Source organism: Medicago truncatula, chromosome 2, assembly GCF_003473485.1.
Source record: "Medicago truncatula cultivar Jemalong A17 chromosome 2, MtrunA17r5.0-ANR, whole genome shotgun sequence".
Classification (NCBI taxonomy): Eukaryota; Viridiplantae; Streptophyta; class Magnoliopsida; order Fabales; family Fabaceae; genus Medicago; species Medicago truncatula.
This window is the reverse complement of record NC_053043.1, coordinates 687,693-817,984: the sequence shown is the minus strand read 5'-3', so window position 1 is coordinate 817,984 and position 130,292 is coordinate 687,693. Positions and strand designations below refer to the sequence as shown.

Here is a 130,292-nt window from a genome sequence, read left to right as displayed (position 1 = left end):
GACGACCTAGGTGCACCTAGTATGTGATTTCAATTAGGTAGAGTTACCCCATTAGATGGAGCCGCCCCTATGGAAAGGCTGCCATTAGGAGGAGAGGGCTATCAATGAGAGGTAAACTCTCTAATTGAAATTGTTTTACACCTTGTTTTGAGTCGAGAGAAAAGAGCTATCCGTTAGATGGAGCCGCCCCATGGAAAGGCCACCATTAGGAGGAGAGGGCTATCAACGAGATGGAGCTAGTTCTCGATTCACCCATTTGATTATTTTCACTAAAGTTGGATTTCTATACTTTATTTAAAGTTGATTAATTTGGTATTATGAAATTGAATATGGTTTTATATTTTCTTTGAAGTGATTATTTTGATTCCATTTCATTAAGTCCGACTTTTATATTCTATTTGGATTTGATTATCTCGATTCTTTTTCATTATACGCGGTTTCTATATTTTCTTTAAAATTGTGGATTTGGGTTCATTTTTTTCGACATTGGAATTGTGGTATGGCCTTATTTATTTGATAAAGATTTCTGAATTTTCACGGTACACTTGTTTGGGAGTTTATTATATTTTTATACGGTTAATAATTTTGTAAATTAAAATTAGATTTGAGAAAAGTAACTAATCGTGCTCTTGTGGGTTTCCCCTCTAGTTGGTGGTGATTGTTGTCTCTCACTAAGTCCCTGTGACTTACTCTTTTATTTTCTATTTTTTTTTCCAGATTCAAAGTCAATTGTGTAGAAAGCTTCTAGCAGGGTTAAGGATCTATCAATGTCACTCTTTTGGTAGGTTTCCTATGTATATAAACTGAATGGTCGATGTATCTGCAGCTATTGGTAGTCTAGAATTGTTCTGTTGAGTTGTACAAACATCTAGTTATGTTACTTTGAGATTCTGGTTGATAATACAAGTTTATAGACAGGATTCATATCTTGGAAAATATTCAAAGTACAGAGGATACTCTGTTGAAATTTCAGTGGATATCATTTTAAATGAATTTCGATTTAAAAATTGTTTAAATTATAGTTTGTTAAGTGTCGTCAATAGGCTTGCCGGACTAGGATGTTCTAGTTCGTGCGCCGGTCACGATTGTGAATTTTGGGTCGTGACAACACATCCCTAAATTTTTGTTATTAATATGTTAGAGATAATAGGTCTAGTTAGATAAAAAGAGAAAATCAAATGAAAATTAACTTAATTGATAAAGAGTTGATTAATCGTAAGGTCGTAGATTCAACTCCCGTCAACTTGAAGATCTATTTAGTAGATGATATATGTAAGTGTTCTTTGAAATTTAGAGTCGGATCTACTATTAAAAAATAGAGAAAAATAAATTTATGCTATTATTAAAATAAAAGAGCATAGAAAACATTCTTTCATAAAAAAAAATATAGAGAAAATATAGTGTTATTGATTTTCAGTCAAAAATAAAATAAAATAATTGATTTAGCTCACGAGATTAACAAATAACTTTCCGATGTGAAGAACACAAGGGAGGGAAGCTCACACCAACAAGAGGCACTACCGTTACTCCGCCGGAATTCATGTCTCCGTGGCCGTCAATTGTAGCAGCCTCATATCGTAGGTGAGTCCCTACTCAATCGTATCCACAAACAAATACCATTTCAGAAAAAAAAAATTCATTGTGTTCCATTTTCACTAACACGCTTCCATTTTTGTTTTTCTATACAGTTTCACTAACTAATTCACAACAGGAGAAATGATATGTGATTGATTCATGATGATGTTTGGTGCTCTCTCCCGTTACTCTCCTCGTCATGTAACAACCATATGGTATCATTCTCACCATTCCTAAATTCAATTTTTTAATCCATTTTTTTTTTATAATTCTTTTCATAACTAGCTTTAATCAAATAGCTTACTGTTTTAATGAATATTGAAAACCGTGGTTACCAGTATCCAACGATACATGCTAAACGTAACTCATTCGATACTAAACTAAACTCAATCAATACGATTCTCTACTGGATATCTATGTAGATATGAACCTCGTCTTCAATCCCAATATTAGTATAATGAGTCACTCCCTAAACTTAGTGCAGCTTATCACACTCTTTTTATCGTTGGCTATTTAAGTAGAAAAGTAGCGAGTGTGTGATTGTTAGCTATAAGCTCTAGGTCTGGTAGAAAATGATTATCCTATAAGGTTAATGTAACTTCAAAATGAGATTTTGCTAGAGTTTTGGAAAGTTTTGTATAGTTCTACCGGTGTTTACCAAGAGAGTAATAATCTGTTTGGCTAAATTTTAAGATTTTGCATGCACGCACACACAGGTATGGAGAGGATGGTTGTCTAGATTGACTTAAAGAGCTGAGATTTGGGGACGTCATGTAGATGCCTCTTGTTTCTGATAATCATGTTGTGTTGCCTGTTGTCTCAAATCCGGTGTTTCATGAGAGAAAGTTAGGGATTAGGTGGTTATGGAAATGGAGGAAATTCCAATGGATAAAGTGCAACATGAAGCCTCATGTTTGTGCAATATGAAGTTGGGATATGAGTATCAACCTAAACCTGTGAAGCTGAAAGAAAAAACGAGTGAATCCCAATAGTAATTGAAGTGGACAGCTGTACCACCCATAATTTCATTTCGAAGAGGTTGATACAGACATTGAATTTGGAATGCTGAGACACAAGAGCTGTTAGTATCGGATCTGGTGATGGAAATTGGAAATAGGCATACAGAAGGGGTGAATATTTGTTGATAGAGCCGGTAGGACTTCATATAACTAAGTATTTATCCATACCCACTTTATTTGTGACCTTGTTCCAGTTTTTGATTGTATGCATTTCGCACGAAAGCCAGAGGTTCCCAAATATAAACGGACAGTACAAGTTAGTCGAGTAGAAAATCAATAGTTAGAGTGGTAGGATGGACAGGGGTGTTTCAGCTTAAATAAGAGTTAGGGTAGAAGGGAGAGGGCATTCTGTGAATTTGATAGCTTTTGTGTGAAAAGAGAAACTCTTTGCGGAGGTGAAACCCTTATAGGAGTGGACTTTCTTACTTTCTATAATTCGTCCAATAAAACTGTGCTTTTCTTTAGATTTTTTTATGAATTTTCCATTTTTTTTCCAGAGTTCCTATCTAAAATCATCAATTGACGACTTTTGGATATTTGTTTTCACTTGTAGCCGGTTAGATTATCACTAACTTAAACTTCTTAATGAAGAATGTACAATAAATTAACTGAAAATTGTTTTTGGGTCTAAATATTGATGACCCTGACTGCAATATTGACTTTATCATTCCTATCTCAACCAATCTCTTTCAAATTGGGCAATTTTTAACCAATTAATCCATTGGCAGTTTACGGGCTTTTTCAACGGATACATCTCTTGACAAAGAGGGAGTGACAAGCGAAGTCTTGAAGGAATTTTGTGCCACCATTGAAAATGCTTCAACAACCAGTGCTAGAGTCTATTCTGCATATATTGATAAGATGTGCAAGGCGGGAAACCTTTCAGCCTTAAGTCAAATGCTACAAATTTTAAATGATAAGAACATTGTTGTTTCACCCAATATGTATAATCTCATATTAGTGGAAGCAAGTCAAAAGAATGACATTGTCCTTTCATGTCAAATGCTCAAGAAATTATTATTGTCAGGTGAATCCCCAAGTGCAACCTCATGCGTTAAATTTGCCCAGGCTTTCAGAGAAGTAAATCAATTTACGGAGCTTATTATATTTCTTAAAGAAATAGTATCAGAAACAAGTTGTTCAAGTATATCATCATTCATAAACAAGATCATTTTTGCTTTTGCCAAAAGTGGACAGAAGGATAGTGCCTTGGCGATATTTGAGCATCTTAGAGAACAGAACAATAGTTGTCTCGACTTGATCACATATAATATTGTTCTCGATATCTTGGGTCGTAAGGGTCGTGTGGATGAAATGCTTGACATGTTTGCGTCCTTGAAAGAAACAGGTTTTGTTCCGGATACTATTTCATACAATACTCTAATAAATGGATTGCGAAAGGTGGGAAGATCAGATATGTGCTTTGAATATTTTAAGGAAATGAAAGAGAATGGAAATGAACCGGATTTGCTTACATACACTGCTTTAATTGATATTTCTGGCCGAGCAGGAAATATCGAAGAATCATTGAAATTCTTCATGGAGATGAAACTGAAGGGGATTCTTCCTTCCATTCAAATCTACAGATCACTAATCCATAATTTAAATAAAACAGAGAACATTGAGTTAGCAACAGAACTTTTAGAAGAGATGAATTCATCATCAACTTGTCTAGCTGTTCCAGGAGATTTCAAGACAAAAAGAAGGCAAAGAAAGACTTAAAGGTCTGTGTATTTAATTTCAGCTGATTGGGTTCTTAAGGTATGGAAGTTTACATTGCCATGCACTATCCTCATGAGTGACTGCCATGGTCATGTTTGAACATTGCATCTGGAGAGCATAACATCGATAATGACGATAAGTTCAATTTCGTCATTACTTACTGTGGGTTATGAGAATGATCCACTAATTTGTTAAGGCATGACTTGAATTTTGTCATCAAATAGAGACTGTATAGTTTGTCTAATTTTTTTCAATGCAGAATTTATTGTGTTGAAAGGGCACATAATTGTAATCTTGTTTTAATTGGCTCATTCTACGTCGGAACTACCTGATTTTCAAATTTGCATTGTCAGGGTTTTCTGAAAGAGAATATGTTTTTTCTTTTTGCTCTTAGGTGTCATTATTGATTTTCTGAAAGAGAATATGCAACCATGTTCGATTAATGTCATTTTTGAATTTGATTGCATAGGTGTTGTAATACGAGTGCCACCATTGAATTTGATTGCATATGATGCACTTTATTTCCAACTGTAGGAACCTCCTCTAGTCTTCTCCAAAGTTTCAAGCAAAGTTTGTCTAGAGGTTCACACATGTAGTTGATTGCAATTGCAATCTTGCTAGAGCGGCTACATATTTCCTTTGTTAAGAGTCCTACATACATGAAGAAATGTGGAAATGATCTTCACCTCACAAACTAATCTTGTGAGGACGTCGACTTGAGATTTAACCACAAATCATCTCAGGTTTTTTTTTTTTTTAATATTTTTTATGGTGAAATAGCGCAGTGGTTACAAATTTACCTTTTAAGATGAACAAGTGTGGTGTTTGAGATTTGAGCTCCGGTTCCGACATATATTATGCAATGTATCTATCAATTTAGTGAAGCTCAAAGCGACAATATTTATTTTAAGGTTTTGTTAACAAGTACCCTTATGACATTTGTTAAGGAAACTAAAAGTAGTAATTTTGCATTGGAAATTACAACTTTTTTAGAAATTTGAATTCAATACTTTTCACCACTTTTCAACAAATTATTTTTATTTATGTTCTCTTAACCAATGCTCCAATGGCACTCTTTAACATTTTCCTTTATTTTATCATGAAACAAATATGTTTATTTTGATAGAAAAAAAACGAACAAGTATGAATATCTAATTTGATTCTTAAAATTATAATATGAATTTAGTCCCCCATCATCAACATTTCAAAATGATCTCTATATTTGTAAAGGTTTTAATTGAATTTGTCCATTATTGATTGGACATATACATAAAAGAAAATCCCATTGTCATGCAAATAAATTAATCTCATTAGATAAATTAAAATTATTGATGAGCCGTCATTTAAAATTGTAGTTTCTTCTCCTTTATTCACCAAACATTACAAGAAATATGCATGTTTGCCTAGAATCTTTGACAGGGCCTTGAACCCCTGACAAATTTCCGAGGGGCAAAGCCAGGGAAACCCATCGAAAATCGAGTTTGGGAATCGCGGGAAACGCCTTGGGGAAAACAGGGGTTTGCCCCTCGCAAATCACACAAGCCCTGCAAACAGCAAGCGGGAAAATCAAATTCAAATGTTGAGACACCAACACGTGGGATGATAGGTCGTTGGCGCTATTTTCCAGGGACTTTCTGTGGGGTTGCCTCACGCTTCTATGAATGTTAGTGCTTTTATCATATAATTATAGAAGCGTGGGGTTACCAAAGATTCTGCCCCAATATCACACGATTTTTAGCATTTTTGTTAGGGATTTGGCAAATTGTCATATTCCTTATAGTGAAAGAGTGGTGGTTTATGATCAGTTTTTGACCCCAAATCATACTTTTGAATCGTTTTCCTTCTTCCATTTTATTTAACCAAGTGATTTCACATCTATTTAGTTTTTGTTGTTGATTTCGTCGTCTTAGTGTGATATTGCTTGTCTTTACTGTCTTGTTTAGGCGTTTGTTCGGTTCAGATTGTTAGACCATCTTCGATCAAGTGCAGATCTAATCAATGACTTTGGTGTCGTCAAAGTTGTAGATCCAGATACATGACTGTTCCAGAGATTTGAATATGGTCATATATGGGTTTGTGTACTTTGCAGTTTTATGCTCTTAAAATGAATGTTTGTTATTTTGTATTGTATCGACGAAATCTATCAATTTGAGTGAAAGAATGTCATTTAATTTTACTAAAGAAAAATTACAATTATTGCTTTTGTAAAAAAAATATATAATTATTGCTTACTTGTAATAAAATTAAAATTTATATAAATAAATTAATTAATTAAAGGCTAAAGTGTACTTTTCCCCCCTAAGTTTCAAAAACTTGCAATTTTGGCCCCCTGTGTACAAAAACTACAATTTTGACCCTCTAAGATTTTACCCCTTTGCATATTTGGTCCTTTAGGTCAATTTTGAGCAGTCAATACCTAGGTGGCATGTCATGTGTGTAATTATTAAATTAAAAAATATTAAAAAAGCATATGACCATTTTTTAAATTAAATAAATGAAAAATGAAATAAAAAAAATAAAAAATCAGAAGAAAAAAAAAACCAAGAAAAGAATTTTTTTTCCTTCCTCATCATCTTCTTCCTTCATTTCTCACGCTGCCACTCAAGAAAAAAAAGACACGAAACGCCGTCGTATGTAACACAACATTGTATTTCTGATTTCACCAGCATCGTCGGCATCTGTTCTAGAAATTTCGAAACAACCAATCATCTTCCACCATCGTTGATATTTCTGCTCTCCATTTCACCTTACGTCTCTCGCCACAAATCTGATTACGCCGCCGTCGGAGACCGTCGTGAAAGATTTGTAACCTGAATTCTAACTCCAGGTCGTCGAAGAAGCGTTTGAGCAAGTTTTGAAAATTCTCAAATCTGTATAGGACTAGATCGGAGAAATTGGAATTGTGAAATACTAGTCTGTACCCGTGCGCATACGCACGGGTGGATATCGTTGATGATTTACAACTCAATACATCAACACCCAGCGCAAAAACAGATGGGAGAGTAGTAATTCTGAAAGAATAATGTTAATTGGGCCCAACCCAAACTTAAAACCCTAAAACTAAATTCAGTTCCTCTAACCTAGCTAGCTGTCGTTCGATTTTTCTGTCTCTCCCACATGCATCTCACCCAGCCAACACTTTCCAGGCCGCCATCTACTCCACCCAGCCTCCTAATCCCAATTTTTTTTTTTGCATATTCTTCATCCTCTCGTTCTCTTCTATCTTTCTTTCTATCTTTTTTTTTTTTTTTTTTTTGCTAGATCTTGACCACCTTAAGCCACCCTAACAATCTCCACAAATCACACCGATTGGAATATTGTTTTTGGAAACTCTTCAGCCACTGTGACTGCTACCTTCATGTCTTCAACCTTTGGTTTGCTTCTTTTACTTCAAGATTATATTTCTTCACATAATGTATTCAAAATATTAGAAGCCAGTAGTATAATAGATCATAAATACTTTTTATTTAACATTCTATATCTTCTGATTTTTTTATTCAGGATTAGTTGGTAAATAAAAAGTTTAAAATTACTCATCTTTTTTGTATATTTTGTGTGGAAAAATCATTTATTATAATCTTTCAGTTTTGATCTCAAAATTTGTTACCCATTTAAAACATATATTTTTTGAAGATTTTTTTATGTTTACTAAAATTAAGCTAGAATAAAGATTAAAGAGGATAATAAATTTATTTTTTTTCCCGAAAGAAAAAACTTAATTTTTCTATTCCAACTATTTATTAAGACGATTAATAATTGGATAATGGTACACAAGAAAAAGTATCATTAATATTTCATTGTTATTTTAAAGCGACTTATAACATAAGATAAAAAATTTCAAAACAACCAATAATTTAGGATATATAGAATATTATATTTTTGTAAAGAATAAAAACTTCAACTTACTTCAAAGTAATAGACTTTACGGTCCTTGTAACATTTTCCTTCAACATTTTCCAAGACTAAAGATGCTAAGAAAATTCTATTAACATTTTCCAAGACTAAATATGCTAAAGAAATTTTTTACAAGGACTAAAAAGACCGAAGGAAGATTTACAAAAGACTAAAATACTAATAATTTTTTTTACAAAACTAAAAAGTTATGTTATCCGACGGGGGTCTAATTGCATACACCCTCTAGTTACTATTATAAATAAAATTTAACATTTTAAATTCATTCATTAAATGATGTATATGGTTTATAATAAAAATCATATACATCGTTAATTGAATAAACTTAAAATGTAGATATTTACTTATAATATTGACCGGTGTATATTTAAAAAAAAGTTTAATAGCGATGGATTGACAGTTCAAATCAATTTTACACACGTTTAGAATTGCCGATGTTTTTAATTGATGTGATAATTTTTTACATTTTAATTAGTGTTTTTTAAGAAGCTAAATTAATTTGTCCAAATTAACATCGGAGATAATCAAATCTGAAACATCGGAGATATCATATTGTCAGGTCGCAAGCAACCCAAGTGGGTTTAGGCTTACAAAATTAATATCGAGAAGGTACTAAACAGATATATGCTTAATGCGAGTAATGTATTATCTTAGCACTGTGAACGAAGGAAGCGCTTGAATGGAGATATCATCATTATCAGCAGTTAGTTTTGGTATGCCTTTTCGGCATTCATCATCATCATCATCATCATCATCATCATCAATTTCTGCTTCTTCTTCAACAACTCATTTTCCATCAAGAACAAGAAAATCACCAAAACTCCAACTTCAACACGCTTCTGATTTGACTTCTACTCTTACAAGCGTGGGACAGTTGTTAACAATGAAAGACCTCAATGCTACTTTACACCACTTTGCTAATTCAAACAAATTTAACCATGTTTCTCAGGTATTTTTCTTCACTCCCTTGTTTTCTTCTTAAAACTTCTATGAGCTTATTGATATGTCATAACTTGTTTTTCACTTGATTAAAAAATATATTTTTACTTAATATTTAATTTTTTTTTTTTAATTAAGATTACTGGAGGTAAAAAATGAGAAGCTATAGACTTTAAGTTATATCATATATGCTAATTGAATTAGCTTATAAAAAAATGTTATAAGCTTATACGACATAAGTTATAAGCTCAAAAATGCTTCTTGCCAAACAGACCCTAACAAGTGCTTATGTCAGTAGGCAATAGAGAAAGTTCAAATAAGCTAATTCAATTACTTAGAGATTTTTTAAAAAAGCAGAAGCTATTTTGTATTTGTGTACTGCAATGACAATCACTTTTCATAAAGTCAGTTATCAAAAATGATTTTCTGGAAACTTTTAAAAGTGATTATTTTGTTTTAAAAAGGTGATTTTTCACAACAAAAGTTGTAACAAAGGCGCCTTAAATCAATCATACCAAACTCATTTATCATGACTATTGCATTTTATGCAGCTTTTTTTATGGATGCAAGAGAACAAGAAGCTTGATGTATATTCTTATTCCCATTATATAAAGTTCATGGCCAATAAACTTGATGCTTCCACGATGCTAAAGCTGTACAACGACATTCAAGTTGAATCGGCCAAGGACAATGTCTATGTATGTAATTCTGTTCTCAGTTGTCTTATCAAGAAAGGCAAGTTTGATACCACCATGAAACTCTTTCGGCAGATGAAACATGATGGTCTAGTTCCGGATCTTGTTACCTATAGCACCGTATGTAATTCTTTCCTCCATTGTTTTTGTTCTCTGGTCACTTATACCAATTGAATTTCGGCATGTTTGAAACAAAAACTTAATAGTTTCTGTCTGATTTTGTTTTCTTCTTACATAACATGCACTTTTTATTTTATTTTTGTATGTACAACTAAATATATGACTTTAGGGTTCAATTATTTATTGCAGTCTAATTTTTTGTTTTCATCACCAGCTTATTGCAGGTTGCGTTAAAGTAAAAGATGGATATCCTAAGGCACTGGAGCTAATTCAGGAACTGCAAGACAATAAACTGCGAATGGACGATGTAATTTATGGAGCAATTCTGGCAGTGTGTGCTTCTAATGGTAAATGGGAAGAAGCAGAATACTATTTTAACCAGATGAAGAGTGAAGGTCGTTCACCAAATGTTTACCACTATAGCTCTTTGCTCAATGCTTACTCAGCATGTGGAGACTTCACAAAAGCTGATGCGCTGATTCAAGATATGGAATCCGAAGGTTTAGCACCAAACAAGGTTTGTTTTACTTGACTTTCTACAAAATTTAAGACAATTTGTGACAAGTAGTATATCATTCACGTGGCTCAGCAGCTTTATGTATATAATTGCAGGTCATTTTGACAACCTTGCTGAAGGTATATGTCAGAGGAGGTTTGTTTGAGAAGTCAAGAGAATTACTAGCCAAACTCGAATCCTTGGGCTATGCTGAAGATGAGGTAATTGGTAACCTTTAAATTGAACAAGGGTTGTTTGGTTTTTCTGTATCTGAAACATTATTAAATCATTTCATAGCATTATTCATTCTATGTTGATGCCTAAAGTTTACATCAATTATAAGTTATACGTCTTTCTTTTAACCTTCTCTGTCTTCTCTTTTTAACTGTCTTATTTGAGTAATTTGGATCTTTATACAGATGCCATACTGTGTATTGATGGATGGCCTAGCTAAGGCAAGACAAACGCATGAAGCCAAAATAATTTTTGATGAAATGATGAAAAAACATGTCATGTCTGGTAAGTTGTCATTTGTAGTTTCCTTCAATGAAATAGAGCATTGTACATGTACAAATCTATTCATATTTTCGCTAAGGTGCAATGAACATGAAAAATAAAATAAAAATTGCTTTAGCATTTATTGGCCGTCTAGTATTATTTTATGAAAACTACTTTGTCCATTAGGTATATAATACCTCCGCAAAAATCTTTATGCAGCACCTAAAGTTTTATGTAAATTTGATCCTCTTGGCATGATTTCAGAGCTTTAATGAGTCATGACTAATTGGTTTGAAGTTGAATTCTTCGCTCCTATATTCTTCATAGTTAAGTTGAATTTTTGCAAACCGTAAATGAGCATGTGCATTGTCTATACTTGGAGGCCGGAGCCAAAGACTCTTGTGTGCAAGAGGAAGGCCAGCCTATGGTTTCAATAGCGCACTATAGTGGAATAGCGTAGCGGTGGTAGGGTTTGGCGTGACACCATCTCCCCACAACCCTCCTTCAGCAGTGGCGGTCGCAAATTGCGGCAATCCCACCATCCACTATAGCAATCTAGACTCACTACAGTTATGACTAAAGGAGATGAGGAGTTGGAGGTGGAAGAACAATAGTTTGAATCAAGTGATGAACAAGATGATATTGATGTGGTGGAGAACTTAGAAGTGAAGATGAGGAAGACGCAGATGTCATTTTAAATACAATGTCAGTTTGATTACATTTAGAACTTATTTTGATGGGAAATGACAAAGTTAATTATAACTATTAAGTATGATTGCCACATTTTGAGTATTTTTGTATGTTATTGGAATTTATGTTCACTTTATACATTGTTTTTTAGTCTTCACAATATCGGTCATCCCTCTATCCTCTAGCTGTTAGAGACATATAGCCATTATTGGCCCTCCACTCCACTTATCAGCTTAAGCTTTTAGAAAGTTGTCTCGAATAGCTTATGTAATGGAGGGGAATAAGAGTTCTGCAAACATGGTCACATGTTATCCTCATGTTCCTATATTTGTTCCATTGTTTGAATTTCTGCAAGAATCTGTATTATTGGAGCTGATAACAGATATGTCATATGATAATAACTTTTAACTGAGCTTTTTGTTTGTTTTTATTATACGAAGCTTTAGTTCTAGTAACTCTCCAAGATTGGGATATTTAACACGGTAGTAATTTACAAATTTAATTCACACATGCAGATGGCTATGCACACAGTATTATAATATCAGCATTTTGCCGAGCCAAGCTTTTTCAGGAGGCAAAGCAGTTGGCCAAGGATTTTCAAACTACCTTTGACAAATATGACGTAGTTATAATGAATTCAATGCTCTGTGCTTTTTGCAGAGCAGGTGAAATGGAAAGTGTGATGGAAACTCTAAGAAAGATGGATGAATTGGCAATCAGTCCTGATTACAATACCTTCAATATTCTAATCAAATACTTCTGTAGGAAAAACATGTATCTATTAGCTTATCGAACCACGATGGACATGCATAGTAAAGGCTATCAACCAGCGGAGGTACACTGTTTTATTGTCTTACTGATATTGAACTTGTTTTCTGCAGTATGTAACTGTAATACGTCCTTTTAGTTTTATTATGATTTGTAATATATGGCAACATTTTTTTGCATCCTTGTCCAAGATTTGAACATTTTCATAATATAGATCCTTGTGAATGTCTTGTAATTTCTACATTTATATACCCTTCTGCATATTATTTGATTCATTGTTTTATTATCCTTTCCTCAGAGAAGATATTATTGGTTTTCTTTTACTTGAGTTAAAAGGTTACATTCCTGAAGAAACACCATTAAAAGAGTGATTTAGTGTAAAAGAAGATTATAAATGTGAAGTTTCACTTGATTATAAGAAACCGGGATTGCTTCATTTGATAAAGTTTACGGTGATTGTTTTCTATCTATGATTATCAGTTTATTGACCACGTAAAAGTTCTAACATGTTCCTCTCTTTTTGTAGGAGCTCTGTTCTTCTTTAATATACCATCTTGGTCAGGAAAATGCTTCTTCAGAGGCATTTTCTCTTTACAATATGCTGAGATATAGCAAGAGAACAATAGGCAAAGCACTTCATGAGAAGATTCTGCATATTCTCCTAGCAGGAAAGCTTTTGAAAGATGCGTATGTAGTATTCAAGGTATTATTCTCCTAGCAGTAGTTTTTATTTTTATTTAGAAATATATAAATCTTATTTTCTTCTCGTAGCGTTGTGGTTCATCTGATGAATCTGGCCGTATTCAGGATAATGCTACATCTATATCTGGCCCCACTACCAAAAAATTTGCAAGTGCATTTATGAAGTCAGGTAACATCAACTTGATCAATGATGTTATGAAGACACTCCATAATTGTGGCTACAAGATTGATCAGGTAATAATAATTTTGACAGTATTTCATTTTGAACACTGTTATTAGAATGACAATCAGTTCATATTTTCTTTATATTTCATTCAAAATCGCCACATCTACAAGAAATGTTTATTAGTTTGAAATTCCTTTTGTTAATCTTTATTAAATGGATTCAATCTGATTAAAAATATTTTCACATTAGAACAACTGGTTTGTGAAGTGGCTAACTGTGTCCAAATTGAAATATTTTCTGAAGATTGGAGCTAGGTATCGGGTATTATTTAAACTGTTCACTCAAAAATTATTTATATTCCACCTTGTTGCAGGGTTTATTTGAGATGGCTGTATCACGCTATTTAGGTCAGCCTGAAAAGAAAGACTTGCTTCTACACTTACTACAATGGATGCCAGGTCAAGGTTACGTGATTAATCCATCAACAAGAAACCTAATCCTCAAGAATTCACACTTATTTGGTCGTCAGCTCATTGCTGAAGTTTTGTCCAAGCAACGAGTTAAGTTAAACGCCCAAAAATCTAACTAGATAAAGCATGCAAAATTTTGTATTAGATTACATAATGCTAGCCTTCGTTTGTACTGATAATTTGATCCTCTTTGGTTCACAAGATCTCTAGTACCATGCACCAAACATTGCTTCACTCATTTTTTCCCTTAGCATTTTTAAGTTGTGGTAGATAACCCTTGTAGGCCTAAATTCTCATGGTAGGGATTCTCTAGTGTATATAGAACAGATGTAAATGTATCATCTCAAATAAATCATTACTTTTTTGTGTAGTCGTCAATAACCTCTCCTGGTTTGCAAAGTGAAACTTACTTCAAATACTTATGTTGAAATTCAGTTGTACGTGGTTATTGGTTAGTTCTACAATGACAAGAAATTGATTGAATGAAGGATATAAGGGATGGATGATCAACATATACCTTAAGGTTTATAGTGGAAATTTGATGTCTTAATCTTGAGTGGTTGTGGTCATTCTCCCTATAACACAACTTATTACTTGTAATTGTCTTCTTGTCTTAATTTTTTTTTTTTTTTTTTACATTAACAAGTGTATGGTTCTATTTAGTATTTACCACAATGCTCCTGTTTCCCTCCAAATACGTTCTAAAAAAAAGATATTGGTTTAATACTTGTTTTTCATTCTCCAACAACTTAATTTTGTCTATCATATTGTATTAATCTTTATGTTTACAAATATAGAACTATTTATCTCCCCAACAAAATAACAAAAAGATGGCTTGTGGTATTTAGTATAACAGACATAAATGCATAATTTTTTTTTTGCAATGCCTGCTGTTTATTATTGTAGACAGAAAAAGTAACTTATAGCAAATGCTGATTGTGTTGGTAAGACAAGAATGTATGAATAAGAAAAGTAATAAATCATAAAGGACCTAATTATCATCTTTGTTGGACCCCTGCTAATACTTCTTGAATCTACAATAACTTCAACAATCAAACACAGGTATCTCAACTGGATACAAATGGATTCTATCTGACCATGCACTCCTTACATTTGGATCAATATCAGAAAGGCACTTCCAGACAGCACTGTTACACTTGAAACCACTTCCAAAGCCAATTTGCCAAACCTTATGTCCTTTCTTTACTCTCCCTTTTGCCTCCAAATAGCTTAGTTCATACCACAGAGAAGAAGATGAGGTATTGCCAAATCTATATAATGTCATCCTTGAAGCCTCCCCATCTTCCCTATGCAGCTTCAGATTTTCCACTATGCCATCTATTACTGCCTTACCACCTGCATGTATACAGAAATGCTCAAAAGCCTTCTTGAAATTTGGCACATACATTTCCTTATTCTCCACTGCCCAAATTTTCCTGTGAATCATCGACCACACATATTGCAGTTGCTCGGAATATGGCAAGACAAGAGGGCCTAAGGTTATTATATTGATCCTCAAAGCTGAAGCAGCTACACTTAATAGTGATCGTGAAAGCGAAACGCCTACAATACCATTTTCATCGGGTTCCTGATACACAGACTGATATGCTTTGTCATTTGATCCCAAGTGTGTTCTCACAAGATGTTGAAGCTTGTACTTGGCGATTCCCTTGTCCTGATTTTTGTTGGATAGTAAAATGGCCGCTCCTCCCATTCGAAACAACACATTCGCGATAATCATGGATTTTTTATTTCCAACATAGCCATTGGGAGCTACAGCCTCCATGCTTAGAACTAAAGCCAAGGAATTTTTGTGAACTCTTAGAAGATCTTTGGCCAAGCTTACTGATAACAACCCAGCACTGCAACCCATTCCACTTAGGCTGAAACTCTTTACGTTACTTCGAAATCCAAACTTGTTAATGATGGTTGAGGTAATGCATGGTGTGGGAGAGAAAATACTACAATTTGACACAAGGATGTCAATGCTCTTGGGATGTATATTGTGTTTGGAAAGAAGATCATCGACAATTGTGAAAAGGACCATTTCAGTTTCTGCTTGTGTGTTCTTTAAAGAAGTATAGGGAGGGAGCTGATGAACGGATTCTGGCATGCAAGCCTCATCTCCAATACCAGATTTCTCCAATACTTTGATATGAAAGTCTATGATTTCTTTGTCAAAGTTGTACAAATCTAAGTGTTCTATGAAATGGGAGTGAGGGAGTCTCAAATTGTCAGGAGGTAAATAACAAACATAGTCAATAAGGTAGACACTAGTGGATCTGAAACAAATGTAAAGTAATATGAGAATCAATGATATCACTGCAATTGATTGTGTCACAGAGATGGAACATTTGGATATGGAAGAGAGGTTTAAGAATGAAAAGTAATTTGGTAGAAAACTTTTCATGATCATAAGCTTGAACTTAACCAATTGAAGTTTAGATTTGGTATATTAGTTCAAATATGAAGAATTAGCTTATTGTAGTATATAAGTAGAAGGAAGTTTTAAAATGCAACTGTTTTATCCTTTTCTCATGCCGTGTGTCATTCCCTTTATGTAACAGAGATTTCGCAAAACAAAAAATTAAAATTGCTTTTACAATCAAAACACTTGACTTTTGATTTTCCCTTTTCTTCCCCCTAAATAAATGCATTATTTTGGGAAATGCAACTAATCACGAAGTTTGTGTGTTTTTAATAAGCATCATCATAAAGTTTGTGTGAAATAACCGTATGAACAACTTCGGTTTTATGAAGAGCAATTTCAACTAGTATACTCCTCTAAAGTAACTGCAATTTCATAGAAAGAAGTCATCTAATGTAGTAATTACAGAAGTGACCAAGGTAAGAAGTAAACGTAAGTAAGATAAAACATACTCCCTCCGTCCTAAAATATAAGCAAAAAAATCTCATATTCTTTGTCTCAAAATATAAGCAAAAAAGACCAACTTTTATGTTATTATTATGTTTTTTCAAAGAAATCATCTTTTCCAATGTAAAATTAAATGCAAATTGCATTCAATTTGTTCTCCTTTTTATTTTCTCCATAATTTTTAACCAATGAGAATTATTTTTACATCTTTCCATGAAACTTATTCCAAGGAGAACACAAAAAATTATACCTCAAATCACTAAGTGTTAGTTTTCTTAATAAGTGTGAATTAGTGTTTTTTGCTTATAAATTAGGACGGAGGGAGTACTATTTATACAGGCTCTTCCAAGTTTATTTTTTTTATTTTTTATTTTCTTTTGCACCGGTTTCCGACCCACCAAAGATGGGCGACTAATCCGGCTCATGCGCACTGGCCAAGCGTTGTTCTCCCAAATACGTCCTTGAAAGAAGCTTCTTGCCACTAAAGCCCAAACAACTTGGTTGGCTCTTCCAAGTTTATCCTATGCATAAAATGAAGCAAAAATTATGCATTTTTTACCCAATTAAATAAGCAAGAATTCATCCAATGTTTTTCTGTTTGTTACTTTTATCTTCTTTATTCCAATGTTTTATCATGGTCTTTTAGACGCCGTCTGGGTCGGTCGTTCATTATGGTCTAAAGACTGATGGTTTCCTAGTCGACGTGAGTTGCAGTCACCTTGAATTTTCATACACACACACCCTCATTGTATAATAGATTTTGATCTTCCTGGCCTCGAGCCACCTCTGATATGTAACAGTCGTCACTATATGTAACAAGTCAATTATAAACAAACATTACGTCTTCAAAGGGTATTTGAACCGGAAAGAGCTATAAAACTTACTATCAGCAACATGGTTTAAAAACTGGAAAGTAAAGCACCATAACATACCACTTTGTTTTATGCAATTTCTGAATGGTAAAAGTACACAGGAACATGATGCAATTTCAAACACAAGGCAATTTATGTCATTTCTATAATTGATACTGTTATTTGCAACAGATTCCATACAACATGAAAGGAATAATAAGTGAACCATAAATTACAACCATTTGGCAATAATTAAATTATGATTAACGTACTTATCATAAATATGCAAATACAGACCTAACTTCACTACACTCGAACAAAAATGGTTTCCTTCACCTTTTCCTCAGGATAATAACCTAATGTAGAGAAACAAAAGAAGTCATAGTTGTGCCGCTCATGCCGCTTTAAGGCTCCTTGCCAAACGCTCATAGTATTCCCTTTGCTGCTCCCAAAAAAAATATATATATATAAATTTCTAAAATTTATTTATCCAACATAAGATATCAGATTTTATGTGGAAAATAAATTTCACAGAATGAACCATACCGTGGCTGACACAGATGGAGAAGCTTTAGTTAGTGCTACTTCAAAATGACTCGTCCTAATGGTCAACGTATCGGTCAATGTATCACAGGTTGTCTCAATTGAGGCCAACTTCTCATCAAGAGCAGCCATTACTGCTTCGTTCATCTGAATACACAAGAAAATCGGCAAATCCTAAAATTTACTCCCCATTCTTCTTATAGAGCAAAGACAACACCAAAAATACAAAGAAAAATGGTAGAAACATACCAATTCAGCAAGATCAGCACCGCTAAGGTTTTCACATGCATCCATTCTTCCAATGGCGCTCAAATCTACACTAGAATCAATATGTTTATTCCTTGCAAGAGCTTTCAATATCAAAACACGGTCATCTGGGCTCGGGAGAGGAACATAGAGCAGTTTACCAAACCTCCCAGGCCGTAAGAGAGCGGGGTCCATCACATCAGGCCTGTAAAATGAGACTAGGTGAATACAGCATATGATGTGGAAGCCAAGATTAGAGATGATAAACCAAAGGTACCTATTTGTTGCACCAATCACAAAAACACCCCTCCGTTGCTCAGCACCATCTAACTCAATAAGCAACTGCAATTTCATATAATTGTCATGTTACTCATTTTTTTATACGGAGTAAGAGTTCAGTATGACAATGTTTCTTTCGTTCAAAAAATAGAGATTGTTTGACCTGGTTCAATAGTCTTTCAATAACCCATCCACCTTCTTTACCACGTTTAGTAGTCAGAGCATCAACCTAAAAATGGCAAAAGTTAAGCTTCACACGCATTGAAATTTACGTTTACGTTGCAAACAATTCTACAACCAATTAAATTTGATAATAAAAGCCCTTCATAGACAAAGGAAATAATAACGGATAACCACACAGGCCGTTAGCAGGCTTATTGAGTAAGAAAATAATTTTTCCAACACACAACTGTTGCAGCATATGCAGGAGAGAATGACGGAGAAATGCACAACGGTGAATAAAGGAACACAAAAAAAAAACAATTGCAATGGTAGTATGGAATATGGATAGTTCCTTCGAATATTCAACATTCTAGACAACAATTTTAAGTTATAGTTCGCAAGTTTGAAATAAAATGATTGTGTCTTGATATAATATTCAGAGTTAACGAACATTCTTAGGAAAAGAGAACTACAAACCTCATCAAAAAACAGTACACATGGTGCACAAGTCCTTGCCCGATTAAACAATGTCCGCACTGCAAGCTCGCTTTCCCCAACATATTTATTTAGAAGCTCGGGTCCCTAAGAATTCGATAAAAACAATTCAAATATCCACAAAAAAATGCTTTATTCAAAACAGAGGAACATTTTCCGTAAACCAAAATTGATGATAAAAGGATGGAATATTTAGACAGACCTTAATATGAATGAAATTAGCTCCTGCCTCATTGGCAACAGCCTTGGCAATCAATGTTTTACCACAACCTGGAGGTCCGAAAAGCAAAAATCCCGACTCAAGATTCATCCCAATTCCCTGAGATGGTTAAATCCAATAACACTGATCAGGACCGTCTTGAGAAGTTGTGATGTAGAACTAACCGTAATATTTCATAAAATCGTTACGAGACAATCAATGGTGCAATTTGTGATCTTCTTGGCTGTACATTGGCACAACAGCAAAATAGATAAAATATACTGGATCCTCCGTCCATCAATTCCTTCCCCAAATCACTTGAGAACAATTACATCTAAAAATTAATGAAATTACTAAATAGTCTCACATCGGATAAGAAATGGCCTGACAATGTGTTTATATAAGTGGGAGCAATCCATGCCACAGGCGTTTTTGTGGGGTTGTGTAAGACCCAACCACGATTTCTAACAGCAATAATGATATAAAACAAACCAAAATCACAACTCAGTCAAGAATTATTACTGCTGAAATAGGGTGATTGCAATTTTCATCAAGACAGAGATGACCGGAAGATCTGGCATCCGAAGGACTACTACCCCTAGATGAAAGGAAAACTTATTTCCAGTCCCAAGTCTCAGCTATAATCCTCAACAGCGCAATGGATTCCTACTTCGGCTCACTCATCTCCTCAAAAACCTACGTGCACTGCTGCTACCTCAGCATAACAAATTGTCTCTCTTCTAACAGTCTTGGGTCCAACAGAATTTCTCACATTTAACTTTGACCAGCTGGTCTAGGATCATTCCTATGATTTGGAATTACATAAATCCGAAACATGCAATGCATACCACTTAATTCATTCAACACCTATTTATTTACAGCTACATCTTTCTACTTAAATAACAAAGAGAAAACTCAACTGAATGATTTAGCTTATACAATGGAGACAATCACAAAGATATAAAAGTCAGTTTGAGTTGATGATATTTTATTTTTCCTAGACTGCTTGATCCACATATTGACTCTAAATATTAGAAATTGCATTAAAAAGTGTAGTAGTAAAAATTACCTCATAATACTGGGGTTTTTTAACACGCATTACAATGTAGCGATTAAAATCATGCCTTAAACTATCAAGCCCACCAACATCTTCCCATTTAACATTAGGAATGGAAGAGAACCCTTCTCTTCTTGCTGAAGGTTGCACCATTATGACTGCTTCCTGCATAAATTCCCAGATAAATATGATTACGTCATTTATGTATATATAAATGTTTGAGGAAAATCAAAGACTAATATAGTAATATTACAATACTAATAACAGCACTTTTATCCTTGTATAGAGAGAAAAAAAATTATTGCAGAGAATAAAAAGCAGAGTCTACTGAATTGGAAATCTACGTAATATAATAATAATAATAATAATAATAATAACAACAACAACAACAACAACAACAACAATAATAATAAAATAATAAATCTAAAGCACCTCGAAATCGGACATTTTGATAGCAAGCTTAGTTATTTCTTCAGGCAACCAAGGTTCTCTCCACCAGCCTTTTGTATTCTCACTCATGAGATCTTGAGATAACTCGTGTTTCCTTTCATCAATTATCCTCTTCATTGCCAAATTACCAGCTTTGTTGGCCAGAGCTGCCAAATCAGCACCAACAAATCCTGGAGTAGACCTGGCTATTTTGCGCAGATCAAACGAACCATCAAGTTTAATATTGCGAGTAAGCACAGAAAGGATCTCCTCCCTGGCAGATTCATCAGGAACGCCAACAAAAAACTCACGATCAAAACGACCAGGCCGTCTAAGAGCAGGGTCAAGAGAATCAGGCCTGTTTGTGGCTCCAATTACAAGAACATAGCCACGAGATTCATCAGAAGTCTCTGGTTCATCCATGGAAGTCATTAACTGGGTCACAATTCGTTTCTCCATCTCACGCTGTAAATCCTCTCTTTTCGAAGCAATTGCGTCTATCTCATCAATAAAAACAATTGATGGAGCAGTCCTTTTTGCTTTATCGAAAAGCTCTCTAATATATTCTTCGGATGCACCTAATTAAGAAAGACACAACTATTCAATAAAACAGTTCTGAATCGTCTAATAGTACTAGTGGATACAATGACAGTCACTAGCTTGCAATAAAAATTGAAGAAGCATTCTGCAGTTGCCAGCTAAATAATTTGAAACTTTATTCTCAAACAAATGTGCTAAACGCACTTTAGTTTACTTTAGGTTAAGAGTGATCTAAGACCATTAAGCACCAGTTTGGATAAATTCGTTCACAATTACTCATGGAAAAAGAAATGGTAAAAAAATCTCACATTAACTATGAGTTTCTTAAGCAATAACTTCAAATACATTGCTTGTTTGGATTGGATTATTCGAGCATATCTACTGGCATAAGCACTTGTGACACTGTTTGTGAGAACTTATGAAAACAGCTTATGACATGTCCATAAGCTGTTTTCAGCTTATCTCCATAAACCATCTAAGATAGTTTATGAAAAACAGATTATAGATTTTACAAAAACAAGTTGACTTTATTTTATCTTGTGTTATAGAAATAGCTTATTATGCTATAAGCTTCAAAATAAGTTGCTTATTCAAACAGGGACATAATATAACTCAATTGATCAGAAAGTCTCATTTAACTTATCTATAAACACTGATATATAGTATAACTCAATTGAGTCAGAAACTCTATCTAACTTATCTACAAACACTGACTTATAAGGACTTTCATAAATGATTGATCATAAATTTCTTTAAATTGGAAACTCTCACAAACTAAGAGCTAACCCAAACTAAGCCTAACCAACAACAAAAATCAAGCTTTATCCCGCTAATCTCAAGATCCTTCTTGATAGTTTCTCTTATGGTTTTTTTATATCTTCCCCTACATCTATTGATTTAACTCCCCTCTATCTGATTTACTCTCTTCATTATAGAATTCACATGTCATATGCTCAAACCACTAAGTCTAGTTTCTGCCATCTTTTCTACTATAGGTGCTACTTCAACTCTCATTGTAATGTTGCCATTTCTAATCCTATCCCGTCTGGTCTAAGCCTAAGAGTAATAAAAATAGCATAATCTAAAAGGTGATCCCTACAAAGCACGAACACTGACACAAACACTAGTACATTAACATATCCCAAGAGTAACAAAAATGGAAGATTTCAGCAATACCTGAGACACCAGAAACCACCTCGGTAGCCGAAATACGATGAAAAGGAAGACCGGTCTCGTTAGCAATAGCATGAGCAAGTCTAGTCTTTCCACAACCAGGTGGTCCATGCAGCAAAATCCCAGTCACCGGTTTCACTCCTAAATGCTTAGGCAACTCGGGATTAATCAATGACACAATATCCATCATCAATTCCTCCAATATACCATTCATTCCACCCAAATCCTTAAACATCGGCCCTCCATTCCCTTTCACCTCAACACAACCACCGCCTACATTAGAACCCAAACCCGATCCCTTTGATAGTTGCTTCCCTTTCCCTTTCCCCACCGACTTCGATTCACGGCCATCTGCATTAACAGTAATAGTAGCTTTACTTGAATTCCCTATATCCAATTCAACATTCTTTTCCTTAATTCCTTCTTTGTTTCCGGTGTAAGAACTTCTAAGCATATCTTTCATCAAATCAAAAGCAGGTTCAACTTTCTCACTATAAATTGCATCCTCTGAAGTCGAAACTGCACCTTCATCATCATCAGAAGAATCTTCTTCAGAGGATGATGAAACCTGCGTGTTCATCCTCTTTTCAATGTGACGAGCTTCCAATCTTTGCAATTTTTCTTCAGATTCATCGATCATGGCATCCTTACGTCTCTTTCGAGAAGAATTTCGAACCTCATCGTCGGAGTCGGAGTCGCCGTCATCCACGGCGGCATTTTTAGGGTTGGGTTTCCGTGAGGAAGATTGAAGAGCGTCATTAACGAATCGAATGAGTTGTTTGTGTTGGGTTCGTTGATAATCAGGGTAATTTGAACGAAGATGTTCGACGATTTCTTCGGCGGTAGTGTACTTTGATTTGCAGGTTTCAACTCGCCGGCGAAGTGCAAATTGCAGAGATCTTCCTCCGCCGCAACCACCACCACCGCCGCCACCGTTTCTTCTTCCCATCTTGTTCAATCTCATAAACACAAACACTTTAGAGGAGAACTATTAAAATTATGTCACGTTTTTATATTACTAGGGTTTATATTTATAACACTTCGTATGAGTTAGTGTATTCTTTTTTCAAAAACAAATCATTCTCTATGTATGTCACTAGTTGCATTTTTTACATTTTTTAACAAAGGCTGATAGTGCAATTAATATTACCAAATTGATTTGTTTCTACGATATTAAATTTAACTTTTCATATTTCAAAGATGAATTAGTAGTATTAATTAGATGTATGTTTTAAAAATATATATATTTAGTAATTTGAACAGAGATTTATATTTGAAGACAAATTTTTAGTCAAAAGGATACTTAGATATAGAGACTGAGTGAGTATGTTTCAAATATATTAGTGATCATTGTTAGTATTTCATAACGTTTATTTGTTGACAAAATCGTTGTTATTATTTTACTATCATTTCGTAAGAGATTATCTCGGCATTTGCAACAGAGTTAGAATCAATTCACTATAATTTGGTTTATACCTCTTCTTTGATCTTCGAAATGCAATGTTGATTGTCATACAAGTGTCTAACAATTTATGACTCCAAATATACAAAATATCAAATTCCTCATTCAATTTGTTTAATGCTTACTACGTAAAATATTTATGATAGAATTATGTTGTGTCATGTTAAGTGACATCTTTGTTTGTCCACGTTGATGATATTTCACAATTACAACCCTAAACGCAAGTTACATGCTCGTTAAAACCTTTAGAGTGTGTTTGGATGGGGGAATATTTTGATGGAATGTAATGTTTTGAGGGAATTCAACTACTTTAAGGTGAATTCTATTGTTTGAATTCAACTCAAAGTAGTTAAATTCCTTCAAAACATTACATTCCCTCAAAACATTTTTCCATCCAAACACACTCTTAGTTTTTAAGGGTATTGAATTTTCGTCATCGAAACCCTAAAACCAATTACCAGTGATGATGAATCTATGGATAAAAAATGAAGTTTTAACCATAAAACTTAAACTTGGAATTGAGTGTAATGAGTCATCAACTTAAAAAAGTCATGGTGTCCTTTAATGTGACACACATCAACTAGAGTTACTTTGCAGAAAGTGTATTTTGACCTTCGTTAAACAATTTGACAGAACAATCAAATATTTTGTAAATTTGAGATCCAAAATTTCAAATCAATTACATTTCATGATTTGAATGAAACATGTTACTTTACGATGACTATACAAATATCAGTAACAATTGTATTTTTATATAATTGTAAATTGGACCAACCAAAAAATTAAATCAATCTAAACCGCATTTAATTAAACCTAATCACGGTTTTTCAAATGAGTCATTCAAATATCCTCTTCAAATCGAGTGATTAGATGAGCTCATAGGTTTCAATTTTTATTATGCATCCACATCATAAAATCCTGTCTCTTTTTAGTCTTCGATCCTCTCTCTCGACACTAGTAACTCCTATGGCTACAGTGGAACAAATTTGGGGAACGGAAAACTATTGGAACGCATAAGAAACCGGAAATTCATTTTGTTTTAGAAATGTACAAGATAACTTATGTTTATGATGCTCATAGATAAAATTGAGAAAAGAAAAAGAAAAACTCTTTAATAACCATAAACTTATGAGCAATGAACATAAACTCGACAGTAATTAAAAGCGCATTTTGTATGCTACGTGTGCTAATTAATTAACAGATCATAGATTCACTTCACAACTGAGTTTAATTTGAAGCTCTTCGCATCTACAACTTTCATAGAGTTTGGAGAGTTTTGAAGTAAAGAACATGGGTGTTGCTGCAAGCTACTGAACAAGGATAGTTTGCATTTCACTGTTAGTGTTTTGTGGCAAGCCAGCCAGGCACTACTTTGGTAATAAATTAAGATGACATGATATACCAACTGTATCAAGGATTGCATAAATTTTAAGAACCTTGATTTACAAGTTTCGTTTAAACAGTTAAACAAACTCTTAGCATGGACATGATTTAACTTCCGATGTTGGGAAAAACACAAGCTGACAACAAAAAAACCGCCAATATGTTGCAAACTTCCACTCATTCTAAGCTATCATCATTTTTCTCCTAAAGTTGAGTAGCATTATTTTAACGTATAACTCATTGTGTGGTAGTATATCCAGCAAAAGACAACATAACTAGTGATCCCCAGAATGCTGGTCTTGGTAACCTTCCCGTGGTTCAAGCTGATCATCTAATGAGATTTTGCATTGCAAAAATAACTGGTAAAATCACATATACCAAGCGACGTAAAATGTGACAGGAAGATGATATAGCAAGACATCAAGCAATAACCACTGGACAAAACAGAAAGAGCAAAGATTAAGAATTAAAACCTTGTCAGAAGTGAAACCTTGCCATTTCACCTCTTTAAGCTATAATCAATAAATGCTTGGGTGCCATCAACTTCCACAGATGATGTCAGGATGTATTTCTGCTGTTAGAGTGAGCACAGCTGATCCAATAAGTTTAACAAAGAATGAGCAACTGTGTTACTTCTGATCCAGCATAAAGTTACTAAACCCACGAAAAGAGACCGGTAAGCATACACAGTGTAGACTTTCCAATAATAAATGTGATAATTTTTCATCAATAATTCATGAACATACTTTCAGCAAACCAAATAAAATGTTACAGCATCCTTTGGAATTGGAATTACAGCACAAAATAGAATTGTGAGTTCAAAAAAAAACAAGGGAAAGTGCAAAGCCAGTGATCTTACAAGTGCCATGACTTATGAGTCTAAACTGATGATTTGCCATGATAAACATATCCATTAAGTGGTAAAATTAATATGAAGATATGTTTTACGTTACACGTGCTGAAATCCAAATCATGGCAGTTAGGAAAATACATAAATAACTGAATCGAGTGATCTCCCCAATCACAGCTTGCATCCCTTTTCAAGACAAATGATCATCGAACCAAAACCTGAAAAATACACACAAAATCAGTTAAAGAAACAAATAATAGCATAAAATATCTCACAACCCGAGTACAAGGAATAACACATGGAAAAAAAAATCAGTGTTTCAAGGATGTTAGCTTGAAATCAAGGAGGACCTAGATGAAAAAGTTGCATCATGATTAACACCTTAGACATCCACGAAGCAAGTGCAAGGATGGAACAATATTTGAATATACGAGATTAAGCTTGAAAGACCACCTAGCTGCACCACAGCAGAAGATGAACAAGGAAGAAACCATGAAGAGGGTAGAAAATTTGTGCAGTTATAAATTTAATTTAATAAAAAGAAAACAGCATCAGATGGTATGCATACTAATATTAGAATTTAGAAGATTTACAATTCTAGCAAACACATACCAAAATAAGAAGGAAAAAAGTCGGTGGACTTTCCATGATAATAATACTCATACCTGTATGAGAATGATCGGGCAAGAAAGGCAGTCATATGAGCAACTTGTCCCGGATGGGGGTGCGAGACAAGAGTGTTTAACAGTGTCTCATTTTGCCTTCAGGTTGACAACCAAAAGTAAATTTACTCTTAGGTTGCAGAACTTAATTAAAAAAAAAAAAGACTAAACAAGAACAATGCTATATTATTCCCAACTTAAACCCATAAAATATTATTTATGCTAGTTCTGAAAGCCAAGGATAATAGCGCATTTATATGGTTTCGATGAACAGAAAAGATTACAAAAATCAATAAATAATAAGCAATACAGCAAGCTATCCCCTTCAAAAGTGTTAACATAAAGCTCAGAACAGCAACTAGAATAAAATAAGCATTACTAAACTCAATTATAACAGATCTTACCCTTTTATACAACAGAGTATTTGCCAGGTTGAGTTCCACCAGGTAGTTGCAAAGCCTGATGAGTGATATCTTCCAAAACTCGTTTCAATTCTGCTTTGGCTCTCTTAACAGACTGTTCACTAGGACCCTCAATGAACAAGTAGAGTTTGCGATCCCCAGGCCCTGCGACTTTGCCAGGTGGGAAAAACTGCCCCCTTGTAGTAATAGCAGCTCCAGTCCACTCAGAAATGGGGCCCAAAGTTTCCTTGTGTGTGACTTTCCAACGAGCATTCTGAGGGAAATCATTTATTTCCAACTCAGCCTCATAATGCTCTGGCAATGCTTCAGATTGTATTTTTGCTATGTTTTGCTGCAGGTTCATAGCAGCTAATGCTGCTCGAGTAGCCCCATCGTTTGTAGCAATAGATCCTATCACAGGCAAGACTGTTGAAACAGATGGTATCCCACCAATTGGAATCAGTTGGGCTGCAGAGATCGGAGTATGGTGCTGTGAGATATCACCTCCTGCCTTCCTAATACCTTCATCTTCATCTTCTGAATCTGACTTGTCTTCTTCAAATCCATATTCTTTGGCTTGGGCTTTCTTCGCTGCTCTCCTCACCTCATCTTCCTCTTCATTAAATTTAAACCCAGTGCCTCCATAACCAGTCCCATGGGCTTGCTCCAGTCCTTGAGTCACTTTCGCCATAAAGCCCTCGGCAAGGGATTTCAGATCATCAGGAACAATCTGCTCAGATAGCTCCAAAGCTTTCACCAGATCTGGTGCATATCTTGCATCTTCCTCAGAAATAAATGTGATAGCGCAACCCTTTCGGCCAGCACGGCCAGTACGCCCAACACGATGTACATAATCTTCATAGTGGTTTGGAACATCAAAATTGATCACCAATTCGAGCTCCTTAACGTCCAATCCCCTGGCAGCAATACTTGTCGCAACCAGCAAATTGCAGACATTGCTTTTAAAATCAGATATTGTGGATTCACGGTCTGTCTGATCCTTAGCCCCATGAAGAGAAAGACATGGATAACCATGTTTCATTAGATCCTTGAACAGTGCATCACATTTATCTTGTGAGTGGACAAATACCAAAATCTTTCCTTTCTCATACCATTCTCCAAGTAGTTCCAAGAGTCTAAGGAACCTCTCATTTTCTGGCCTCACCTCAACTAACTGTGCTATATCTTTGTTCACAACACTCCTCCCACCAACTTGTATTTCAACAGGTTTATTCAAAACCTTGCGAGCCAAAATTTCAACTTGGCGGGGGAAAGTGGCAGAGAAGAGAACTGTTTGACGATCTGGCCGAATATTCTGAACAATTCTTGTGATTTGAGGTTCAAAGCCCATATCAAACATCCGATCTGCCTCATCCATGACCAGATAAGTTACTCTACGCAGGTTAGTAATTTTTCCACTACTAGTGCACAATATGTCAATCATCCTACCAGGAGTACAAACTACTATCTCAGTACCACGTTTCAATTCACTGATTTGTTGAGCAACACCAGAACCTCCATAGACAGGCACACACCTGATACCCATTACCTTTGTGAACTTCCTTATATCACTGTGAATCTGTTGAACAAGTTCTCTTGTAGGGGCCATAATAAGCCCAATAGGTCCATCTCCTACAACAACTGGTGGCTGATCCTTGATATGCCTCAACATTGGCAGAACAAAAGCAAGGGTTTTACCTGACCCGGTTTTGGCAACGCCTATGCAATCTCGACCACTCATAATTACAGGCAACGCCTGAGCTTGAATAGGCATTGGCTTTTCAAAGTTCGCCTTCTTTATTGTGTCTAAAATTTTGCTGGTGAGTCCAGTTTGATTCCATGACTTTACAGGCTTGGGCACATCCTTTCCATGTATCTTCAACTCTAACTGCTTCCTGTAAAATGCAACTTCTTCAACAGTCATCTTTGAAACCTCCTTCACTTCAATATAGAAATTCTTCCTGAATGGTATATAGTCAATCTTTGAGTGGTCAACAATAGAAAGCTTTTCAGCTTTTGTTTTCTTCACTCTTTTCATGAACTCATCGTCATCTTCATCTAATGGATCGCCTTCAACTTCAGGATCTGCATAATCTGAATCAGACTCTTCACCAGGAATTATCCTGCCAATAGATTTATTTGAACCTTTCCTTGATTGTCCACCATTTCTACTCTCAGCCCCTTTATCTTTGGGATTCAAGTCAGAAGCTTTATCAGGAGGTGCTGAGTTAACAGCATTATTAAGCTTTTCAACCTCGGGAAGAACCATAGAATTCATGAAAGCATCCAACGGGTCTATTTCATCTTCTGCAGGAGCACCAGCGTCTCCATTCTGTAAATCAGACGCAACAGTTCCCTTGTCAACATCTACCGCCATTGAATCAGTAGGTTCATTATCAGCAGGTTTGTCGTCTTCGTCTATATCCATACTCGTATGTTTACCAGTTCCATCTTCATCATCAGATTCCTCCCCATCAAGTGTCCATTTCTTTCCAGACTCGGCTTCAACAACACTTGCTTCACCTTGCTTTTTTCTTTGTGCCTCTTCCTCCAACCTCCTTAGCTCTTGCCAGGCTTGAACTTTCCTCCTCCGCTTTTCCATTTCATCATCCAACCTCTTTTGTTCCTCTTCCATCTCCTCCTCACGGGTCTGTTTCTTAGCTTTCTCTTTAGAATCCGAGTCATCTCCGTCACTCTTTCTCCTAGGACTCCCATCAACCACCTCAATTTTCCTACTTGACTTTCCCGAACTCTTTTCCTTCTCCCGCCTCTTGTAATCGTCATCATCTTTCTTATGCCGCTTACGATTTCTCTCCCTCAATTCCCCATCACTGTTTTCACTATCAACATCCCGATGCTTCTCCCTCTCACGTACTCTCCGACCTCTATCTCTCTCCTTTTCCTTTTCCTTTTCCTTTTCCTTCTCTCTATCATAATCCCTCCTTTCCCTCTCCCTTCTTTCTTTCTCTCTAATCCTCTCTTTCTCCTCTTTTCTCTCCCTAACTCTCTCCCTTTCTTTCTCTTCCCTCTCTCTTTCCTTCTCCCTCACTCTCTCCTTTTCCTTCTCATCCCTCTCTCTTTCCCTCTTCCTCTCCCTCTGTTTTTCTCGTTCGACATCATGAAAACGTGCCTTCTCCTTCTCTTTAATTTCTCTCCTCTTCTCCCTATCTCTATCATGTTTCTCATCAGAATCAGTACTTTTATCTCTATCGTGCCTTCGAGATTCACTACGATCCCTCTTATCCTTGTGCCTACTAACATCGCTGCTTCGATCCTTACGATCTCGATCACTACGATGACTCCTCTTAGAATCAGTATCTTCTTTCCTAGATTTATGTTTAACCTCTTCCATCACTATAACCTACAAAATAAAAAATAAAAAATATGCATCAGCAACGTTATAACAAATTCATAATAAGAATACATACAAATTCATTAATGAATGAATTGAATTGAAGATATTGATAAAAATTCGATAAATATATAGATAGAATTATTGAGTGAAGAAAATGAATGTGCGTTACGGAGCGTAAATATATAATATAACATACCTTAAGTTTTGAAAATTGAAGTACGACGGAAGTGTTTAGAATTGAGATTGAGATGGTGGGGAATCGCACGCAGGTGTTAGGGTTTTCGGATTGGTGAAAATCACTGATAACAAATTTACAACCTTTTTGGTGGAGACAGCTTTTTTATTCATTTTTTTGTTAATTAACGTAAAAAAAATTTGAGAGATTTTTGGTCCTATAATGTTTTAAACAAACATGTTAAAAATCATTAAAAAATTATTTTAAGTATAATTAAATAAATTTTAATTTAACACGGACTAAAACTACGTGCTAAAATTTTTTATAAAGACAAAAAACTGTCAAATTTTTTTATGAGGACTAAAAACGAAATTCGCTATATTTATAAGGACTAAACACTTAATTAACCTTTTTTTTTAGTTATACTTCTTCTGTTTCTAAATGAACGCCGTTTAAAGTTTTTACGCACATATTAAGAAATGCATTAATTAGATAAATAATATTTTGGAAGTAGTGTATATAATAGTATTGATTGAAGGGTACATTTGAACAGAAAAAAGGTTATTATTGCATTAGAAATTGAAAATGACATTCATTTTAAAACAATTTGTTTTGGCTAAAATGACACTCACTTTAAAACGAAGAGAGTATTTTATAGATATTTAATTCATATATATACCATCTTCCTTACCCTCGACCTCCTATCATCCTCTCATTCTAAATTTTTTTATGAAAATATTATATCGACATGTAAAGTAAAGAATTTTTATAGGTTTCGATCTATCTTAATATTTTTTTTTTTCCTGAATTGTTGTACAATCTATCATAATTATTACTATATTGCTGGGAAAGATTAACACTTATATAGTAAATATAGATTTTTCCTTTATTCTTCTATTTCGAAGTAAAATAGTTAGAGTTCATGATGATCGTCGAAAATTGGTTACATTTACTTTAAAATTAGTTTTCTTTTTTTGTCAATTGTATAGGTGCTAGAGAAATTCACTTTAAAAATAAATAAGGTGTCTGGGGTTCGAATCATAGCCCCTACATAAACATGCATTATCCCTTATCAAATGAACTTATACTTTAAAATTAATTCTACTAATGCTCTTATTACGAAACTTATTGCTTTATGTTTTCGCATTAATCATGCTCATAACATTTCCCTTAATCATGTGGCAGGAATTATTCCTTACCCTTCGTGCAAAGTATTCTTGATAAAGCTTTGCACTTCTCCTTACTCTATTTTTCTTAGATTGTAACTAAAATATTAGAACTCTTATGGTTATGTATAATTATCATTTAATTTATATATAACAATTTACTTTTTATTTTTTTATAGATTCTAAATATGTAAAGAATATTAATTACAAAATAAAGATTCAATGTATTAGAAAGTGTGGCACTATTTTTCTTAAAAGTACGCCGAAATAGTTATTGCACACCTTCGTTTGATTTTGAAGCTAGAATCACAAAGTTGTGTTTTTGAGTTTCAATGTTTACAAATTTGTCTTTTGAAAACATAAAAAAAAAAACAAAAAAAAAAAAAAGGTAAAAGCTCTAGGTATTGATTCAAACAAAAAATATATATATATATATATATATATATATATATATATATATATATATATATATATATATTATTTTCTACAACTTTGAGGTCATAGGTTTCAAAATTAAGTGAAGGTGTGTGCAATCTAACAATTTTGCCTTACTTTTCAGGGTTAATAGAGTTTTACCCCCTGTAATATAAGTCATTTTCGATTTTACCTGTTGTAAAATATTTTTTTTGGATCTCGTCCTTGTAATTTGAAGATTGTTGATTTTGGACCTTCATGAATTTTGACAGTACAAAATCGAAGATATGGTAAGAGGTAAACCAAAATTTGCTCAAATTAACAAGGGGGTAAACTAAAAAATTTTCAAATTACAAGGGGGTAAACCTAAATTTGCTCAAATTACAGGGGGTGAAAATTTCCATGAAGGTCCAAAACCAAAAAATCTTCAAATTTCAAGGATAAGATTCAAAAAAAAAATTTTACAGGGGGAAAACTGGAAATGACCTATATTACAAGAGGGTAAAACACTATTAACCTTACTTTTCATTAAAATGATGTCACACACTTTCTAATACATTTAATCTTAATTTTGTAATTTAGATTCTTTACATATTTAGAATATATTAAAAAAGAAATAAAATAAAAATATTTATTATATATAAATGAAATGATACTTATTGACCGTGACTCCAATAAATGTGTTGATTTTATTGCTTCATTGGGACATAAAACTCCATCCGTTTCAAAATGAGTGTCGCTTTAGCAAAAAAAATTGTTTCAAAATGAATGTCGCTTTACATTTTCAATGCAACTTTAATTTTTTCTTCTAACTTTACCCTCAATAAATACTCTAACTTTTCCCTCCCACACAATTTTCAATGCAACTTTAAGTTTGTCTTTTTCTTATAAATTAAGGTTATTTTAGTAAAATTGTTATGACATTTGACTACTTTATTCTATTCCTTAATCTGTATGCAATTGGCTAAAGCGACATTCATTTTAAAAGGGAGAGAATATTTTATTTATCCAAATCAGAGAACTATTGTCCTCTTCTAGATTCTTCGATGTATGTTGATCGTACAACTTCTTACTCTGGAGTTATTGGTTAATTCATTTCCATTTAACCAACAAAAAAAATTGTCACCTAGTGCTTATCACTATAAATAAAAGTTTCTCACACACAGTTTTAGTCTTGCTAATTCAAATTTGTTAACTTTTTCTCAAACTTTAAATTTTTCAAAGTTTGTTTAGCACATTATAAAAATTTCTTTTACAAAAAATTGGACTTTTTATAAAGTTGAATGAATCAAATCAAATATGAATATTTTAAAACGTCAGAAGATCAAAATAATGAATATCTAGATCTAAAATTCAACATTTAAGTTTTTTTATTGCGGATAATTTTTTTATAATGTTTTAAACATGGCTTCGAGAAAAAATTCAAAAATTTAAAATTTAAGAATGATTAAACAAATTTAAATTTAACAGGAACTAAAATTGTATGTTGGAAAAATTTAAAGGTATGCAAACATGCAACTTTTTTATTAAGAACTGAAGATAAAATTTGATAATTTTGTAGGGGATGACAAACTTATTTAACTTTTCTTTTATGAACTAAAAGAGGGTAACATCAAGATAAAACAAAAGAACAGGAACCTCATGAGTTTCTCACTTTATGAGTTTCTCACGCGTCCTATAAAGTTTAGATTATAGAATCCGAATGGAATAAATACCCCATAAAAACCTCCAAAACGTGTTGAAACATTTTGGAATTTAAAATATGAATAGAGCGCACGAGAAACTCCATAGAGTGGAATCACTAATGACCTTAAACAAAAGACATCAATCAACATGGCAAATGAGGCAAAAATTAAGAACAAAATCAATGAACTTAAAACCAACGAGCATATTTAACCCATACTTGACTAAACCACCATCCACAACTTGATAAGTTTCACGAAAAATATGCTTCAACTAATAGTTGTACATCTAAGCAAGCATCTCAAAGATTTAGAAGACCATTTAGTAGTAGGGGTGTTTTGTGTCGCACCCATCTAAGATCAACAAAATCACAACTTTTGAGTCATAACCTATAACAATGAAAACCATGATCAATTGTCGATTTTAAACCATGAATGATCTTTAAGTTCTGAAAACTAAGCATGATGGAGCTTACTTGACTTATAAATGCATTAACCACATTGTGATCATGCAAAATAACATTCTAAAATTACATTTATGAGTGATTGTGATTCGCTGATAGTGTAAAATACTTGAGATTAATAGTGTATGAATATTAATATCATAATATAACATTCCTTGCTCAAAAAATAAACACCAAATTCTATGCAACCTATGAATTTTTTTCTGATTGTAATTGTGAAATTTCAGAAGTGAGAGGTGGAAACTATAATGCGAGGAAGAAGAGAGTTCTTCGTTTAGGGTTGATGAATATTAATGATGCTATTTGAAAAGATGGGCCATTAATGAAACTGGTCTTTCAGACGATGTTGACCGTTATCAAATATGTGAACGATCTAATCGTCTCAGTGTGATGTTCATAAAGACCAACATTCCAACTAATATTCATGGTTATTTCAATCAACATAATAATTCCGAGCATTATTGAAGGTCGTTGATGAACAATTTGAAACATCTGATAAGACACTTGCTAGCACCTTAATTATGAAGTTTTCAACCACTAAGCTTGTCCATTTGAAACTGTGTGTAGGCACATTATGCGGTTGAGGGGCATAGCAGCACAACTAAAGACACTTGAGGTTGGCATGTCTGATGCTTTACCTTGTGCATTATATTTTGAACACTATTCCACCTCCATATTAACCATTCATTTCTTACAACACACATAAAGAAAAATGTCAGTTAATGAACTCAAGAATAAGAAAGGTTGGTGATGGAAATGAATGGGTATACTCTAATGACATGAATTCGAACCAAGTCAAGAAAAGGTTAATGGTAAAATACCTCCCCAATATGAAATTAAGAAAAAGTCGGTGTTAATTTTGTAAGGGTAAAGGTAAAATACCTCTCCAATATGAAATTAAGAAAAAGTTAGTGTTAATTTCATAATAGGAAGGGACACACGAAGAAAGAAGGTATTAAATTCTAGAAATGACTTGAAAATAAAGGTAAATCAATCTCATTTGTCTAATATGATTGATGTTATTTATAACACATGGTGAATTGATTCTAGTTATATAATCCATGTTTCGAATACCTTGTAGGGTATGACAAGCATGGTAAACTACTTTCAAGTGATACAACCATAAGAAGTAAGATGCGCTCATATGTGGATGTTGTTGGAACATGCAGTTTAGTTTTAAATAATGCTTTTGTTTTAAATTTCTAAAAAGCATTTATGTTCCATGCTTTTTTAGAAATTTAATTTACATTTCAAAACTTATACCTCTGTAATACTCCTTTAATTTTTACGAAATATCTTTCAATTTATTTTATAAATCTAAATTTGATGAAAATGGTGTATCAGATGGTCCTTTCTAAATTAATTTGGAAAATGATATCACCAATAATGTTATGCATGTTCATGCTAAAACAAAACATTGTGTTATAAATGAGGAATCCCACAAATCATTTTGCAAATATACAGAACATTTTATTTTTTTACTGACATCATTTTCTAAATTAATTAAGAAAAGATCATGATAATATACCATTTCACATTTAGATTTATAAAACAAAATAAAAGATGTTTCATAAAAATTAAAGAAGTATACCAAAGGTACATGTCTTGAAATAGAAATTAAATTTCTAGAATAACTTGAAACATAAAATGCCTCTTCTAAATTTAAAACAAAACCACTACATAAAAGTAGTTTGTATGTTCCAACGGCCTCATCATGCAAACCCATCTTGCTTCCTAAATAGATGTATTGCTCACTTGGAAGTGGTTTTCTTTAAACTTGTCATACACTGTAATCAAAACATGGATTGTAGAACTATAATCAATCCATTACGTGTTATAAACGACCTCAACCATATAAGACTTATAACAAAGATGGTTATGCTTTTATTTTCAAGCCATTTATGAAATTAGAGCAATGAGTATTCATGTGTCACTTTTTATTACGAAAAGAACACTTGAACTTTTCTTAATTCCACATTTGGGAGGTATTTTAGGTTTTCCCTTTTTCTTGACTTGGTTCAAATTGATGTCTTTTCCCACAATTGTCTTAATTAGAGTATACCAATTCATTTTCATCTTCAACCTTTCTTCTTCTTGAACACACATGGTCAAGAGTTCATTAATTGATAATTTTTTAAGTGCGTTGTAAGAAATTTTGAATGGTTCATACAAAGGTGGAAGAGTGTTCAGAGTATAATGTACAAGGAAAGGATCAGACATTTCAACTTTAAGCGTCTTTAGTTGCGTTGCTGTCCCTCATCCACATAATATGCTCACATACATCTTTCATATGGATGAGCTTAATGACAGCGGCGGAGCCAGGAAATTTATGGAGCCCGGGCAAAAAAATTATCGCAAATTCACATATGAAATAATATAGGTCAAATGCATCTAAATGTCTTTAAGTTTTTCGTTTTTCCCAAAGTGGTCCTTTAAGTTTCAAAAGTCTCAAACAAGTCCTTTTAGTTTTTGAATCGTTTCAAACAAGTCCTTTTAAAGGATGATGGTGATGATTCAGATGATAGCAACAAAGAGCATTATCCACCATTTGCCATGCCTAAAAAGATGACTAATTTTAAGTGGGTGTTAGGAGCCAGATTTGGTACCAAAGATGAGTTCAAGGAAGCAATTACCAACTATGCTATCTACAATAGGACTTGTTTGAAAGATTCAAAAACTAAAAGGACTTGTTTGGGACTTTTGAAACTTAAAGGACCACTTTGGGAAAAATGAAAAACTTAAAGGACCTTTAGATGCATTTGACCAATAATATATAAACAATCATAAATCAATTTTTTTTTAATTTTTAATTTTTTTAAAAAAAATCGAAATAAAAGAGGTTTATCATTTTGTCAACAAAAATACAATTTAAAATAGGGTTATTAATTGAAATTGACCATGTAATATAAGTGAAGTCGGAAAATTGACCATGTAATTAAATAACATGTATTCTGACCATATAATTCGAGATTTTTATTATTCATAACCCTGTAATATACGCGAAGTCCAAAAAAGCTACCGAGAGATTGAATTTTTCATGATTTCTTACAGGCGAGTTAAGAACGTTAAAATATGGCTTTACACAAAAAAAATTATAAATTTTCGACAAACAACAAATTAATTATGAATTTTTAAGTGTCAAAAGCTCAAAAAACAAAATAACGGAAATCTCGACCTATAAATCGAATTTTGAGCTCATTATTTGCAGAGACATCTATAAAAATACATAAAAAGGATTTGTAGAGTTTCATAGCATGTATAAAGCTATATTTTAACGTGCTAAACATGTATGAAAATAATAGTGAAAAAATTCAACCTGTAAGACACATTTTTAGACTACACGTATATTATAAGGTGGTCAAAAATAAGAAGAAATTCAAGTTACAATGCTAGAATATATGTTTTGTATTTTACAGGGTCATTTTTCAGACATAATGTATATTACAGGGTCAATTTGAACAATTAACCTGTTAAGATAAGATAGATGAACCCGTCAATAATGTGCTAAATAAAGTTCCGAGACCTATTTGCGTGTGAGAATTTTCAGATTGCCCAAATTTTTCTTTTTGTAAGTGTGTTAATGGGCTTTTTGGTTGGGTCTAATGTGCAAAAGTTATCGATCGAGCCCGGGCGACCGCCCGGGATCCGGTCGCCGGGCGGTGAAACCGCCCCTACTTAATGGTTAAAAAATTCACAATTAGGGTGCTAGCAAGTGTCTTATCAGATGTTTCAAAAATATTCATGAATGGCCTTAAATAATGCTTGCCGATTATCATGTTGATCAAAACAACTAGAAATACTAGCTACGATGTTCATATTTATGAACATCACACTAAGATGATTAGATCATTTCCACATTTCATGACGATCATAGTCATTTGGTAGGCTAGTTTCAGTAATAGAATGTGGTTCATCTTTCTGAATAGCATAATTAATATTCATTAACCCTAAGTGAACAAGAATTATCTCCTTCTACAACTTATAGTTTTCAACTCTCAGTACGAAAATTTCACACTTAAAATTAGAAAAGTTCATATGTTGGATAATTGCAAAAATTAAATACATATGCTTATAATCAAATTGAAACTACTACATAAATATCATGTTTAACCAACGCAAATCATATTTCAAATTACAAACCTAGTGACATAAGACTTACTTGCATGTAACTGAATGAAAAAAAAAACTATCAAATTATGCATTTTCCTAATTCATGTGGGTAAATTAGAAAATATAAATTGATATTTCCTCCTAATTAATTAAACTTAAACATTATAATTAAACATAATAAAAATTCATGTAGGATAATATTTAATATGTTAAATATAATCAATTACATCAATGTCAACATAATCTTAAATAGATAATATCTAATTTTGTATAGTTAAGGATGTTGTGGCGACTTCATAATTAATTAAAACTATACAAATCATGTTTACATTTAATCAAGAATAATTAATTGCTTAAAATAGTAGGTAATTAATTTTAATTTACAAAAAAATTGCATGATTAAAACTAGAGTCTTATTGACTTGTGCCATAAGATATGAGTTAAGGAACTCCAAAGAAGAAATTTTGCATTGAAAAGAGTATTTTTTATTTTTTATACTTATAGGAATTTGAATATGAATACACAACTTTTAGAAATATTATGGAAAGTTATTCTTAAAAATAAAACCATTTTAACACCGAAAACTCAATTTGAACACAAAATCTTGACCCAAATAACATTCCCTTATGATTGAAAACACTTTATGCATGCATTTAAATTGCTCAATAAATGGTGAATCAAATTTTCAAGTTCATGCAAAAATTTCCGAATGCAGAAAACAAAAAATCGCAAAGTTGAGGTTCAAATTGGCTCTGATACCAAAACACGAAGACTTAACTTCCTTTTTTATAACTTCTGTCCTTCACAAATTTTTTGAATGCGAAGATAATTAAGTATATGCAGGAACAAGTGGTTAGCACCTATATATCTTAATCACAGGGTCAAAAAGCAAAAAAAAAAAAAAAAAAATCATTCACAAAAAGACCATTTTATGAAACCCTTTCTATTATACATTTAGAGTGTGTTTGGATGAGGTAATTGAGAAATTTTAAAGAATTTAGAATTCTAGGCAATTTAAATGATTCAATTAAATTACTTTCATTTTTCAATTCTTTTGTTTGGATGAAGTAATAAAAAAAATTCATTGTCATCATTTTTGGGCAACTTTTATAAATTTTAATTTTTTTGGGCCAAATTTGAAAATTGAAATTAGGGTCAAAATGTAAATTTCAAAAAATTGAGGGGTCAAATTATAATATTCGAAAAATTTGAGGGACCAATTTGCAATTTTTTGGAAATTAATTTATTGGGGTCAATTTGAAATTTTTGGAAAATTTGAGGACCAAAATGAAAAATAACAACAATGAAGAAATTTGAAATTCTTAGCTTTTAGGTGTTATTTGAAATTCTCTAAATTTAACTTGAACAAAATACTTCATAAATTTCCATCATTTTGAAAATGCTTCAAATTATTATCCAAACAATGGAATTCACCCCAAAGTATTTGAATTCCCTTAAAACAATACATTCCCTCAAAACATTCCCCCATCCAAACACACTCTTAAGTAATAAGCCTTCCAATGTGATTTATGAAACAATACTTCAAAGTTTATGAAGCAAATTGCAAAGGCCTGGTTCCAAAATCCAAATTAATTTAAAACAAATGATAATTCCAATAGATTAATTTCTTCAACTGTAAAATTTGCTGACCAGTACATGCAGTACCTTCAGTAATATATATATATATATATATATATATATATATATATATATATATATATATATATATATATATAAATAGGGTTTGTTAGGATACACCCACTAGTTTTTATTAAGGTGTGTTTTAGCAAAAATATAACTAAAAAGTTGTTAAATATACCTTAAGGTGAATGTTGCTAAAAATACACATTCTAAAAAATAAGTGGGTGTATGTTAGCAACTCCTATAGGCATTTGCTACGATACACCAACTTATTTTTTAGAAGGTGCGTTTTAACAAGTTATAACTAAAAAGTAGTTAAATACACTGTAGCTTGCTAAAACACTCTCAGATAACATTGCATATCTCCATTCAAAAACTAAAATTATAGGTATCTCAATTCTCAAGCAAAACATTACATAATTCAAAGTATTGAAACATGAGTCAAATCAAAGCAAAAACTAATATACCAAGTTTGATGATGTGTTACTTAAAGGTCAAGACTCAAGAGTCCATGCATTTCTAGACTTGGATTCAGCAACACCTACTTCACCTTGCTTTTTTCTGTCTTTAGAATCTGAGTCATTTCTCCTAGGGCTTGCATCCGTATAGAACTCTTTGTATGTTTTCCCTCGTCCATTATTACTTTCTCCTAAAAAAAAATCACATATATATGCGTTAGAACCGTTATACTTGTACACCATAGAATACTGAAACCCTAGAAGACAAATTAAATGCATTCATTCAAGATGAAAACTGATACAAATCTGATAAATATAGAGATAAATTAAATAGGCAATAGAGTTCTTCGATGAAGAAAATTACCGTGCAGTTTATAGCGTATATGTACCTTAGGTTTTGAGGTTGAGACGGTGGAATCAAAGGTGCTAGGGTTTTCGGGTGCTGAGCAAATTGATGAATTGATTGATACGTAAACCGTTAGTTTTTTAAGGAAAAATATATTAGAAACTTTTTCGTTTGACTCGATATATATAAAAAACCTCGGGACCCACATTCTTGTGATTTTTTGTTGGAATTTTTTCTTAAAATAATACATAATTAAGAGTGTGTTTGGATGGGGAAGAGATCCGAATTTGTTGTGCAGTGAAATATGAGCTCTATGTTTTACTTTTTATGAGTTCAATTATTAAAAAGAAATAAATGATGTAGATGTGCACTGAACCTCTTCGAGTGAAAACTTCACATGAGAGAATCCACACCTATTTGGATGAAGTAATTGAATTTGTTTTAAGAATTTATAATTTTAGGTAATTCAAAAGATTTAAGACTCTTCATTTCTAAATATTTTTATTTGTAGAGTAATAAAATTTTTTCATTGTTATCACTTTTAGACTACTTTTATAAATTTTAATTTTTTTTATCAAATTTAAAAATAAATAAATAGAGGCCAATTTGCAAATTTTGAGGGGGTAAAATTTGCAATTTTAAAAATTTACAATTGTCATTTTGAAAATTTTCAAAAATATGGAGACCAACTTGCAAAATTTCAAAAAATTATAAGATTTTTTTTTTTTTGAAATTTCTAGTTGTTAGGTGTCATTTGAAATTCTCAAAATTGAACTTGGACAAAAAACTTCATAAATTTCCATCATTTTAAAATTTTTCCAAATTAATCATACAAACCATGGAATTTACCTTGAAGGATTTGAATTCTCTCAAAAAATTACATTATCGCATTCAAACACACTCTAAGGACGTGATTTATAGGTTTAAGTTATATACATTGTAAACATAACAATCCCTTTGTCATTGTCATTTATTATAAGACCCTCCAACCAAATTTACAGGTATTAGGCGTCACTTTTACATATAGTTACTCCTACAATTAGTGTATAGTTATGCTGTGACAAATTGATTTTGAGTGAATCGATATTATAGCATTGATTCCGACTAAAAATGAGTTGAAAGTAAAATAACTTATTTTTGTATACTTTCATGTAAAAATGAGTTAAATTATAGATTTTTGAGTAAATCTATTCTAGAATCAAAAGTCATAAATTTCTACGTATAAGCAAAAGTGGTTGTAAAAAAAAAGTGTATTCAAAAGTGACATATTTTCATGATTAATTGGAGAGGGTTATATTAGAACATTTACAAGAAATTCCATAAGCTAGTTTCAATTATTCTTTTTAAATCAGTCATTTCCTTTCCAAAATCAAAAATAAAGTTCCTCAATTTTAATGTTAGTTTTTTTTTTTCTTCCACTCTACTGAATTTAGGACTTATATTTGTTAGAATATATTTGGTGAATTAAATGTAACTATTTTGTTTTTACATGTCATTTAAAAGTTATAACTTGGTCCAATCATATTGCCTTAATCTCAATGAATATAGTATGATGTAACAATTAAAAGAGAGAACTGATGTAGAATAAAGTTACATCATCACTTTGGAGACGTGTAGGATTGTTCATGAGATTATGGCACAGACACTCTGTCTACAATAATTATATTTAAATAGTAACACTCTTTCTAACAAAAATTCTTAACAGAGAAGGCAAATCTTCATTGCATTCACTGTTGTTAGTGTTTGGAGGCATGCTAATATATCAGCCAACCACTCCTTCGTAAGAAGTTAAGATACCGTGATGCTATACGGTGGCAACTGCATCGAATATCGGATTTTTTTCAAGAACTTTGACTTGAACAGAACCCTTGTCTCAATTGTGTCCACGAATCACAACTCTGCCTTGGATTCCAAGTCTTCTTTCAATGAATCTTCATTAGTTGAATCCTTTGATTGGTCAGGGGATTGAATCGGTTCTAGATCATCACCTAATATTCGTGCAGTAAATTTTCTCGCCTCCAAATCAAGGTCTGGCCACTCGGCTACAATTCGTCTAGCACCCTGTAGACCAAAGAGGAGATAAGTTAATCAACGCAGAAAATAAGTCGGGCTACAAAAACATCAGCATTTATATGATGCAAGTTTCCAAGAACATGAGAAATTTCAAACAGAAAATATTCACCTGAAGTTTGGGCTCTTTTGTCATCGGATTGTTGCACAGATCAATTGTTTTTGCCTTGGATTTTGTAGCATTACCACACCATGATTCACACCATAGCCATTCTTGTGGTAAAGAAAAAATGGGCACAGTATGCTGAGCATAATTAGGAAGATCCTGAAAAATTTGAGTGCAAATTTTAGCTAAGGTCCCTCAAAAAGAGAATGCAGCAACGATAATGGGTGCCAGAAAGGAAGTAAATGAAAAGGATCCATCATACTAAAATAATGGGTATCCAAAACCTATATCTTAATCATATGGTCCGAAAAAACCTAAAGTCTATCCACCAAATACCATTTTATGAAACTCTCAACTGCACGCATGTGTAAAATTAAACTCTTTCTATTAAAAATTTTAAGTAATAAGCCTTCTAAAGTGATTTTTTGAGACAATAATTCATGTTTTTTTGCAAGTTTTATGAAACAAATAGAGAAGGCCTGGCACCAACCTAACAAAAAGTGATGAATCAAACAAATCAATTTCTTCAACTGTAAAATTTGCCGACCAGGACATGCTGTACCTTCAGTAATCTTATCCTTTTTTTAATAAGGGTCTCCGAGTTCCGAGAGACTGCTGCTGGAGATAATCTCCGAGTTTTCTTATCCTTCAGTGATGTTTGCATTGGTTTCAACAACATTTTGACTTTTAAAAAGTTAAATTTATCACTTTTCACAATTTTCCAATGTTATATTTCTATTTTTATCCCCTTATCCAATGCCCCAAGGGCAATGGTTAGCATTCTCCTTTTAATAATTATGACACAACATTGCATATGGAGGAATATATAACATAATCATGCCCTAGTTTGATTGGTCATGGAAAAGACCAATGGCGGCCACAATGAAGAGTTGATCATATGGAAGATACACCAAAAAAGGAAACCATTCGAACATGTTCAACAACTTAGTCTTTTGAGCGATTCTTAAAGCAAAATAAATAAACAAAATAACTATTTCTCACCTGATCCAAGTTGGCTAGACTATTTGGATCCTTGCTAAGGGTTTCATAGAAAACTCGGAGATTATCTCCAGCAGCAGTCTCTCGGAACTTCTTCAAATCAACAACATACAAAGCACTGCAAGTAAATGGAAATGGGAAACAACTATCAGAGAGATGGCATTTATATACTCCAACTCTTTTGGCAAAGAGTTTCAAGAAAGTAGTTACTAACCTAATATGGTACGGTCTCCCTCGCAGATGATCCTTCCAAAAACCCTAACCAAAATAACAAGGCAAAGAAAAATTAGCATTCAATGCTGCACCTACATTCAAGGCATAGAAAAATTGTATGGGTGTGATGACAACCAAGAGTTCATTTACAATAACATATATAATAAATTATATTCAACAGTGGTACTTACTTGTCTCCAAAACCGATATCCATCCATCTCCCTATTATTATCACAAAATGGAGTGTATGCCAGAGGTCTTCCTTTTAAATCCATGTCATAGAGTTCTCCCATGTCGGTCCTGACAATCTGATCTGCATCTACAAAAATGACCTGCAAATATGAAGACTTTTTAAACACAATTTTACATAGGAATTTCTTTTTCATTTCTTGTCAATGTCACACATGAAATTGAGAGTGGAGAAGACAACATAAAAGTATTAAGTTTGATGCATAAAGAAAACCATGATACCTTCTCTAAGGAGAGGGGAAAGATGACATCCAGGAATAAAATTTTATATGCCCAAATTATTCGCTGCTTTTCTTTCTGCTTGTGCAACCAAGTAGGCCATTTGTATGTGATTAGTTCATATTCAAAACCATATTCTTGGGACATGTGGGGAATAAGATCCTGTGTGTACAGATGACGACCAAAGTAGTTCAATTATGTCAAGCAACCTCGTCAAATTCTGCTTTGAATTTCCAATATAAAAAAGAAGAAATGCTTAACCTTAAAAGGAGGAGAGAGATAGTTCTTAATGAACCAGAATTTAACTGGACGATGAGTATTCTTTAGAACACTTAGAATCATAATCTTCAAAAATCGCTCGTATCTGGCAAAAATACATCAAACAAAACAAGTGAAGAATGGATTTGTAATGCTAGAAATTAAATACCGAACAATTAACAAAACACACACGTGACAGTTCTATCAATATCTCAAAAAGATTCTGGATTAAGAAAAACATTTCTCAACTTTTGAGATTCAAAAAACTGAAAAGGGATGAAATTTTTTAAAAAGTTGAAACTGAAAGCAAATATAGAAGACAAACAAGTGCCATCTAGCCATAATTTCCAGCAAAATACAATACCATGTCAAAACAAGAGAACAACTTACAGGTGTCCAGAAGCAATTGAAAAGATATTAATTGTTTTTCCATGTCGTCCCCCTCTTGCATTCTCCTATTGTGAAAAACAGGTTCACTCGGTTACAACTCTAGGAAATTATGGAGTAGGCTGATATGATGGAAGAGAAAAAGGGAGAAGACAATAAAAATATTTCAAAATTCATCATGTATTTTGATAATACATGATTGGTTGGACACAAAACGAAGGCCATATAAAAATGGTTTTTCATTCCATAACTAAAATTATAACTATCTAAATTCTCAAGAAAAACATTACATAATTCAAAGTATTTAAGCATCAATCGGATCAAAATATTTTTTTTTACGCCAGGTTTGATAATTTGTTACTTAAAAGTCCATAAATAAGGTCTTCAATGAAATCTAGTAAGAGAAGATGAATATATGCAAAAGAGACAGAATGAAGAAACTTAAAAAAGTTAAATGAAAAACTCACGGGTGAATTGCTTTCAGCATTTTTAGATTGTTCATTGCTACCAATGAAACCAGATGCCCATTTTAGTAAGTTGGAATTCCAGCCACTTCCCTGCAATTTTTTTTTTCAGGATTTGCATTTGAATAGTAATAATGTGTTGCAGATCACATTTTAAAAACAAATACTCACTTTCTTCTTGTGTTGCAGATCATCATCATCATCAGGAATCAGCAGTTTCTCGTGCTCCTTGCCCTTTCTTTTCACTACTTCCATATGAACTACTTTACCCCGTAAACTATTAATAGTGATAAGTTTTGATGATTGTTTATTCTTACTTCCGTCATCATCTTCCTTAAAAATGTAGAGCTCAGAACTTCTACCAGGAGCAAGCTGCAAGAACCAAACACCAGGAGCAACTTTCATTTGCCAATAACCAAGATTGGCCATCACAAGGGTATCAACTAAATGGGGTGAAGTTTTGGTTCCAAGAATCAGCTGAAGACCTCGTGGAGGATCGTGATCCTTCTCAGAGCAATGACCTGATTAGATGAACAGTTGATAAAAATGCCAACAGATTCATAGGAAGCATTAATTAATGCTATTTAACTGCAAATGACTACATCAGTAAGAATTACCAGCCTATATCTTTAATTTTAAATAAACACAATGTAATTTTACCTGTGAGGACAAGAGCTTCAAGTTCGAAAACTGCTTGAAGTGTTCTTGTGTCACCAAGGTTCTCAAGCAGAATGTTATCCAGGTCATGACTGCAGAATGAGAAGTCACATTAAAGACTAAGATTTCAGAGCTAGCCATTATTATATATATAAACAGAGAAGTAAAGCTAACTACACAGACCTCCCTCATGAAAAGGAAAAATTGTATCTACTCTAATTTTAGAAATAACAACGGAATTGTTTCTATTAATAGAAGTTATGCAACATTCTGATAGACTAGTTCAGAAAGAGAAGGAAGAACTGTTACAGGAAAGTGATCCAGTTTCCAATAATATGGCAAGAACCGATCATTGATCAGTAATCTTTGGACTTCTGGCCTAAGGAGATGCATAATACTTTCTGTTGCTACTCTTTGGCTCTTCACTCTTTTTCATGGTTCACGTCATCTTAAGTAAAGTGTAGTCATATCTATCAAATACCTCTGTATTGTCAAATAGAGGGGGTACTTTTGAACAAAATATAAGAACATCAAATGTGTCTTAGTATGGTTGACGTTAACAACTGAGGCTATAGTTATGCCAAAATTTAAAAACAAGGGAGGTCAGTGTGATTTACTCTAATAAACTTTCTCCACCTTCACATGAGTAGACAGAAAATAAAGGTGAAATGTTGAATCAATATTCATGGAAAATCTTGTTAGATATGCGACTATTCATGAGCCCCACCACCAACAGCTTGATCTTTAAGGATATCATGCCAAGAACAATCTCTGCTAAAAGCTAAGGCTGATAATGTGGAGGCTCATAAACGGCTTCATATCCAACAAATGTTAAGGATATAATACATATACATAATACATACACAGTGAGAATGGGCTCAACAAGCCAGGGTTCTGGAACATCAAGATTCATGGTGAGAGTCTTAGATAATGGCATGTTGGCAAAAAATGCTTTTGGGCCATTTATTGAAGAATCAATGTTGCTAAAATCATCCTGCAAAAGCAATAAAAATGTAAGAACCCAAAGATTAAATACCATCCAGAACTATCAACAAATAGAAAGTGTATATACCATTGACGGTACTACATATCTGTAATAGTTCTTCAGAGGAAGATCAGCAAGGGAACTCTGTCATAAAATGAAAAATATCATTAATATTAGTGTATTTAATTGGAGGTAAATTAAAAGAAAATATAGTTTGGTTGTAGAAAATTCCATATTAGGGTGAAAAAGTATTACAGCCAAAGGCTCTACAAAAGCTCAATGTAGAACCGTGACAAGATGCTTTTGTTATAATTCTTTTAAAATTGAAATACAGTTGATTGTATATTTATAGCAAGATGTATAGATAAGAGAAATAAGATTTCCACTACTACTTTGGGGTCTTCAGAGGGTAAGATATAAACAGCTTCAACCCCACAATTGCGGTCAAGCCAAAATATAATACTCAAATTATATTTTCCAATTTTCATGTAATAGATTAGGGAGTCAAAGCGACAAACTGAGCTAGTTCTACAAACTTATTGGACAGAATACAAACAGATTAAGTAATATGACAGCACCAATTCAAATACTAGTTTCAATGCAAAGAGCAACTCAAACACGCCTAAACATACAGTATCATAATAGCTGGCCTCTAGCCTAATTAAAATGCCAAACTAGAGTGGAGTTCATAGTTAAGCCACAAGGACAGCACATTATCTTTTCAAATTACAGGTACAATAAACAATAGAATACAATTTTTTTTTCCTATTTACTATTTTGATCCCAAAGGTTTCTGAAGACTATTAAAGACAAGTTACGTACTGAGAAACCAAAATATTTAATAATTATAGTACAGAGAACTAGAGATATCAACCAACCAATGGATTCAGAACAATTCTCATGCTGGGCTGAATGTATTTCCACAAAACTCGAAGAATACCAGACAACTTCTGGCTGGTTGGACTTAAAGGATCCAGAACCGCATCAATATGAATGCTAGAATTTTCATTGTTTAGAATAATGGCACTGCATAGAACAAACAAAGCATAACACTTACTTTCATATTTCATATGTATATACAGGTCACTCTTCAGTCAGCAACCAAAAAATGAATAAACCTTTAAAAAAGAAGATAAAATCAACTATAATTTGTGCCTTTGCATTTCTACTTTCAATTATTTCTATCTGAAGAGTTCACAATATTACCTGTGTTCATCACTCAAAACCTCAAAACGAGCACTTTCAGAACTCCGCTCTCTCATAGACATTGCAGATGATACAGACATGACAATATCACTAATGAATTTGCTGCAAAAGAAATTGAGGAAAATTTGAATACATCGCATAAAAAGATAAAAAAAATAAACAAAAGGACAGCCTGGTGCACCAAAGCTCCCACATACGCAGGGTTCGGGACTATAAAAAAAATTAAGAAATTGTCTGTCATTGCCTGAAAAATAAAATGTTGGCTTTTTTTTAGAAGGGTTTATTAAAAAATTTAAACAAACTCTTCGCATGGACAAGCTTTAACTTCAAGAATAACACCTAACTAGGGATTTTGCAAAGAACACAAACTGACTACACAAAGCCAATCAAAGTGTTGTCATACTTCCAGTCCTCCTAAGCTATCATTTCCATCTAAACGCTACATGTTTGCGTCTAATTGTGTGGTATATTGAGCAAAAGACAAAACAACCTGTGGTCCCCAGAATGCTGATTTTGATAACCTTCATGCAATTCAAGCTAGTCATATGATAATTTGCACTGAGATAATAATTGATCAACTCACATGCTTAGAAATCTTCACCTTCTTTCATACCAAGGAAAAGTAAAACCAATGTTTATGAAAGGAAGGCGATAGATGTACGAAGAGACCAAGTAGTAGCCACAGGACAAAACAGAAAGAGCAAAGATGAAGTGAAACCTTGTCAGCATGTCAGGGTCAACATCGTCCCAAGTCATCTCTTCAATGATTTCCACAATATGTTTTGTCCTTTTCTTAAGCTCTATTGATTCAAGAAGATGCAGATCAGCACTCAAAAACGTGCTCTCGTCAATAGGACTAGTTACCTGTAAAACATAAATGCTAACTAAGGTTAACACAGGGAGGATTTCAAGAGATTCTATGAAAAACTATACAAACATGAATACAGAAAAAAAACTGAGACATGAAATAACCAGGAGATAAAGACAGTCTTACCCTTCCATTAGTCAAGACAGCATTAACACCAGATTCAGACCCAAGTGCTGTAAACAAAAATTTCTCCACCTGATATCAATAAGTTTTATTAGTGTAAACTTTGTGAGTTACTGAACAAAGAAGAATGTCACTGAAAGGCTGATGCTGAGTTCAGAAAGGGCAAAACAACCAGAAGCACCTCACTCAAATGCCTTCTCGCTTCATCAGCAGAAAATTCTGAGAGGGAAGATCTATAGCCCTCAGATGGTAACCCATTAGACTCAGCAAGCTTGCAAACCTCGTCAATAAATGCTTGGGTCCCATCAACTTCCAAAGCAGGTGTACGGATGTATTTCTGCAGATAGACTGAGGACAGCTGATCCAAGAAGTCTAATGCATTCTTCTTATGGCTGCATAAAACCATGCATTCATACAATAGACATTAAACTGTGCATAAACTTAGAAAAGAAATGCATAAAACTGCAGAATCAAATAGACAAGGGTTAATAGTGCTTTACCCCCTGTAATATAGGTCATTTCCGGTTTTCCCCCCTGTAATTTTTTTTTTTTTATTTACCCCCTGTAAAAAAAATTGTTTTGGAATACCCCCCTAATAGGTCATTCAAAAACGAAAATTTCTGCAAAAATAAAAAGTTGGTTTTTGAATGACCTATTAGGGGGGTATTCCAAAACAATTTTTTTTTATAGGGGGGTAAATAAAAAAAAAATTACAGGGGGGAAAACCGGAAATGACCTATATTACATGGGGGGTAAAGCACCATTAACCCAATAGACAAATACCAATCAATCTATTATTAAAAGTCAACTTCAGCAATTATAAAACAAACCTATATGAGGATGTAGTGATTTCAAAAACCTTCACAAAAAGGAGGCTAAACAAATTTGTAGTTTGATTGCCACTAAACAGAAGACCTACACGAGCATCTTTGGATCCTTCTATCTGTAGCATAATGTACAAATAAAAGAAAAAATAGCAGTACTGAATAAGTAGGTCCAACACTCCAAATCATGACAGGCATCAGGCTAAAAGGAAGAATAATGTTCAATAGAAATGCAAATTAGTATATAACCAGATAATTTAAGCCTTGGCGGAGTAACTTAATCCCACTTCCTGAAGTGATGTCAACGGCAAGAAGATGTGTCACAGGCTTCAAATCGTCCATGGCTGTGTTGGATAAAAACAGTTCAAATGATAAGACAAAAGACCAGTGTGTAGGAAGGAACCTATTTATTCTGACATATCAACAACTTACTTCCAGACGAGTGTAAGTAGTTAATGCGTTTTAGTATAGATGCCTCTCCAAATGTAAACATCGAAAGAGATATGAACTTTGGTTTGTTATCAGCTATAATCTATATCAAACAGAAAGCAGTTAGCCACACAGCATATTATACAAGTTCCCCAGAAAATATAAATTTTTAAAATATCATACCCGAGGATTATAGCGTTGAATACCAGCTTCTGATAGGAATTTGTCCAATACATCAGTGTGAGATTTTATTTGTCCAAAATACACTTGTTCCTGTATTCTCTGAGTCTCATCATTCAAGGCATTCATTAGAGCCTCCTGGTAAAATCAATTGATTAAAGTCAGAACAGAAGTTTAGTACTTGAGAAACAAGTTGAGCGCATAAAGCAGATTAATAGTTAAACAGGACATCAAGCACAGTAATAAGGGCTTGTTTGGGTTGGCATATTTGAGCTTATTTACTAGCATAAATACTTATGAGACTGTTTGGGAGGGCTTATAAAAACAGATTTTGACATGTCCATAAGTTGTTTTATTTCCATAAGCTCTCCAGGATAATTTTTGAAAACATCTTATAGCTTATATAAACACAGTGCACCTTTATTTTACCTCTTGTTATTGAAATAGCTTATACAAAATCACTTATATGAAATGCTTAATTAAGTTTCTTATCCAAACAGGACATAAAATGAATTCTGATCCTCCAAAGTTTAGTGTGTAGTGTACATTATAGAGTAATGTGAAAGTCGTTAACCATTGGCGAGTAAACAGAGATCATATTTAGGATAAACACGTTCGTTAAGAGAGAAGGCAATTCTTAGGCCAGCTATCTAGGAAAGTATAAATATTGCAAACTTAGGTACAACTCCCAATACCAACCGAAATAAAAAAGAGAAGAGCTGCAAAAAGGTTTTAAAACTAAATGTTTGGAAATAAGATAATGTATAGGAAAACATTCAAAATGTCATTACTCATTACCTCATTGGGATCAATAACAAGCCCATTCATCAAGAGAGAGCATTGAATCTTAGACAAACCAAGCTTAAATACAAGCTTGGAGCTTTCTTGAGACAATTCCTTCAACTCTGGCTCCTTCTCCAGCTTTAGTAATATCTCTTGAGGAGGAGATTTTACCTTTGGTCTACAGAAAATAGCGAGAACATTTAATCCAATGATAGGAATGGATCAGAACAGTAAGAAGAAGAAACTGTATTGAATAACTGTAAAAATGAATTTCTGGTGTTCGAGAATCCTGCACTCGCCACAACAATAATCTAATTCGATGCCCAATACTATCTCCTTGCCCCCTTCTATACTTCTCACCCTACACTTAACTAACTAACTGCAGTTAGTAAATAGTTACATCTGTTACAATTATACAGAAGTCTCATCTGCTGTTTCCCTCCTATTTCTTCTACTGTACACCCTCCTACTAGGAGGTCTCAGCCCCATAGCATCATGTCTTTAATAATTGATAAATAAAAATACATAATGCTACTGAAAAATAAGAGAAGTGTCAGACTAATGGCCACAAAGAGTCCAAAACACTCACAATACTGTTTCCACAAATGCTGATTCAACATGGTGCTGTTCAAGGTGAGCATCTTCTACATTATCATCTGATTCAATGCGTAATTTGTTAACCTACAATAATTTACATAGTTTTAGATGACTCGGAACATCGTCAACTATATTCACAAACAGTTTATCCTTGGTACAGTTATCATTTTTATCCCAAAAACAAAAGAGTGTGTGTGTGTGTGTGTGTTAAAAAAGAAAGAAAAAAAAAGAAAAGAGGACAAACTGAAACCTTACGAGCTGAAATTGGGAGGTGTATATGATAAAATTAAATTAGGTTTTTTCATGTTAACAGGGTAGGGATGAAATACATAGGAGTCTGTCAATTTTCTTGCAAACTAGGTTCATGGCTTCATTTGTAATAAACCCCTGAATTCTTAAGTTAGTGATTATCTAGAAAAGTATTGCAGTTATAGGCAAGGAAAAGAAAAAAGTGTGAATCATAAATGAGACAAAATACAACACTTGACAGATTCAGGAGTTGATCTTGGACGGTTGCTTTCAAGATAGCCGGAGGAGGAATATGCAAATGAAATATACAAGTGGATCTGTTGGATTTCTCCCGATATGTATTCTTCTGGATTTAAGGGCCCGTTTGGATTGGATTTTTTTGAGCTTATGCAAAACAACTTACGCAAATAATTAAGCTTTTATGTATTATTCAGAAGCTTGTTACGGTAGTTTATGAAAAAAACAGCTTATGAAGATACAATTTTTGTTAGTGAGAACTAATGAATTAATATATAAGTTAGAGAGAACTAATGAATTAACATAAAAGCTTCTTTATTTGCATAAGCTATTTTTCATAAGCTCAAAGATAAGTCGATCCAAACAGGCCCTAAGTCATATTGATCTTGTGTATAATTTGTTGGTTTTTTAATCTAAATACAAGCAGCAAAACAAGGTTGTAGAAACACCGTCAACAGAAGATAGCTTATACTGAAAAAGATTCCATACATTGCTCAAAAACTTGAAAGCCATTTCAATACCATAGTTCCCCTTGATATAGCTGAAGAGACGTATAATCTGAAAAGTGAAATGACAAAAACAGTGTATCACAATATTGCCAGAAAACTCCCCTAAAAGTTGTTCGCGTATTCTTAAACTGTTAAGGTGAAGATTACCATATCAGATATGTCGCCTGCAAATTTATCTCCATCCTCTTTGGTAGAATGATCCTCTAACTGCGTGATGTACTTTGAAGAATACAGTACAACTCCAAATCTCACAGGAAAACTATTCTCGTGCAATGACATGATCATATCAATGGACTGCAAGGTTTTCAAACAATAAGCTACGCCATGAGAGATTTCAGTAAGAAATAATTACAAAGTATTAGCATGAAAATGTTAATCTTGGGGAAATAAACTTGCCTCAAGACCATAAGTGGTTGCTGGATCAAGAACAAAAACAGCATGGAAAAGATTTTTACGAATTTGACGTAGCTGCCCAGGGAAGACTGGCATCAAGATCTAAACAAAATAAATTACGTTCAGATGAAAAATTACAGATAGATACTTTGAAAATAATATTGTCTAGTTTGAGAATCAAGTAGTTGTTGCCTCATTTAGATTGCTCCTCCACCATTTGTACTTGCCATCTTCTTCCAAGTTGTTCAGATAATGAACATGAGTAGAACGAAAATCAAGACGAAACATATCCGACTCCGGTGGAGGTAAAGTTGACAGCAGTTTTTGCACAATGCTAGGAGGAATCTGTAATTACTGGGAACATCAATATTACAGTCTATAAATATATATACCAAGGAATCAATCAAATGCAAAATATCAGTGTTTCTCACAGCACATATGCAAAAGCAATTTTCATAGAGAAGTGGGAAGATATCAATACGCGACACTGTTACAGTTTAACAGTGCCATAACTACACCAAAGCAATACCGTTTATCTTCCATTTTATTCCCAACTTTTCTTAGGAAATTATCATTGATTGATACGCGACATCTTATACTTCCAATTTTTGTAGCATATAGGGGTTCCAACACATTTGAATGCATCGAATGATATTTTCATTTTTCCACTAATAGTTGCAAACATGAACAAGTTAACTAGAAAATTGTCGGTACTACTGTACTAAAACGCCAAATGAAGATTAGATGACATTCACCTTCAGTTTTGAGAACTGATCAGCCAACAGTAGATCCTGATGAACCAAGTCAATCAACCTAACAAAAGAAGAAAAAAAATGTTTGTTAAAAAAAGAAGATAAAAATGATACAATATACTTTGAAACTGTTCATTTAACTTGCGACATGCACCTATTACACCATAATCGTAATTTTACTTAAAGTATCATAGATCATCTTCTAAGATTTCCCTATTTATTTAGCATTAGGAGTCTTGTGTCCCTATAAATAGAAGTTAATGTTTAGTTTTTTGTATCAAGCTACTATCAGGTTTATTATACCATATTACACCGTAATCATAATTTTTTTTTCTTCTTACTTTATCTAAAACCTAGAACTTCAAAACGGCCTATGGCTGCTGGCACAAAATCCACCATGCCATAATGCCATGTAGGAATTATGACAACACTTCCATGATCTAAATCCTCCAACATTTTTTATCATATCAAAGAATCATCAAGATGCAATAGCAATTGTTTCATGTAGAGATGACAGTGCAACAGTAACCTCGAGCCACATTACACGTGCAAACACAATATATAAAAAACAGAATATTTTATCATCATAATTTAAACAGTATCAGCAGGAGGGAAAAGGTATTACATATAAAGGTATCAAGATGCAATAGCAATTGTTTCATATGGTAGAGATGACAGTGCAACATTAACCTCGAGCCACATTACACGCGCAAACACAATATATAAAGAACAGAATATTTCATCATCATAATTTAAACAGTATCAGCAGGAGGGAAAAGGTATTACATATAGTGCAACAGTAACCTCGAGCCACATTACACGTGCAAACACAATATATAAAGAGCAGAATATTTCATCATCATAATTTAAACAGTATCAGCAGGAGGGAAAAGGTATTACATATAAAGGTCAATATCTTCGACATTGACTAAAGCACCGTTGATTGCCATTAAAGACTTGCCAGGTGGGATCATCCGCTGGTTTGCAGTAATTTCATCTCGAACAGAATCATCAAGCTATCGTGCATCATAGTTCCATAAGAATATTAGTTAATAATTTTGGAGAAAGATGCCATATATCTGAGAATCAAACAAAATTTACCTTCATGCGAGATAAATAAGAAACTATGCTAGGGAAATTTTGATTAATATCCTGCATTGACTGCAGAGGATCAGAAGCACGGACTATTCTCTGTACAGTTTGATGTCCTAGATCTGTTGCAATTAAAAAATATATATTACAGCACAGTATTTAAATCGAACTAAAACGGAAATAAAGAAATAAATAATCAATCCGTATAATCAGGAAAAAAAGAGGTTCCAGTACCCTTCAGTTCCCAGACATCAAGTGTATCTGATACTGTTGATGACAGTAGATAATCCCGGAAGGCCATGATCTCAGATGCTAACTCAGGTTTACGATCCTGCAAGTAAAAACAGACAGGTAAACTTATGCCTTTGTTGATTTCCTAGGCATAAACCTAGTTAATGCAAACAAAATTATAGAATTGAGTGCCTATCATTGATATCAAACAGACAGATTTAAAACTATTACGACTCATCAAATATATAGAGCCAAACTAACATTATAGAGTATAGACACATAATAAGAAGCATATACAAAAATATAAATATAATAACTGAGAGGAGTCCGGAACTGTATATCTTGAGTGTAAAGCTGTATTGAGGAAAATGAACGGCAAGAGCCCATTAGCGTGTATGTGTACAATCTCAAGTCTCAACTTCCAACTGAATAATTGACATCATAATTTACAAGTAAAAAAATAAAATAATGCTGCATGGACCTTTACCAATTAATTCTCCAACCTCTAGTGTTGTGCAGTTGTCATGTTTTTCTATAATTTCTGGTTCTGTTTTTATTTTATCTTTTTTCGTTTCTTTCTTAGTTTGGCTCTTCAAAGGGTACAAAATAAACATCTAATGTACTAGGGCTTTTCCTCTGATATTTTTAACCAAAAATTGCCATTTATTCCTAAAAGATAAAAGCATAAAAAAGTTAAGGGACATGCTAACAAATTGCCATCTAATGTACTAGGACTTCTTGTTAAGAAGTCTAAAGAAGAAATTTTGTCTTGGGATTGATGCATTCAACACATTGAAACTTGAAAAAGTAATTTTTTCTACATAAAACTAACCAATTATTTCTATTTTAGAATTCTTAACAAGTGCCCTAAGGGTACTTGTTAGCAAGACCCTAAAGTTAAAAGTCCCTTTCCCTGGTTGCCAAACTAAAGCATATATTACATAATTTCAGTACCTTCAAACACTCCATTCTAATTTAATTTGACACAAATAACATAAACAAATTAAAAATGGCTACAAAGATCAATTTTCTTTTTCATGTGTATGATGAAAAACAAATATAGGTGAGATTGAACAAACCAGAATTTTAGAGAATATGAATCCTCTAACTTCTTGACTAAGATCTTCGATGCGAGGATCCTCCAAAGTCACACCTGTAACCCAAAACCGTATTAATAAGGGAGTTATTCAAAACTACAAGTAACCTATACCTGTTTATTAAAAAAATTCTTCACCGCTTTATTTGAATAAACTGTGTAATAAAAAATACAAAATTTAAGCAAAAATTCATTAAAATCGGGAAACATTTCTTTTCAACTATCTGTTTCCAAAATCAATAGCTTCATGAAAGGGGATTAAGTAACTAAATAATCAAACTCCAAAAGTAACAACAACACAAACGTTGAGATTTTAAACAAAAACTTATAAAAAGAAAAACTACTGCAAAGTTTCTCTAAGAGTGACACTTCAAGATTGTTGACCAAAGTTAAAAAATGAAAAGAATAAAGTAATTATCATCAATTATTTGCCGACCTAAAACAAAATTGCATCTACATTCAAAATATAAAATATTATGTAGTAGTCTACATTTCAGAAAGCATGATATTCATTCCAACCTTTCTTAACTGCGCTATCATCCATCGCCTTATATTCCATATTCTTTAAAGCAAGTTCCACACCATAACCACCCAAGTTTACTGACTCGCTCACACCAACAGAACCACATGGTCCAATTTGTGCATCGCATCCAGCTGGCAAGACTGGTCTCAATACATACTTAACTTTTCTCTAAAACAATCAACATTAAAGGAATCATAAGCACTTAAGAGTTGCTAAAGATCCCAATTTAAGATAAATTGTAATTATAATTAACCTGTTTAGCAGCTTCAAGAAGAGCAACATGAAACTCTTTAAAGCAATTGGTCCCGAGAGCACCATAAAGGATAGCAACTGGACTCCCAGTAGCTGAATCAAAATGAATATGATCAAATTCAAACACCGGAGGACTCTGAAACGAATTGCCAACCCTGATGACAAGAAAGAAAGAAAAAAAATCAAACCTTCGTTGGAACATTTGCAGCTCGCTCACAAACATTAATCAACAACAATCTTGAAATAAGGCTCTGTTTGGATTGACTTATTTGAGCTTATCTATTGGTATAAGCACTTTTGAGAATGTTTTGGGGCCTAGTTGTATCGGCTTATTTGAGTTTATCTCCTGGCATATGTTTTGTGAGAGTGTTTGCAAGAACTTATGAAAAGAGCTAATGACATTGTTCATAAGCTGTTTTGAGCTTATTTGCATAAGTTCTCCAAGATAGCTTATGAAACAGCTCATAGCTTATACGTAAACAGTTTAACTCTCATTTACCCTTTGCTATAGAAACAGTTTATACATAAACGCTTATGATGATAATTGCTTGTGCTATACGCTAAAAATAAGTTGTTTCCCCAAACAAGGCCTAGAAGAGCTTATGAAAACAGCTTATAACATATCCATAAGCTCTCCAATGATAGCTTATGAAGACAATTTAACATTATTTTATCTTTAATTGTAGAAATAGATAAGAGCTTAAGAAAAAAGCCTATGACATGTCCATAAACTGTTTGCAACTTGTCTCCATAAGCTCTCTATGATAGCTTATGAAAACACCATAACTTTACATTATCTTTTATTGTAGAAATAGCTTATACAACAAGCATTCAATTAAGGGCCTATTTGGATTGTCTTATTTGAGTATATCTACTGGCATAAGCACCTATGGCATTGTACGTGAGAACTTATGAAAACAGCTTACCGCATATACATAAGTTGCTTTCAGCTTATTTCCATAAGTACTCCAAGATAGGTTACTATAACAACTTATGCGAGAACAACTTGACTTTATTTTATCTTGTATTATAGAAATAACTTATTATGCTATTTCTTGTGGTATATACTTCATCTGATCTATAATACAAACTAGATACATCAGTTATTCTTATAATAGTGACCAGAGGGAGTAAGCTCTAAAATAAGTTGTTTATCCAAACCCAACTAAAACAAAAAGCATAACCAAATAAAGTATATAGCAGTTAAGTACTTACTTTTGATGATCATGATTATTTTGAAGCCACGAGCGCAATTCATCGACATCAAAGAACAAATGCTCACCAGTATCAACCCAGCAACACTTCCCACCAGGACTTTCAACGCTTACACCGACACGCAACGGATCTAATTGCGTCTCATTCTTTTTAATCTCAGCAATTTCGTTATCATTATGGAACAGTGGAAACGATGATAGTGAATCACGCGCTAATTGACGGTAAAGTACAAGCGTAGGTGAAGCTGATCTCAAAATTAAAGAGAATTCAAAAATGGATGCTAATGGTTCCGTTAATAGTGAACGACCGTGTTCTAGAATCTTCTTAACACAATATTTAGCATTCGCATTAGCATCAGGATTAGCATCATCATTAGCGTTAATCCAAATGTCAATGAAGTTCCAGAAATAATGCTGTTGCTGTTTAGATAATAATTCGCTGAAAAGAAAATGAAATCGGATTAGTGATAATAGTAATTAAGAAAGGAGATTAAGGAAAACGAGGACGTATGAAGGTACCTGGCTTCTAAGAGAAGAGGAGTACCGGACCATTTAGCGCGAAGGGCAGTTTGGACATTTTTGGGGCTACGAGTATCCGCGGTGACAAGAAGAAGAAGAAGAAGAAGAGAGAAAGAGGTTATAGATATAAACAGAAGAGAAAAATGAATAGATCTAAACCTCATTTTGTGGGAATTAGCATAAGATTAACATGAGATTTGTTTGTTTAATTAAGCTTGTGTTTCTGGTCTTGGTCGTCACTGACTCAGTGATTCATTCAGGTCTTGTTGTTGTTGTGGGAGAAGAAGAAGGAAAAAAATAAATGAAAATTGAGAAATTGGAATTTGATTGTGATTTGCCACGTCATTAAATATTGTGACATGCTGCTATGTGCTTATTGGTTTGTGTATGAGTAAGTGGGACACACACCTTAGCTGACTGTATGCTAGTTTTTCGTTCAACCATATTTTACTAATTTAGGGTTTAGAAAGTTTGTTGTAACATGAAAAAAAAATGCTATAAATATAGATTATAAGGATGTGTTGGGATGCTCCTCTAATATATATATTTTGATCGATTACCATACTCTTTCAATTATATCTTCACACGTTCATCATATGTCTCACAAACAACGGAAGATTTATTGTATCAATTAACTTTTAACGTCTTGTTCGATTGATGCAATAACATTAAGTTTCAATAGTAGTTTGTGAAAGTAAATATATCCACATGTCTAGCAACTAACATATGAAATTATTTTGGATCCTTTAAATAAAAAAAGTCTTTGATAAGCACGTTCTAAATCAAATACTTTGGAGTTTAATGTCAGGAAAGCATAAAGTTTAAAAATAACTTATGAGTATAATGAAACAAATATTATATATGATCAAATCAAGAGTTTGCATCAAAATCATAGTTAGTTACTGTTAATCCCAATCGAAAAATAAACATACTCATGGTAGCTTTACAAAGAATTAATGAAAAATTGCATCAAAAACTTGATAATCCAAGTCTTCAATGCTTCCACCTTGTATGTTTTAATTCCCAAAATTTGATATGAGTTGTTTTATATAATTGGTATTTTAAAGGTGTGTATTGATAAGTGCAGGAAGTAGTTATTTAGTTAGTGTATTTTAGGCACTTTTGTTACTTGTTTTGTAAGTTATCTAAGGAAAAGCTGAGAAAATATGAGCAAATGTCCTACGATGCCTTTTGTACCTTACTCTACAAATTTGTGCAGGAATTGGATGCCAAAACCTTGAGCAAGGAGGAAAAATTCAAAGGTTTGCAAAAAGTTAACTCGTCACTGCGAGAAAGTTTAAGAGAGTCACCTTTCCACACGATTTGAAGCTCGCCACATGGCGAGCTAACTCGCCATGGTGAAGGGAAGGCGATCACAAGGCGAGAAAGTGCCAAAAACTTAGGATTTTCAGAAATTCAGAGCTCGCCATGACAAGTAATATCTCGCATGGTGAATTAAGGTGGTTTTGACGAATTTTTTTAATTTCTACCCTTAAAATAATTGAAAATTAATTTTCTACCCTACTTATTAAAAAATTTCCAAATATACCCTACTTTTTCAGATTCTCTACCATCCCACAACCTCCCCTTTTGGAATACCCTTTTTTTTGGACTTATTATATATATATATATATATATATCCCATAACCTCCCCTTGTGGGATGTCTTTTTTTTTTTTTTTTTTTCCTTTTCCGGACTTATTATATCCCACAACCCCCTTTGTGGTATACTTTTTATGTTAGTTTTTTGGGTTATTCTAACTGGTGTTAAGGACAAAGGACACCAGTTAAGGAAACTAAAAAAGTAAGTTGGCATTGAATTCAACAATTTTTTAACTTTTAAAAAGTTAAATCTATCACTTTTCACTATTTTCCAATACAACATTTCTAAGTTTGTCCTCTTAACCATGCCCTAAGTCATATTAAGCTGTTTTGTATAAATAAGTTGTTTTGAATAAGTGATTTTTGAAAATGAGGTCGTAATAAGCTGTTTTGTATAAATAAGTTGTTTTGAATAAGCGGTTTTTGAAAATGAGGTCGTAATAAGTTGTTTTGTAAAAATAAGTTGTTTTGAATAAGCGGTTTTTGAAAATGAGGTCGTAATATGTTGTTTTGTATAAATAAGTTGTTTTTAAAAAAGATTGTAATAATTTTAGTAATGTCAATAAAATTGGAATTTTGAATCATTAAGAGGGCAAAATTGTCAATTTGTATGTTTAACGCCCCAAACCCCCCAATTTAGGGAAACTTTAAAATTGGACAAATGAAACCCTTCAAAACCCCCAAAACATTTTCCTTGTTTTTTTAAAACCCGCAAACAAAGGTTTACCACTCCATAAGCCTTTCCTTCCCTTCCCCTCCCCTCCAAAACAACTCGCAAACAAAGCTTTAGCAAATTATTTGATTCTCACATTTCTTGTTTTTTCATTATCTAAACATAATCACAAAACATGTAATCAATCATTTGACCTTAAACAAAGCATCATTTGAAAAAATTACCTTGATCATGTAATTGATGTTGATTAATCACAAACCAATACTATTTAATTCACGTGCACATAAAAATCCAGTCAATATTTTCATTATATAAACACAATAAATAATGACCGAAACAAATAAAGATTACTGATTTATAGTGTGCTTCTTGAATCTTTAGCAATCTGCCTCTCCCTTCCCCTCAAAGAAATGTGAACTGTCTACAATCCAAGAACATCAATAATGTGGAATTGCGATAGCTAAATTAAGAATAAATAAATTTGGTGACAACTAGGGTACCCATGGAAGAATGGTGGGTAATTTACCCCAACCAATACACATTAGCCACATAAGCACATTTTTAAGTGGTATCTATGAACTATCTTGACCCCACCAACAAATTGCTCATTTTCATTGGTTGGTGGGTAAATTACCCACCATTCTTCAAAGGTAATCTAGAAAAAACCATGTAAAGGTGACAACTAGGGTACCCATGGACTCTGGCAAAATGAGTAACATGGACTCTGCCAAATTCACTAAGAAAGTATGGTCTTCGCTTAGAGATTCAAGTTAGTGAGTGCGTTGATAATGCATAAGCAGTTTGTCAATTTAACTTTGAGGAGAAGTTTTTAATTTGATCGGTTTAAGAAATACAAGAGCAAAAGTAAACTAGTTTTTATGGAGAAAAGAATTTTGAGCACTTAAGAGTATATATTGTTTGTAGGGTGTTAGATTGGTGAGTGACTCAAATTTGAAAGGATTGTTTTATATCAGAAACAACGAGGTAGAAAATATTATTGTATAATTGAGGTAGAGCCGCAAAACGTTTTGAAATAGTGATTTAGTTCGCAACTCGGCCTAATATTTTGTTTGATAAATTACCATTTTTTTGCCTGTGTCCGACATATAGGGATGACAATATTATGTTGGTCGATCTGTCCCGTTTAAACCGAACCTGCTATTACCTTGCAAATAATGGGGCGGGCCAACCTGAGAGGGTGAGTTCAAACATACACCACACCCCCTCAATCAGCCCGTTTAACAAAATCATTTGAATCCTGCTCTTCACCCTGCACTTTTCACTTGCGCTCTGCAGCCATGCCGAAAATGCACCTGCGCTAGTTAACTAGCACAAATATAAATCAAACATGTCTTTAATTTACACATGCGTAACTTAAATCACGTTGTATGAGTTAACTCACGCAGGTTATAAACCCAGCGCGAGTTAACTCCTCTCGCTGGTATTGTTTTTCATATTCACAATATTTTTACATATTCACGTGCAAATATACCAGGCGCCGGTGATGAATGAATCCTAGCTCTACTTCTAATTGAATATACCAAACACAATAAATTCCTTTGAACCATCATATGTAAGCCACGTGGATCTTCTTAATTTCATATCTTGAATTGAAAAAAAGGAATAGTAACTGCATCTATTTCTTTCAGCTATAAAGCAGAACAGTGACTTTGTAAGTACAATAAGCAATAAGCATTAAAAGTAGCATAACCATTGAAGCACCGTCAAACTCTAGATACCACAAAAGATAAAGACAGAGTAGCATGAGTTAACTCATGCAACGTGTGACTTAAGTTACGCATGTGTAAATTTAAGATATATTTGATTTACACTTACGCTAGTTAAGGATATTTTCGACATGACTGTAGGACGCGAGTGAAAAGTGTAAGGTGAAGAGCAGAATTCAAATCATTTTTCAATTTTATTTTGTGATAAGTCTTATTAAAAAATTTAGGCTACAATTATAAAAAAAAATTACATCACCATCACCAACTACATAATTAATAAACCTAACCTCATCAAATATCAAAAACTAAATCAAACAACATACAACAAATTCACCATCATAATCTAAGAAAAAGCAATTGTTATATAACAAGCAAGCAATGCCACCGTCATAATCCAGTACTTTTATATTCAATTATACTCTTAAATAAATTTGTCTATAAGAATGTTATATTGTTGGTGTTATTTAAAAAGATAAAAATTTATATTATATTTGCTATATTGTTGATCTTATTGAGAAAATCAAAATATAAGTATTGTTTGTTACAATATAAAGTTGCAAAATATTTATGTCTATAATTTTAATCAAAATTTTATAATTTTTTTTTATAAAACATATTGTTTGTGATTTATATGTATTAACGCAGTAAAAAGATCAAAAATACAGATACAAAGTGCCTATTTAAATGCTAATATATATAATCAGATTAGTATCTAATACATACTAGCTACATTTTATCAAAAAAATCTAATGCATACTACATAGAAAATATTAGAATAAATCCTATAAAATATTAGTATTTTTTGTTTGGTAGTGTCCGAGGTTTGAACCTCATACCTTGCATATTTTATGCATTGTCCTAACTAACTGAACTAAATTCATCATGACCGATAAAATATTAGTATAAAATTAAAAGAAAAATTGTGAAACTAAAAGTATTATTGTCTTTATGCATCGCTACGCATAAAAAATATATAATATACTATACTTAATTTTTTTGGGGTAAACCTATATAGTAATTATTTTTTTTGGCAAAATACATCTTTTGATCTTTTAATTTTGACAAAAATACCAGATTAGTCTTATTTTAAAAATAAAAAAAATACTGGATTAGTCTTTTAAGTTTTGTAAGTTTCAAATAGGTTTTTTAAGTTTTTTTAAGTTTCAAATAAGTCCTTTATGTTTTTTTAGATTTTAAATAGGTCATTTAAGTTGTTGATTTAATGAATCTATTTAAGTTTTTGTGTTTCAAGCATGCCCTTAAAAGGGTAATAAAATTTGACTTTTTTTTTTTGAAAGAATTAAATTTGACTTTTTTTTTTAAAGAATTAAATTTGACTTCTATGACTTGAAAGAAAAAAAGAGAAAAGGTTTTTATTTCTTTTTGGTTCTTAGGATTTAAATATATATATTTTTTGAGGAGGAGTTAAAAGATTTGATGTGAGTAAATATAGCAAAAACTGTTTTGAGATATCTTTTAAAAGATTTAAACGAAAAATATAATATAATAAAAAAAAATATTTAAACAAGAACTTTCCTGCTTCGGTTCTATATAAATAGAGGTTCACTTGCTTTCAAAGTTGTCACAGAAAAAGAAGAGCAAAACTTTAGTTTTCTGAAATCAAAGGTACGTAACACTCTTGTTATGCTTGTTTTTCTTCAAATTGTATTACCGCTTATTATGTAATTATCACCATCACATAAAACTGAGTATTGACACATGCTATTAGTTAAGTAGGGTTTCCTTAAAAAAATATAGTTAAGTAGGGTTTCCTTAAAACAAATTAAAGATAGTTAAGTAGGGTTTTCACCGGATTAATATTTAGGCATATTTAGTTTGTGTTTTTAAGTTCACAAATATTATATATATGATTATCTCGTCATGTTGATATTTTTATTGTAATATAATGTTGGAGCTAAAAGATGAATCCTACTGTTGTTAGAGTTCAATTTGATAGTCACAAAGGATATTGAATTTATTTTAAGGAAGAGAGTGAAACTGGAAGTTGAACTTCTTTCTTTGGGCCGGGAAAAAAGACGACAACGCTAGCAAAGTTCGTCTTGCAGATGTAAGTATGGATTTTGAGTTTTTGTATTTTTTTCATCATATTATAGATTAGTTTTAATTTTATTTTGTGTATTTATATTATTTCGATTGCTCTAATTGTTGATATTATTTGTAGGGGCGGAAAGAACTTGACGACTTAAAAGAGAAGCTTCTAACTCTGGTCAATGAAGTATAGAAAAGAGAAAGCAAGGATTGATGAGATTCAAAGGCTGAAGCTGAAAAGCGAAGAGCTTATCTTGTCTCTACAGGAGGCTGAGAGGCGGCATGATATAGAAAGAGCTGCAAGTCTACGATATGGTGCGATTGATGACGTGGAAGATGCAATTCAGCTGCTTGGAGATAGCACTGATGAGAGCTTAATGTTGACAGAAACTGCTGTGCTGGAGTACAAAACCTAATTGCTATGGTTGTTAGCCTATTGACCGGCATACCAGTGACCCAAATTGGCGAAAATGAGAAAGAAAGGTTTCTTGGAATTGGTGACAGGTTGCATAATAGAGTTGTGGGACAAGATCAAGCAGTAAATGACGTTGCTAACGCTGTATTAAGGTGGAGAGCTGGTTCAGGAAGACCTCAACATCCAATTGGTTCCTTCCTATTCCTTGGTCCAACTGGTGTTGGTAAAACAGAACTTGCTAAAGCTCTTGCTGAACAACTCTTTGATGATGAAAACCAGTTGGTGAGAATGAACATGTCGGAGTACATGGAACAACACTATGTGTCCAGATTGATTGATGCAGCACCAGGGTAAGTGTTTTGTCCATGTGAAATAATTAAGAGCTACAAATGTCGGTCAATTCAACCTAAGATTGAAGACATCATTGTTTAGACTTATAGTCTTTAACGTTCAAAATATGCATCTCATGTCTCATTCACTTATTCTGAATTAAATTTTCAGGTTTGTTGCACAATTAACAGAAGTTGTGAGAAGAAGGCCAAACATTGTGCTACTTTTCGAAGAAGTGGAGAAAGCACATATTTCTGTAATCAACAAACTACTTTATATCTTAGAGGATGGGAGTTTAACTGATGGACAAGGCAGAACTGTGGATTTTACGAACACGGTCGTTATCATGACCTCGAACCTTGGCGCTGATCATCTCCAAAGTGGACTTTCAGGAAAATGTACCATGCAAGTTGCTCACGATCGAGTAATGCAGGAAGTAACTGATCATTTCTGGTTAGAATTGTTGGGCCAGCTAACCAAAGTTGTAGTATTCAATCCTCTTTCTCACCAGCAATTGAGGAAGGTTGCAAGGTTGCAAATCAAGGATGTAGCTAATCGTTTTTGTAGGAAAGGAACTACATTGGTGGAAGTTACAGATGGAGCAGTGGATTATATACTTGCTGAGAGCTATGATCCTGTAAGTGTTATTATTATAGCATCATCATCATTATTTTAATCTTTTTCTTATAGAAAAAAATGTAACTTATAACTAATTTTTTTATTGTTGTTGTGTAGGTGTATGGTGCTAGACCAATTAGAAGGTGGCTTGAGAAAAAGGTGGTGACAGTGCTGTCTATGCTTATACAAGGAAAGTAATTGATGAGAATACAACGGTTTACATTGATGTTGGTCCAAATGACAGTTATTTGGTATACCGTGTAGAAAATAATGGAGGGCATGTTATTAATGCTGAAACTTGCAAAGTCGCGAGGCTGCAAGTAATTATCTAATGATTCATCCTTCTTTTCTTTGAATTTTGGCTAAATCCTTCCAATATGATCTACTCGAATCCCTACATCTATCGCATTTCTTTTTTAGGAAGGAGCTATGCTACGTGTATATTTTTGAGTATACATTTCTGATAGCTAGATATCTCGAAGAGCAATCTAGGACTCGACTCAGGTCCTTAAAATTTAAACTAATTTCATATATACCGTATATAAAGAAAATAAGCTGCTTTGAGCCTATTTTTTTTCTCCTTCCAATTATACTCTAAAGTAAATTTGACTTCAAGAATGCTATTTTGTTGGTGTCATTTAAAAAAAATAAGAATTTATATTATGTGATATAGTTTTTTTTTAAAGATATTATATTTGTTATATTGTTTTTTGAGAAATATTTCTTATATTGTTGGTATCATTGAAAAAAATAAGTATAGTTTGTTACAATATGAAAGTAAAAAATATCTATCATCTATACCTATAATTTTAATCAAAATCAAAATAAATTTAATTGAAATTTCATAAAAACTAATGTTCGTAATTTATACACATTAGCTCAATAAGAAGACGGGACAGACGAACATAGAGTGTCTGTCTAAAGCTAATTTATAACCTATACTATATATAAAGAAAATAATCTCTTTCAGCCATTTTGGGTTGACCTTTTCTCTTTTCCAAATTACCCTCAACTTTAAATACAAATAACACACATAACACATAACACATAGATAAGAGTAAATTCAAATATTTAAAAAAATTGTAACAAAGAAGAAATTTGAAATTATTAGCTTTTAGGTCTCATTTGAAATTCTCTAAATTTAACTTGAACAAAATACTTCATAAATTTCCATTATTTTGAAAATTCTTCAAATTATCATTCAAACAATAAAATTCACCTCAAATGATATGAATTCTCACAAAACATTACATTATCTCAAAACATTTATCCATCCAAACACGCTCAACAAATTTGACTATAAGAATGCAATTTTGTTGGTGTCATTTAAAAGAAATAAGAATTTATATTATATGTGTTATAGTTTTTATTTTATTTTAAATATATTATATTTGTTTTATGAAATATTTGTTATATTGTTGGTATCATTGAAAAAGATAAGTATAGTTTGTTACAATATAAAAGTGAAAAATATCTATCATCTATACCTATAATTTTAATCAAAATCAAAATAAATTTAATCGAAATTTCATAAAAACTAATGTTGGTGATTTTTTTTTCCAATTCTAGTGTAGACTATAGTCTTTCACTTATCTTGAGTTTAAAATATGCATAATTGTGAATTGAATTGTTGGACATTTGAATGGTGGACTATTAACTGAAGCTGTAAGGAGAAGGCCACACAGTGTGATACTTTTAGAGCAAGTGGAGAAAGCACATATATCTGTATTAAACACTCTGCTTGAAGTCTTAAATTATGGGAGGCTAACTGATGGACAAGGCAGAACTGTGGATTTTAGGATAGGAACACAGTCATTATCATGACCTCAAACCTTGGTTCCGAGCATCTCCTAAGTGGACTTTCAGGAAAATGTACCATGGAAGTTGCTCGCGATAAAGTAATGCAGGAAGTGAGAAATCATTTCAGGCCAGAATTGTTGAATCGGCTGGACGAAGTTGTTGTATTCGACCCTCTTTCTCACAAGCAATTGAGGAAGGTTGCAAGGATGCAAATGAAGGATGTAGCTAATCGTCTTGCTGAGAAAGGCATCGCTTTGGCCGTAACAGATGCAACACTAGATTTTATACTTGATGTGAGCTATGACCCTAAGTGTATCTTATATATCATCTTAATCATTTTCTTATAGAATAATGCTCCATAAAAAATGTTATCATATTATCATTTTATTAACTTTCTTATAGAAAAAAGTGTTACTTACAACCAGTTTATATTTTTGTTGTATTGTAGGTGTATGGTGCTAGATCAATTAGAAGGTGGCTTGAGAAGAAGGTAGTGACAGAGCTGTCTAGGATGCTTATAAGGGAAGAAATTGATGAAAATACAACAGTTTACATCGATGCTGATCCTAATGGAAGTGGTTTGGTACACCGTGCAGAAAATAGTGAAGAGATTGTTAATGCTGAAATCGGGGTGAAGTCGGATATTTTGATTCAGATAACAAATGGACCAAAAAGTGATGATACTAGGCCTGCGAAGAAAATGAAATGAAAACTGACGATGTTTTAATATTAGAGTACCCGGAAAAGAAAAAGAACATGTTTGAGTAAATTTTAGTAGTTTATGTTCTACGTGAACTTTAGGTTTGTTAAATTTGTCAATTTGAATGGGTCTGTGTGACTGGTGGATGAAAGTTTCTCACTTTTTTCTCATCAGTAAATTTAGTTTTTGTTATTTAATTTGTAGTTTCTCTCTTAAGTTAGATTATAGCCTGTGTTTATATGTTTTAAATAAGCAAGCATATTAGCTAATACATATGTAAACTATAATATTGCATCTCAGGCTGCATAATTCGTCACATGCATGCAACAATAATACTGCATATAAAATGACAAAATTACGGTCTATCTTTTCCACATCAATGGTAACATATACATCAATGTCTTGCATTTACATTGGATTGGAAGAAGAAAAATGTCCTAACTTATTAACCATGCCAATTCTAACAATATCATCAGCACATAATCAATTCAATTAATTCCTCATGTAGAGTTTTTGTGTAGAGAAACATAACCATTTGTGGTCTAAGAAAAATGATACTACAAAGAATCCTTCATCCCTCAACATTATTATATTTAATTTTGATGGGTCGGTCATACAATGTTTCACAACATTTAATTTTACAACTATTGTCTTGTTGTTCCTACTTAAACCATAAGACAACGGATATATTACAATGAATTTACTTAAAAAGACTACAATCTTTAAAGTTGATGTAATCCCTTAAACATTGAACTTCCTTCCTTCAATATATGACGACATGGCCTTTGTCAACACGTTTTTCCCGTAGATGTGACTTTAAAGCGCTAGGCGATGGAATTTAATGAGATTAGAAAGCTTTCGACGCATATGGCCCTGCAATAAATAGAACAAGAAAAAAAAAAGGATTAATCAAAAAATTTGATAACAAATTTAAACAAAAACAATATCTGAACCAAAACATCAATAGTTGTTATGATTGTTAAACCTGAGTGCATTTGAGTGCTCTCTAAGCAACATAATTTCCAAAGGGATCCTGAAGAACTTTCAAGAAATTACGGCTTCTCATTATCTCTTCAACAATAACTTTAACTGCACTCTTGTTAGAAAACCTCAGAAGATATTCCATTACATTGCTGGCATACTTGTTCATAGATAATCTATCAAATTTGTTCTGAAACTCTTCTATCATCCATTCCTTTGCTAATGGAAACTTCATTTTAATCACATACTGCAACAAATAGTTTCTGCAAACATAGAAAAAATATATAAATTAACAAATAGTTTAAGGTAATGAATGCACTTGCTTAATCTATATGCAAATGATCAACAAAAAATAGTTACTATGAAGTTTAAGGAAGTGTAAAATATGCACCATACAATGCACTTTCAAATATGGGATGCAATAAATTGCAGACTAACAACCAAATATAACAATCAATTCAATTTAAAAAATAAATAAATAAATAAATAAATAAAATAGTTGAAGAGTGTGGAATCAAATCCGAATGGATCTTCTGCTAGGACCATAGCATTTGAGATGATTTGTGTAACCAATAAGTCTATGGCTGTTCCCTCGCCATGTTTAAGGCATCTTTTAACAGCCAAACATCCAATTTTGTCGGTTGCGATATTACAACAATTTCTTGCAACTTCATCTAAGATCATCTGAAAGAAAGTTCTCAATTATTTGATGTAGGAAAACACGAAACACAAAAATTTCATAATATCCGGTAAAGGCAGCCAAAAATAACGAAAGAGAGCATAACATCTTGTTAAATCTAAGAATTTCAAAACAAGACAAATTGGCCAAGATATATAATTAGAAAGACATTAATAGATGATAATAAAAAATAATGACAAATATTTAGAGCATAACATCTGATTTGAATTTAGAATCTCTCTTTGCAGAAAAACATTAACATATGATAAAAGATAAAAAATAAAGAGAGTCTCACAATAGACTGTGATATGAATTGAACAATAGTTACTAGGACAATAAAAAAAAACAATCATATACATAGTAAACATTAAGCAATAAAGTCAAAAAGTGAACAACACAGGACTAGGATGCGCCATTAATTACCTTTTTGAGTATGGATGGGAAAAGCTTCACACATTGCACAATTACATGACTTCCATTAGTATTTTTCATTAATGCAGTAGTGTTACGCTTGACGGCATACGCAACCACGAATTTCATGAATGGATGCCTAGTATTATGCAGAATCGTCTGCATAACCCGAGTTCTGTAACAAAAAGATTAGAATTAGATTAATTACCTATATATAAGAAATTTGAATCCAATGGTTTGTAGGACTTTGTTAAAATAACATGATCATAGTTTAATTCAAACCTTATAAGATTTACATACCCATAATAATTGATGCACACGTCCCACATCTTTCGATCATTCGCGAGGATCAAGTAAACGATAGAATCCATCTGCTCCATGGCCATTCCCTTCTTTGCTTCAAAAATCTTTTTAATCAAAGTGCTTCCAAAACGATGCATCATGAGGTCATGTAAATAATCCTTCACTTTGGAGAGTATCATCGCAGCATTTGTAGGGTTACCCTCATCGATAATCGCGTGTAGATATTGACAATCACGCTCAGTAATAGCCATGGAAACAACGGACCCTCTCCACAGCGGTGAAGGGATGTTGTTACTATAATGACAACCACAAGTATGAAAACGAACAATGCTTGTTAAGGTGGCCTCAAGGGAAGCCCTATGAGAAGCCCTATGCCTCATCAAGTCAGGCATATAGTGAGCTAACACATAAACATCACCAGTACAAAGCCCTCCCATAGCATAGTTGATTTCTTGAATCTTATTAAGAGAGTTATTTATAAAACCATATTGAAAGGGTTCAAGTTGTTGAAGAGTACGAAGTCGTTCCTTCGTACTTAGAAAGGTGTCGATGTTGAAATCAGCGATAGCAGAACATGAAGAAACGATGTTCTTGTCGTACCCCATACGTAAACTAGATGCGGCGAGTTGTTTAGGTTTAAAATAGTTTTTTATAATAAAAAAGTAAAAGAACTAATTTCTACGAGATTTATGGTGGGGTTGTTTCCAATTTTTTAGAAAAAAATATCTAATTTTATTTGATATAAATATTTTAACAAACTTCGTATGTTATTTTATTGTTATCAACTAAATATTTTATGTAAGTTTTTAGTTTATTTTTAATATTATATGTAGCATAAATGTATCAAAAAAATAATATTAAGTAGCATAAATATCTCAACAAACTTCAAGTTTTTAATTTATTTTTAATATTATGTAAAATAAACATCCCAACAAACTACTCATCATCATCATCTATATTTCTATATTATGGTCCCATTTGGATTGAGCTTATTTTGAGCTCGTGAAAAATAGCTTATGTATATAAATAAGTTTTTATGTTAATTTATAAGTTCTCAATAACAAAAATTATATCTTCATAAACTATTTTTTCATAAACCACCTTAACAAGCTTATAAATAATACATTCCTTAAAAAAAAAAAAAAAAAAAAAAAAGCTTATAAATAATACATAAAAGCTTATTTGTTTACACAAGTTATTTTGCATAAGCTCTAAATTAAGTCAATCCAAACAGACATAAAAGAGAATAGGGGGTTTTGGGATGACTTTTTTACTATTTCAATTATACCCACAAATAAATTTTTCTATAACGATGTTATATTGTTGATATCATTAAAAAATATAAGAATTTTTTTATATTATTGTTATCATTGAAAAAGATAAATATGTTTTTTTTAAAGAAAGATAAATATGGCCTGTTACATTTAAAAGTCACAAATATCTATACTTATATTTTAATCTATATCAAAATATTCATATAAGTATCGTTTCTATTTTGAGCGTCCTCTTTGGCACGCCATGTGCTAGAGAGGCGTTTTATGCTTGTGTGATTATATATACCATTTTTGCTTCTTCAAAAAAAAAAAATATCGTTTGTAATTTGCACAAAAAATTTCTATGAAATATTGATAATCTACACACGTTAGCGCAATAAATAAGGCAGAAAGACGGGCACGTAAGTATTAATGGATATTTAACAAAACTCATATCATCTCATTGTCACATTCGTGTAAAATAGGTGTTAAACGAGTGTTAATGGATATTAAAGTGTTTATAAATATTTGAAAATATTAATGAGTAAAATGACTTTTTATCCAAAAGACAAATGAATAATTCTAAAATAATAGAAATTTTGTCAATTTTTTTTAAAAAATTATTTAGAATTTATTCCTTAAGTTGCATGCGAGATTTGAACAATTTCTCTTGAAGTTACAAAGTCGCCATTGATTTTGACACCAGACTCATTCCTTCTATATTTATAAGACAAAATTATTATACTACACACTTTCACTTTGAAAACAAATTACTAATAAAACAAAAATCGTCAATTAGGAAATTCAGTTATATTTTATTTCTTGATGAGAAGATTTTTTATTTAAGTAATACGACAATTGTATAATTTTACAAATTTGATAACGAGTACGGATTTCTGTGAGTCTCGATATTTAAAGTATGTTTATTTTATTCTATATGTTGTTAATAATTTTGATAAATCCAATTAATTTCATCTGCCGACACATCTATTAATTTACAAGTACTTAAAATATGATTTATTTTATACTATTTGTGTGTACCGATTAAAATATTCGTGATATACTTGTCCGTGGTATATTTTATTTGCAGATACATGCATACAAAATTTTGGTTTTCCTTAATTATATGTATAATCGGACAACGCTGGGTAAATACACTAGTATTTTAAAAAACAAGGAGACTTCTCTAAAAAAACAAGGAGATAACACATGGACTAGTTAAAAAAGACAATCTTATTTCTAAAAAACAACATTTTATAAATGATTTTTATGGGTTATAAACAAATAGATATTGCTTCAATTTTATTTTTAAATCTCTAAATTGTTTTAACACAATTTTTTTTAAAGTTAAAACAAACACACCTTAAAAATAATCTCAATGAATTATAAGTAACAATTTGTTTTTGATGGAGTAGTCTTCCAAATATACAACATGGAAAAGTCAAATCCTTCATAAAATTTACTTAAATGTCAATATCACATCAATCATATAAATATACCGTGACACATATTTTATATAAATCAAGTTTTTCATGTCCTACTAAACTTAATCAAATATATGTGAAAGTTCTTGAATTCACTTCAGCTGAATATGTTTCTTAAAAATCAATAATATACTTTAACCCACCCTCTTTAATACTCCCCTCGTCTCGAAATAACTGAGTCATTTGCACACACAAAAAAATGTTCAAAAATAATTGACACATTTCACTTTTCAATGGATTATTAATTACTTTTTTTTCTAATTATAACTCTAATAATATTACTTTCATCACTCCCAACTCAATATATTTTACTATACATTTATGATAATAGTGAATGCACCAATATTTGACAAAAATATTCAAAATCATTTTTCTCTCTCTTTCATTTATACATTTTATCGTAATACGTGTAAAATGAACAAAATGCTCAATTATTTTGTGATGGAAGGAGTATATGTTTTCATCATTCACATTTTGTCTTCACGTAAAATCTCATTCATTTTTCACGATCTCGGTGGACAGACTACATTCTTTCAAAAAAAAAAAAAGGTGTATGGACTACATGAACAAAATCTCATTTCATTTTAATTATCTCATTTCATATGTCAATATTTTCTTTGTCTATAATCATTAATAGATATTTTTCAGAGGGCTAGCTAACCCAAATGGGGGCAATTAGGCCTACGGAACAATGCCTCACAAAAAAAAAAAAAAAAGTGGACATCTATTTTGTTTGAAGCATTCGAACCTAATATATGATTTGTTTAACTATGCAAATAAATTAGGCATACTCTTCAAATTCATATTAGTTTATACAAGGATGAGGATAAGATAATAGTAATTTATTTGAACTTTTGGAGCGGTTTATTTTCTCCCCTAAATATTGGGAAAATATTTGAACCGAGTAGGAACCAAAACAACATATTTGAAGATCAGCTTCATCTTCTTCTTTCCAAGGTGCATCTCTCAACTGTATTCAACTTCACATATGATCTCGCTATACCGAAACTATGAATAGTTCAGGTTATGCATGTTGGTGTTCATGCTAATAATAATGAAATTGGTACATACATACATACATACATACATATGAATAATCTAGGTTCAGGGCATGTTTGTATAGTACAACAATCAGTCTAATAATGAAATTGTTTAGTCAAGTTTTCTATATTGTGATAAATTACGTCTTCAATATATGGCTATAGCTATCCCCATCCTACATTCTTTGTTTGTGAAATATAAAAATGTCTTGTTTGATGAGGTAGCTGCATAAAAAAGAAGTTATTTATGAAAAGAAACAAACAATTTTTACGACATAGCTAGGAACATTCAATTTCCTAAGCAATAGAAGAATTATTGTCTTGTTGTCCCTACTTAAACGATAAACCAACAAACATATAACAACATTGATGAATTAACTTAAATAGTCACACTACAATTTCCTCAACAAACTAACAATCTTAACAAATCACACAAAACAAACTTAACAGTTGTTGTGATCCCTTAAAAGTTGAACTCACTTCCTTCAGTATATGCCATAGCCAATGTCAACACATTTTTCCCATAAATATGGCTTTGTAGCGCTAGGCGATGGGATTTAATGAGACTAGAAAACCTTCTACGCACATGGCCCTGCAAATAAATAGAACCAGGAAAAAAAGGATTACGCGTCAAATTTGATAAGAATCAAAACATCAATAACCGTTAGTGCAATTCAAATTTTCGCGAAAAAACTATTTTAAACACCCCCGACAACAGATATAAAGCAAGTCAAACCTTAGTACATCTCAGTGCTCTTTGAGCAACATAATTCCCATAGGGATCGTGAAGAACATTCAAGAAATTACGGCTTCTCATTATCTCCTCAGCTATAACTTTAACAGCATCCTGATTAGAAAAGCTCAGTAGATATTCCACTACATTGCTGGCATACTTGTTCACAGAAAGTCTATCAAATTTGCTCCGAAGCTCTTGTACCATTTGTTCATTTGCTAATGGAATTTTCATTTGAATTACACGTTGCACCACATAGTTTCTTCAAACATACAAAAAATGTATATCAGTTATCAAATGCTAACATTTAAGCCTAAAGAAATATATCATATTTAAAATTTGAAAGCAAACGTTTATTGGAAACTATATTGAAGGATACTAATGTATTATTGTTAGTTTGTTTGTTAATTCAAGTTGTTAAGTAATCTAATCAAGCTTATTTGATTAATCACATTAGAGATTTTAGTTTGTTTTTGATTTGTTACAAAGTACCTAGAATATAGCTTATAGTTGTTAGGGTTGTTACATAACTTGTACCTCAAGTAACCTAGCATACACTTGTATATAAGCTACTCCTCATGTATATTTTCATATATCAATAATACACAATCAAATACTTCTATTCTCATTATTCTTTCTTTCTTCTATTCTCTCTAATCCAACAAAACTCAAAACCCTAACTTGTTGATCAAGTAGTTTGCTGCGCTAACAATTATACCAGATAAATTCAAAATCCCTAAGATGTCGTGATTATTATATATAAAAGCAAGCCTCAAACATAATATTTAAATGGTACGTAATGACTAATGACTTATTTAAACTTACTATTTTTTAAACAAACTTGCTTAAACTCGATGCTTGTTTTCTTACCAAAACATAAGTCTAAAGGCAACCCCTCTTCAATTAAGATTGTTACTAAGATTAAGTTTAACTTCTATTAATTAAGATCTAGTTTAAAGTAAATAATGCACTTGCTTAGTCTATATGAAAATGATCAACAAAAAATAGCTACTGGTAAGTTTAAGCAAGTGTAAAACATGCAACATAGCAATGCATGCACTTTCAAATATGGGATGCAATAAATTGCATACTAACAGCCAAATGTTACAATCACTTCATGAACTTAAAAAAAATATAAGTATAAATATAATTCAAGAGTGTAAAATCAAACCCGTATGGATCCTCTGATAGGATCATAGCATTTGAGATGATTTGTGCAACCAATATGTCTATGGCTGATGTTCTCCCGCCATAATCAAGGCATTTTTTAACAGCCGAACATCCAATTTTGTCAGTTGCAATATCAACACAGTTTCTTGCAACTTCATCTAAGATAATCTGAAAGAAAGTTCTCAATTAATTGATGAATTTATTTAGTATTATTCATGTTTAATTTTTCAAACCACTCATCTTGCAGCTAGATGAAGGAAAATGTGAAACACAAATATTTCATCATATCCGGTGAAGAAAGCTAAAAATATCATTCCAGTTAAACGTAAGAATTTCAAAACATGACAAACTTACCAAGATATAGAAGTAGAAAGACATTAATAGATGATGATAAAAGATCTTGGTAAATAACTGAGATGGTAACATCTAATTGAATTAAAAATCTCTCTTTGTAGAAAAACATTAACACATGAGAAAAGATACTCTTTGTCCTAAAATGAATGATCTAATTGATTGTTTCACATAAGCTAATGCAAAATTTTGACCTTCAATATATTTAATTATCTATTAGCAAAAATTACAAAAAAAAAATGTAATTTGAAAATATTCATCGAGACAAATCCAATAAGAGCTTATATACTATAAAAAAAAAATATATTAGGAGAAAAATATGGTCAAAATATGTAATGTAAATAGTACACTTACTCAAACTAGAACACTTATTTTGTGACGGGTGAGTATTAACAATGAGAGTATCAAAGTAGACTATGATATGACTTGAACCATAGTGATTAGTTTAAGTGATGGTAATTCTCACTATGAGTTATCTTTTAGAGTTAAGTTTGACTCAAACTTTTAATTTTAAGAGACAAACTCCAGCAGTCACAATTTAAACGATGGAACAATCACATATACATAGGATCAAATTGCAACATCACTAGCATTTAGCAATATATAGTCAAAAAGAGAATATCATTACCTTTTTGTGTTTGGGCGGGAAAAACTTCACACACTGCACAATTACATAACTACCATTAACGTTCTTCATCAATGGAATAGTGATATGCTGAAGCATATACACAACCACATATCCCGTGAATGGATGTCTAACATTCGCAATCATTGTCTGCATAGCCCTAGTTCTGCAACAAGAGAATTTGAATTACACAGATTATCGATAACAAGAATTTCAAGAGAATAAAATTTGAATCTAATGGTTTGATAATAAAAAACCAAAAAGTAAAAAATAAAAAAAATTGTGACCGCAATTTAATTCGTGTGCTAAATTCAATTTGGCGCGCAAATTAGATTCTATCACAATCTGTCTTTTTTATGTCGCTACAACTATGATTAAGATTATATCAACTATATTTGAATTGACCTAATCTCTAAAATATCAAAGATCATGACCACAATATAAAACTTTGATAAAATTTACATACCCGTGATGGTCCATACACACATCCTTCAACTTTCGATGATTCGAGATGATCAAGAAAACAGTTAAATCCATCTGTTGACAGGTCATACCCCTCCTTGCTTGAAAAATCTTTTGAATCAAATAGCTGCCAAAACGATGTGTCATGAGCTCATGTAAATAATCCTTCACTTCTAAGAGGATCATCGTAACATACACCGGGTTCCCCTCATCAATCACAGCTTGCAGATATTGACATTCACGGTGATTCATCGCCATGGAAACCACAAACCCTCTCCATGGAGGTGAAGCGAAGTGGTTACTATAATTATCGGTATGAGGATGTGGCAAGGCGGCCTCAACAGAAGCCCTATGCCTCATCCTATAAAAATCAAGATGAGTAAAAAGTCCTCCCATGGCGGAATAAATTTCTTCCATGGTAGGATTGTCATTTATAAAACCATAATCACCACAGTGGTGCTGGTGGTGGAGATTGCCTTGCAAGGGTTGAAGTTGAAGAGCATGTAATCGTTCCTCCTCCACGTGGCAAAGGTTGTCGTCGAAACCAACATTAGAAGAACAAGAAGAAATGATGTTCCAGTTGTCCCCCATAGGTAAACAAGATGCGGCGTAGTTTAGTATAGGGAACAAATATGTTTAAATATTTGATACACTTTTTTTTAGTTAAGAATCGATACACTTGATTATTCATAAGCAACTATTTCCATATTTATTCTACGCGCCATTAGGATTTGAGTAATTGAAGGACTCTGAAGTTTGCTATTATTTAATTTGTTACAGGTTAGTTACTTGTGTGACAAATAGAAAAAGATAATTTGAGTCACAAAAAAATAAGTATAAATTATGAAAGGGAATGAGTTGACCAATTACTTAACATCCCCATTTTTCTCAATCTAGAAAAGGAAAGAAAAATACCTACAAACCTGCGGAGAAAAACAAAAATGATGATATCCCTTAAAGAAAAACAAGCCTTTAAAAAAGCATTAATTATAGATATTGGAGGTATATCATAACAAAATTATGAATTTGGTTTAATATAAAAATATGTTTTTGTGGGTTATAATTATGTTGATAGAGATATATTGTATCATACAGAACTTGAGTTCGAACTTTGAACTCCTCATTTATTTACCTTAAAAATAAATAACTAGTTATTTTTAAAATTAAAATATTAATTTATTTTATCCATTTTAAAACTATTTTTTTATTTTTTATTTTAAATTTAAAAAAAAAAACGCACTTGTGCTTTTAAAGATAAATTTGTAAAAAAGAAAATGTGTGACCAGAATTAATAGAGTTACTTTGAGGGTGTCTTTTGTATTATGATGGTCATCATTTGACCTGTTTTTTTTTTTTTTTTTTGAGAGCTTGTTTGTATTTTTGTTGATTGAGTGTATTTGTTATATTACATTTGTTGTGTAATTAACATTTAAATTTAAGACCACCTCAAAAAATTTGTCATGTTACTATTTTACTAATATCTTAATAATAGTGATTAAATTGACGATTTTTACCTGACAAAAAAAAATTGACGATTTTTATATACAGTAAAGACCTGTTATTTACATTTGTAAGGAAAAAAAAAGGCTATTTATGATATTTATATAGTTTATGAGATAAATTGATCATTTATTTAAATTTAAATTAGGATTGGTTATTTTTTATTCGATTCAAGTTTAACTATATTAATCAAAAAAATAATTAGTAGAACTAGAAGAAACGATGTTCTTGTTGTCCCCCATCAGAGAAACATATGCAGTCAGTATTTTAATTAGTATATGAGAAAATATATATGTTTAAATACTTTGATACACTTTTTTTAGTAAAGAATTGATACACTTAATTATTCATAAACAACTATTTCCATATTTACATATATATTCTTCATGCATGCGGCGATTAGGATATGAGCAAGAGAAAGGACTCCACAATTAGTTTTTTTTTTTTTTTCTTTTAGTAGCGGACTAACAATGACGATGCGGCGGTGAGACGGCAAGATATCGCACAATGATGCAACGGAGGGCCGGGGACATCACGACGGTGGAAATGAGTGGTCGATTAGCGGAGAAGGTGTATAAATCCGCTCTAAAACGACACTTACCGATGTTTGTGAATTTCAATTATTAATAAATCTAACATGTCATGTTTTTTTTAGAGATAGTCATGTTTATCTTGTTCAATGTCACCGAAAATATCACAAATACAATATCAATTCTTATCTTTTTCAATGACATCAACAATATATAACATTACCATAGGAATAAAATAAAAGATACAAATTTGTAACCCACTTGGATTGGCTTAGTGTTATTGGCTTGGGACCGAGGAGTGTGTTCGTCCTCAAAATTTCATGTTCGATTCTCTCTGGTGCCAATTTGGATGGACTAGTTTACCTTCTTAAAAAAAACGATGCAAATTCGTACAAAATTATAATTGGAATAATGAACTAGACGGACCAAAATCCCGTATTCATTTTATATATATATATATATATATATATATATATATATATATATATATTGTATAGATATAAATGAAGCTAGTGTACACTTTCAAGCTTATTAAATTAGTAAGCATTTTATCCAGAAGTCCTAGCTCAACTGACAAAATGCCGAAATTGTTAGGTCGGATGCCATGATCGGGGTTCGAACTCCGGTACCTCCACTTGTGTGTGTGAGTTTATAATGGCTTTGCCATTTCGTCTATCTATCCAAAAAAAAAATTAGTAAGCATTTTGTATTATAGACATTGTTTTGTTTGTGTTTAAAAAATAATTATAATTACTTTTGTTTACAAGATAGCAAAATATAATAAATTTACTTATTGATCATGGAAAAACATTTGTCCCGTGTGTGATTTTTTATAAATTATCTTATTTAGAAGATAATAAAATATAATAAATTTACTTATTGATCAATGAAAAACAATTGTCTTATGCATGATGTTAACTTGTGTTCAAGTGACAAATATTTGTCCCCGTAGCGGCAAAAATTAAAAAGCTAAAATAAAATTAAAAAATAAATCATTGTATTAAAAAGATAAGAGTTTGAACTATCTATATTTAAAAAAAAAAACAACAAATATTAGAAACGGGTTTCTCAAGATGGGCGAGGAAAACCACTAAAGAGATACATGATGACGTACAAATTTTAGATATGTCTCCAAATATTCACATTCTAAACAATCCTCGAAATATTTGATTCGTCTACAAAAGTTTTTTTTGAAGGAGTTATGTCTACAAAACGTTTATAAAAGTAAATAGCAAATGAAATATAGAACCCGTATTTTTTTAAGAAATATAGAACCCGTATTTTTTTAAGGAATATAGAACTATATTTATTATTTATTAGTTGAGGTGAAAATGAAAACATGTAATAAGCTTAAATTGTTCAAATGAAGTCTGTGTGAACGTAGCTTATTTATTGTTGACACTTTAGTATGTAAAGGTTGAAGTCTAGACCAAAATTCGCTATTTATTTATTTATTTTATTTGAAGAGACTAAAATGAAATATATTATTAAAATAAAATGTTCTATCTAGCACAAGGTGTGTCAAGTAAAAATGGAAAAGTCAACCAATATTTATAAAACATAACCAAAGAAAAACAACAAAAACAAGAAAAGAAATAACAACTAAACAAAGTTCAACATTGCAAGCGGATTAAACTACCAACCATTATAATTGAAAGGACAATCAACAATTTTCGCCTTCAACCACTTATAGGAAAGTAGCTTTATTTTTTGGCCAATTAATTTTTTGGAGGATTTTTTCTTTTGGGATAATTTCTTAGGCTCTGGTTGGAGTATGGAGGGGAAGGAAAGAGAGGGCTTTGGGGTGTTGGAAATATATAGAAAAATGAACAAAAAATTCACTTTTTCTGAAAGAACAATTTTTTAGAGAATGATAAACTAATACTTATGATTAATATACTTTTAATTTTAAAAATATTATAAATTAAATTTGAAAAATTCATATAAACCTTTTGTTACCCCCCAAAACCCTCCCCCAATAAAATTTTTGAGTTCCTCCAAATGAGGGAGATTTTTTATTATGAATAAAAAAATTAACCTCTAAAGCCCTCTCCTTCCAATTTCTTCTATTTCTTCCACTTACTTATTCCTTTTTTTCAAAACCCTCCCCTCCCCTCCAAACTCCCGAAAAAAGCCTTAGAGTTGAAAAGAATATTAAAATAAATAGGGTTATTAAGTTTTTAGTCCCTATAAATATTTACGGTTTTGTTTTTAGTCCCTACAAAATAAAATCACACTTTTTAATCTATGTGACATTTTTCTTAAGCATTTTAGGGACCAAAACTGTTGATGAAAATTTTTTACAGGAACTAAAAGTGCTTATGGAAAATTTTATAAGGACTAAAAATGTTGATGAAAAATTTTATAGGGACTAAAAAGTGTGATTTTATTTTGTATGAATTAAAAACAAAACTGTAAATATTTACATGAATTAAAAACTTAATTAACCCAAATAAATATAACTCACAAGTTCACAACCACGTGCGAATCAACTTCATCTTGGAACATAATAACATAGGACAAGCTAAGCTAACGAGTTAGCTTGACATCGAGAAAGAAACCGTACACAGTACAATCCAAACAACGAAAACATGCAATCATGAAGTTCTCATGTATGTCGTTTATTGTTGTGCACGTCCAAATTATACATAAAAAAAAAAAAAAAATTGTTTTTTTTTAAGGAAAAAAATTGCTATTAATTATTATCAATGTGCTTTTTATGTTATATATGAAGCTAATATACTCTAATGGTGTGTTTGGTTTATAGGAGAAGTTGTGAAGAGAGAAATAGGTAAGAGAGAGTTTGAGAAGAGAGAAAAAGGTAAGAAATAGAGTAGATTTGATGGATTGTTTGGTAGAAGAGAAAGAGATAAGAAATAAATAAGAGAGAAATGTTTATTATATTGAAAAGTACAAAAATACCCTTGAATTAAAAATTTCACATAAAAATGATTTAAGTAATTCAAATAGTACTTTATATAATTTTGAGTATTTTAAATAATTATATTACTTTATCGTTAAAAAAACAATTATATTACATTAACTCATTATTAGATTAATTAATTATTAAATGAAGTAATTCAATTATTAATTAATTGGACTAATTTAATAGTTTAATTTTTTAAGCTCAACTCAAATATACAAGTAAAAAAAAAAAAAGTGGAAACCGACCCAGCCAATACATTTATCTCGTCGGTGCATCTTTGACATTTCCTTCATTTATCTACCAAGAGACAGTTGTTTTTAAATTATAAATTTCACTCAAAATATAGCATTACAATTGTTGAAGATCTTTTTCTTTTCCTCAAAAAATGAGCATCATTGAATATTTCTTCTCCATCTCAGATCTACTGTGTTGTTTTGGTAGAGCAAAGTTTTGGAATAGAGCACTACAATGGTTGATGGCAAGGGCAAAGTTGGAATACTAAAAAAGCCATGCTTTGTCTTCCACTTTCTTCGCATAAACGGGGAGACCCAAATTTTAGTGGGTACCACGCAAAATCAATCTCTCTCTCCAATTTCTCAGCTGCACCAAACTGCAGAAAATTGCATGTTTCTCTCCTAACTCTCTCGTTCCATTCTCTCTCGTCTCTATTTCACCTCTACCAAACAGAACCTAAAGCTTAATTTAATTGTATTGTTGGCCACTTTATTTATTTTTTTTAAATTGTCTTCAAATTGTGATGCTGTGAAAGACGATTTTCAGTGGCGTGGCGCGATTTTGCTGGTAGAATGGATGGTTTCTGTTGAAGCAAATCGTGGCGCGATTTTGTGTAGGTGTGACACGATTTGTGGATAAGATTGTCGTACCTTGGGTCGTACGCTTCAACCGTGGCGCGATTTTCACTGGCGCGACGCGATTTTGTCTGTCACTGTGTACTATTTAAGTGTTTCAGCTCATTTTTGAAAGAAGAGGAGAGAGAACTTCAACCGAGGAAAACTTGGGAAATCAAAGGAGGTAACTTTAGGGTTGAGGGTCTTTGATTAGAGTTCTTTTGGGTTGGGAAACATTGTAAACACCTTGGGTGAGTGAAAATCATTGAGTGTCTTGTTCATTTGTGAGATTGGAAAACTGGGTAGAAATTAGGTTTGTTCTTTGTGAGCTTGTTTAAGCTAATTTCTTGTAACCCATTTGTATCCCTTTGTAAGAACTCATTGATAGTGGATTGGAGAGATCAATCTCTCCCCCAGATTAGGTCAAGTTGGACCGAACTGGGTCAACAATCTTTGGTGTGTTTGTTTCTCTCTTCTCTCTTTATCTTTTGCTTGTGGTTTTGAGCTTTTCACTTTGATTACTAGATTAGATCTAGGTGTTGTTATTATTGTTGTTGATTGTGTTCACTTTGATATTGGTTACTACTTTCCTTTGCTCCACACATCATAGTTTGTATTGGTGTGATTTTGAGTCCGAATTCACAACAATTGACGCACACCGTGGGACATAGGAGTGAATTGGTTTAGTGAGTACCATGGGTTCAAAGTGGAATATTGAGAAGTTCACCGGAAGTAACGATTTTGGGTTATGGAAGGTGAAAATGCAAGTGGTGTTGATACAACAAAAGTGTGAGAAAGCTTTGAAGGGTGAAGGTGCGTTGCCGGTCACCATGACACAAGCGGAGAAGACCGAGATGGTGGACAAGGCTAGGAGTGCCTTTGTCTTGTGTAACAGCCCGATTTTCGCTAGATTTATTTTTAATTGTTTTATTACGTGTTTATATGTGCTTGTGTGTGATTAATCATCATTGAGTGCATTTTCATGGGTTTCCGTGTTAGAAGGGTAATTTAGTCATTTTGGACTCAGGGGTATTTTGGTCATTTTGGGTCTAAGAGTAAATTAGTAATTTTTGGTGAGAATTATTCTTAGTGTTAGTGAGAACCGCTATTTTTGCTAAGTTACCAACGTAGTGATTAGTTATTAGTATTTTACCGTTAAGTGACCGTTGTTAGTGTTTTACCGTTTAGAGTGTAGAAACATTTTAGAATTGAGTTGGAGTGGGTAGTCCAATAAGCTTTAGGGTTAGGCCCATTAGAGGGATATCCTATATAAGCCTTGTCTTAGAGGAAATTTCCTTCACACTTTCATTTACATAGATATTTTGAGAGAGGTAGAGAGAGAAAGTGGGAGAAAAGAGGAAAAAGGGTTAGAGAAGGAAAAACTTGAAGATTCAAGAAGATGAGAGAACCTAGGAGCTAAAGTGAAGTTTGGGCTAGGGAATTGAACTAACTAAGGTAAAGGGGTTAGAATTCATCATAATCATTTAGTGCAATTTGCAATTGTTGTATGAATAAGTGCTTAATTGAGTAAATGATTAATTGTTCATAATTGTTAAAATTCGTGCTCCAATTATGATATTATGTTTGAATGTATGAAATTGGTGATAATTGATTTGTTGTTGGTGAAATTGAATGATCAAAGTATATGAAAATGATATATGTTTATGCTCTAAATGTCAAATTGTGATATGTTGATGTTGAATTATGCTGAGATTCATGTTCAATTGAAGTAGTTGCTGCTAAGTGATGTTGTTATTGATAATTCATGGCTTGGGTGTGCATAATTCATGATTTATTGATGAGATATGAGTTGTTGTTGGTGACTTTGTAAAATTGGTTGAATTGGTTCAAATGTCAATTGTTTTCATGTTTGTTGTGTCCTTGTGGATCATTTGGGCATGGGGAGATCAAAATTGGGGATTTAGGGTAAAAAAGGGTCGCTTAAGCGAACCGGTAAGCGAACCATCATAGTAAGTTCTGAGTACAGGTCACTTAAGCGAACATGTAAGCGACCGGTAAGCGTACCTTACGGGTAGCTACTGGAACTCGTTCGCTTAAGCGAACTGATGAGCGACCAGTAAGCGTACCTTTCAGGTGGCTACTAGAACTTGTTCGCTTAAGTGAACTAGGTGGTCACTTAAGCGAGCATGCCCAGTTTCAGCCACTTTAATTCTTCGTTCCGAGACTTAGGGGGTCAATCCGAGCTTTGTAAAATGATTCTTTCAACTTGTTTAACTACTGTTGGAACCCCTAAACCCACTGGAACATGCTTAGCTTACCTAACCTTGAAATTTTCCGTTTTGGGTTGAAACTTGTACATTTTTGGGAAATTCGGATTTCGTCGAAAACAAACTTTTGCAAACTAATTGAGATTACAAGTTGAGCCTACAGCTCATATAGACTTAGGTAAGACTTGTAAGGTTGGTCAAATATCTTAATCATGTCAAATGTGATATTTCAGGTGGGAAAGTGGAAAATGTGAACTTGGATTTTCTCATACGAACTTAAGCTATTCTTTGGACTAATGTCTAATAGTTTGTAAGTGGCTTAAGCTCATGACTACATGATTGATTAAGATTGTTTGAGAGCTTTCAACTTGCCTATGTTGCTTTGTCGTGGGAATCATTAATGTTGGTCGTTTGCCACTTGATACGGTATTTGTCGGAATTTTTCCTAGAGACAATTGTCTTATGATCTATCATGACTATTCTTATATAACTAAGTGAAATGTGGGAATGAATGGTTATATGTTGAATGTGATATTTGTCATAAGATGTTGTATGTCCTCTTACTTAGAATGTGAGAAATACTTGAAATGGTAAAACTATATGAGGTAGTTGATGTTGAATGATATTGTTGATTATTGATGATTATGTTGATGATGTGATAATGAATTTTATTTGAATTATGACTTGATTGTTGTGTGGACGTAAACACTTGGTAATGCAATTGTTGTGGAGATGATCAATATATTTGGAAGTTGTCCTCTATATTGTTGTGAAAATTGTGTAGTGATGTCGCATTATCGAGTCTTTGCTACATGTCCATGCATCATAGTCGTGTTGAGATATTATATGATGTTTTTGTTGCATCATTGGGTTTCGGCCTTGCAGAGATCAATTAGTGATCTAGTTTGTGGGCTTCGGCCTTGCAGAGATCAATTAGTGATCTAGTTTGTGGGTTTCGGCCTTGCAGAGATCATTAGTGATCTAGATTGTGGGCTTCGGCCTTGCAGAGACCTTTGGTGGTCTAGATATAGGTGACGTTCTTGAAGAGATTTGGTACCACATGCATATATGTGTCGAACTAGGTGCATATCATGTCACGAGTCTTATTGGTGAAATGTGATTGATGATTGTTCATGATACATGTGAATGAGGATTGTTTAATGTAAGATATTGAAATTATGGTATGAGTATATATATGGATATTATTATTATTATTATTTGATTGAGTACATAATATTTGAATTGATTTATTCACGTTTAACTGTTATATGGATTATGAGGATGTAATACTTACCCCCAGTGGTTTGACCTCCTACCTGTCTGTATGGATGGGTAGACGCTGTGCAGGATTAGTTGCTCCGGTGAGTTGATTGATGCTTGGTGGATATCGGGAGCTATCTCCGGTATCGGTTTAGTTGAGTCTAGGATGACTCTGATCTAGGTGTCTGTTAGATTTCCTAGATTTATCTGTTTGAATTTTATTCATATTTGGAGATTTCCCATTTGTCGGGACTTGGAGAACTTTCATGATTATGTATTTTTTATATCATGGTTTATATATCCGCTGTGACTATTGAAATTTTTATGCATGCATGTTGAATTTGAATTTTGTATGAGAACATAACGTCTATTTCTTGAATAAATATAGTATTCGCATATTTTATTACTTTAATAGAAATAGCGCATTACAAGTTGGTATCAGAGAGCCGTGGTCAGTCTTGTCTGGACTAATACTTCTTCTCTATACATACACGATCCTCTTATCAATATTTGGTAATTTGGAAAAGCTTCATAAGTGAAAATCATTCTCGTTGAAACCTTAAAATCAAAAGGAAATATAAGCATGCACGGTTTGAGCACAATTTTTTTGGCTTTCTTACCTTATTATAATTGAATTTGTGTCATTGCAAGTTACGGTATAAAAGAACAAGGATCGAGTCTAAGATCTCATGTATGCTACCAAATCTTTCACCATTCCAGTGCCTTACATTGTTGAGTTATAAACATGTTGACACTTCTTCTTTCATTACTTTTTTTTTTCTTTTGAAAACTCAATATTCTACTCAAGAACCGGCCAATTCGAGGGGTCTAATCTCATCGTTCACTTACGAAGCCCCACTTAAACAAGAGCAGTGACATATGTTATACCATGTTGAATTATTAGTTAGCATAGAAAACATAACCATATACACATGTTATTCAGAAACTTTGCCAACCTACAAAGCTATCTAAAGTCTAAACTACTTACAAGTATATATATCAAACCTATTTAAAAAGAGAACAGGCAAAAAGAAAATTAAGGGACAAAAAAATCATTGTTTTTTGCTCCATTATAATGGTCTGCATATAAACAAACAATAAACTAGATCCTTGACTTGAAGATCCCTTTAAAAGCTAGCTCATCTCTCACTAATGGACCTGTTTTGAGCATAATAAAAAGGTATATATCATCATTTACTTAATACCAATATACACATTACAAATTAAGACCAAACATTATAAAACAGGATAAACTTGTAAAACCATCATCAATAACACTAACCTTCCATCAAACAAAACATTTTCCTTTATATACAAGTTTTATTTGTGCATGCCTTGTTTTACAAGAAAATTACTGAAAGCATTAATGCAACCTTCTTACAAGATAGTTTTCTAATATCCTAAACTATTACATCTACTTCTAGCTGCTAAGTTTCTTGATGCACAACTGTGACTGCAAGCTTTCAGTCTTGAGATCTGATCTTGAGAACAGATTGTGGGGCGGAAGTGAATTCACTTGTAACATGATACTGATCTGTTTATTAACCTCGATTTGACTATATTCGGGGAAGACCATAGATCGAAAACAGCTTCCACCTTTCTACATTTTATTAAGAGATACAAAGGATTAAGGTAACTTCTTAATTCATTACCTGAGCATGTCGCCAGTGGGTAATTTGAGGCCGCTTAATGCCGGAGATATGCTAAAAGTGTTGCCATTGCCATCGTTATTATAAAATGCAGGATGGCCAAGAGGCATAGGCCTATCTGGAATTTGAGGAACTTCAATATCACCTTCCAACATCTTCAAAGCATCGGAAATTGTTGGCCTCAAAGCAACCATTACATGAGAACATAGAATTCCAACAAGTAAAAACCTTTCCATTATGCTCTTAGGATTTGCACTAGCAGTGTTATCATCTTTCAGAAGAGAAGCATCCAAAGCCTCGTCTATTTTCCCTGATTTCACCAACGACCAAGCCCAATCTGTGATCAAGAACGCTCGCGGAGATCCTGATGAGGACAAATCAAGAGCCTTCCTACCACACATTATCTCCAAAACAACCACACCAAAGCTGTATACATCACTCTTCTCAGTCAGCTGACCATAGAGCGCATATTCCGGCGCTAGGTATCCGTGAGTTCCGGCCACTCTAGTAGTGAGATGAGACTGACCCTCCCTACTTTGTTTCGCAAGACCAAAATCAGCAACTCTTGCCCTCATATCTTCATCAAGTAGTATATTGGTAGCTTTGATATCCCTATGATAAATTGCAGGCTTAACTCCATAGTGTAAATAAGCCAACCCTTTTCCCACATCCAAGATTATGTTTTTCCGAAGCGGCCACGACAACGATTTGTTTGCTTTTTGAGGATCCTTTGATACAAAAAGATGATCTTCCAAGTTTCCATTTGGCATGTAATCATAAACAAGGTATCTTTGACTTCCTTTATCACCATAATTCTCATTTTCATCAACCACACAACAACCTCTAAGAGGTAACAGATTCCTATGCTTCAAATTACTAATTATCTCAACCTCATTACAAAACTCAACATCCCCTTGAAAATCAGATTCTAAAACCCTCTTAACAGCAACAACAGATCCATCAGCCAAAGTTCCTTTGAAAACCAAACCAAAACCACCTCTCCCTATGAAATTCTTGGATGAAAAATTATCAGTAGCTTTCTCAAGTTCCTGAATTTTGTACCAAATTGACCCTGTATTAGGCCTCAACCTACGCCTAGAACCTTGTTCCTCAGGATCAAAATCAAATTGAAAAGTTTCAAGCTTTCTCTTCCTCATACGTTTCCTATCACACCAAACATATAAACCCAACAAAGAACACATAACAAATAAAGCAACACCAGCTCCTGTTAACCCAAAAACAAGACCCTGATGACCCTTTGAACCAGAACCAACTTGTGAATAAACAGGTAAACTAAAAGCACAAGTAACAGCACCATTACTTTCAGGTCCAAACTCATTAACAATTCCAGCAGCATAAAGAATTGCAAAGTAGAAACAACTCAAAGACTGAGAATCATTACCACTAACTGAAACAAGCTTCTGCTTAACCTGTAATCCAGCAGCAACGCATGCATCACATTGAGAAAGATGAGTGAGATCTGGTTTACAAGCAGTATTCAAAGATGAATTCTGACCCACTTTCTCATTCCAATCATGAACAGTTTCAATACCTGCACATATGTTACGAGAGATAACAAATTGAAGAGGGTCAAAACAAGAGTTGACCAAGTTGTTGTAAAGTGATAAAGAGTTAAGCTTTGATTGAAAATCTTGCATGCATGAATTTGAAGTTTGAAGATCTTGAAGATTGAACTGTGAAGTTTCTTTAAGATGCTGTGCAAATCCTATTCCAAAGAGAGACAAAACAGATGCACAACATGTGCTAGTTTCTTTGGATGATAAAGAATTGAAATTTTGACAAGCTGAAGAGTTCCAATGAATTCTTAGGACATAGTTAAGGTCCATAGGACATGTAGGAGCTGCTGAAATAGTCCTTAAACTCATCATTATCAACAACATGTTCATGCTTAGAAACATGATAAAAATCTTCATCCTAGGATTGTGTTGTGTTGTTGTTGTTGTTGTTGGATAGATGGTGATGAGTCAAAAGAGGAAAGTGAAGGAAAAAAAATGAAGAATCTAGAAAACAAGAAAGTGAGAGAGAAGAGAAATGAGAATCAATGAGGGAGATTTCATTTCTGTCATTTTCCTGGCTGCTGGTTGGGTTAGGTGTCGTGTGTGTTTTGTTGAGGTTGTTTAACTGAGTTTTCAACATAGGAGAGTGTACACCACGCGTTACATCAACTTGGAGAAGATAGATAGATAGATATCTTTGTTTCTAATCATGTGTTTCTAGAAAGGCACAATAATACAAACTATGTTGAGTCATGAATAACCCAACCAACCATACAAATGAAATAAACATTACGATGTACAAGTTCAATTTATGTTGTATAAGATGTTGATGATTTTTAAAATAATGGAATCATTTTAGATTAAAAGTTGTAACTCTTTATGTGAATCTTTCATATACATTGGAACCTTAGGTAAATAGGTGTTTAATAAACCTTTGCATTGATTCAAGTGTATATGATTATAACCTTTGGTAAAGGGGTGCTTAATGAAGCTTAGCATTGATTCAAGAGTGTATGATCATAACCTTTGGCAAAAAGGTGTTTAATGGACCGTAACATTGATTCAAGTCAAAGGGATGTTTTCTCTCATATGAAAGGTCATATAATGCACTATAAATGTTTGGCATTTGGGCATTAGTGTGACTGACAACAGAAAACATAAACAAGAATTTTGCTTCTTTAACAACATAATTCTCCTTCATTCTCTTACTCTAAATCATCCATCAATTCTCTAATGCATGAGTGAATTGCTGGAACCCTAAATCTGTAAAATACAGTTAGGAGATACGTTTGGTGTGGTTGTACAATACAGTTAGTGTGGCAACCCCATGCGCTTTGAGTTTTACATGCATAACCATTAAACTTTTCAGGTTTCAAGTGCAACAACATCTTCCCAACAATCAAGATATACAACAATCTTTAGAATTTATGTGTACGCTTCATCATATTCATTTCATCATCTTCTTGGTCAAGTTATTGCAGCAGACCTCAACACAAGTTTCAACGTAAGTATGGGTATGGTATTGGGTATAATACATGTATGAGAACAAAAAATATGGCAATATTTACTTGATTTGTTCTAGTAAGGTAGAAGGAATATCCACTAATCATATAGTGTTTTTTTTTTCTTTCTCCTAATCACATTTTTCATATGTAAGTAAGTAAGAAGAATGGAATCAAAGATCACATTTAAGAGATAGTAATATAAAATGTTGGTTCAACTTGGAGATGATAATGAGTTGAAAATAAGCATTAAATTAATTAAAAATATATTTATATAGTGTCGTGAGATGCAATTTATTACACACGCGCTTTTGCAATTGGAGGTATGTGGGCGGCTGAAAATATTGTTGCTATTTGTTAAAGCAAGAAAGGTGTTCTGACTTTGGCACTTTAATTGCACAGTGCAACGATTTGGATTATTACTAACAAATGTGTCATGCTATTATTATGGACTTATGATCAATGATAGACATGAGTCGTAATAAGATATTTCATTTCATGCTATAGTCCATATCAGATAAATACTTTGTATAAGTGATGATGTAATTGTCTTTGAATTTATTCAGCATATATTTATTATTTTGTGCTTCAAAGAATTAATCATAGGTGATTGTCTCTTTATATTTTATTTAGAGGGCATTTCTAAGAAGGTCAAGCCATCAAAAAAAAAAAGGGAAATATATATTAAACTAATAGACCGTGGAATTCCACTACTGCACTACATGTGTAATAAACTATTATATCACAATTTGCACCCCTATAATGATTAATCCAAATTTCAAGGAATAAGCATTTGCCGACATAACATGCCAACAAATTTGTGTGTAGTCAAAAGATAGTAAACATTTCTTGGATTTTTCTTATTTTATAGCTTAGGTAAAATAACTTATACAAATAGATATACATATAGTTTATTAAAAAACAGTATATAAAGATACAAATTTTGTTAGTAAAAACTTATTTATTTATATAAACCATTTTCCATGGAAATTTTATGACGGACTTGTATTTTCTTTTTCCAACATATAACCCCTTTGAAAGAAAAAAGGTCTCGTGTGATAACAAAACTCAAGTACAACATTTAAATATACACGTAAAAAATAAAAAGTAGGAAAAAAAACAAATAATAAATACTTTTAAAATAGTTAAATAATTAATGTATAATTTTATGTGTGCCTAAATATGTTTTTTTATGAGAAGTATTTCTTCTAATTTAGAAGAGCAAAATGTGCATTTTAATAAAAAAAAATATTGTTTTCTTAAAAAAAATAAAAATTAATAATTGTTCTTCTCCCTTTTGAAATTGCAAATTCCTTTGATTTAGGGAAAGTTAACTCACACTTGACATTTTTTATCGTAAGTTGAACCGATCTAAAAAATGTCAACGTTAATTTATTACCGTTGAAGAACGTGAGTTTAATTTCGTTAGATCAAAGAAATAAACAATTTTAAAAAGGAAAAAAAAAACAATTTCCTTTTAATAATGCTATGTTTTCTCTCCTGATCAAACACATATAGCCCCTTTAATTACTTTTCCAATGTATTTTGAATCTAAGTCAACTGCTTTCTTTATTTCTTAACTGAACCATTTTTTGTTACATCAATTTTCACAACACTTTCTCAATCACTTTATTTAATGAGTTCATTTATCAAGCAACAATGATATTTGACAATATAGTATAGATTAAATATAGTTATTAAACTCATAAAAATATGAATAGGTCCAACAGTCTTGGCTTATCATGTAAAAATGTCAAAATTGTTAGGCAAAACGACGTAATTAGGGTTCGAATCCAATTTCGGTGGGCTAAGTCCATAGAGAGTTTGCTCTGACTTTAAACGGAGCCCCCGCAAATGGGCGGTGGGTTTCGTCCCCTCAGATTAGTCGATTCTTAGATTGGATACCGAGTTTTAAAAAAAAAATGGTATTTAATGTAGTTAGAATAAAATATTGTGAGAAAATTTAAGAAATCTAGTGAATATAGTTGAGTTTATTTATTTATTCATACATTTGAGTCTTTATTTTAATGGTAATCATTTTTTATTATTTTCCATGTGTATTTTTTTTTTTTTATCATTTCTCTATATATATAACCTTGTTCATTCTCAAAAATAATCATTCATATCAGGGCCAAAAAAGAGATTGTCTTCCAATCTACTCTATTGTACGTTTTTATTTTTATCTTAATCTTTTTATGCGATTAAATTTTGTGTATTTCAATAGTGTGATCATAGTGTTCATCATCTTTTTTTTTTTTTTTTTTATATATATAAATTGAAGGTAAATTCTATGGTACACTCAAAAATTTAAGTGTATCGGTACACCAAATCATCTAATTTATATTGAAACGAGTTGTTTTTTTCGAAGAAAAAGAATTGTTTTCTATCATTAACAATTACAATAATTAGATCTTAGTTATCGAAAGTGTCGACGAAATAAAATTTACATTTTTTGAATTTTTGTTACATATATTTATTATTTTTTATGAGAAAATGTTAAAAATTTAATATGATTCTTATAAACAATGAAATGATGTTTATTCTTATAAAATGATGTCTTATAAAATATAAATATTGATAAATAACTCTTTATTTCATAAAATAAACGTTAAGTTGTAAATATTTAAAGTAGAAGTACCAGTACATCTCAATTTATGAAGTGTACCGTGGAAGTTTTCTAAATTGAATAGTGTGCATCATTTTAACATTATTTGCATGATTTAGATATCTACTAGCCAATTGTATCAACCATTCCATTATATCGTTTATATTTATATTGACAAAATATTATTTATTTTTTTCCCTATGGTTGGGTTATTAGTTGGATTTTTCATTGTGTAACAGATCGTTTTTATCATCTTCGCATAATTTAAGAAAATTTTGATTCATTTCTAGATAAATTTTTTTTATTTTCATTTATCCGTTATAAATATGCGCTTACAGACATTTTTTTTTTCTTGTCATCTGCTTTTATTGGATAACGTTATTGACTCTTTTAAAATTGTAAGAATATCCCTAAAAAATATTATAAGAATATAACAATTTTACAGATTTGGATTGATTACGATCAAATCATATGCATTCAACACATCTAGATTGTTTGACCAAGATCGAACAATTCAATTATTATGTTCATGCTTTATTTCTTTATAAAATTATTATTTACCACTTATATTTGATGTATTTTTATAAATATTCATAGCATATAAGTATGTATCCGCTAATCAAAATTTTTGAGTCTAACTTATAAGATGTTGTGTGTCACTCTTCTATGAATTTTACTATAATTTATCTCTCGACATGTGATTTGGGGATTTTCCTTTATTTTCCTTAAATTTTTTATGTGATGATGCAATTTAATCATCATGTGAGTAAAAATTAGACGTTTCTTGACTTTGGTATTTAGTCGCATACCAAATCTAATGCATCTAATAAATGGTGGGAAATTTGAGGATGCCTTCCAAACGCCAGAGATTTAATTACGATAGAATAATTAACATACAAAAAGTGAACAATTAGTGTTATTATGTGATTTAAAATAATTAAATAAAATGATTGTGTACTTATTTTTTATTGAAATAATAAAATGGTGACACCTCAAATACACTCAAAACTAACAACATTTGTGAACAGGATCCAATTGCAAACAATGTTCAACCAATTGTTGTTGCTCCAATTGCTGCTGTCTCAATTTTGGTTGATGCTCAACCGATGTACTGTACTGATTCTTTCCATGTCCGTGCCGATCAAGAAATGCCATTGGGTGTGGGACGGCGCCGTTACATCCGCCGCGGACGAGCTCGTCCATCTGATCCGACCACCTTCTGCACAAATTTTCATTGCAAGACAAGAAACACTCCTATGTGGCGCTCTGGACCTATGGGTCCAAAGGTAAATTTACAACACCAACTGATTATAGTTAAAAAAAATTATGTCAAATAGTCTAGTGTCGAGAATAACACATCTAATACATAAAAAGTAAGGAATTACGGATTGAAACTCACGCTCCAACATACCAAAATGTTCATGCAGTTAGCCCACCAACTTAGTTGAATTTTCGAGACATATTTATAGAATCTAATAATTAATTAAAAAAGAAATTAGGAAACACACTATTTATTAATAATAGTATCAGTCTTCTACAAGAAACATATGGTTCGTCGAGATGTCCCTGCTGCCTCAGGTTCTGTCCCACCACCTGGAACCATGGGAGGAGATCCTTCTTCTTCAACTTGCTAATGGGTTGGGGAATCAGTTCGTTAGATATGATGGGTGTTGCTTCTTTATAAAATAATCAATCATATATGATAGAATTTTTATCTTCATGGACGAATCAAAAATTTGTATAACTGCTTTAACACATTGTCATATTTTAAAAGTGTTTGTTAAAAAAAATTCAACACTATGTGTGTAAAGTAATTCATGATATTGCTTTTGATTAATCTGAAAATTTATAGGATGAAATTTCCTATCATAGAGTGAATTTATATTTAGTGGCGTAATGTAGTATTTAAGTGAAGACAAAAGGTTTGTTAAAAAAAGTTAAGACAAAAAGCTGAAGTATTCAATAGTATAAGCAACAAAAAATATTACTTAGTTGTGGATTGACCTAGCACAATTAGTCTCGAATTTATTATTCAATCATCTTTTACATGAATATATTCAGACACACAAAAACAAACCCATTTATTATTTTGTGCATATATAAATATGTGTATATAAAATGATGGGTTTGGGGTTTGTTGATGGCAACCGTAACAAAAGTTCTAGTTACAACTTCATTCGTTAGCAAAAGTAGTGTTTACTAAACATAGTAATAAAAAGTACACGTAATAATATGAAAAACAAAAACACAATCAATCAAACGTACCTGAATTTGTTTGTTTTCCATCATCCTCTTTTCTTTCTCTGGATATTGTTACCTTCCTTCATCGTTATTTCTCTTCCCTTAATATTCATTCATTCATTCATTCATATTGGCACCTCCTCTTTCTCCAATGCATGCAATGGGAGATAATCCACGCTCCCCGCCAACATTGGATTTGCACAATCTCTTTAAGATGCCTAAAACTAAATCATTGAAAGATGTTAGCAAGGTTTGCAAAACGTTTGTACACAAACGACACCATGACAAGAAACACAATGAGGTAATCTTAATCAATATTTACATGCATGTTGGTAGAACACACATTTAATTAATCTCCTTTGAAAAATGTTACCTATCATTCAATCTAAACAAGAAAAAAAAATAAAAAAATCATTACATTTCATATAATTAATAAACTTATCACAATACTTTTACTAGAAAAAGTTGAATCTCCAAACCAAAATAAAATAAAATATGTGTATAGTTTCATCTGGGAGTATTATAGAAACATCAAAACGAGAGTCATGCAAGTGCAAATGGTATAAGTTTGCAGAGACATTATTTGATGTGCTGGGATGTGGATTTGTAGCGTGATACCCCTCTTCTTCACACTCGATGTATGTGTATTTCACCACTAGTCTTACAACAAAATAAGACATCAATTTGATCTTAGTTCTCACCTTAAATCATTGCCATGTTTTTGTGATATGTTGTGGTGATGATCATTTGGTGCATGTAGGAACCAACATCACCCTTAGGGTTTGATCACAATGAAAATAGAAGAGCGGATGAAGACATTTGGAGCCCTAAATTAATTGCAAGAATTGAAAGTAGAAGATCAAAAACTCCAAATCCAAGAACAAGGCCTCTATCAAGACAAGGAAGCAGAAGATGCACAACACCGACCTCATTATCGAGGAGTGCAAGTCGAAAAGGTGCAGCAGAAATGGCATCATCTCTCAAAAGGATTATGAGCAGAAGGAGTAGTTCATCAACTTCATCAAGAAGCAGTAGCAAATTTGATATCTCTGAACCTGAGCTATTGCCTAACTGTGCATCTTCTCCAGCAAATGATTTTGTAATAAAAAATCCTAGAGAAGAACATTTTCATTCAGTGTCTCTCTCAAGCAATCTCAACCGTAGATCCACAACACCTATCATCTTTTCACAAACAACAGTAAGAAGAAAACCACCAGTAGTTGAGAAAAAGCTTCAATTCACACTTGAGGAGTTGTGCTTTGGATGTGTCAAAAAGATTAAAGTTACTAGAGATGCTATCAAAGACCCTGGGTATGTTTTTTCTCATGTGATCTATATCAGTAATTTGTTTTGGTATGGAGAAATGGTATTTTGACATGAAATTTTGATTCAAATTAGATAATTATCACAGTTTAAATATGTGGTTAATTACATTAAATTGACATATCGATGAATATAACTATGTATTCACTCACTAACCATTTAATTAACACAATTAATCACACTTTTAAATGGTTACTAACCAAACTTTTCAAGTGTATGCTTGAACACAAGTTATGGTTAATAATATCATGTATATTTGAAAACCTAAAAATTCATGTATAATTTGAACACAATTTGGATGGTTATTAACGAATATATGTATGTTAGAACATCTAAATAATGTGGTTAATGACGTTCAAAATCGTGATTAATTGCTTTTAGTGGATGGTAAGTGAATTGGGACACTTTAGTATATTCATTAACTATCCACTTGACATAATCAACATATTTAAATTGTATTAACCTAATGAATTTTTTTTTTTTTTGAAGGAACCTAATGAATAGTTTTAGCAACACACTTTCCAGCATACATTTATTGATTGGTAAATATTCACATGAGTTTCACCTAATTTATATGGGACACATGTGACTTTTAACCAATGAAAAATAGTGTGTTAGAAAGTGTGACGTTAGCACTCCTCTGATCTAATTTGTTGATGAAATTTGATATCAAATTTCTGGGTCAAAATAAGGTGTAGAAAGTTTCAACTTTGAAATGACACCTGCTTAGAATGACATGACTAACTAAATTTTGCAACAGGGTGATTATCCAGGAAGAGGAAATTTTAAAAATTGAAGTGAAGCCAGGATGGAGAAAAGGAACAAAGATTACATTTGAGGGAGTAGGTGATGAGAAACCTGGTTACCTCCCTGCTGATATAGTATTCTTAATTGATGAAAAGGAACACCATTTGTTTAGCAGAAATGGAAATGATTTGGAAATTTGTGTTAGGATTCCTCTATTAGATGCACTTGCAGGGTGCTCCATGCCAATTCCTCTATTAGGAGGTGAAAAAATGAATTTAGCATTTGAGAATACTGTCATATATCCTGGTTTTGAGAAGGTTATTGAAGGTCAAGGAATGCCAAACCCCAAAAATAACAGCACAAGAGGTGACCTTCATGTCAAATTCCTCATTGACTTGCCCACAGAATTAAGTGATGAACAAAGGGAAGAAGTTGTTACTATTCTACAAGATTGTTGCTACAAAAATTAACATGATAGAGGACAAAAAATATTAAACTATCAGTTCTAAAAAGATTCTGATGACTTCTTACAACCTTGTACTTCTTCTATTCAACACCACCAATAACAAGCTACAACTAACTGAAGCACATTGATCACGTCCAAAGAATGAAATGTTGGTTTCATATCAAGTGTCCTAGGGTGCTAATGAAAAAGAAAAGGAACTTCCACGACTTTTCCACTGATGTTATCTCCAATAGTTTCTTTCAGTTATAATGTCTCCTTCAAGAACAGTTTGCTTTGCTCCATCCAAGGCAAAATTATTAGCACTAACCACTATGTTACTTATTCATATAGGACATTGATTCGAGTTTACCTATCCAATTATATATCTTAAGTTAAACAATGGTTAACAGATGTAACAATAATAAGGGGAGGACCATAACGCTTTCCAACATATTAACAAGCAAACAAAATAGATATAGATTGGAAGAAGAAAAAACGTAAGTGAGAAATGAAGGGGGGAAAACGAAGATCTATATATTAGTTTTACATAAATTAAACTGAAGCATTCAAGAAAATGTACTGCAATTACCATTTCAGAAGTTTCAGAATAATCATACGATCTTATTATCTACCGTTTTATACCATTTCTATGTTCCTTTTTTTGGTTAAAATATTTTGCCAACCTTATCTACTGAATGAAATTTACTATTTTACATGGATTGTTCTTTCAGCATGTATAAAGGAAAAAATAAAAATAATATACATGATTTCTGTTTTATTTTCATTTGGAAAAATGAGAAAGCAGTCTAATCACCTATATATGACATCAAGCACATAATTCCTATATTAACAAGGTCTCCGCTAAATCAAATCTTTTCACCGTTGTCTGTCACTCTCCTGATTCTGAGGGTTATCGTGCCTAGGAGCTTCAGTATAAACTTGTCCTTGGTCCCTCACATCTCTGAACATTGAAAAAAACGAGTTGAGGCTCTCAGACGAAGCACCTCCTAATATCCATAATAACATAGAACTGATCGGATTCATGGATCCAGGGTTGGGTCCCCTTTCAGCTTGTCGAGTGTCGGCTTGCCCAGGAATTTGTGTAGGGTTGGCAACCCCGTCAGGATTACTTTCAGACCGCCCTTGTGGGGCAGTAACTCCTGGTCCATTTTGAGGCATTGGTTGATCAAAACCAGGTCTGAACCCTGTCCCTGAAGGTAAATTTGTGGCACTTAAGCCCGGGTTCCTTGTGTTCAATCTTGTGATGTGTAACGTTGATGCGAGAATAGTGGATGAGGTGATGTGGAAGTCTGGGTGTTGTTGAAGTTGTGAACGTCGATTTTGCACGAACCGTTGCAATGCTGGTACCTACATAGCAGTTAACATAGAAGAGGTTGAAATTCAAATGAGTATACATAACGAAACCTATATTGAAATAAACAGAAAGAAAGCTTTAAAAAAATGTAATAATTATAGTAATTGATTTCTCAAATATAATAAACATGCTCCTTATCCTATAACCCCAGTATGAACTTGTTTGCTAGTTGTATATAGAACATATGTTAATGAAAGATGAAAATAAAACAACAAATGCAAATGAATGTGTAAATCAATTCAGCTAATATTGTCAATTCGAGCATATATGTTTTGTGCAGTGCGTGTATAGGTTGACAGTGAATTTGACATACCAGGGGTTGAATTAGTGATATTTGGCAAAAACTATAGAGCTTCAATAAAATCACGGTGTTAGTCTGATTTCGCGAAACTCACTTTCATCGCCAACCTAAACTTGTATAAAATCTTCATAATGTAGAATCACACAACGCTACATACTTTGACATACAGACTACCAACATGATAAAGTAGCATTTATGTGGTGCGGTAAGGCAGTAAACCAATTCTATATTCTATTTTTGAGCAATATAAACACGGGGTGATCAGATATAAAACTTAATTAAGCACTTGCAAGCGCTCATCATTTAGAAGCTCATCTATAAGTTGTTTATATAATCGGAGAGAGATTGTGGGGGGTAAACTCGGTATAAACTATAAATAACTTGCATCAATAAGCTAACTAGAGGAGCTTCTACAAATATGCTGAACGAAACACCCCCTATATAGGAGAGAACAATCATAATTTCAAACAAACCGAGATGATAAGCATCAAGTTTAATACTACTACCTAAAGGAGAATTTAATAGAGGGCGATGATTTCAACCCTTTCTTGAACAATCCCCCTCACAAAAAAAGAAGCAAAGGGGACAGAAAATATTGGACTTTTAATATGCCAATTACTATCATTACCTCGAACCGATTCCAAAAATACAGGATAAGGTGTTGCATAAAAGCTGCAGTTGCAGAGAGAGCCAAATATGAAAAACCTGGAAATTTTAAAAAGTTCATCATTTCCAAATAAGCTTAATGCAATCCTACTACACCAAGAAAAAAAGAAACAGTATCAACATACCATAAGCATAAGAGAAGAAATATATGTGAAAGACCAGAAAATACAGCAGAAAGAAGCGAGGGAAGAACTTCATTGATATTGGTGTTCGTACACTGCAAGTTACAGTAAAGACACTCATTAGCTGATCATAGAATAACAATATAGATGTGCATGAAAGTATAACCTGCCAGACTAATCATACACCAGGTAGATACAATTGTGACAATGATCCATTACTGAACTGGCACATAAACACCACTACACGTCTACCTCTGAAGCATGGATAATCCAAAACTGAAGTACCCTTACCGGGTACGCACCTGTACCGGGTACAGATATGGTACTCGTACCGTATGTACCGAACTGTACCCATTTTAACTTGGTTGATTTGCCGTAGTGGGTACAGCAAAAACGTACAGGAGGTGGAAAAATATAATAAATTATTTTGCTTTTTTATTGTATTTCAATTCTGTCTTGTGTTTGATCAAAATAGTGGAGAAGATGAACAAAAAAGGTAAATCTCTGAAGCAACATGATGATAGAAGTGTGGTCAAACACATAATTAAAATACGAATAGTATTATACTATTTTTTATTATAATTGATTTTTTTTTTCTAAGAATGTTTTTACAACAACAATGCTATTAATTCACTCAAAAAATAATTTTTTTTATGTTTTATAGTAACGTACCCGTACATTCATTTTTAAAAATTTGCCGTATTACGTACTGGCATCTGTACCGGGTACCATACCTTTACATCAAAGACGGCTACACCAATCAAAGGTTATCTAGTTTATTGCTGAAAAATTAAAAGGCGTCTGTGCACTAATTAATGACCCACTAATGTGACTTTAGCACACACAACACAACCAAGCCCCAACTGGTTATAAAACCAAAAATAGTTTTTGAGCAACAAAGATACAAACATGCTGTCTCAGCAGTGATTTCAATTTCAACAACCTTTATGACTCATAACACACACACAGAGAGAGAGAGAGAGAGAGAGAGAGAGAGAGAGAGAGAGAGAGAGAGAGAGAGAGAGACCTGATAAGAGTAAATAGCTCACACAACCAGACAAGAATCAAGACCATGAAAGCAAGAAGTTGATCGTCATAAAACTCAAAGAGGAAAAACAGAATACCAATCATAATCTGCAGAAATCAATAAGCAATTTATCAGCAAAGCTGATACAGCAAGACATAGCACAAATCACAGAAAATTCATAAGAATAATTTTGACAAATAAACACTTACAGGAACAAAGACCAGTGATTCAATGACATGCACAAAGATCAACTGAAATGTTGGAAGGTGATGCCGAGCGTGGTGTTGAAGTTGCACTGTAAAGAGTAAAGACAGATGTGAAAAGCTAAACCCACATATGCAAAAAGTACGGCAAAACCATGAACCGTTATGCCATATGACTCTATTCTTATAGTTACGCAATGATTTAGTGAACAAAGGACCTTGGACAATCATGACTATCTAACAATTCCCAATAAATTTATTTTAATTGAATTTGAAAGTACCCAACACTATTAGTTAGTTACCAACAGTTTGTTGTGAATTGTTAGGATGAGTCAGTTAGATAGGAGTTATGAAGTATGTAAATAATAAGAGGGGTTGCAAGGGAAAATATCTTGTCATTTAATAGATAAATGAGGCATTTGGCTAGGGAGGAGCAGACCATCGATAAACCGCCACAGCTTAAAAAAAATGAACAAGTTAGCCAAGCTCCCATAGAAAAACCAGCTGTTAAAAACTTAACAAGCTAACCAAGCTGCAAGAGTGCAGCAGAACTTACTGCAGGCAGTAGTTCAAGGCACTTTTGAGCCTACATGCGTTTTACACAGCCCTTCACCATGAGGACAGAGTAAAAAAAATTGGGTTTGGGGATACCTGGCCATTAGTTTGTTTGGAATTATCAGGAATAGAATTGGGGAAAATATCTTGTCATTTGAGATAGAATTGAAGCCTTTGGCTGAGGACGTGCAAATACTCTAAAGTTTGCAAATTTTTTGTAATTGGAGAGTTTATCCATATATCTTAGAAGAAGATATACCATAATAGCAAGTGATTAATACATGGAGCAATGGGCTGAATAACATTACAGATGCAATGCAAGCAGAGCTCACTAAACCAGTTTAAATATAATGAAACATCTGTATACAGAGCAGGTAATGCCTACCTGTAAACTTCAGCATGCGAGTCTGTGTTTCTCTCAATGTAAATGACACAGACATTGTAGTAGTAAAAAACACAAACAAGGACATCATAAGCACACCACACTTCATTACAAGGTAGTCTGCACATGGAAAATAACACATAAGTTACAAGGAAACAGTAAAAGTTCAGTTTCACATTTTACAAAAGTCCATATAAGACTATTGATTATATGATTATTTTTTTATTTATTGTAGTTTCTATATTTTTCTATTTTTCTTCCTGAGAGATTTTGTTTTGTATACTTGTGAACTTTTAAGATTGAAATAATTATTACAAGAGTTGAAATTTTTTGAACTAGGTCCTATGGAACTTATGTGCGACAATCAGTCGGCATTTTATCTTTCTTCAAACCCCGTTTTTCATGAGAACTGATCACAAAAGAGTTAATTTCCACTATCAAAGAGAAGATCATTTCTAGCATCACTAAAACCTCTTCGTGAGCTCCAATAATCAGTTGGCTAATATCTTCACCAAATCCCTATGAGGACCTGGGATTGATTATATATGTAACAACTAACAAATTGGATGCAAATGATATATATGCTCTAGCTTGAGGGGAGGTGTTGATTATAGTTGTTAGGAATATAAGAGTGCCCATTTTAAAGGTGTACTCTAGAAGGCCTAGACATGTATAAGTAGAAGTAAGAGGGAGAGAGAGTGTGCATCCATTCTCTATTTTTCTGTAAACCATTAGGTTGTTATGCTTCCACAGTTCTGAAGGGAAACTCCCCTAGATCAATAATACTCACACTTCTCTCTCTCTCTCTCTCTCTCTCTCTCTCTCTCTCTCTCAATCTTTCTACTGTAATCTGTTACTCTCTCTCTCTCTCAATTATTCTCTATTTATTGTCGTTGACTTAGTTGCTTTGGCTTCCTATTTTTCCTTTCCTGAGAGATTCTCTCTTATATATAAATCTGTACAAGTCATTCCCTCTAATTTATTCAAGTAAGACCAACAGGAGATCAGCAGGTAAAAACGAAGAAATACATCAACAAAAGAAGACCCTCAGAACAATCTCTTCAAATGATGAGTGCTACACAAAGAAGATCGAAGGACAAATTAACAAACCTCCAAACTTAGCAGGGACTTCAGGAACTTCTTGTGCAAAACTAAGGTTATAGAATTCCTTTGATTGATAATTATAAAGATAACCTGCCATCACCTCGCAAAATAATTTGAGCTATAATTAAATACTGGATATTCAAATATGTGGACGACAAATGTTTAAAGTAGCTTTCAGGGAAACAATTATATACATTAGTTTATCCTGACTTCCAGGAAGCAGGTAGTTACCTTGACCAGGAGAACTCAATAAACTGTTGATTAAAATTGTATCATATCCTACAAATCTGTTTATGAGTAATTGTTGCCACCTGGAAATGAAAACATATTCAATTGAAAAATACAAGATCAAATCTTGGGAACATTATAAATGTTACTGTATAACATCGATGAAAATTAAAATGCAGAGAACTTCCCTATCAGCAAAACAATTTAAACCGATCAGTAAGAAAACTACATAAGTAGATCTCTGATGGAGAAAACCTGTCACTTTTGGGACCAAAACCAAATCATCATGCTATAGACTTTACCTGTTTCCAAAGCAGGGGTGCCAGGCTGATATGCTAACATTCACAGTACGTATATTATGACGAGACTTGGCACTTTCAGGTAACAAGAAATAACCCTGCAGAATAATATTCCATGATTAACAATAGTCAATAGAGAAGAGCAATCTTCAACAAAACAGGGAATCGACATAAAAGGAAGCTTTAACAGACGTGATCTACTTCAGATATTAGTATATACTATATCTTGCAGAGAGTCAGCCTTAAACAACTTATATATTGAATACATAATGAAGAATGATATACCTTTTCCATAGTGTACAAGTATGTGGGTTCAGACAGCTTGGTTTTCTTTTTAAGCCATTGCACTGAAATTGAAAACACAACATGTTGGACAATAACAAAAACAAAATAAGCATGTGAGAAAGATAGAGAAAAGAGGAAGAGAGACAAAAATCACGTATTGATTCACATGGAAAAACCACATAATGCAAGGCTCGAAAATTTATTATCGGAAGCTCCTAGACTCAAGTATCTAACCAGACAACAGTAAAACATCTACACACTTTTATGTTTCATAGTGAAATTTCTATGCAAATTGTTTCTACGAATCCAAGAATTCAATGTTAAAGGAAACCATTTTTGCACTACACAAACATAATCAGCATGTTAATTTTCCCGAGTAAGCAACATTGAAAGGGTGAAGGTCATTTACATCTAGGTCTCTCAGGAATAAATCAAAGCGAAGACATATAATTTCATAAGACGGTCTTTAACAGCATTATAAAGGCAACACTCTTCCTCATGCCTTGGGTGATTTGTATTTAATATTATATGTTTTATTCCAGTGAACACGTAAAATTCAAAACTACCAAAAAAGAATCTCAACTTCTGATGGAACAATACCTGCTATTATAACCCATATTCTATTGGGGGAAAACACACACACACACTCACGCAGAGTCAATATAGAATCGAACAAAAGTGAACAAAGCATATACTTGTTTCTATTCGTATAAAAAGATCTAATACAAATCTTAAAATATTTTCATATTTAAAATTGCCACTTTGGCACGCACTAAGATTCAAACTCAAGTGTGAAATACTGTAATTACCTGCATTAGAGTTAACCTTGTCCAAATGAAGGATATGCATCCATTTGGGAATATCTAGATTCAGGTGTACACCAGCAAAGTCCTACACTTGAATATTCAAGTTTAGAAGAAATTTGAGTAAATTTGATGATTAGCTTTAAATTTTATAAATTCAGGCTACAACAAGAATGTATCATAATAATCGGTATATGGCTAATCTAGCTCCAGTAAACAACATATGCCTACTTACCCATAGTTTCTGGAAACTTCCAATTATTTGCATTGTGTGTCTCCAAATAAATGAGATTCGCCTATACCACTTTTTACCAAAATGTATAATTCCTGCTTTTAGTGTCTCTTTGACTGATGAGGTAAAACTACTTCGTTGCTCCTCTTTATCAATTTTGATGACAGTATCTTCAACCACTGGCCTGGAGTTTTGGTTGCTTGTAGAGGTCTCAGCTTTATGTTCACGAAATTCAGTGTCAGCCTTCCAAAACTTGAATGCCAAATTTCCCCTCCTAGCACTTGAACCAATCAAGTTCCACAAGATCATGGAACCTAAAAATGTTGATTCATCTTGATTGACATCAGAAGCCTCCATTTTATCTTTTACAGCTTCGGTATCAGGAGGATCTATTATGTTTGGTTCAGAATCATTGTGATACCACAAGCCGGCACTGGTAATCTACAACAATGGTTTGAAAGTATGTCATCTATTTAGCAAGACAGCCAAAGGAACATAGATAAAAGATCTCACCCTAAACCCTTAATTTCTAATTATGCGGTATAGGTTATCTATTCACATAGTTTGATTCACGGAAAAATTGTAAAAGAACAAAAACTAGAAATGCACATTTAAAGAATGGCAGGCAATATAATATATACCTTGATCTGAATAAGTTGGGCATCTGACGTTAGAACTCCAGATAGCTCACTTGAACACCCAGGCTTGACAAAAAGAAACATAAAATTATCAAACCAGAGAAAATATTGGAATAAAAACAATTGAAGTTGATTCACAATCAAGCAGAAAATAGTGAATAGTTATGAAGTAAAGTGGAACTATCTTGATTTTTGGGTTACCAAACACTGAAACCCAAGACGATAATTATTTGAAAAGTGATACTCTTCGATACTGGTACAAATATGTGGTACGAAGTAGTACATTACTTTATCGAATTTATGGTACCTGGAATGTATTCAGAGTCACAACAAAAAATAAACATGTGTAAACTTAAAGGACTAACATGGTATATTTTGTCAAACTTAAAGGAGAAAAAGAGGTATTTGGCCTTAGTCTTATAATAGGCCCAAAGGCATAAAGCTGTGGAGATAATTTGAGGAGCCTATATAGTTCTCCTCGCCCCCACCCCACACAACCCCCTGCAACAAGATACTGGAGGGATATTTTTTGCACATTCGGATCCTGTAATTAAGACAAACTGCGTGTTTTGAGAAACACTACCAAACACCTATTAGGGGTCAAATATCTTAATTAACATCTACCAATAATTAAAATAAAAAATAAAAAAAACTCAGTATCCGACCCAAGAACGGGCCATAGTGAAGCTCGGTATGGACTAGCCCAACGAAATTGACACTGCAGGATTGAAGGTTCCAAGGTCCAAAGGCAAACACCACTATATCAATTAATTTTCCTATAATTTGATTATCCACCAAAAAACAAGGCAAACCTAACTCTATCTATTATCTACAAAAACTCTTACTAATTGCAGTAAACACATACAAAAAATCTAAAAAGAACTGACCTGTTGAACGTAATTAGCGTGCATAACAACGAGAATACAGAAGAAAGTAATGGCGACGAATAGGTATAAATATTCCAAAGTAACTCTAACTTTTGGAGTTAGCATCTGAGAAAACCTCTCCTGAACACGAATGAAGGTCTGTTCTGGATCCATCGCAAATTCAATATGGAAAATTCATTCGATCAATACTTTTTATAATCATCACCGTGTTCGCGTTTAAAACGAGGGACAATGCAGTTTACATTTTACTCCCATTTTTTTTTTTATTTAATAATAATAGAAACTCGATTTAATTCTTTATTATTTTTTCTTGTGCGGCATGACATAGTTTTAAAACTGGTTCGGTTTATTTATTGGATCAAATATGCATTTAAATCGGATAGAACCGGTGTGACTCACTAAAAACAGGTAAAAGTCAAATTGTGGTTTAGAAAGAATAAAAATGAGAGCAGAAGCTGCACTGCAAAACCAATAGTAGGTTATGTTTCAGCTTCATTTGAGATTTATTTAAGGGGCCCGCATTTTTTATTTTTTTAATCATAAAATTGTAAATCCTGGCATAAGCTACTCCTATCTTACCTTTTAATTTTTTTTTAAAAACTTTACATTTTGTAAAATTAATACTTTATTGATTATGCATGAAATATATAATATAAGAAAAAATAGAAAAACACATAGGAAATATTTTACCTATGTTATTGTAAATAAGTTTATATTTTTAGACAAAAAATATAAGTGTATATTTGAAAATGAGTTTGTGAAATTATGTTAATTTGTGTAATTATATTATTTTTTATATTTCTATAGATGTCTTGAGTTTTTTTATAATTTTTTTATTCATTGAGTCATCCAATTTAATCTTGTTTAATATACATATAATTTTATATGAAGACCGAGTTATACAACCGAGTCATCCGATTCAATCATACGGTTCAACCAGTGATTCAGTGGTTCAACCAATGACCCAGTGACCTCGCCAAGTCAATGGCCGGTCCGAATTTTAAAACTATGTTTGTGCCACAATTAACTTCCTACAAAATTTCACAATTTTCTTGTACCACAATTAACTCTACAAAAATCTTTCAAAAAAAAAAAATTAACTCTGAACAATTTCTCCTGATACAACGCTAAATAATTCTAACATTTGTTGTGTTCATGGACAAATTAATTCTCTAAAAAATGTCATTTTTTATATTATCAAAAACAAAAATTTAATATATTTATAGGTAATTTATTTTAACGTTAAAATAATAGAAATGAAAATGTAAATAGACAAACAAGTCTTTCCGCTAATGTCATATAATTTTTAAAACGGTTTTGAATAAAAACGATATAAGAAAAAGGGTGGGTTAGCCAATGAAATTTAAACGAGATATTATAAAGAAAATGTAATTGATTAATTTGGTATTTTAAAATAACTTACTGTGTGTTTGATTTTACCTTTAAAGAGTTAAGAGTGATTCATGCATTCATTTATCCCACGGGATTTTGGGTATCACAAATAAATGTAATTATACATTACTTGTAGTGTCGGCTCAACACATATTAAGTTGTAAGATAATTTATTTTTTAAAATTATTTTCTTAATAATCATGTCGAATGCAAAATTACTTTTTAAACTATTGCAATTGATTTTGTTTTTTTCAATAGATAATAAAAATAGTGCATTTAATCTTTGTTGAAGCAATGTTTATTTTGGATAAAATCATAACAATATATATTTTGAAATTAGTATAATATAGAGGGTCGTGACTAGTGTGACATGACTACATGAAATCTTTTATTCGTGTAAATTTTTTTCACAAAGTGTTTATGTTGTGATCTTACATTTGAGTCAGCTCGGATCACTTGTTATAATATTATCATTGCAATACACAAACAAAAAGAAAAAAAGATTGAAAACATGTTGAATAATGGACGAAATTTCTTTTTATCTCATCAGCACTCGGTTATTTTATTCCTAATTAAATTGAATAATGAACGAAATTTCTTTACGAAAAAACATTATGAATAAGATTGATTTTGTAACTCCAAAAAAAAATGCATATTCTATGATTTCCAATCACGTTTTCTTTGATTAATTAAACAACTGGTCTTTTTTTTAAAGTTTAATAAACCAGTTGTTAATTTGCTTTTGGATTAACTCTGTTGACTTGAGCAGTTCAATCTTATCAGCTTTCTTGATATTATAATTATGCAAAACATTTTTCTTTGTACTACTTTTTGAATGATTGATCATCAGTGTAAAGTTTAATAAATGGGAAATGATTATTAGCATTTAACAGTCAACACACACCTCTCAAATAGAATTGGTTTTGCATTTAAAATTGATTCGATTTAAAAGGTTTTTTTTATTATAAAATGGATTTTAACACTCCAATTTTTGTTCAACTAGCTTTTACTTTCAATCATTTTCAGTTCACTAAAAATCAATTTTTGTGAACACAAAACCAAACACACACTTAGATTCAAATTATTGTATTCTCCAACTCGAATCCATGCGAGTACAGATTATGATTTGCATAATATATTGTTGCTTATTTACCAAGCAAATGAGTGGATTCCCTAATAATGCGTCCTTAATGAATGTTATATAAATGCAGTGAAAAATACAATAGATAAACAAATAGTCTACCAAGGGTGGAGCAATAGCAATGTTGGAATAATCCCTCAACATAGCAGACAAAGATCAACCTTGACTCAGCATAGCAAACATTATACTCATTCAACAATGGTTCTCATATGCAGACATTACCGTTGGAACAAGCAAACATAAACAACAATAAATGTTTGAATCTCTAACATCAAGGAAGATAGAATATTTATGAAAAACTAAAACTAAAATTAAAATGCAAGCACATTTTTTATAGGTTTAAATATGTTTTTAGTCCCTATAAATATACCAACTTTTCGTTTTAGTCTCTCTAAAATTTTTCTTCAACTTTTAGTCTCTATAAAATTTTCAAATATTACTTTTGGTCCCTCCTTTAAAGTAAACTCATATTTAGAATTCACATTTTTAAATAAAATTTTGCAGAAAAATGTATAATATTATAAGGGTCTCTCCTAAAAAAATTTAGAATTTTTTACCAAAACATGAATTAAATATGAATTTTTATATTTTTGGAGGTAAAAAATACATATTTAATTCATGTTTTGTGAAAAAATTTAAATTTTTTTGGGAGTGATTTTTACAATATTCCATACATTTCCGCACAATTTCACTGAAAAATACAAAAATTTATTTAATAACAGGGACCCAAAGTAGTGATTGAAAATTTTATAGGAATTAAAAGTTGAAGGAAAAATTTAGAGGGACTAAAACGAAAAATTGACATATTTATAGGAACCAAAAACATAATTAACCCTTTTTATACCATCAAAAATATTTTAGCCAAATCTATAGCAAAATCAGTGTCCTACAAGGTAAAAATTAAATCGGAAAAATAAAGTCTCTTTAAAGGTAAAGCTTAGTTCAGAATTTAGCCTACCAACAAAGATGAAAATTCAAAACAGTGTTAAAACTAGTAAGAATCCAAGCTCATTTTGTTGTTGAAAAAATGCGCAGAAAGATATTGGAATATGGAAGAATTTCCTGCTCATTCTCCCCATGGAATAGACTTCTATGAAGACCACCTGACAGAGGCTAGACGGCTGGAGGACCCACATACGAGGGAGCAGCTGCATGAGAGAGGCAGGAGGAGGGTGTGGTGTGTGAGGAGTTTCCTTTTATATCTCGTTGGTTGTGCGTTGTTCACTAACAAAACGAACAGACACATCAACTTGATATATCTTGATTGTATGGCGGACTTGCAGGCGATTGGAAAGTGGTCATGGGGAGGGATGACCTTAGCTTACCCCTACGATTATCTGGATGATTCTGAATAACAGAACGATGGCTGGAAGTACGACTCTTCTTATGGTAATAATTTAATATTTATCTTCTTTATAAATTTATTTTATAATTTTTATTATCATGTTAGATTATTTTTTCATAAGTTAGACTACATTTATTTAGGATTTAATTTAAATATTTATGTGAAGCTTTTATAATGTATTTTATTTATTTGTTGTAGAGATGGATTTTAGAGTATTTGCCAGGTCTGTACCCAAGGAAGAAAAACAAGAGCTGGACGTCGGAGAGACCATGTGCTGGGAGATGGCTTACTAGCAAAGGGCATACAGATGTGCATCATTACCGCTTACTGCTTGATCGCTTAGAGGTGGATGACGTCAGGTTTTCTACTTATGGTGATCACAGAGAGGTGCACCAATTTCAGCTTCTGTGCACTTACTCGGGATGACTGATGTGCGGAAGGAGAGGGTGTACCGTCATTTACCTGAGCGGGTAAAGAGATAGTTTTTCTATGTACGTGATGTTCTCAGACATCCGTCAGATGTCACTCAAATGCCTATGCAGTTGCTGACCACTATGTTGCAAAACGCTCAGGCGTGGTTGTACACTGATTGGGGAAATGGGTGTGAGAAACATGGCATCATGAGCCTGGCTACATGGCTTGGTATGCCAAAGTCTCTCACCCTCGTATTCTCTCACCTGATGAAGGATCTCCTCCCAGGTCGACGAACGTGAAGCAGATCATAGAGGAGGAGCACGCCAGGGAGATGCCTGACACACTGACGATCATCCGGGATGTGGTGCATATAACTGATGATATTGTGGCTAGGCAAGCCGAGATGACTAAAGCAATTTTCTATCTGAAATAGTTTCAAATTTTATTATCCGAACCGATTCATACTGTGTAGATTGTGGCTTGGTCAAGGTTTGACGGTTTCACATATGTTATATATGGCACTCTGTTCCTCTTCTCAACTTCTCCAATATCAAATTGGAAAACAAAAAATCCATTCTCCGATTCAATCAGTTTGTCTACTCTGTTATGCTCTCGCGAGAAGCCGCTGGTAATAATTTGATCGACAATTTCTACCTCGACATTGCGTATGCCAACATTAATCATGTCAACTCTCTTAGCATTCCCAAACTCACTACAGCCGTTAACCATGTTGTTTAATGCAAAGTTAAGCATGTCCATCTTCTTCTTTGTTTTCGTAATCGTTTTGATGAGTATGTTTGTATGTATTCATTTGTTTTTTGAGCAATGATATTTGAACAATCATTTGCTAATAACTTTTATGACAACCTCATTTATCTCTTTTTTCATTGGTCAAAAACAATGGAGAGAGAAAAAGAAAGAGAGAGAATAAGAATATAATTTAAATGTGAGAGAGAAAATTGTCAAAAAATGGTTGTACAAATATCATTTCTCTTGTTTTTTATGGGTTTGTTTGCTTGTTTTATTTATGGTTAGTTTTGTTTGTTTATCTATACAGGTAGAAGTGAGAAAAGCAATAATACCATGAAGTGAACAGAAACAACACAATCAGTCGCAGAATAGAGAGGGAAGTAGCTGTAGTAATTATGAATGTATCACTGATCACATTAGGACTAAAAAGACATAGGACGAGAATGTTTGAGTTCATTACTTTCCAATTGTTATTTTTCCCAAACTTTTCATTTTTCCATCAATGACTATAATAGAGTCTTCAATGTTTCTACATATCATATCATATCATATTACAATAACGTGTTAAGAGCATTAGTTAAAGCAATGTATGGTGCCAAAGTTGATCCTTTTGTGTTGGAAGTAGTTGAATGTAACAAAAGGATAATATAGAGTTATCTCCAAACTTTCTTCCCTAGTATTTGGATTCCTCCTCACTCAAAACCCTTCATTTGACATACACTGGGTTTAAGTTGCTTCTTCTTGGATGTCCAATTCTTGAGGATTTCGTCTACCATGTGGCTGAAAATCCAATTATCTCAAGAGTTTAAAAGTTTATGCAAGTTGATTAGAGCAAATATTACAGGTGATTGTTGTGATTTTCCAATGAAACCACTTTCTAATTCAAGTTTCTTAGAAAATGCAAGTTTTGGTGGCCTCTTAAGAAACGCTAATGGTATACGGATTCAAGGTTTTTCTGGTTCGTCTGGAGTTGTTAGGCAACAGATTAGCTAGGTTTCTTGTCCTTTTCTTTCTTTTTCATAAAAAAAATATTTTTGTACAATGTGATTCGGACAAATATGAATTATCACGTACCAAAATGTTAGAGTATATCGTTAAGATACTCTTGCCAGGTAAAATTTTAGTACAATCATGTATGTTTTAAAAATAAAAAAAACTAGTAGAATCTTTGAATATATATGATATGATTCTTTTAACCAATATAGCAAGTAGTTATGCATGTCATATGCGAATGATGCTTTTGGATGTATTATGTTTAATAGGAGGATTGTTGGACTTGTTAATGGGACTGCTGCTGGTCGGGGTAATATTGGACTTGATAATAAGACTGCAGCTGCTGATATCTAGTGCTTTTTTTGCTAGAAGACTCTTCCACATCTTTTTAGTTAGGCCATAATTTTCTACTGCACATTCAAATTTTAGCATGATCTATTTGTTCAAAAAATTAAATATAATTTATTACAATTTTAGAGTATTTAATCAAAATCAAATTTTGTTAAAAATATTATTTCTTATTCCTTAAAGTTAATCTGAACGTTAAATGTTGCCCTAGATTTAACCTAATTTTAATGATTAATTTTACTGTATTACCCCTATTTAATTTAATCAAAATGTTATTTTCAAATGGTTCTGAAATCAAAAACAACAGCTCACTCCTAAATCCAATCCAATCATATTTTCGCTCCCTATTTTTTTATGAAAATAGTCCCCTATTTTTTTTTTTATGAAATCTAAATTAATTACCATATATATCTCTTATTTTTAAATGTTAACCCGTGAAGCAATATTAACCTTAAATTTAACCTAATTTTTTCGCGTGACTTTACTAAATTAACCCTAGATTTAATTTATGCAAAATGTCAAATCTTATTTCTAAATGTTAACCTGTGACGCAATATTAACTCTAGATTTAACCTAATTTTTTCACGTGACTTTATTATTGTTATTTCTAAATGTTAACCCGTGACACAATATTAACCCTAAATTTAACCTAATTTTTTCGCGTGACTTTACTAAATTAACCCTAGATTTAATTTATGCAAAATGTCATATCTTATTTCTAAATGTTAACCCGTGACGCAATATTAACTCTAGATTTAACCTAATTTTTTCACGTGACTTTACTATTCTTATTTCTAAATGTTAACCGTGACGTAATATTTTTAAGGTGAATAAGTGTGGTGTCTGAGGTTCGAATTCCAACATCTGCATATATTTGGGACCATATATTTCATTCTCTTTGATATGCATTGAGATTTGTTTTTGTCTACTACATTTACAATGTATATGACCCGTGGAAAGTCTAGTTTCATTTTAATTTCCGATGGATTTTGGAACCCTATTTTATGCTTGCAAATTTGTTTATTTTCATTTTAAGTTTAGCGCTGGCAAACTTGAGTCAACCCACCTGCCGAAATCGTTGTTTCACTGCTTCTTCCCTATGAACGAACTCCACAACCACAAGACAATGGCCCAATTCAACAGCGGCTCCCGCGTCAGAGGACAGGATAAGCAGCTTATCAGGTGGCAATATGGAGTGGCAAGGAACAACCTCACATAGAAAGGGAATTATCCTCATGTCCAAGGGCCTGCCCTGCGCGACATGTCAACTTTTAGTTTATTGATATTATAGAATGAATATGTAAGTAGTAGTAGTTTATCTATCATGTCCAAGTGCTTGCCTACCTGTTTTTTAGAAAACTTGTCAATTATATCCTTGCGTGCATATCATTTTTTGTATTTGATGGGTTGATGAACTATGTGTTTCTCTATATATCGTGCAAAAAATATCCTTAAATGATTTAGTTAATCTTGTAAGAGGTCAATTAGCATTAGAAGAACAAATGGCTATCATTATGCAAAGCATTAGAATATGTAAAATACTTTTCAATTTTGTTTGTGGTACCTTGCATTATATTCTTGTTTTTTTGCATGTGTGTAGTTTAATCAAGAGTAAAATGGATTTCTATATGGTTGTCCTTTCCTTATAATGCTCTCTGCTCCAACTGTGTTTTGTATGTCACTTGTGAATGATAGCTTCTCTATGTTTAATTGGAAGATTATTGGACTTGTCAATGGGACTGCTGCTGGTTGGGGTAATATAGGACTAGTTAATGAGACTGCAGCTGCTGAATTTTTCTCATTTTTTTGCAAGAAGTCTCTTCCTTATCTTTTTGTTAGGCCGTAATTTTCTACTTCACATTCTGATTTTAGTATGATATTTTTTTAGAAAAATTTAGTGAAATTGATGTGCTTGCTATTAGCGTGGGTTTGTCAAGTACATTTTTGTAGATTTTGGATACAAGGTGAAATTCACCCTCTGACAAGGAGCCAAAAGTAATTGAATAGTCAAGGAAGAGAAAGAAAAGATATTTTCCCCATTTGAGGGTGGAATTGTGAATGTTATGAGGGTGTTTTATATTATCATCTTTCCATTATAGCATAGTTTTCTTAATTACTACTCATCTCTGCTTTACCATTTCTCTGAGATCATTTTATCAAGCTCAACTATTTTATGTTCCACATTTATGCAGGGATTCATCCTCATCTAGTCTTGATTCTCAAAACCCTGGATATGAAGCTAGTAATGGTCATGGAGTTAGTGATGGGCATGTCACAGAGTTGCGTAGTCTTAATTGTAGTCTTTTTTTTTTTTTTTTTTTTGTGGTCGCCGGAGTTTGAACCTCAGACGTTGCATATATTATACATTGTCTCTTCCAACTGAGCTAAACTCACAAGGACTGATTGTAGTCTTTATCAATGAAGAAGAATAATTTAGTTTTTTCCTTTTTGAAATCAAGTGAAACTTAGATATTGAATCTTCTTTAAGAGGAGAAGGTGAAGGATGAACGGGTAGGAAATTCTTCCACGTTCCAATATTTTACTGCGCTTTTTTTTTCTCGTTATTTTTCAACAAAATGAGTTTGCATTCTGACAAGTTTTAGCACTCTTTTTTGAATTTTGATCATGTTACGCAGACTAAATTCTGAACTATGCTTGTAGTACTAATTGCTGCTAATTTTACAGAACCTTTATTTTCTGCTTTAATTTTGTTTTGTAGATTGGGGTAAAATATTTTTAGAAGATATTAAAAATGCGCCTGCATGTTAATTTTAGTTTTTCCTAAATATTTGAATAGTGCTCTTCTCCCAACAAAAAAACGCTCACTCCCAACAGAACTGCCAAAATACCCTTGTGTGAGTTAAGTTATGCTACGTTCCACTTTCGTTTTCATTCTCTTCTTCTTCTTCTTCTTCTTCTTCTTCTTTCTTTATGTCTTATTTGGGAGTCCAAACTCCTTTCTAAAATGGGTCAAGTGGTCTATTAATGTCCTCTGTTCAATTGTCATTCCAAGAACCTCTCTTATAACAACACGACATCTCTTTTCTGCTTCAATTGATTCCTTGGCCTATAAGGTTGGTCAACTATTAACAGCGCGGAATGATCAGATTTTCAATGGGGTAAACTATGGAGTGGAAGATATAGTGGAAACTGTTAAGGTTTTGTCTTGGCGGTGGACTTTACCCCGGTTTGCCTCTTCTATGAATGGTGTTGGGATCCTATCCATTGTCTTGGGAGGACAGCAAGGAGGTAGGTGTGGTAGAGCTTGGTGGGTGAGGCCGATCAGCTTTGTGATGGCTGTTACTGCCACCTGCTGAGTTGTTGCGCCTGGTTCTGCTATGGTGCCTGTTGTTCCTGCTGTTTTTTTTCTTGGCACTTTGTTTGTTAGGTTGTTGGGTTCTTCTGCTGGTGGGTTACGGCGTGTTCACATGTAAGGCAGGGGTATGCTTCGTGATTGGAAGTATTGTCGGCCTCACCGTTTGATGCTACCACTGTTGGGTTTCGGTGTTCCGTATATATACGGCACCTTTTGTAGGTTTCTTGTTACCGCGAGATTGTTTGCTTCTTGCAGCCTCTCGACGTGAATAAAATTTGTTGTTCCTAAATGTTCTCTATCTTTCATTGATGTTTGACCTTAGAGGTTTCCATTTCTTTATCCTTTTATTTTCCCTTTAGAGGTTTCCATTACTTTGTCCTTTAATTTTCCCATGTCAGTACCAGGATGAATTGGTGAACATTTTATTTGTTACTGTCTTGTTCCAATGGTAATGTATGTATCTGATAACCATTGTTGAATGAGTTGTATACAGTGCCTTCTTTTAGCACATTTTAAACCATGTGATAGGAGCAATTCTACTAAGGGTCAAACTTTGTATAATGATTTATGTTTGAGTACATTTACATAAAAATAAACAATAAATTTTCGTGTAAGTCATGTTTACACTCAAGCTATAAATCATAACTTCAAATTAGAATCAATTTTAAAGGTAAAAAAATCAAAATTCTATTTGAGACCAACAAAACATGTCAATTTATTTTACATCCAATCAATTCTGACTACTCCAAATGTGGAACCGAATATAAGCCAAATCTATCATAAATCGATTCTGCAAAAAAAATTAGTTGTTCACTTGAAAGCTCCTCACTGCATGTCTTTGTGCAAAGAGATTTCAAATGTAAAGTTAGAAAGGAAATTTTGTTTGCATTCATATTTAGTGGAGAATCTCAGTTTTTTTTTTCCTCTCTATCCACCACCTCTTCTGAAGAATTCGGTAGGAAGAGGATATCTTAGATTCTGGTGGTTTCAAAGTCTCAATGGTTACGACGGAGACAAAGTCTTGCGATGTTGGGAGTTTCCTATAGCAAAACCTCTATTATTGAATATTTTTGGGGGTTCTCTGGAGCAAAAGAAACTGCTAGGCACGTATTTGCTTTTGATACTCACAATTATATGGATGAAATTATAATAAATCATGAATATATTAGATAGAATAAAATCCCTTAAACATTAGAAATGGACGAAGATGGAGAAGGAAACTATCGTTAATGGTGAATTTAAGAGACAAAATATGGCATGGAATGACTGGAGTTGTCGACTGTTATTAGTGTTTAGGTTACATTTGTGACTTTGATCAGATAATTTAAGGGTGGGTGAAACCATGTTACTGCTCAACCCAACCATTCAAAAAAATTGAGGATTGTGTAACACTTACGTAATATGTTCACCTTAAAAAGAGCCATATTTTCCAGTCAATTACGGTGAATTATGTCTGAAAACAGACAGCAAATGAATACAATAGCATGCACAAAACTGGATAATATATCACATATAACTTGGTTAAAACGTTCAGATTCTCCACGTAAACCTCGAGGACACAACTTTCACCCCTCCAAACTGGTGAAAACAAAAACATCAAAATTTCATAATGCGGAGGAAAAGAAAAGGAATGTTACTTTAAAAAACTAAATAATAACACGAGAAATAATTAAAATCAATAAAAGAAGAGAATCGGCGACTCCAAAATAAAAATCCAGAAGGCACTGAAAGGAACGGCTGCAACCTGCAAGAATAAAAGTAATAGCCATCATACGTAAGTTGTTTGATTGAACACAAGCAGTATTTGAATGAAAAGCAACAATTTAGACAAGGTTGTTGTGAATTGTCATTTATTGAGACCAACATTTGTCTTCTATGGAAAACTCTGCCTAGAAAATCTATTTCTATTAACATTGATTTATAGACACGCTAAAGGAATTTGCGACATCCATTAATGCATAAGTCTTCTTAAAGGTGAGGGTTTAGAAATTGCTACAACATTCAGGATCATAGGGAGATATGTTTATGGTGTTCTGTAGAAAACTGATATACCATTTATTGTCAAACGATTTTTAATATTTCTCAAAGGCAGGCAGCATACCTGATAATTAACAGCTCCACATAAACTATATAACATGACATTTCTTCAAAAAATTCTTGATAGGTAAAACAAAGAATTGGATAAAATTTTCAATTGCTCTTTGTTTGCATGGTCAGCTCATTGTGGAAAATGCTGATAATGCATGTGCATGTGCTGGTGAGAGGTTGCTCAGAAGGGGTTGCATTTGTTGCCCGTATAATGAAATTAGATGACAAAAGGCTCTGCCTACTAGAGCTTTGACTTCAGATGTCTCAATAGGTGATGCTGCCACTTGAGCAAAAATATTAACTAATTCAGGGATAAGAGAATGGATCTGCAATACATTTAAAAATGGACAAACATAATTAGGTAGGATAATATTACTGCAGAGGGAACAACAAAACAAAGAATCTCAAAATTTCGAAAAAGAAACAATTACCAGTGGATTGGATGAGAATACAAGAGTAGAGACGCAACTATAGACAGCCATAGACTCCTCGTGGTCTTCTTTCAATGGAAGAACTCTCATGAAAACAGGAAGAACCTGTAAAACGGAACCAAGATATATGTAGACAACATCCAATGAGAAAACATTTAGCTATAAGTATAAACAACAAAATTAGAAGTGCAACATGCTATAAGTTCATAAGTTCATATTTAATTGAGCAAGAAGTGTTACAAATTAAGCAGGAAATCACCTGATTTAAAGGAATAGACTCCGGATGCACCATAATCATCCTTGCCACAGCACCAGCTGCATTATCCCTCACCGCATCATCAGGCTCAGACTCACCAAACAGGGGATGAAGCCCACGTAATATATTGTCATAATATCTAGTATTGGATTGAAGAAAATAAAAGATATACTAGTACAGGATTCAACCATAAAAACTGCATACATCAACTAATATTGATTGACATAAATTATCATATAAACACACTCCATCCATTCAAAAAATATAAGCACACTCCATAAGCTAGCCTAAAATAATAGAAAGATTAGTGTACATCAATCAAATGGATAGCACGAAAAGGATACTTCAAAGCTGAATCGCCACCATTTTTGCAAAACTCTCCAACACAAAATGCAGCATTTCTTCTATTGGTTGCCTCAGGTGACGCTAATTCTTTAAGCACCAAAGGCATCACACGCTGAGAAAATAATATCAGATTTTACAAAACAATTACAATTCTCAAAATGCTAATACTGATAAAATAAATTTAGAAATCCAAAATAAGAAACAGAATTACATCCACATAGACTGCAATTGGAAAACCCATGTTCTGAGCAATTTCCGCAAGGCAGGCAACAACCATGGTCTTATCTTCAGGGGGACGGAAAGCTTTCTGCATTTCAAAGTAAAAACGTTATTTATGATTTAACTTTATGTTCTATCTTCTAACTGTAAAACATTTTGGTTGCCAACTTACTGCAAATTTCATCAAATGATCAAATAGTTGTTCAAAAATTGGAGCAAATTGAGCACCCATGGACTTTGCAAATGCAGGGAGAAGATCAGAAACTGCATCCATAAGTACTTCATCGTGTGCACTATCATCTTCATCAATTTCACTGTCTGATTCTTGCAGCTGACAAGCAGATTGCTCCTGGAGCAACAATGAAGTTGCATGAACAAGCTTGGGCAAGTCTGGTATCAGAAAATCTCACGTTAGCATTAGCTCGGCAAAAATAACATTAGATGGTATAGGTCAAATAATTCTATGCTTACATGGCTCAAGAGTTGCATAGCCATAATCTCGAATGATGTCAGCTACATTAGTGCAAGCCTGAGCAACCACTTCCTTGTCATCATCATCAACCATAGTCTTGATGAAAATATTCATCACAGTATCTGTAGAATCAATCATACTCGATAGCTAAAATCATGACAATAACACAATAACATAAATATTTTTCCAGACTTGGTTAACGTTCTCACCAAGAATTTCTTTTGCTTTGGCAGCCCCGTCCTGAAAAGTAAGGGTGGTGTCAATTTTGACTTTAGTAAGAAAAAGGCTTGAAACAAAAGAGCAAACATTTAAATTCAGAGAAACACATATTGTCGTATACTATTATGTGGTAGCCCTCTAAACGAGAAGTGTGTTTATGATAACATAACACACTTTTTTCTAGATTTTTAGTTGCCATTTAGCTGTACAGTAGTCTAGTTGCTTCCAAAAGCTTCTACACTTGCTAGTCAGCTATTCTGGTATAGTTAGTTAGCTTCCAGAGAAGCTTCTACAATTGCTAGTCAGCTATACTGGCATAGTTAGCATTAGTAAATTATTTGGATTTATCTATTAGAATCATCAATTTCAGATCAAATTTACAACAAGCAACCCTTAGATTCTGTCTAAACTTCTCTCTTACTTTCTATCATTTTCTTTTACTTTCTCACATGCTGTATCTGTAATATAATGTTAAAACTCTATACTCAAGTATGGAAAAATAAATAAAATAAAATCAAAGGGACCAAAAAATAATGGTAATTAACAAATGTTCATTTTTTAAAAAGGAAAAGGTGAAATGATAAAAGAAGGAAGGGAGCAGTGATTTACATTTTGGCTTTGGAAGATTGCATGGGCTGCAGTTAAAGCATCTGCAGTTAAAATCAAACACACGTCAGCATTCAGTGATTATATTATAAATAAAACTGAGGTATTTGAGAACACATATAACATAGAAATATGTGAATATATGAATCATCATGAATTAAAAGGTAAAGTATAATGTAGAATGGACAGTTTGCTTCCACTGATTATCTTTTTCCTTCTTTTCCTCGTTGATTTTGAATGGATATAAGATATGGCATGGTTTGAATGCAAGGTTTAATGTGTTTGTATGGGATTCTTGGGTCTGCATTACTAATTACTAATAAGAACAATTTTAAACATGGTAAAATGCACTTTATGCTGAAACAACCACAAACAATTACTTTTGAAAAGTTCAAGATTCCTGCCATGCATTAAAATCATGAAACAGACTAGGAAACAAGAGTAGGTAAAACAAATAAACGCAATTTTGAAAAATAAACAAAATTAAGAAAGTAATTTTCACCTACGTTTTAAAGCAGTGATTGCCTGAAGTCTGACATCTCCATGAAAATAACCACAGTGTTTGACCAAGATTCTTAGTGTCTCCTCCAAATAGCTTAACATGATTTAAGAAATCAAATATACCTTCTAGTGCTGATTATATGTCATGAAATGAATAACTAGAAAAGAAAGCAAAAAGTAATCCAGGCAAAGGATACGGAGCATAAGAGATGGTTGTATGCTGTGCAAATAAGCCAAGGGCTTGGGTTGCAGCTGCCTTTTCATCCAACACTCCAGTTCTAATACTTATATTACGAACCCTTGGCTCGTCATGAGCTTCATCGTCTGATGAAACTCCTTCAAATCCATTGGCAATATCATCATCACACTCATCAATGTCAATCGCAGAACCATCATCAAGATTGCAGGAAGAAAATGCAAGAGGCACGACATGAGGAAGATACTGTTTACCAATACAAAATTTCACTAGTAAGAGGAAGTGTGATTTTGTAATTACATTAAGTCAATAAAAACAGACCTGTGCAAAACTGTCACCCAAAATCTCGGCAACGTTGCTGAAGAATCCATGTGTGTACTCCCGAAGCTCGCTATACTCCAAACCAAACCCCTAAAATAACAGACGAAAATCAAATTATTCCAGGAAGAAGGTCAAATGCAAAATCAGCAACAGTGTTAAGTGTGAAGGTAATTACAGAAATCGCAGCTTCTATATAAGGAGGTAATATTGGTTCCATTCTCGTTTTCCCTACAGACATTGCAACCATTCCTACTAGTTCCGTTGCTCTTGCACGTGAACGGAGATCCTCGTCATTAGTTAGCACCATGAAGTTTTTCATCAACTCTAAAACCCTTTCAGCATAAGGAATGAAAGCTTGCTCTGCAGCAGAAGCAATAGAACCAATGGCAGACTGCAAGAATGTTCAGGAGGAAGGTATAGATTTAAATATCAAACTATTTAACCAATAGATGTTTCATCATGATTATAACAATCTTTATAGGATACAGAATCCTACCATGCATGTTTCTTTTAAAATACGAGAACTGTTTTGGAGAGCTGCTAACAGCCTTCCCATCAAAGGATCTAGAAAAGGAAGGATTTCTTCACCCATGTTCTCACAAAAAGCAGCCAAAGCATAGTATGACTTTTCCTGCACAAATTAAATGAAATGATCATACAGCGTGCAGACCTTTTTTTTATATAAGTAGCAGATAATCTATTATCCTATTGTATTGATAAACCATTCTCTTCTCCAATGTATACCTTTACTTCATCAGATGCATCCTCAAGAGCATTTAAAATGCAGGGAAGGACGCTCTCATAATGGGACACAATTTCAGGCTGTAAGTACTCAGCAAATTGACCCAAAGCAAAGGAAGCCGCTCCTCTAACCATTTGTTCTGGATCCCTGAGAGCTCCCAGGACAATTTGGAGAATAGGCTCCAGCTTTTTTTTCATTTGTTCCAAACAACCTTCAGAAATGACACCCAATGCAGTAACAGATGCTTCTCGAAACTTTGGGTTTGCATTTTGACAGCTTACAGAAGCAAATTCAAAAACAGGTGGGAAAACATGTTTTGGAATGTTCAAAGCCATTGTATCGATAACTTCTGCAGCAGCTCGATCAGGTGCAAGATCATCATCTTCGTTTTCATTGGTTGATTCAGCAAGCAAAGGGCATAAAACATGTAAGATAGGGATGATCAGCTTATGCTTTTTCAAAATACTGGACTTGTACTTTGCGAGCCATGAAATAATCTGAATTGCCTGTTAGATAAAGCCAGTAACAACAAACTAGTGAGCAAAACAAATATGAAAGCAAGAGTATAAAAAGTCATAGCGATATACTTTATGACCCTAACCAACCTGATGGCGTGTATTAGGCTCCAAAATTTGAGTTGAGCAAACCTCAAGAGAGAACTGTACTATGGATTTGACTGAATCTCCAAGAAGAGGGGCAGGAGATTCAATCAACTCATCGAAAATTTCAAAAGCAATTATGGCAACATCTTCTTCTCCTGAAGCAAGGCACTGTCTTGATACATTTAAGATGCTTGGAATAAACTCACGAAACTTAATCTGTGTATTTATGATAAAATTTAAGTTAGTAAAACTTGAATAAAATACACAATATGCAGCAGAGAAGTAAACATAATATAAGAAGCAATACACTGAAAAGTTGATAACAAGCCTCTAACTAGTTTCATTGTAGCTTTACATGAATGCAATGTACATCAGAACATCAATGTTGAATTATTAATACTACCTATGATGTATAACATCATGAGGAAAAAATTATTGCTGGGTGAAAATTCATTTCAGACAACATGTGTTGTTCTTTTGAAAAATCACTATAGCTCACAAAAGCACCCAAAAAAAAAGAAGCAAAATACAGAGCAGTGAGCACAACATTTTGTTACTGTGGCCCTGTATTGACACCAATGAAGTAACTTAAATTCCTAAAAATGATGATAAACATTTTGTCACTAAAACCCTGTCTTGGCACCAATGAAGTAACTTAAATTCCTAAAAATGCTGATTATCCAAGAAATCACTCATAATGAGAAAATTTCCTGCTATACTTCTTATGTCAACATATTTCTAGGCACCCTATGATAATTCCACAGCTAGCATGAGCTTAACAAAAAAGAAACTTTCAGAAGACCTATGAAAAATGAAGGAGTATTTGATGCTTTAAATTTAATGCAAACTTGTCTGGTATAGTTAGAATTATTATACATTGTTTATTTTTCTTATTCTCCTTCCTTTTACTCCCTCCATTTCAAAATGAGTGTCTCTTTATCAAAATAAATTTGTTTGAAAATGAATGTCATGTTCACTTTTCAATACAAACTTTTACAATTATGCCCTCTAATTAATGATGTGTACACTATTTTCAAAGTAATATACTCCTATTCTACTTATATGGGAACACACCAATAGTTATTAAGGGTAGTTTAGTAAAAGGATTATATCTTTAGACAACTTTATTGCATTTCTTAATATGTGTGCAAAAACCTTAAACGACACTCATTTTGAAACGGAGGGAGTACTTTTTTCCAATGGTCCTATTAGAGGAAAAGATATTTTTTATATTCTAACAGTTCTACAAAGGGAATTGATTGCAGTAAATTAATTAATTCAATTTTACCAATACGATAGATTCAGATAGGATAAGGACAACTGTTCGTTTTGTCAGTTAGCCCATTAGAGATGTTTGGTTAGGTAGAAAAGGGGAAATCAGATAAGGGAGACTCATTCAGTACATTTGACAGTTTTAAAGCGAAAGAAGAGATCCTTTGTGAAGGGGAAACCCTAGTGGGACATTCCTTCACATTTTTTATTCAGTTTTCAATAACACAACTCTAATGATTTGGTTCCTTCAAAAAAAAAAAAACTCTAATGATTTGGTTCTTCCTATATGGTTTTCCATCTCTTTTTTCTGAGTTCCCAATAATCACATATTGAAATCTCTAAATGGTGAACTTATTACAGCCAACATGAAAATCCTTCACTAAATACCGTCTGCCAATGAAACACACCAAGTCCGCTAACATGAAGAAAATAAATACGAAAATTAACAGAAACAATAAATATTTAAGGTTTTTATTATTATAGTTGCAATCACACGAATAACACGGACATACATACCACTTCATCCCCATCATGAGTGAATTCCATAAAAGATCCCACTGCCCTGGCAAAATTTGAAAAAGATATTCGTAAGCGAAAACAGGACACCATAATAAATAGTTGCTTTGAAGCCTGTACACACACAATTAAACCAATATTTGATTCCAACTTACTTGAGAGCAGCAACTCGAACTCGGTTGCTAGTCTCATCCTGCAAACACTTAAGTAAAAGAGCTTGTAGAGCTGCGAAATGTGGTCGAAAAGCATTCCCAATTGTTTCGGTTAAAGAACTGAAGAGAATCAATGCCACCTAATAAAATTCCAAAAAAAACAAAAGCTTAGTCAAACAAACACTGTCTTCTCTAAGATCTAAATCATTCTCAAATTCCATTGCAAACATCACATAACAAACACCAAATAATGACATAACAATACAAATAGAGAATAAGATTTATAGGCGTGATTGAATTAGCTTATTTGAGCTTGCTACTAGAATAAATTCCTGAGATTATGAAAACAGCTTATGACATGTTTATAAACTGTTTTCAGCTTATTTTCACAAGTTCTTCAAGATAGCTTATGAAAATAGCTTATAGCTTATACGAAAACAATTTACTGTATATGTTTATTTGGTTCCACTTTTGGAGGAGCTAAAATTGATTCTAGAGGTGTAGAATTTTATTTTATTTTGACATGTTTAGTTGCTTTCGAATAGAACTGATTTTGCCTCCAGAATTGATTCTACTTGAAGCTAACGATTATACAATCAATTTTTACACTAAAATTTAGAATTCAACTCACTTTTACATGAATGTATGCAAACACAAAACACTTTACCTTCAACTCAATTTAGACAGACTCAACTTTACATAATCAATTCACTCAAAATCAATTTCTCTCACAACATAACCAAACATACACTTAACTTTATTATCTTTTGCTATAGAAATAGCTTATACATGATAAGCGCTTAAGCTATAAAGCGCAAATTAGCCATTCATCCTAACAGATCCAATTAGAAAATAGTTAGTTATATCCTATAGGCTATAGTTATTGTCATCTACCTCTAAATATACAATATACATGCAAAATTTACAATAGAAAATTCAGCATAAAAGTACAATAGAAGTAAAATGAAAGCAAAACAGAAAATGATAACTAACTTCGCGATGATCTTCTTGTGGACTCTGACTACATTGAAAAAGAAACGGAAACAAATCCGGCCACTCGCCAGACGGAACAGCATACTTTGCAACAATGCTAACAACATTCGCACTGGCTTTTCTTACAGGAGGACTGAAAAATATACAGATTATTGAATTAATCAAATTAAGCTAAATTGTGTTAATAATGAAGTGATTAAGATAAGAAGTATGACTGACCTGTGTTCCATGGTGATGCTATCAATGAGAGATTGTTTAACGAGTTGTTTGATTTGAGGAGAGAGTTTAGACCAATGACCGGTGATTTTCTTACGGAGGAGGACGGCGGAGAGTTGACGGACGTTAGGGGTTTTAGCGGTGCGGAGGTGATGAATCAAAGCGGGGACGACTTGAGGATCTTTGGCGAGGCGTTTGATTTGATCTTCAGCTTGACGGCGTGCGTCGTTATCTGGCATCAAGAATTGTATAAGCAGAAGCTCCAAAGACTGCGACATCGATAAGCCTCTTTTTCTGCTTCTGCCTGCGTCTCTGTGTTTGTTTGTTTGAGGGTTTTGCTTTGATTGCACAACTAAGGACTTTGGTTGAGTAAGGTTTATATATGGGTGCCGCAAAACAGGGTTTTGGTTCTGGTAAAGTAATTAATTATACTTGTTAATCTATTGTTATTATTCACGCTCGCTCGTGCCGTCTGTGTGGCATGGCATGTGATTTCTTTTTTTGTTTGCAAACTGTACGTAACACTTACTTAGTTTAGTACACTACTACGTACATACCAACAAAAAAATGTGTACACTACTAAACTACCAAGACCATCCTCCATCCACAATGGTGGTATGGTATCTAAGTCCGTAAGATTTTGTGCAACCATCATTCTTAGTAGGTAGAGGGTCTCGAGTAAGTACTTCTTTCATTCACTAGTCTCGCACCTTTTTTTTTTTTTGACATTTTTGAAAGT

General features: G+C 32.8%; 10 protein-coding genes and 1 pseudogene across 19 annotated transcripts in view; 3 read left to right on the top strand and 8 right to left on the bottom strand.

The window, feature by feature from the left end:
- The window catches only part of LOC11433859 (pentatricopeptide repeat-containing protein At1g11900), a 5,947-nt gene extending 1,103 nt beyond the window's left edge, over positions 1 to 4,844 (top strand). The window contains exons 3-6 of one of the 2 annotated variants that reach the window (XM_024776764.2): positions 718 to 781; positions 1,482 to 1,581; positions 1,689 to 1,790; positions 3,323 to 4,844. In XM_024776764.2, coding sequence (XP_024632532.1) covers positions 1,735 to 1,790; positions 3,323 to 4,316 — 1,050 coding nt within the window. In that variant the 5' untranslated portion in view covers positions 718 to 781; positions 1,482 to 1,581; positions 1,689 to 1,734 and the 3' untranslated portion in view covers positions 4,317 to 4,844. Of the gene's footprint in view, positions 1 to 717; positions 782 to 1,481; positions 1,582 to 1,608; positions 1,791 to 3,322 lie in introns of those variants that run through there. The other variant, XM_039830199.1, reaches the window with a different exon arrangement.
- A 4,001-nt stretch (positions 4,845 to 8,845) lies between these two features.
- Positions 8,846 to 14,372, top strand: LOC11433858 (pentatricopeptide repeat-containing protein At1g10910, chloroplastic). Its single transcript, XM_003592984.4, has 9 exons — positions 8,846 to 9,177; positions 9,719 to 9,982; positions 10,197 to 10,499; positions 10,595 to 10,699; positions 10,898 to 10,997; positions 12,182 to 12,501; positions 12,961 to 13,137; positions 13,242 to 13,370; positions 13,676 to 14,372. The coding sequence occupies exons 1-9, from the start codon at positions 8,908 to 8,910 to the stop codon at positions 13,889 to 13,891; spliced, it is 1,884 nt and encodes a 627-aa protein (XP_003593032.1). The 5' UTR covers positions 8,846 to 8,907; the 3' UTR covers positions 13,892 to 14,372.
- A 46-nt stretch (positions 14,373 to 14,418) lies between these two features.
- Positions 14,419 to 16,373, bottom strand: LOC11418820 (3-ketoacyl-CoA synthase 7). Its single transcript, XM_003592983.3, has one exon. The coding sequence runs from the start codon at positions 16,186 to 16,188 to the stop codon at positions 14,818 to 14,820; it is 1,371 nt and encodes a 456-aa protein (XP_003593031.1). The 5' UTR covers positions 16,189 to 16,373; the 3' UTR covers positions 14,419 to 14,817.
- A 1,252-nt stretch (positions 16,374 to 17,625) lies between these two features.
- LOC11421160 (cell division control protein 48 homolog C) lies at positions 17,626 to 23,640 on the bottom strand. The gene is made up of 10 exons (XM_003592982.3): positions 22,625 to 23,640; positions 20,912 to 21,486; positions 20,492 to 20,644; positions 19,426 to 19,542; positions 19,206 to 19,310; positions 18,730 to 18,795; positions 18,565 to 18,629; positions 18,291 to 18,492; positions 18,045 to 18,188; positions 17,626 to 17,940 (listed from the first exon to the last, which is right to left on the bottom strand). Exons 1-10 carry the CDS (start codon positions 23,583 to 23,585, stop codon positions 17,893 to 17,895), a joined length of 2,436 nt encoding a protein of 811 aa, XP_003593030.2. The 5' UTR covers positions 23,586 to 23,640; the 3' UTR covers positions 17,626 to 17,892.
- Positions 23,641 to 25,394: 1,754 nt separating this feature from the next.
- LOC11418819 (DEAD-box ATP-dependent RNA helicase 42) lies at positions 25,395 to 31,082 on the bottom strand. 9 transcript variants are annotated; one of them, XR_003009497.2, is made up of 6 exons: positions 30,931 to 31,082; positions 27,383 to 30,740; positions 26,982 to 27,077; positions 26,698 to 26,773; positions 25,940 to 26,534; positions 25,395 to 25,825 (listed from the first exon to the last, which is right to left on the bottom strand). XR_003009497.2 is itself a non-coding variant. In XM_024776747.2 (3 exons), the coding sequence occupies exon 2, from the start codon at positions 30,729 to 30,731 to the stop codon at positions 27,387 to 27,389; it is 3,345 nt and encodes a 1,114-aa protein (XP_024632515.1). In that variant the 5' UTR covers positions 30,732 to 30,740; positions 30,931 to 31,082; the 3' UTR covers positions 25,395 to 26,534; positions 27,383 to 27,386. The 9 variants fall into 9 exon arrangements, 1 of the variants encoding a protein (XP_024632515.1); XR_003009498.2 differs by having other exon boundaries at positions 25,395 to 25,797; XR_003009496.2 differs by having other exon boundaries at positions 25,395 to 26,534; positions 26,667 to 26,773.
- Positions 31,083 to 42,672: 11,590 nt separating this feature from the next.
- Positions 42,673 to 60,168, bottom strand: LOC11421594 (UDP-glucose:glycoprotein glucosyltransferase). The gene is made up of 37 exons (XM_003592978.4): positions 59,875 to 60,168; positions 59,357 to 59,794; positions 58,143 to 58,296; positions 57,886 to 58,057; positions 57,350 to 57,423; positions 56,274 to 56,370; positions 56,049 to 56,161; positions 55,848 to 55,963; positions 54,951 to 55,008; positions 54,388 to 54,540; positions 54,199 to 54,297; positions 53,950 to 54,096; positions 53,783 to 53,851; positions 52,800 to 52,891; positions 52,226 to 52,388; positions 51,431 to 51,565; positions 51,251 to 51,350; positions 51,068 to 51,162; positions 50,825 to 50,937; positions 50,176 to 50,386; positions 49,998 to 50,066; positions 49,722 to 49,867; positions 49,004 to 49,105; positions 48,676 to 48,823; positions 47,885 to 47,941; positions 47,676 to 47,806; positions 46,816 to 46,904; positions 46,327 to 46,676; positions 46,159 to 46,248; positions 45,695 to 45,759; positions 45,308 to 45,410; positions 45,050 to 45,208; positions 44,770 to 44,910; positions 44,580 to 44,623; positions 44,369 to 44,483; positions 43,373 to 43,525; positions 42,673 to 43,251 (listed from the first exon to the last, which is right to left on the bottom strand). The coding sequence occupies exons 1-37, from the start codon at positions 60,036 to 60,038 to the stop codon at positions 43,081 to 43,083; spliced, it is 4,896 nt and encodes a 1,631-aa protein (XP_003593026.2). The 5' UTR covers positions 60,039 to 60,168; the 3' UTR covers positions 42,673 to 43,080.
- A 2,673-nt stretch (positions 60,169 to 62,841) lies between these two features.
- LOC11425122 (chaperone protein ClpB1-like) lies at positions 62,842 to 69,796 on the top strand (annotated as a pseudogene).
- A 6,605-nt stretch (positions 69,797 to 76,401) lies between these two features.
- LOC11424201 (pumilio homolog 12) lies at positions 76,402 to 79,870 on the bottom strand. Its single transcript, XM_003592975.2, has 5 exons — positions 79,284 to 79,870; positions 78,821 to 78,983; positions 77,843 to 78,009; positions 76,675 to 76,933; positions 76,402 to 76,530 (listed from the first exon to the last, which is right to left on the bottom strand). The coding sequence occupies exons 1-5, from the start codon at positions 79,868 to 79,870 to the stop codon at positions 76,402 to 76,404; spliced, it is 1,305 nt and encodes a 434-aa protein (XP_003593023.2).
- A 9,605-nt stretch (positions 79,871 to 89,475) lies between these two features.
- Positions 89,476 to 92,340, bottom strand: LOC11428524 (probable receptor-like protein kinase At1g11050). The gene is made up of 2 exons (XM_013606936.3): positions 90,224 to 92,340; positions 89,476 to 89,729 (listed from the first exon to the last, which is right to left on the bottom strand). The coding sequence occupies exons 1-2, from the start codon at positions 92,152 to 92,154 to the stop codon at positions 89,711 to 89,713; spliced, it is 1,950 nt and encodes a 649-aa protein (XP_013462390.1). The 5' UTR covers positions 92,155 to 92,340; the 3' UTR covers positions 89,476 to 89,710.
- Positions 92,341 to 101,256: 8,916 nt separating this feature from the next.
- LOC11429221 (membralin-like protein At1g60995) lies at positions 101,257 to 109,948 on the bottom strand. The gene is made up of 14 exons (XM_003592971.4): positions 109,708 to 109,948; positions 108,824 to 108,886; positions 108,186 to 108,623; positions 107,957 to 108,038; positions 107,148 to 107,209; positions 106,866 to 106,960; positions 106,567 to 106,646; positions 106,342 to 106,425; positions 105,235 to 105,351; positions 104,301 to 104,386; positions 104,092 to 104,198; positions 103,068 to 103,159; positions 102,905 to 102,981; positions 101,257 to 101,968 (listed from the first exon to the last, which is right to left on the bottom strand). The coding sequence occupies exons 1-14, from the start codon at positions 109,858 to 109,860 to the stop codon at positions 101,477 to 101,479; spliced, it is 2,028 nt and encodes a 675-aa protein (XP_003593019.1). The 5' UTR covers positions 109,861 to 109,948; the 3' UTR covers positions 101,257 to 101,476.
- Positions 109,949 to 120,890: 10,942 nt separating this feature from the next.
- LOC11425121 (importin-4) lies at positions 120,891 to 129,831 on the bottom strand. Its single transcript, XM_003592961.4, has 21 exons — positions 129,557 to 129,831; positions 129,338 to 129,470; positions 128,348 to 128,484; positions 128,193 to 128,238; positions 126,408 to 126,620; positions 125,805 to 126,308; positions 125,557 to 125,691; positions 125,236 to 125,451; positions 125,061 to 125,150; positions 124,741 to 124,985; positions 124,549 to 124,637; positions 124,046 to 124,086; positions 123,427 to 123,457; positions 123,217 to 123,339; positions 122,918 to 123,135; positions 122,738 to 122,833; positions 122,526 to 122,638; positions 122,185 to 122,320; positions 121,926 to 122,030; positions 121,508 to 121,820; positions 120,891 to 121,150 (listed from the first exon to the last, which is right to left on the bottom strand). Exons 1-20 carry the CDS (start codon positions 129,829 to 129,831, stop codon positions 121,620 to 121,622), a joined length of 3,147 nt encoding a protein of 1,048 aa, XP_003593009.2. The 3' UTR covers positions 120,891 to 121,150; positions 121,508 to 121,619.
- Positions 129,832 to 130,292: the final 461 nt, after the last annotated feature.

Bases quoted from the DNA above. Each gene is read 5' to 3' on its own strand.
- LOC11433858 (XM_003592984.4), top strand. From the start codon at position 8,908: ATGGAGATATCATCATTATCAGCAGTTAGTTTTGGTATGCCTTTTCGG. The intron at 10,700-10,897 runs GTAATTGGTAAC...ATCTTTATACAG, and splicing joins TGGGCTATGCTGAAGATGAG to ATGCCATACTGTGTATTGAT. The intron at 13,138-13,241 runs GTATTATTCTCC...GGCCGTATTCAG, and splicing joins ATGCGTATGTAGTATTCAAG to GATAATGCTACATCTATATC.
- LOC11418820 (XM_003592983.3), bottom strand. From the start codon at position 16,188: ATGATCATGAAAAGTTTTCTACCAAATTACTTTTCATTCTTAAACCTC.
- LOC11421160 (XM_003592982.3), bottom strand. From the start codon at position 23,585: ATGAGATTGAACAAGATGGGAAGAAGAAACGGTGGCGGCGGTGGTGGT. The intron at 21,487-22,624 runs GTATTGCTGAAA...TTTCTTAATTAG, and splicing joins GGTGGTTTCTGGTGTCTCAG to GTGCATCCGAAGAATATATT. The intron at 20,645-20,911 runs GTGCTTTAGATT...GAATTTATGCAG, and splicing joins TCAAAATGTCCGATTTCGAG to GAAGCAGTCATAATGGTGCA.
- LOC11418819 (XM_024776747.2), bottom strand. From the start codon at position 30,731: ATGGAAGAGGTTAAACATAAATCTAGGAAAGAAGATACTGATTCTAAG.
- LOC11421594 (XM_003592978.4), bottom strand. From the start codon at position 60,038: ATGAGGTTTAGATCTATTCATTTTTCTCTTCTGTTTATATCTATAACC. The intron at 44,911-45,049 runs GTATCATGGTTT...TCATATTTGCAG, and splicing joins TTCCCCTCTCCTTAGAGAAG to GTCATTTTTGTAGATGCAGA. The intron at 43,252-43,372 runs GTGAATATTTTC...TTTGGTCTACAG, and splicing joins CAAAAGAGCCCAAACTTCAG to GGTGCTAGACGAATTGTAGC.
- LOC11424201 (XM_003592975.2), bottom strand. From the start codon at position 79,870: ATGGGGGACAACTGGAACATCATTTCTTCTTGTTCTTCTAATGTTGGT. The intron at 78,984-79,283 runs GTATGTAAATTT...CTCTTGTTGCAG, and splicing joins GTGTGTATGGACCATCACGG to AACTAGGGCTATGCAGACAA. The intron at 76,934-77,842 runs GTTTGATTTTAC...GTATGTTTGAAG, and splicing joins CTATCAGAGGATCCATACGG to AAACTATGTGGTGCAACGTG.
- LOC11428524 (XM_013606936.3), bottom strand. From the start codon at position 92,154: ATGAAGATTTTTATCATGTTTCTAAGCATGAACATGTTGTTGATAATG.
- LOC11429221 (XM_003592971.4), bottom strand. From the start codon at position 109,860: ATGGATCCAGAACAGACCTTCATTCGTGTTCAGGAGAGGTTTTCTCAG. The intron at 108,039-108,185 runs GTAAGTAGGCAT...ATTCAAGTGTAG, and splicing joins GAAGTTTCCAGAAACTATGG to GACTTTGCTGGTGTACACCT. The intron at 106,426-106,566 runs GTAACTACCTGC...AGGTGATGGCAG, and splicing joins ATTGAGTTCTCCTGGTCAAG to GTTATCTTTATAATTATCAA.
- LOC11425121 (XM_003592961.4), bottom strand. From the start codon at position 129,831: ATGTCGCAGTCTTTGGAGCTTCTGCTTATACAATTCTTGATGCCAGAT. The intron at 125,452-125,556 runs GTAGGATTCTGT...ACATTCTTGCAG, and splicing joins TTTTAAAAGAAACATGCATG to TCTGCCATTGGTTCTATTGC. The intron at 125,151-125,235 runs GTAATTACCTTC...CTGTTATTTTAG, and splicing joins ATATAGAAGCTGCGATTTCT to GGGTTTGGTTTGGAGTATAG.